Here is a 144,179-nt window from a genome sequence, read left to right on the forward strand (position 1 = left end):
ATGAAGCCTCACAGCATTCCGTAATTTATGTTACTGATTTTAGATTTCTGAATACGCCTTCAGCTTTAAACAGTACAAACTATTTTCTGTTACTCGAGTAAAATTTTATTAGGTCATAAACTGTACGTTTTATGCCAATGTTCCATAGGATATCTGTTAGTCACACAGTCAAAAGCGATCCCCAAGGTATAGCTACATACCTTCAACATGATCCTTGTTCTCAATGCCACTTATTTCCTCTTCAGTTATCTGAGCAACTGCTTTGATAGTTGAATTACATTTTAGGAATCCATTTTGAATTTCAAACTTTAGACTGTGTTTGTTGAGAAAATTTATTATTTCCTACTATATATGTTTTTTTACTTATTTTGGAAAACAAAGGAAGTGTTGAGATTGGCCTGTCATTTTCAATTTTGGTTTTGTCACTTTTTTAAAGATCATTGTTGGACTGTTTGTGGTTTGTCTAGAAAGATGCCAGAGTCTATTGTATTATTTAAAGCTACAGACAAAGATACAGAGACGTTTTGTTCTTCACACTTTTAATGGAAAAATATTAATACTGAGGCTATCATAGCCTGCAGAACTGGAGGATTCTCAAGAGCTAATTTCTTGGCATTTCTTTTGCATTTTTGCATAGGTGCACTGCTCACACTGTCTGCCTTTAAAATCATACTGTAGGTTTCTGTGTTTTTCATTGACAGCTCCAACTACCAAAGAAAAGTATTCATTTAACGTTTTTGCAATTTCATGTTGGTCTTTTATGAGTGTCTCATTGCAGTTAATAGTTAAGTACATTCAAGATTTGCCTCTGGATGTTCTAAATCGTTTATCACTGCCTAGACACCAACAGTAACATTGTGTGAAGCCAGAAGCTTGTTTGCACCATAGTTCCTTGTGGTTTGTATTAATAAAGCTTTACAGTGTTCTTGATACATTCTGAAAGCTTCTTTGAGCTTGAGAAACACTGCACTATGGAGTAATTTTTATTTTTCTCTTGCTTCAGTGACTTTGGGGTTTACGCAGATACTTTTCTTTATTTTTGCATGCTTAACTTTAGTAGCTACAACTAGGCATGTGGCATTAAAACAATAATATAAGTCAACAGCAAAACTAACAAACGAAAATCTATTATTTTCAAACTACGGTATGTGAGCTAACATCCGGTTCACTCTATTGAAGTTATCATTTTACATAATTGTTTTTCATGCATATTGTTTCATTTTAATGAAAAAGGGCTTCTCTTATGACTCCAATTGAAGCTGTACTCTATGGGGGTTGGAGATGGCTAGTTTTAGAACAGATGTACTGTGGGAAAGATGGGTCATGTTTGTTGTTATGTTATCTACACACGTTTTGCTGTTGCAAATTTCTCTACGTGTCTCATGAATGAGCTGGGTCAGATGGAATTGATCTAGTAGGTTTTTGGAGCTGGCATCATTTGTTAATAAATCTATATTTATATCATGTGTCATTATATAATTTACATTGCCATTTAACCCAGAAAACGTACTGTCTACGTATACAAAGGAGTCAGACAGACTCTTGACAAAACTATGTTTGCCACAGATAATCTTTAGACAATAATAATTACACTATTTTCTCCTCCCCATTTCAGATTTATTGTAGCGTAAGTACTTATATTAATAACACTGGAACTACTTTCATTTACAGTAAAAATTGCTGTGCCACCCCCAGTCTTCTCTTTTATACTAAAGGCCTAGAAAAATAACATGCAGAGTGGTTCATTAATGCTTATTTGGCTTTCACTGTATAAGTGTTCAATTTCTCCCACTAGACCATACAAGGGTTTAAGAGCTATGAGTGTGACCAGAATGCTTTACAAGTTTCTTCAGCATACCATAAGTGACTGTCTGTGGGCAGATCTTGTGCGACAAAGCACATACTACAAGGATGTGGACATGAATTCTCTTCAAAGAAAACATAATCGCATTTGTCTCAACAATTAAGGAAAACTATGGAAACGCCTAATCAGGATGACTGACAGGGACGAAAAGCCTACCAATAGAAATCATATTTCACTACTAGGCATGAAAACCTGCTGCTCAAACCAATGTATATGACATTTGATGCCATAACGTCACATTCAAACCACCTTTCTTCTTTGAGCATCAGGGGCAGGTACAGTAGCAGGTGCATCTGAAAAGAAAGGAAATGAAAAACAGCAGCAGCAAACACAAGTTTACAAACGAACCAGAGGCAGGTGCTACATAATTTTTGGAGGTGGATGACACTTTGATATTCTTTATGTGAATGGGAGCTTAATATAAACAGCAATGCTTGCACCTATTGGATCTCTGTCATATCACATCATAATACAGTTAACTGTTTATGTTGTATTCAAATTTCCTCGGAATTTATCGAAAATTAAAGACTCTGAACATACAACTTCTGTTCTTTCCCGCTCGAAATAGGCTGAACGTTTAGTTTGGCTCACCATACAAGTTTTCATATCATAAAACCACAAAAAAATCAGTTAACAAATTATACCTGGGCTAATTCCACATTACAAGTCTACAAAGCCAATTAAGTCACCTGCAGACGTCATGCTGTTCATCCATATGCCTCCCACAAACTCTGACACCATTGCTAGAATATATACATTTTACGTTCTATGTATCAGTTGCATCTTGTTGTTCAGCATGGAATAAATCTAATGTCGAATGTTCTGGACACTGCATTCTTCTGCACAGACTGTAGACTGTGGAACCAATTTATGGAGATATGAATTGTGCACTAAACAGGAAGTTGGAATTTGCTCAAGACTGAATGCACAGATGACTTTTGCACAGATCAGTTGGAGCATGTAGACAGAAAATCGGCACAAACTTGATGTGCAAAACGTGTTTGAGTCACTCGTTGTTCAGTCTAGTGTTTCCCATTTTTATGTGCACTTTGAATTCTAAAGTGGTTGATATGTTTCACTCCTGAAGAGAACTTGTTACTGTAACAGAAGAAATATTGAATTTAATTGATGAAAGGAGAAAACATAAAAATGCAGTAAATGAAGCAGGCAAAAATAAATACAAACATCTCAAAAATGAGATCGAGAGGAAGGGCACAATGGCTAAGCAGGGATGGCTAGAGGACAAATGTAAGGATGTAGAGGCGTATCTCACTGGGGGTAAGATAGATACTGCCTACAGGAAAATTAGAGAGACCTTTGGAGAAAAGAGAGCCACTTGTATGAATATCAATAGCTCAGATCGAAACCCAGTTCTAAGCAAAGAAGGGAAAGCAGAAAGGTGGAAGGAGTATATAGAAGGTCTATACAAGGGCGATGTACTTGAGGACAATATTATGGAAATGAAAGAGGATGTAGATGAAGATGAAATGGGAGATACAATAGTGCGTGAAGAGTTTTATAGAACACTGAAAGACCTTAGTTGAAACACGGCCCCCAAAGTAGACAACATTCCTTAGAACTATTGACAGCCTTGGGAGAGCTAGTCCTAAAAAAACTCTAACATCTGGTGAGAATGATGTATGAGACAGGCGAAATATCCTCAGACTTCAAGAAGAATATAATAATTCCAATACCAAAGAACGCAGGTGTTGACAGATGTGAAAATTACCGAACTATCAGTTTAATAAGTCATGGCTGGAAAATACTAACACGAATTCTTTACAGACTAATGGGAAAACTGGTAGATGCCGACTTTGGGGAAGATCAGTTTGGATTCCGTAGAAATATGGGAACACGTGATGCAATACTGACCTTATGACTTATCTTAGAAGAAAGACTAAGGAAAGGCAAACCTACGTTTCTAGCATTTGTAGACTTAGAGGAAGCGTTTGACAATGTTGACTGGAATACTCTCTTTCAAATTCTAAAGGTGGCAGGGGTAAAATACAGCGAGCAAAAGCCTATTTACAATTTGTACAGAAACCAGATGGCAGTTATATGAGTTGAGGGGCATGAAAGGGAAGCAGTGGTTGGGAAGGGAGTGAGACAGGGTTGTAGCCTCTCCCCCAATGTTATTCAATCTGTATATTGAGCAAGCAGTAAAGGAAACAAAAGAAGAATTCGGAGTAGGTGTTAAAGTCCATGGAGAATAAATAAAAAGTTTGAGGTTCGCTGATGACATTGTAATTCTGTCAGAGACAGCAAAGGACTTGGAAGAGCAGTTGAACGGAACAGACAGTGTCTTGAATGTAGGATATAAGATGAACATCAACAAATGCAAAATGAGGATAATGGAATGTAGCCGAATTAAGTCGGGTGATGCTGCGGGAATTAGATTAGGAAATGAGACGCTTAAAGTAGTAAATGAATTTTGATATTTGGGAAGCAAAATAACTGATGATGATCGAAGTAGAGACGATATAAAATGTAGACTGGCAACGGCAAGGAAAGCGTCTCTGAAGAAGAGAAATTTGTTAACATCGAGTATAGGTTTAAGTGTCTGGAAGCCGTTTCTGAAAGTATGGAAGTGAAACATGGACGATAAATAGTTTGGGCAAGAAGAGAATAGAAGCTTTCGAAATGTAGTGCTACAGAATAATGCTGGAGATTAGATGGGTAGATCACATAAATAATGAGGATGTATTGAATAGAATTGTGGAGAAGAGTTTGTGGCACAACTTGACAAGGAGAAGGGACCGGTTGGTAGAACATGTTTTGAGGCATCAAGGGATCACCAAATTTAGCATTGGAGGGCAGTGTGGAGGGTAAAAATCGTAGAGGGAGACCAAGAGATAAATACACTAAACAGATTCAGAAGGATTTAGGTTGCGGTACTGGGAGATGAAGAACCTTGCGCAGGATAGAGTAGCATGGAGAGCTGCATCAAACCAGTCTCAGGACTGAAGACCACAACAACAACAACATATTTAATTAGAATAGCTGGACTTTCAAACGCATCTAATAGCAAAAAACGTTATCTCTAACTTCTTAAAACTGACATACCATAACCTGGTGTGACATTGTGCCACCTTTGAAGGTTTCGCCAAAAAAACTTTTTTAAAGAAAAATTTTTAACCCATTCTGAAGGAATATCCATCATCCAATGCTCTCAGTACTTGTTTCCTGTAGTAAACCATGGGACTAAAAAAGGCATGAACTTGGCATAAAGTCACCCCATACGCTAAAGTGACTTTGTGAAAGTGCATTCACCTAGGTTTCTTCAAAGTTAGTGGTATATTTTAGTTTCTATCTGTTCGCTTATACTCGAAAAATCCAAGATTATGGCTCTGTATTGCACTCCTTTTCCACAACCGTTATGAAGTACAATAGCAGCTAAGTTATAATAATAACTGTTAAAAATTATTTTTAATTTTTACCCAGCCATCAATGATGGAATTGAGTAAGTTTTCACGGTAGACTATTATTTCCCAGGTTCTGGTAACGAATCTTTTATAAAAGGTTCTATTGAAATATGGATACACTATTTTAAATTTTGACTTCGTTTTAATGAATTCTTAGTCATTTTCCCAAACACAAGTACATAAATAAATTAACACAAAGTTAATCTGTAATGAACTAATTTTCAGGCTAAATTGCCTGATTGTTTATACAGTCTTGACGGTCAAATGTAATGCATTGTTTGTTGAAATTAAACTTTTAATCAATTTCCAATCATAAAAATTAATGTAAGCTCTAAGCTTAATTAGCTCACACTATGATGTACATGATGAAATGTAAATACAGATCAATAATTCAAAATAACAAAACATTTGACAGTTACATCGAAATTTTTTAAATAAATAGTTCTAACAAAATATAGACATGAAGTCTTAATTAAACAAGTAATGAATTGATATCCTGTTATACTGAAATTAAACTGTATTACAAAATATCATATTTGTGAGTGGTGTGTTTATTTTCATAAAAAATTACCTTTGAACAGTATGTAATAGCTGAAGCATTTGGGGTGCTGCGGGACACTGTGCAGTACCAATCAAACAATGTTAAATTGGGTTGCAGTAGTGCCTTCAGCTGCATACCTGTCAAATCGTTCACTTTCCATCACACTTGGAGCTAAGATGTTGTATGTACTTTGGCATAGGAGAAAGCCTTGTTTATTACATTTGAGAATTTTTGGCTGTTGTGGAATGATTCACATTACAAAACCCAGTCACAAGAAGTGGGATAAGAAGTCACAGAAGTTGACATTTGTATGCTACTTTTAGACAGGCAAAGGCTATCGATTCATCAATAAGGAAACTGTGCAAATAATTGTCAGCAGGGATGTAAAATTCCTAGAGAATGGGAATTTTTCAAGTTCAAAGAGAGAGGAACATATGACCCCAAATGCCTTTGGATTGGAACAAGAAGCAGTTCTTCAGGACATCAATACTTCACAAACTGAAGAAGAAGTTAAATCAGATGACAGTGATAATGAACCCTTTTATGGATTTGACAGTAATTCAATAGAAATTGAAGCTCAAGATGAGGGTCATGATAATCAAAACATAGTTCAACAAATTATACCTTGAAGGTCAAACAGAGAACCAAAACCCAAGACAAGGCCTGATCATGTACTTACGGTTTGAAAAAAGGACTTCCAACAGAAGACACTGATGTCAAAGAAAGGTTTGGAAGGGATGAATAATGAAGAATGGAAAAAAGAAATGAGGAAAGAATTTTCATCTCTAGTTCATAATAACATATTTGAAGAAGTAGAGCTCCTCCTCAAGGATTACCATCTTAATGTTGGTGGGGGTGTTTGTGTGCATCAGTGATCCACTGAACTATGCTGGTGGGAGCTATGCTCCCAGTAGGCCACCCATGCCAACTGGTCAGTTGGAGAGATTCCAGACAAAGAGTGGTTCTCCTAGGGGGCTCCTGTCTTAGGAGTATTTGAGTGCTCTGCCAATTGATTTTACTTCCACATCCTAGATGGCATGAGTCATGAGATCCCTAAACAATGTAAGACACACAGTGGATACAGAGTACAAAGCCAATGGGAGAGAACGAAAGGCGAACTTATTTCCGGCCTCTTTAAATAACTGGAACATATTGGCTAAGGGAGATAACCCTGAGAGAAAATTCTGGTCCTCCTAGAAGGGGGTTGAGCAGATGGCTGGTAATCAATTCTCAGAAAACACAGACTACTCCCAGTACACAAACGAGCCTCAGAAACACGACGGTCTCAAAGGTAAATGACAAGGCTATGAAAAAGGACAAACAGGAAGGGATACATGGACACATCAAAGTAGCAACCTGGAATGTGAGAGGAATTTCCCAAAAGCAGGTAGAACTAGTAGATATACTAAGCAACATGAATATCGATGCTGTAGCACTCGCAGAAACTAAAAAGACATTAAGAGGAAATAAATATGTAGGGTATTACATTATGTTCAATAGTGGCGCTGAACAACATAAAAGAGCAAGCAAAGGTGTAGCACTATTCCTGCATAAAATGGGGAATAATATTCAAGATTCTACATACATAAGTGAAAGAATACTTAGAGTCAGGCTGAAACTGATAAGGGGTAATGCTACCTTTATAACTGTATACGCACCTGAAGAATGGAAAAAAGATGAGTCTGAAAGCTTATATGAAGAATTACAGAAGACTCAGGGTAAATATGGTGCTACTGATCAGATTATTACGATGGGAGATTTCAATGCCAGAATAGGAAATATCCCAGTAACAAACGTTATAGGTCTGTTTGGAGAACCAATATATAACGAAAATGGAAAATTACTAAGAGATTTTGCTACTTAGAACAATTTGAAAATCACAATTTCACTTTTTAAGGAAAAGTATATATACAAGTATACTTGGGCCAGCAGCGGCCTTAGATCAATAACTGAGTAGTGAATGATTATCTAGTGTGCCAAGTAAGGGATACAAGAGTTTATAGAGGACAAGATAGAGGATCAGATCATTTCTTACCAATCTCCATAATAGATATTTTCACAAAATGGAAGAAAATAACCAAATAAGTAACAAACCAACAAGATCAAATCGTTTATAAGGTATACTTGCTTGAAGAGGACAGTATCAGACACCTGTACCAAAGGAGCAATATATAACGAAATGAAGAACTAGCAAACTTACAAACTAAAGACAATATAGAAGAAGAATGGCAAACTCTGAAGAATACTGTATGCAGAGTAGCAGGAGAACCTCTCAGTAAAATAAATAAATAAATAAAAATAAAAAAGAATACCGAAAAGAAAAGGCCTAAAAATTTGAAATGAGGATACAATGAAAGTTGTCGAAGAAAAAGAGAATGCATGTATAAAATACTTAAGCAACCCCACTAATGAGAGCCGGCTGCGGTGGCCGTGCGGTTCTGGCGCTGCAGTCCAGAACTGCAGGACTGCTACGGTCGCAGGTTCGAATCCTGCCTCGGGCATGGGTGTGTGTGATGTCCTTAGGTTAGTTAGGTTTAAGTAGTTCTAAGTTCTAGGGAACTTATGACCTAAGATGTTGAGTCCCATAGTGCTCAGAGCCATTTGAACCATTTGAACCCACTAATGAGAACAAACACTACTATAAGGAGAAAATGCATAGTAAGGAAAGCACACCAGGAACACTGGGATTGGTTTATTTCTGATATCGAACATGATATCCACTGAATACAACAAATGGCATTTAAGGTTTTAAAAGCTTTAAACACAACAGAAAGAGAGAAGGTACAAATAAATTGTATTGGAGAAGAACAGTGGATAAATCATTACAGCGAATTGTGGGATGATCATACAGCACAAGAAACTGAAATTGAACAACTAGACGAGAAGGGATTGGATGAAATACAGTCTGACGAATTAATATCTGCACTAACATGTGGTTCATGGTGTGGGTTCCTGTAGTCATGTCCTAGTACATGAACCACGGGCAACGTTGTTGTTGTTGTGGTCTTCAGTCCTGAGACTGGTTTGATGCAGCTCTCCATGCTACTCTATCCTGTGCAAGCTTCTTCATCTCCCAGTACCTACTGCAACCTACATCCTTCTGAATCTGCTTAGTGTACTGATCTCTTGGTCTCCCTCTACGATTTTGACCCTCCACACTGCCCTCCAGTGCTACGGGCAACGTATGAGTGGCCAAGTAAGTGGTCCCGACAGTCGGGATACAAGTTACTTTGGAATAAGGCTGGGCATCTCGGACATATTCTGAGTGGTGGTCACCTTTGTGCTCATACGGCAAAGACCACCAAATCCACCGGTTAGTCCCTCAGCCGTTAGGGGTAAAACCCAATGGGACTTGGGGCAAGTAAGGCTAGCAACCTGCTTCCCTGGTACTTTAAATATGATGCTGGCAACAATCAGAGCAAAATGCCTCGGACCTTTGGAGGTGATGGAGTCCCACCTCTAACTGACAAATCAGGGACTCCAAAGATACGACTTGGCAAACAAATGGTAATGAGATGGGGAGCTATTAATATCAATGGGGGCTACTCTGGGAAGAAGGTAGAGCTGGCAGAGGCTGCAAGTAAGATGGGGCTGGACGTTTTAGCTGTTAGTGACATTCGGGTAAGGGGTGAGAAAGAAGAGGAAGTGGGAGAATACAAGGTCTACCTGTCAGGAGTCAAAGCAGGAATAGCACAATGGGGTGTAGGCTTTAAATCAGGAAAGAAATGGAACCTAGCGTAGTTGCAACAAGGTATGTAAACGAACGACTGATGTGGATAGATTTGACAGTGTCTAGCAAGAAAATTAGGATTGTGTCAGTATATTCGCATTGTGAAGGGACAGATCAAGATAAGATGGATAGTTTTTATGAGGCACTCAGTGATGTAGTTCTTAGAGTAAAGGACAAGGACAGTGTTCTGCTCATGGGTGATTTTAACGCCAGGATTGGAAATCGAACAGAAGGGTATGAAAAGGTTATGGGTAAATTTGGAGAGGATATGGAGGCCAACAGGAACGGGAAACAACACTTGGATTTCTGTGCCAGTATGGGGTTAGCAATCACAAACTCCTTTTTTAAACATAAGAACATTCACCGGTATACTTGGGAAGGCAGGGGAACCAGATCTGTCATTGACTATATAATAACAGATCAGGAATTCAGGAAGGCTGTGAGAGACACACGTGTATTCAGAGGATTCTTTGATGACACTGATCATTATTTAATCTGCAGTGAAATTGGGATTGTGAGGCCGAAAGTGCAGGAGGTCAGGTCCATATGTAGGAGGATAAGAGTGGAGAAACTTCGGGATAAGGAAATCAGGCACAAGTACATAACAGCGATCTCAGAAAGGTACCAGTTAGTTGAATGTAGTCAATTACAGTCATTGGAAAAGGAATGGACAAGGTACAGGGACACAGTACTAGAAGTGGCTAAAGAATGTCTTGGAACAGTAGTGTGTAAAAATAGGATGAAGCAAACAGCTTGGTGGAATGATACAGTCAAGGCAGCCTGTAAAAGAAAAAAGAAGGCGTATCAAAAATGGCTACAAACCAGAACCCAGGTAGACAGAGAAAGTTATGTTGAAGAAAGAAAAAAAGCCAAACAGATAATTGCAGCATCCAAGAAGAAATCGTGGGAAGACTTTGGAAACAGGTTGGAGACTATGGGTCAAGCTGCTGGAAAACCATTCTGGAGTGTAATTAGCAGTCTTCGAAAGGGAGGTAAGAAGGAAATGACAAGTATTTTGGACAGGTCAGGAACACTGCTGGTGAATCCTGTGGATGCCTTGGGCAGATGGAGGGAATATTTTGAAGAGTTGCTCAATGTAGGTGAAAATGCGATCAGTAATGTTTCAGATTTCGAGGTCGAATGGGATAGGAATGATGATGGAAATAGGATCACATTTGAGGAAGTGGAAAAAATGGTCAATAGATTGCAGTGCAATAAAGCGGCTGTGGTGGATGAAATTAAGTCGGAACGCATCAAATACAGTGGAATGTCAGGTCTTAAATGGCTACACAGGATAATTGAAATGGCCTGGGAGTCGGGACAGGTTCCATCAGACTGGACAAAAGCAGTAATCACACCAATCTTTAAACATGGAAACAGAAAAGATTGTAACAACTATAGAGGTATCTCTTTAATCGGCGTTGTGGGTAAAATCTTCTCAGGTATTGTTGAAAGGAAAGTGCGAGTATTAGTTGAGGACCAATTAGATGAAAATCAGTGTGGGTTTAGGCCTCTTAGAGGTTGTCAGGACCAGATCTTTAGCTTATGGCAAATAATGGAAAAGTGTTATGAGTGGAACAGGGAATTGTATCTATGCTTTATAGATCTAGAAAAGGCATATGACTGGGTTCCTAGGAGGAAGTTATTGTCTGTTCTACAAGATTATGGAAGAGGAAGCAAACTTTTGCAAGCAATTAAAGGTCTTTACATGGATAGTCAGGCAGCAGTTAGAGTTGACGGTAAATTGAGTTCATGGTTCAGAGTAGTTTCAGGGGTAAGACAAGGCTGCAACCTGTCTCCACTGTTGTTCGTATTATTTATGGATCGTATGTTGAAAACAATAGACTGGGTGGGTGAGATTAAGATATGTGAACACAAAATAAGCAGTCTTGCGTATGCGGATGACTTAGTTGTGATGGCAGATTCAATTGAAAGTTTTCAAAGTAATATTTCAGAGCTAGATCAGATATGTAAGGACTATGGTATGAAGATTAGCATCTCCAAATCGAAAGTAATGTCAGTGGGAAAGAAATATAAACGGATTGAGTGCCAAATAGGAGGAACAAAGTTAGAACAGGTGGACGGTTTCAAGTACTTAGGATGCATATTCTCACAGGATGGCAACATAGTGAAAGAACTGGAAGCGAGGTGTAGCAAAGCTAATGCAATGAGCGCTCAGCTACGATCTACTCTCTTCTACGAGAAGGAAGTCAGTACCAAGACTAAGTTATCTGTGCACCGTTCAATCTTTCGGCCAACTTTGTTGTACGGGAACGAAAGCTGGGTGGATTCAGGTTACCTTATCAACAAGGTTGAGGTTACGGATATGAAAGTAGCTAGGATGATTGCAGGTACTAGTAGATGGGAACAATGGCAGGAGGGTGTCCACAATGAGGAAATCAAAGAAAAACTGGGAATGAACTCTATAGACGCAGCAGTCAGGGCGAACAGGCTTAGATGGTGGGGTCATGTTACACGCATGGGAGAAGCAAGGTTACCCAAGAGACTCATGGATGCAGCAGTAGAGGGTAGGAGGAGTCGGGACAGACCAAGGAGAAGGTACCTGGATTCGGTTAAGAATGATTTTGAAGTAATAGGTTTAACATCAGAAGAGGCACCAATGTTAGCACTTAATAGGGGATCATGGAGGAACTGTATAAGGGGGGCTATGCTCCAGACTGAACGCTGAAAGGCATAATCAGTCTTAAATGATGATGATGATGATGATGATGATGACTAACATCACTTGAGAACAGAAAATCAACAGGAAAAGACGGCATTAATGCTGAATTATTAAAATATAGAGGAATGATGGTACACCAACGACTGCTACACCTCTTCAACGAATGTTGGAAGAAGAATAGTATTCTCAAAGACTGGAAAACAGCTAGAGTGATATCAGTTTTTAAAAAAGGAGATAAAAGCCTATTCAGTAATTACAGAGGAATAAGTTTACTGGACTCGGCATAAAAGGTGTATGATAAGGTTATAAATACAAGACTTAAAACATAGCAGAAGCAGTACTGCGTAAGGAACAAATGGTTTTTAGGAAAGGGTGCACCACAATGGATGCAGTTTTTATTCTACAGCAAATAATAGAAAAACGAAAAGAGTATAATAAAGAAACATACATTGCTTTTTTTTACTTTAAAAAAGCTTTTGACAGTGTCAACAGACAGAAACGTTGGGAAGTAATGATGAATCGTGGATATCCAAAGCATTTATTAAACGTAATAAAAAGTTTATACCAAGACTCAAATATCACTCTAGATCTCAATGGTAAAACAACTAATGAGATACCAACTAACAAAGGCGTACGAGAAGGCTGCTGCATCTCTCCAACTTTGTTCAATACCCACATTAATGAAATAATACATACATGGAAATCTGAATTTTCGAAGTACATCTACCTAGACAGGACCATTCTTTTAAATAATTTACTATATGCTGATGATGCAGTGATCCTAGCAGACAAGGAAGATAACCTTCAGAAAGGAATCTACTAACTAAAACAAATAAGTGCAAAATTTAACATGGAAGTTTCAAAAGAAAAAACTAAGATAATGGTCTTCATGGCGAAAGAACCAATCAGAACCAAAATAGTGATAGATCAGAAGATTTTAGAGCAAGTAAACCGTTTCAGTTGCCTCAGATGTGAAATGACATATGGCTACAGCAGAGATATTGAAATTCAGCTTAGTAAATTCAGCCAGGTATGAGGAACAATTAACAGAAACCTAAAAAACAAAACCAGGAAAGGCACTCAAATCAAATTTTACAAAACTGTTGCAGTTCCCACACTGCTCTATGAAAGTGAGACCTGGGTGATTACCAAAAAGCAAGAAAGCCTAATTCAGGCACAAGAAATGAAATTCCTTAGAGGTGTTAAAGCTTGCACAAGAGAAGACAGACTAAGAAGTTAAGATATTAGAGAAGAACTGCAAATCTTTAGCCTCAATGATAAAATTCGGGATTACAGAAGAAAATGGAACGAACACCTACAAAGAATGGAGAGTGAAAGACTCCCCTTAAAGGCAAGATATTATAAGTCCCAGGGGAGAAGAGACAGAGGAAGACCACGACAGAGATGGGTACTGTAACAGGCAATTCCTGCCTAATACCTGAAGAGAAGTTGAAGATGAACATGATGAAGAAGTAGAGCTACCCAAGGAGACAATAACCACTCAAGACTAAGTGGGTATTAAAAGTACAGCCTGGGACTAGCAGTACACTGGAAACATTTAAGGCTCTCCTTGTGGTAAAAGGATGCATTAAAGTTCAAGGTGTTGATTATCAGGAAACCTTCACACCAGTGGTCAAGCATGCATCCATTAGATATCTCTTGTTTATGGCAGCTCCAGAGAACTTGAAGGTCGACCTTGTTGACATCACCACTGCTTGTCTCTATAGAGATAAGAAGAAATTTATGTCATTCCACCAGAAAATTTTGCAATTCCTGTAAAACTGTGGAGGCTGAAGAACGCTGTTTATGGATTCAAACAGGCTGGTAGTGTAACATCGCAGCTATTTACACGGCTGCAGAGTTTGTAGTAAGTTTTATTCCGTTAGGTCAATCTGTATTGGAGGCTGGCAATGAAGCCTCCAGACCTGGCCGTTGTGTGGTAGGCTGTTGGCGTCATAATGCCATTTGTCGCGTTGTGCAGACCGTGAGAAATGCTCTGTGTCGAGCGTACTAAGATCACTTATTCATCTCACCTAAGAAACTAAATAACTATGATAAATACGATCTGTTTGTTTTCAAATTTGTTACAGGAACTTTTGTGATTTAGAGGAACAGTGTGTAAAATTTTCAAGTGGATAACTTTAATAATTTTGGAAATATAAAAAAACCTATTAAAAAGTACTTAACTGACACTTAGTAAAGTAAATTCAGATAGGAATCATGACAATTTAAGTTACTGAGCGAGGTGGCGCAGTGGCTAGCACACTGGACTCGCATCGGGAGGACGACGGTTCAATCCCGCGTCCGGCCATCATGATTTAGGTTTTCCGTGATTTCCCTAAATCGCTCCAGGCAAATTCCGGGATGGTTCCTTTGTAAGGGCACAGCCAACTTCCTTCCTCTTCCTTCCCTAATCCGATGAGACCAATGACCTCGCTGTCTGGTCTCCTCCCCCAAAAACAACCCAACAATTTAAGTTTCTTTGTTATTTGAAAGCAATAGCAGCATGCTCAGTGCGCACAAGTTATTTTTAAGGAATTTTGTTTCTAAACTTGTAATAATTTTGCTTTCGTAATTGAAATAATAGTTTAAAAGTTGATATTTATATTTTGTGTTAGGGTGGGAGTAGATGAGAGTGAACGTGAGTGCGAATATGGGGACATAAGTCAAATTTCAATTTTATAATGTATTACACCATCTGTAACAGCAAGTGTTATGTAACCAGGATGTCCTGAAAATGGCGAATCCCCCTACCTGGTGGATGACGTATGTCTAGGAGAGCTTGCTTTTGTAATAAGTCAACTAGAAAGAAAGTAAGAGGATACTCAGTTCCAAAGTATATTTCAAGCATAGTTTTGTTTTAATTTTCGTTTCGTTTGATTTTGCGGAATATTTTGTGAATTCTTGCTATATGAAATGACGTAGATGCATCTGCGAATGCAGACTGGAGTAACGCGGTTTGCACTCGAAATTGATCATGAAAGGTTAATCTGATTGAATGATCATTTTGATCAATCAATGAGAGAGAAGTCTTTCCTGTGTAATTGAATGAGTTATATGCCCTGTGAGCTACAGCATTCAGTCAGTCGTGGACTCGCTGTCGGACGAGAAGGTCATGCTAAATGTGTCCGAAAAAATTATCTGTAAGATGAAGAAATAACGGTTAAATCGCGCTCGGTTTATATCGCAGTGCTAGAAGATGCAATTACAGACGTCACGGTGATGTTTTGAGAGGTTTTGGAATGTTGGTTGCAGAATAAACCGCGTGTGAAACTACTGGCCTTTGTCAATATTCTTTGTGGCGTGTTCCGTATGCATATACAGAACATTTTGGCGAGCATTTTTTTTCGAAGAATCCACTGAAAAGGACCGATTGTGAACTCGTTTTGTAACAGTGGGCTGGCTGTGTGAATCTCGTAATATTTTGGGTTGGACTTAGTACATTTCTGTCTGTCTTAGGTATTATATAAGCTGCACGAACAAGTAGTAGATGTACTACCAACGTAAATGTTGGTTTGGTGACACAATAAATGAAAAGAACCGCAATAAAACATTAGTATCTACAAATTAATATTTTCAATGAAGGGAGAAGCACCCACTTTGCCCATTATTAATAGAGATATACAGATTTATCTTGTTACTTGAGTTACGCGGACTTTGTAATCGTAAGTATGGACGGCGGTTTTCTTCAACGCTGCTTTTCTCGTCGTCTACAAAGTACCTACGAATGCAGAGCAACGGGTGGTGGATGGACGCTATGCTGAGGTAGGTGGACATCAATAATAAATCGCAACGAAGCGCAACAACTCTGTCCCACTGCAGTAGGAATTGAAATCAAAAAAATTGATGAGGGATAAAGAAAACTGAAATTTAACAGATCAAACACTGATCCATATATCTATTTTCACAGGAATGGCGCCAAACTAGTCATGATAGCTTTATATGTCGATGATACGCTATTATTCTAAAATGACAGAAGTGTTTTGGATAAGTTCAAAAGTTCTTTGAAGAGAATTTTTGAGATGTGTAGATACACCCTTTAGGAACAATATTTTCATTTCTCCACATAATTTCCATCCCTCTCAACTGCCTTACGCCGTCTTGGCACCAGCGCCTGTATACCCGCACGGTAAAATTCTGGACCAACCTGTTGGAGCCACTGTTTGGCAGTGTGCACAAGGGAGTCATCATCTTCAAACCTTGTTCCACGAAGAGAGCCTTTCAGTTTCCCAAAGAGATGATAGTCGCATGGAGCCAGGTCAGGACTGTAAGGCGGGTGTTTCGGTGTTGTCTATCCGAGTTTTGTGATCTCTTCCATGTTTTTTTGACTGACATGTGGCTGTGCATTGCAAAACATCCTGCTTTGAGAGAACCTTTCAGTTTCCCAAAGAGATGATAGTCACATGGAGTCAGGTCAGAACTGTAAGCGGAAGTTTCAGTGTTGTCCATCCGAGGTTTGCGATCGCTTCCATTGTTTTTTGACTGCCATGTGGCCGTACATTGTCGGGCAAGAAACCTTTTTTAACTCCAACACTTTCAGTATTCTGCAAACACTTTCTTCCTCTATCCCAACGTAGCGCGACAATTCGTTCACTGTGATGCGTCTGTCAGCAGTCACCAATTCGTTAACTCTCTGCACATTGTCTGGAGTGTGTGCAGCACGAGGCCTGCCGCTGCGAGGACAATCCTCAATATTGCCGTACCCGCTTTCATCATGTAACCTGCTTGTCCACCGACTAACTGCGATCGACTGTACTAACTGTACTGCGATCGACAGCAGCATCTCCATACACCTTTTTCAACCTCTTGTGGATGTTTCCCACTGACTCGTTTTCACAGCACAGGAATTCTATGACAGCACGTTGCTTCTGACGAACGTCAAGTTTAGCAACCATCTTGAAGACATGCTGTGACGGCGCCACTCAAGGGAACAGGTTGAACTAAGTTTGGAAACAAGCGGGAAGAATGTATCTACACACTGTAAACTTTTACACATGCTAGATGAAAACTGTATTTTTACAAAAATAGTGTGCATTTCTTTTGGAGTGACCCTTGTACATGGGATCATGATAAAGGAAAAATTTGGATCTCCCAGAAATTGTATGCAAAAAAGTTCTGGAGAAATTTGGAATGAGTGAAGCCAAGTCGGTGTCAACACCGCTTGAACTTGATTTGGACTTTGAAACACTTGAATCAGGTAATATCAAGGTACAATATCAAGAAAAAATAGGAAGTCTTACGTATCTAACCCAAGTCTCCAAGACATGATGCACGTTTTGCTACAAATATCCTTAGCAAATATAATCATTGTTTTAAAATTATTTATTGGTTGTCAGTAAAAAGATTGTTTAGATATTTAAGGGGAATCATGGACTACAAGCTAGAATTTTCTAGAGATGGTAACAGAGAAATAATGGCCTTCAGCGATGCAGATTGGGGAAATAAAATCAATGACTGGCAATTTGTCACTGGTTCATGCATAAAAATGCAAAACTCTTTAGCTTCGTGGTCTAGTAGAAAACAAAATACTCTTGCATGTGCTACTTTTGAAGCTGAATGCATGGCCTTGGCATCAACTGTTCAAGATTTACTGTGGTTAAGACGACTAATGTTTGAGGTAGATCCAAGCTGTGCCATAAAGTCATTTACAGTATACTCTGATAATGAAGGAGCCATTCAGTTAGCCAAGAATCTGATGACAAAATCGAGATCAAACCATATAGATATGAAGTATCATTTCATAAGAAGGCATGTTGAATTAGGAGATATTAATGTTGGTCATCTGCCTTCTGAAGAAATATTAGCAAATGCTTTCACAAATCCACTTAGCTATGCCAGACATGAAACATGTGTATGAAACTGTGCCCTGGGAAATAAGTGAAGGAGTAGCTGTACCTTTAGACTTTATACTGTGTGTCAATGTCAATTTAAGTGACATGTTCAGAAATGTAAACTGATATCAACATTTCTTCCTTCCTCCTTTCTTTTGTAATTACTCTGTAAGTATTATGTTCTCTGGTATGAAGTTGTTGTAATTCACGAACTGATCAATTAAAAAAGCTTACTCGTTTATATTAAAGTGCTCAAAAAACAAAAACAAACACTTGACATTTCATGTTAAATCTGAGGACCTTGCCTAGAACGGCGGTGCAGGATTTCTGTATATCCTCCCCTATGCTCATTCAATGAGTATGCAACTACTTTGACTTGATTTTGATCTGGTGCCTTTTACTTAAAGGCACAAAATAAAGATTTTTTGTGTGTATAAAAAATTTACTGGTCATGTGACACCGGCAGTTCGAAGTGTATCAATTTCATTCAGCTACACCATAGTATGAATGTAGAACATGAAACAAAAGGTATAGTGCTTTCATGTACTGTAAATTAAATCGCGTTTTGAACAAAACTTGTTAGTGGATTGCACAATGATTATAAATACTGTTCTGATACAAGCTTCTTATTTGATTGATTACAGACTATTGGACTCTCTACAAGCTTGGAAGCTGACAATGCTTGTGGTCACACTTTCTTACATCCATTATGTTTTTTGATAATGGTAAGCCATCGTCGACAAGATTAGAAAAATGTAGGAATTTAATACCTATATAAAACGTGTAATAATTTTCTGTACTGTCGGATATAAGTCGGAGAATACGTATTTTACGAAAACTGAACTCGAATTTTTCTCTGGAAAAGTGAGCCGAACGAAATCGATAGTTCTACATGCGGAATACAATAATCGCCAATCGATTGTTGAATATCTCTTGTTGGAATGGAAGTGTACGAAATATATTGAAGATAGTAGATACCTGTTTTTGGAGAATCAAGTGTAGGGTTCTTATTGGTAAGTTCTATTGGAAGTGTGATCATCATGTTTTTCTTTATTTTATCAATGTCATAATTATTAATCGGTTTTTGGTTGTAATTTGACGTCAAATAGAGTCTTGTTGACATCGGCGTTCCATACAAAGTTTCAGCAGGGATTAAGAAATTTTCTGGGTAAACTAGAGCGACGTGTAAGCATAAAGGCATTTCGCAGTTTTCAAAATTTGATGCTCGAGCCTGAGGTGCATATTAAAAGTGCAATTACCACATGGATGCTTTTGTTTATCAATTTGCGATTCCTTTGAAATCCCGTAAGAATTGTATTAAATATCGCCGCAAATGTATTAAATACTATACTTAAAGAATAGGTTTAACTGGGCGATGTTAATAGGCTGCAGTAACTTGTAACCTACTGATGAACGTAATGAAACGCTCAGTGTTTCTGATTAGAGCCGAAAACTAAAATTGAGGGGAATGAGCCTAATTACAACGTAATTTCGCGTTTAGTGCTATAAAATGTTGTCGTATTTAATCGTGAGTGGAAAGACGGGATGTGTATGGAGTGTTACTAAGTCTCTGACAACTTGCTCGGTCAGAACTAAGTAATAGCTACCAAATTAAGATACTGGTTTGATTGCGGTAGCTATTTGTTCAGACAGTTTTGTTGAAAATGTGGTATTGTGAGCGCATGTGTTTCAAACTGTTCGGTGTTCAGTCTAATGTGTGAAACATATTGTTATTACGCGGCGCACTATAAGTTTCTTGTTTGATTACATTCCAGTTTTGATCATTTTGGCATCCAAGATTGTGGTAGTTTAGAGCGAGTGGTTAATGTTGAAGTTTCCAGTTGGTGTTGTGATAGGAAAAAAAATGGGGTTGTTACTGGGAAGAACCAAAGAATGCGGTACAGCCCGTCATCTTTGATCGGGTACACTGTCAACCAGGCGACTACGGCGTAATAATGATACGTGTGAAAGTATTGTAAGCATCAAAATATTGGGACCCAAAGGGGAATAATGGGAGTTTGCATAGCATGTTCGTCTTTTGTTAACGTTTTCAAAAAATTTTAATATTTGAATATATTAGACCACATGTAGGAAATAGAGATTTCAAAAAGTAGTTTAGTGTTGGGTCTACCATAATTTTAAAAAAATGCATTGTTATACAGCCGATTTGGTCTATTTATAATGTGAAAGGTGGCACAGTGGTTGGCACACTTTCCGATGGTGATTTTACTGTCGAGGATATTGATATCTGCATGGAGGAGCTGGGAACTGTCTAACATCCCACGTGACCTCTCAAGTAAATCACCAGCACTGGGGGAGAACAACAACCATCACCAATTAGTGGCTCCCACAGGGACTTCCCTATGACAGTGTAACTGGAATTGGAAATATCAGTTGCATCTGGAAGAACTGCAGCTCCTGGCCCATGTCACAATGTGATTGAGGACTTTATCTTGAGCATCGTACTGCGTGAAAAATGTTAACGTGTCTCCTGACCTCTTCATTTTACAGACATCAGTCAGAAGCTTCGGTACCCATTGTGTTCAAAATTTAAAATAGCTAAGCTTTTCAGTCATAAGTTCTTCCAGCATTATGTGACAGGAGGGAAATCGACTGAGGATTATGTGCTTGTGGACTGATGATATTCTCTGATTCTATCATTATCCCTTGCATGTTTGTCACAACATAATCGTCCACTTCTACCTTAAACATGGATGTTTGTCTGACCTTCCTGAGACTAATGGCACCATTTTCTTACAACACTGTCACCCAAAATTTTATGTCCGTGTACTGTGCAAAGTTCACTGTGCATGTCAACAGCTTTCATATTTTTCACACAAGCGGAATGTATCACAACGCACAATTCTAAGGTGATGGCCTATCTGACAATAATGGCCATTTTAATTAAAATTATGTTGTAAGAAACTGTTCAGTAACCTTTCTGTAGCACGGTCAGACTTGGAGAGAGCGGGCACAGCTAAGCTGAGGTCACTATGCTACGTACCTTCACCAGATATCATCGGAACTAACTTCCTGAAAATAACTTGTACTTAGTTATGAGTACTGGCAGTTGAAATGGATCTGAAGAGTTTTAACTGATCAAAGAATCAAAACCTAAAGAAAGGAACAAGTACGTTGTATTGTTAAATTACATAAGTGTTTGGTAAGTTATCTCATTTGTTTCGTAACTTGAAAATGAGAGGTTGACATATAGGTTTACTAAATGTGACATACAGAATCTTTGTTCATTACAGTAGAGCTTTGTAAGAAAAGATATTTCTTTTGAGAAATTCATGTATGTTGATCCACACATAAAAAGGTGTACACCTTTTTTTTCTTGTATTCCTTTTTTGTGGATTGTAAGATACTTAGTTTATTACAGCAATGTACATTTGCTGATTTATTTATTTTGATTGACAGGTAAAAATGAGTGATGATGGCTGGGATTCTGGTGGTGAATCTCAAAATACGAATTACTTACCTGTGTACTCACAAACCTTCTCTCGAGGTCGAAACAATGGGGGCCGTGGGGGAGAGGACTTGAGAGAATTGGGACAGAGAGGAGGCAGAGGCTATGGTGATCGGCAAGGTGGAAGAGGTCGAGGCAACCAGTGGTCCGGGCCAAGGAGAGGAGGACCCAGCGGAAACTGGAGACAGAGGGAGTCTAATGCAGATACCTCTCCCACAAATGAGGAAGTGATCATGAGTGTAAACTGTAGTGATGTTGGGAAAGTCATTGGCAAAGGTGGCTCAAAAATACGAGAATTAGAACAAGAAAGTGGTGCCAGTATTCAGGCGAGTATGGTGTTACCAGTTTTCAGTATTCTTTCCTAGTCAGTAAAAGAAATTGTCAGGTGTTATTCATAAAAATTATTGCAAAAATTGGTATTGGGTGAGGAAGAAAGTTTGAAATTAATTAATGGAGCTTAACTTATTTCCACCTACATTAAGAGCCTTCAGTTGTTTTGTACAAGTAATCAATCAGTAGTGTCTAAATACTCTTGATAAAAATTTTAGTGGCAGTGTGAGACTTCTTATTGTGGATGTTGCTCAGCAGTATGCTAAGTTGTGTGAGCAGGGTGTATGTGCCCCGGGAAGAACCAGGGAATTTTTTCCATGTAAGAGAAAACTAGGAAAAACCCAGTGTTTTTTTTTGGAATTCCGGGTATTCATCATTGTTTTCAATTAATTTTTTGTAATTTTGACTGGTAAGAACTGATACTCTAACAAAGAATATTAATGTATCCCACTACAGCAGAATAACACGGCAGCAATAAAACATAAACGAGAGGAAATTTGTGCTACCAAAGTTGATTCTGATCTAAATACAAGAGGGGAAACTCGACAAAATGTAATATAGCAGCACATTATATCTACCACATAATACATTTATTGTATGTATAAAAAGAAACATGTATTACAGACCACTGGTGATGTTTCCCCAATAAAAGAAGCGAAATGCATGTGGCAAAAAACGAACTATCTTCAATTAGTTGCATAGACGGTACATAACTCCATGAATATATATAGGTGGGCCAACCCTGGATCGAATTCACCCGGCAGATTAACGATGAGGGCAGGTGTGCTGGCCAGCCTTCCATGGATTACACTAGTCACAGACAGTTGAGGTACACTAATTCCTTCCCGGGGGGGCTTACGGGGTGGTGGCAGGAAGGGCATCCAGCCACCCCTTAAACTAACATTGCCACGTCCGATTAACCATGCCGAACCTGCGTCCCCGCGGGACAACAGACACAAGCGAAAGAAAGTGTGTATCTTCCTCCAGATGGTGCAGTACCCCTGAATGTATTAGCTGCACTGATTGATCAACTCCCTAAACCTTTCCTACTTTTGGAAGATTTTAATGCCCGTAACCCTTTGTGGGGTGGCACCATGCTTACTGGCTGAGGCAGAGATGTCGAAACTTTACTGTCTCAGTTCAACCTCTGCCTCTTAAATACTGGGGCCGCCACACATTTCGGTGTGGCTCATGGTAGTTACTCGGGCATTGATTTATCAATTTGCAGCCCAGGACTTCTCCCATCTATCTATAGAAGAGCACATGACAACCTGTGTGGTAGTGACCATTTGCCCATCTTCCTGTCATTGCCCCGGCATCAGGGCCACAGACGCCTGCCCAGTTGGGCTTTAAACAAGGCGGACTGGGAAACTTTCACCGCTGCTGTCACCGTTGAATCTCCCCCACACAGTAACAACGGTGTCATGGTTGAGCAAGTGACTACAATAATTGTTTCTGCAGCAGAAAACGTGATCCCTCGCTCTTTAGGGTGCCTGAGGTATAAGGCATTCCCTTGGTCACCAGAAGTTGCTGAAGCAATTAAGGAGCGACTACGAAGTTTCCGGCGTAGTAATTGATAATATTCTTCTCGGGTATGCAGCTGGATCATAACGTCTTCATGACACAATATTTCCGCAGTCCAACTGGCCGCCATCTTCAGGTGAGAGTGCTGGTGCACAATCTCGCTGGAACGGACTTCCCAGCGCAAGCGGCAGCCCCTATATAGGCTGCAGAAGACCCACAACGCGTGCGCGAGAAGGTGCCGTAGCTGCCCTCTAGCGCAGTAAACATGCCGCGCCGCCAGTGGTGGAAAGAGGCGAAATCGAGATATCGCTGTCAAAAATAAAAGAAAAAAATTTTTTATTCCGACGATTGAAACACAGACCGTTGTTTTTTAATGTCAGATAACACCGGGTCCCAAGCCTTACTTAAAAGATAACCCTTGTCTCTATTAATAAGATTGTCAGATAAACGAATCTCTATGGATTCTTTTAAAACACAGTTCCAATAGCGAGATGCAGGGGCAACCATTTGTGTCGCATCATGTAGCATTCTGTGTCCCTCGGTGAGACAGTGCTCCACCACTGCAGATTTCTCAGGTTGAAGCAGCCGTGTGTGCCGCCGATGATCATTACATCGGTCCTGAATGGTCCGGATTGTCTGACCAATATAAGCCTTCCCACAGTGGCAAGGGATGTTGTACACACCAGGCTTCCTCAAACCCAAGTCATCCTTAACAGAGCCAAGAAGCACTCTAATCTTGGCTGGCGGACGAAAAATACTTTTGATGTGATATCTTTTTAGAATTCTTCCTATCTTCGAGGAAATGCTCCCAGCAAAAGGCAGAAAAGCCACCGATTTGCAGGTATCTTCTGGTGGTTCAGGCGATGGTCCAAACTGGAAAGCACGACGGATCTGTTTATCTGTATAGCCATTCTGCTTGAACACAACCTTAAGGTGGTCCAATTCTTGTGTCAAGCTTTCTCCATCTGAAATGGCATAAGCTCTTCTCGCCAATGTCCGCAGGACCCCCGTACGCTGGAACGATGAATGACAGCTAGAAGCATGCAGGTAACGGTCCGTGTGCGTAGGCTTTCGATAAACACTGTGTCCCAGTGTCCCATCATCCTTTCTGTACACCAGAACATCCAGAAACGGAAGCTTTCCATCACTTTCCACCTCCATGGTAAACTTGATGATGCTAGGATGCAGGGAATTGAAATGATCTAGGAGGCGGTCAAGAGCTTCCCTCCCATGAGGCCACACCATAAACATGTCGTCAGCGTACCTCCAGAAACAGGTTGGTTTTAAGGACGCCGTCTTTAGCGCCATGTCCTCCAAATCTTCCATAAAAAGATTGGCGACTATTGGGGACAATGGGGTCCCCATAGCCACTCCGTCAGTCTGTTCAATATATTTGTCATTGAATAAAAAGTACGTCGACGTCAGCACGTGGTGACAAAGCCTGGTTGTTTCCTCATCCAGTTTCTCACCAATTAAGTGCAAGGATTCTTCCAGAGGAACCCGGGTAAAAAGCGACACGACATCAAAGCCCAGTGTGTACAAGATCCCTTGCCACTGTGGGAAGGCTTATATTGGTCAGACAATCCGGACCATTCAGGACCGATGTGTTGATCATCAGCGGCACACACGGCTGCTTCAACCTGAGAAATCCGCAGTGGCGGAGCACTGTCTCACCGAGAGACACAGAATGCTATATGATGCGACACAAATGGTTGCCCCCTGCATCTCGCTCTTGGGACTGTGTTTTAAAAGAATCCATAGCATAGAGATTCGTTTATCTGACAATCTTATTAATAGAGACAAGGGTTATCTTTTAAGTAAGACTTGAGACCCGGTGTTATCTGACATTAAAAAACAACGGTCCGTGTTTCAATCGTTGGAATAAAAAAAATTTTTTTCTTTTATTTTTGACAGCGATACCTCGATTTCGCCTCTTTCCACCACTGGCGGCGCGGCCTGTTTACTGCGCTAGAGGGCAGCTACAGCACCTTCTCGCGCACGCGTTGTGGGTCTTCTGCGGCCTATATAGGGGCTGCCGCTTGCGCTGGGAAGTCCGTTCCAGCGAGATTGTGCACCAGCACTCTCACCTGAAGATGGCGGCCAGTTGGACCGCGGAAATAGGAAATATTGTGTCATGAAGACGTTATGATCCGGCTGCATACCCGAGAAGAATATTATCAATTAAGGAGCATCGGCGAGCTCTACACGGCATAAGCAGCACCCTTCCCTGGAGCACCTCTGTGTCGGAGATTTAGCCCCCCCCCCCCCCCAGCCTTTCACACTTTCAAACAGCGGCTGGAAGGGAAATCCATCGCATTCACTGCACACCACAGTGAATCCTATAACGCCCCATTTACAGAGTGGGAGCTCCTCAGTGCTCTCGCACATAGCCCCGACACAGCTCCTGGGCCTGATAGGATCCACATCCAGATGATTAAACATCTCTCATCTAACTGCAAGCAACATATCCCAGCCATCTTCAACTGGATCTGGTTTGATGGTGTCTTTCCATCGCAATGGCGGAAGAGCACCTTCATTCCGGTGCCCAAACCCGGTAAAAACCTGCTTGATGTGGATAGCTATCAGCCCACCGGCATCACCAACGTTCTTTGTGACCTGCTGGAATGTATGGTGTCGGCGGTTGGATTGGGTCCTTGAGTCACATGGCCTACTCGCTCCATGTCAGGGCAGCTTCCACCAGGGTCACTCTGCCACATGATCTCATGCTCCTCGAGTCCGCCATCCGAACAGGTTTTTCCCAATGCCAACTCCTGGTTACCATCTTTTTTGGCTTACGTAAAGCACACGACACAACCTGGCGACATCATATCCTTGCCACATTGTATGAGTGGGGTCTCCGGGGCCTGCTCCCGATTTTTATTCAAAACTTCCTGTCGCTCCGTACTTTCCGTGTCCAAGTTGGTGACTCCCATAGTTCCATCCATGTCCAGGCGAATGGAGTCCTGCAGGGCTCTGTATTGAGTGTATCTCTATTTTTAATGGACATTAACTGTCTAGCAGCTGCTGTCGGGCAATCTGTCTCACCTTCTCTGCATGTAGACGACTTCTGTATTTTGTACTGCTGTTCCAGTACTGTTGTTGCTGAGCAGCGCATCCAGGAAGCCATCCTCAAGGCGCAGTCATGGACTCTAGCCCACGGCTTTCAGTTTTCAGCCGCAGAGTTGTCTCGTGCACTTCTGTTGGCGTCGTACTGTTAATCCGGAACCCACACTTTACTGTATTGATGATCCATTCACTGGAGTGGAGACATATCAGTTCTTACGACTGGTTTTGATGCTCGATTGACTTGGCTCCCCATCTTAGTCAGCTTAAGCAGAAGTGCTGGCAGCACCTCAATGCCCTCCGTTGCCTGAGCAACACCAATTGGGGTGCAGTTCGCTGTGCGGTGCTGCAGCTCTACAGAGCCCTTGCCCAATCCTGAATTGTCTATGGGAGTGTGGTTTATTGTTTGGCAGCGCCTTCAACATTGCATTTACTCGCCCTTGTGCACCACTGTGGGATTAGATTTGCGACAGGAGCTTTTAGGAAGAGTCCGGTGACCAGTGTACTGGTGGAGGCTGGTGTCCCTCCACTGCAGATCAGACGTGCGCAACTTCTCAAGAGTTATGCAACACACATTCGTGGTTCCACTGAGCATCCGAATTACAGTCTCCTTTTCCCGCTCGCGGCATTCCAGCTCTTGTATCGGCGGCCCAGATTGGGACTAACGATGGTGGTTTGCATGCGGTCCCTTCTCTCTGAAATGGAGTCGTTCCCTTTACCTCCTCTACTTGCGGTCCGTTCATGTACGCCTCCATGGTGTAAGCCTCAGCTGCAGCTTTGTCTGGACCTTCTGCATGGCCCAAAGGACTCCTTTAACCCCGCTGCTCTCTGCTGTCACTTCCTCTCAATTCTTGACTTGTTCTGGGGCTCTGACGTGGTTTACACAGATGGCTCGATGGCCGATGGTCATGTAGGCTTTGTGTATGTTCATGGAGGACATACCGATCAGCACTCCTTGCCAGATGGCTGCAGTGCTTTCACTGCAGAGCTGTAGGCCATATCTCGTGTTCTTGAGCACATCCGCTTATGCCCTGGCACATTATTTCTCCTGTGTACTGACTCATTGAGCAGCCTACAAGCTATCCAGCAGTGCTACCCTCACTATCCTCTGGTAGCATCCATCCAGGAGTCCATCTATGCCCTGGAACGGTCGCATCGTTTAGTGGTGTTGGTGTGGATCCCAGGACACGTTGGAATCCCAGGCAACGAATTTGCCGACAGGCTGGCCAAACATGCAACGCGGAAACCACTTCTGGAGATGGGCATCTCCGAAGCTGTCCTGCGTTCTGTCTTATGCCCCAGGTTTTCTGGCTTTGGGAGATAGAATGGCATAACAGCACTCACAACAAACTGCATGTCATTAAGGAGACTGTGAATGTGTGGAAGTCTTCCATGCAGGCCTCTCGCAGGGAATCAGTTGTCCTCTGCCGGCTCCGCATTGGCCATACATGGCTAATGCATGGTTACCTACTCCATTGCGGGGACCCACTTCTTTGTTGCTGTGGCTCCTAAATGACAGTCGTTCACCTCTTGCTGGACTGCCCACTGCTCTTCAGCAGACTTCAGACTTTCCCAGCTCCCTACCTTCGGTGTTGGGCGATGATGCCTCAGCAGCAGCTTTAGTTTTACGCTTTATCCATGAGAGTGGGTTTTATACTTGTGTGTAGGTTTTAACACATGTCCTTTCTCCCTCTGTGTCCTCCATCCTAGTGCTTTTAGGGTGGGAGGTTTAATGTGTTCCAGAGGGGCTGGCTTTTCCTTTTTATTCTCATGGTCAGCCAGCCACTAGTCTGCTTTCTTGTTTTACTCTCTTCTGTTTCTAGTGTTTGTTGTTTTCTTGTTCTCTTTTGTTCCTTTTAGTGTTCGTTGCCTTTCCTTCGTTCTTGTGGTTTTTCTTTCTGTTTTGTGTTATGTCTCGTCCGTTTTATTCTCACACTTGTGGCATTGTTTTATTAGGAACAAGAGACCGATGACCTTGTAGTTTGGTCCCTTTCCCCCTCGTTTAAACCCACCAACCAACTGCATAAGACAGTTTCTGGTGAGCGTCATGTCACAACAGTTTACATTAGGTACATTTGAGCAGTTGCCAGTGGGCTCATGTGCATGCGCAGTTGAGTTGCTTATGAGCAGTACTTGCTCCTACTTCTGGCTACTTTTTTGAAGTGTGGCTGTTAATTGTTTCGGCAGAACCAACAAGCAGCCAGAAGCTAACTGGAAAAATCTTTCTAGCGCACCCAAGCTTCCAGATTCATGCATGTGTTGAGCAGTCTTGAGTTGTGGTGGGGAGAAGAATAGTCTCCATGTCATCTGTGTTTACAGTTAGTGATTTTCCTGTTTCCTCTTCGTTTACAGCTGCTATTTCAAATGAAATAAGAGCTATTAAATGAATTAACATACCTTCACAAAATTATGGAAGGCTAAAATATGTTATTAGTTTCAGTTTTCTGATTTTGTTTCCAAATTTTTAGCAGGCGAGCATTAATTGCCTTGCAGAACAAGGAAGTTACTTTTGTCGGATTGTTAAAGAAATTTGGCTTTTATTAATCTTTTCTGCTGAGGCAGTCAATTTATTTGAAACAGTGTTACACTTCACACTATTGGCTAGTTTCAACTGTACGCAGAATTTCAGGTGCATGTTTTCATCTGCTAGTACGTATTGCATTATTCCACAATAAAGAACCAAACATGAGATAATGTAGTACTGGTACTCCAAGAAAATTTACATTTTGAAAACCACAGGGGGAAGCTTAGTATCAACTTGGGGCTACTTCGTTGTGAATCTGGACATGCAAATGTGCACTTTAAGCCAAATTATGGATTTTAGTATGGTTTACGAAATTCCGATGCTCTTAGAGTATCCTCTTCCTGTTTATTTTATGATGTATATGAGATCACTTAATGCATTTAAAAACAAAGATGATGTGACTTACCATACGAAAGCGCTGGCAGGTCGATAGAAACACAAACAAACACATACATACACACAAAATTCAAGCTTTCGCAACAAACTGTTGCCTCATCAGGAAAGAGGGAAGGAGAGGGAAAGACGAAAGGAAGTGGGTTTTAAGGGAGAGGGGTCTTTAAATATGTCTGCTTGTGTCTGTATATGTATGGATGGATGTGTGTGTGTGTGTGTGTGTGTGTGTGTGTGTGTGTGTGTGTGTGTGTGTGTGTGTGTGTGTGCGCGCGCGCGAGTGTATACCCGTCCTTTTTTCCCCCTAAGGTAAGTCTTTCCGCTCCCGGGATTGGAATGACTCCTTACCCTCTCCCTTAAAACCCACTTCCTTTCGTCTTTCCCTCTCCTTCCCTCTTTCCTGATGAGGCAACAGTTCGTTGCGAAAGCTTGAATTTTGTGTGTGTGTATGTGTTTGTTTGTGTTTCTGTCGACCTGCCAGCGCTTTCGTATGGTAAGTCACATAATCTTTGTTTTTAAATATAATTTTCCCGCGTGGAATGTTTCCCTCTATTATATTGAGATCACTTAATGCTTTATATGTATGAATATACAGGCTTCATATGTCATTGCAGCTACACATGGGCAGTAATGCCTGTTGTCTGGCACTCTCTGGCAACTGCTGAAACGAACCTGTTTCTAAGAGGTCACATGAAAATATTGCGAATGGTGGTTTGAAAAGCATTCCTTTCGAAGTAAATTCCCTTTTGTGTAAGATGAATTAAGTTGTGTGTGAGAATGTGCCATGAATTTCTTAAATCACAGAGCATTTGACTCTTGTTTAAAACTTAATACTTTGAGGATGAGCCACTTACAAAAATTTCGAGCCCAGAAGACCACACATATGTCTGTATTTTAAATTTTGCTGGCAAATTTGTGTGATGTATCTTAATGTAACACACGCAAAAAAATACCAATATTATTTGTGAAAGCTTAGCTTCTCTTGTAACTTATTAATCTTGAGGGACCAATAGCGTATGTGAAAGCTTGGCTTGTTTTGTAGGTACACTGTGTATATTAATTTCAGCCATTAAGTTTTCCTATTTGTGTGTTCACAAAACTTAAGTGATGTTGCTATTGGCTGACTGCATCACGTGTCCTGAATATCTGCTGTCATTAGCTGGCGGGGTCATGTGACATGAGCTATGGTTGGCTTACAAAAAGACATCGCAATCTCAATTTCAGTGCTTCGGAAACAAATGTGCCGTGTTTGGTGGAATTCGAATTGATACCTTCGTAATACCAAAATATGCGGTGTATATGTTGTTGCATGTCAAAGCTCTTTCCAAAACGTGTTTTTCTGTTTACTTTTCTAAACTGCTGGCAAGTTCTATGCTGGTGTGTAAAACCTTAACCATTCAGAGGACTGATAAGTCTTACAGTTACGAGGTTAAGTATACTGTCACTTAACACAGAAAAAATGTATTTTTAACTGAGCAGTCTGGGAATTTTTTTCCTGGTCCGCGTATACAACCTGGTGAGGGTGCTCATCCTCATTGAATAAATTTAAATAAAGACAGCAGGATGATTCTAATGCCAGTTGTCCTGTGCATTGCTTGCTTTTACGGTTTATACCTTTGAGAATATCACCTCCACAAAGGAGGTAAGGGAGTATAATTAAAAATACCAACTCAGGAGATAACGACTCTTTCAGGTTTAATGAATGTGCTATGACCTCTAATCTGTGTTGTCTTACTTGTTATGAACTACAGCAAGCATAAACAATGTAATATTTTAAAGTACCACAAATATAGATAGTGGAAAGAATAGATTGCTACTACCACAAAGAGGAGCCAAAGTCTCCAACAGGTGCAATGAAAAAAAGATGCTCGAAATATTTAGCTTTCAGGCTAAGTCCTTCTTCAGACGTAGAAAACTCGAACACGTTTACCTGAGCAGAGTCCACACAGATGGCCACTGTTGTATGTGGGTGCTAAGGTCAGACTGCTGCTCTGTCTGATTGGTGAGTGGCAATCCTATCTGGGGCTGGTAGTGTGGGTGTAGAAGAGGTGTGGGGGCAGGGAGGGGGAGGTGTAGCAAGGTACAGGTGGGGAGCATGCAGGGACCTAGTGGGGACAGGATATAGAGCTGCTAAGTGCAGCATTGGGTCGGAGGAGAGAAGTAGAGAAGAGGAACGGACTGTGTTAGTGGAATAGAAGGCTGTGTTGTGTTGGAGTGGGAGCAGTGAAGGGGATAGGCAGGTGGAGGACAGGGAATACTGAAGGTTGCAGTCAGGTGGGCTATGAGAATGGAGGAAATGTCGCAAGGAGAGTTCCCCCTTGCACAGTTCGTAAAAGCTGATGTTTGCGAGAAGCAGCCTGGCACATGCTACGAGGTACATCATGTAGGGCAGTCGCTCTGGAACTGGTGATCCAGTTGACTCTTGGCCGCTGTTTGACAGTGGCCATTTATACGAACAGATAGCATATTAGTTTCACGTCCATGTAGAATGTGTAAAATTGTTGCAGCTGTTGGTAATCACATGGCTGCTTTCATAGGTTCCCCTGCCATACATGGGGTAGGAGAGGCTTGTAACAATTGGAGTAGCTGATTGTAGGAGGATGTGTATGGTACAGGTCTTGCATTAGGATGTGTTGGAGGGATATGAACCATAAGGCAAGGGATTGGGAGCAAGATGTCCCCCTTCCACCCTATCTGTTCAGATTCCCCCATTTAATAGTTCTCACCAACTTAGTCCAGCAAAACTATACACATTATGTCCAAACATCCTTGAACTATCTCCTCTCCAACTTTAAAATTGTGTGCTTTCCAATACTAAATTCATGCCTCCCATCTGCCATGTTGAAGCCTTTGCCCTTCAAGAGGCTGAGTGAGTGGGATGCACACCTGTTCACCTCATACTCCCATCTTGGTTCAACAATATCTTCCACTCTTACAAAAGTCTTTCAAAACGTCGGTCTCACTACTCTACAGAACCTGGAGCCTAAAGAGACCCACAACACAGTCGTGAACATACCTTCCAAAAGCCTGAGTCCCACAGAAGTATCAGTTCTTTCCAAGGGCCTTACCTTTCACTCCCCTCACAAATTCAGTTGTACTGGACGTTTTTAAAGACTTCTTCTCCATCCCTACAGTGGAAAAACTTGTTTGCCACTAACCGTACCAATTGTTCTATCTAAAACCCAATACTGAACCTTGCTCGACTCAATTTACTCCTCCCATCTGTGAACCACAAGCACTGTCCCCAAATCTTTCCCTGGTTATAGTGTATGGTGCACAAAAAACTCAGCTATATCGTTCCATGCAAGCTATGATTTTCCTTATTTTATTGAGATTATTCCCTCGCTATGTAGGTCAGTGTCAGCAAAATATTTTCACATTCAGAGGAGAAAGTTGGTGCTTGAAATTTCGTGAGAAAAATTGTGCTGCAATGAAAGATGTGTTTGCTGTAATGATGTCCTGTATCATGTCAGTGACTCTCTCCCCTGCTTCTCGATAACACAAAATGTGCTCCCCTTCTTCGCACTTTCCCGATGTACACCGTTAATCCTATCTGGTAAGGATCCCGCACAGTGCAGCAGTACTCCAAGAGAGGATGGACAATTGTAGTGTAGACAATATCTTTAGTAGATCTCTTACATTTTCTTAGTGTACTGCCAATAAAACATAATCCTTGGTTTGCCTTCCCTACAACATTTTCTGTGTGTTCTTTTCAGTTTAAGTTGTTCATAATTGTAATTCCTAGGTAGCAAGTTGAATTTACAGCCTTTAGATTTAACTGATTTGTCAGGTAACCAAAGCTTATTCCTTATAGCATTTATTTGGATGACCAAACACTTCTTTTGTGTGAGTTGCCAATGTTCACCCCATACAGGTAGCTTTGTCTAAATTGTTTTGCAATTTGTTTTGATCTTCTGATGACTTTACTAGATGATAAACAACAGCATCATCTGTAAACAACCTAAAATGGCTGCTCAGATTGTCCCCTAAATCATTTACATAGATAAGGAACAGGAGAGGACTGATAACACCACCTTCGGGAATGCTAGAAATCACTTCCATTTTACTTGATAACTTTCCGTCAGTTATTAAGAACTGTGACCTCTCTGGCAGGAAATAGTGAATCCAGTCACATAACTGAGACGATATTCCATAAGCATGCAATTTCACTACATACTGCTTGTTTGGTATCGTGTAAAGTCTTTTGGAAATCTAGAAATACGCAATCAGTTTGAAATGCCTTGTCAATAGCACTCAACACTTGATGTGAGAGTAAAGAGCTAGCTGTGTTTCATAAGAATGGTTTCTAAATCTGTGTTAACTGTATGTCAATAGACCATTCCATTCAAGGTAATTCATAATGTCTGAACATACTATATGTTCCAAAATCCTGCCACATATCAGTGGTAATGATATGGACCTTTAATTAAGTGGATTACTACTACTACCTTTCTTGAATATTGGTGTGACCTGTGCAACTTTCCAGTCTCATGGTACGGATGTTCCATCAAGCAAGCAGTTGTATATGTTTAAGTACAGAGCTGTTGCACCAGCATACTCTGAAAGGAATCTAATTGGTGTACAGTTTGGACCAGAAGACCTGTTCCTATTAAGTGATTTAAGTTGCCCCACTACTCAGAGGATATCTACTTCTGAGTTACTCATGTAGGCAGCTGTTCTTGAACCGAATTCTGGAATATTTACTTTGTCTTCTTTGGCGAAGGAATTGCGGAAGACTGTGTTCAGTAACTCTGCTTCGGCAGCACTGTCGTCAGTAGTATTTCCATTGCTATCGTGCAGAGAAGGCATTGTCTTGCCGCTAGCATACTTTACATATGACCAGAACCTCTTTGGATTTTCCACCAGGGTTAGAGACAGTTTCATTTTGGAAACTATTACAAGCATCTCACATTGAAGTCTGCTCTAAGTTTTGAGCGTCTGTAAAATCTTGGAGATTTTGCATTCATTTAAATTTGGCACACTTTTTTGTTATTTCTGCAACAGTGTTCTGACCCGTTTTGTGTACCAAGGGGGATCAGCTCTGTCATTTGTTAATTTATTTGGTATAAATCTTGCAATTGCAGTGGATACTGTTTCTTTGAATTCAAGCCACATCTGGTCTTTACTTATTTTGTTGATTTGGAAGGAGTGGAGATTGTCTTAGGAGGGTGTCAAGCAGAATTTTTATCTGCTTTGTTGGATAGGTATAGTTTTCATTTATTTTTGGAGGTTTGGGGATTACAATATTCAGTCTCATTATGACAACCGTGTGTTCACTAATCATCCTGAATCTGCTTAATATATACATTTCTTGGTCTCACTCTAAAATTCACCCGCCACCCCAACCCACCTTCCCTCCCTCAACCTGCCACCCCGCCCTTTCCTCCAATACTAAATGATGTCTCGGACTGTGTCCTATCAACTGATCCCTCCTATTCAGGTTGTGCCACAAATTTCTTTTCTCCCCAATTCTATTCAGTACCCCCTCATTAGTTAAGTTGATCAACCCATCTGATCTTCAATATGCTTCTGTAGCACCACATTTCGAAAGCTTCCGTTCTCTTTTCATCTAAAACTGTTTGTCAACCATATTTCACTTCCATACATGGCTACACTCCATGCAAATACTTTCTACATCTACATTTATACTCTGCAAGCCACCCAACGGTGTGTGGCGGAGGGCACTTACGTGCCACTGTCATTACCTCCCTTTTCTGTTCCAGTCGCGTATGGTTCGCAGGAAGGACGACTGTCTGAAAGCCTCCATGCGCGCTCGAATCTCTCTAATTTTACATTCGTGATCTCCTTGGGAGGTATTAGTAGGGGGAAGCAATATATTCGATACCTCATCCAGAAAAGCACCCTCTCGAAACCTGGCGAGCAATCTACACTGCGATGCAGAGCGCCTCTCTTGCAGAGTCTGCCACTTGCGTTTGCTAAACCTCTCCGTAATGCTATCACGGTTACCAAATAACCTTGTGACGAAACGCGCCGCTCTTCTTTGGATCTTCTCTATCTCCTCCGTCAACCCGATCTGGTACGGATCCCACGCTGATGAGCAATTCTCAAGTATAGGTCGAACGAGTGTTTTGTAAGCCACCTCCTTTGTTGATGGACTACATTTTCTAAGGACTCTCCCAATGAATCTCAACCTGGTACCCGCCTTACCAACAATTAATTTTATGTGATCATTCCACTTCAAATCGTTCCGCACGCATACTCCCAGATATTTTACAGAAGTAACTGCTACCAGTGTTTGTTCCGCTATCATATAATCATACAATAAAGGATCCTTCTTTCTATGTATTCGCAATACATTAAATTTATCTATGTTAAGGGTCAGTTGCCACTCCCTGCACCAAGTGCCTATCCGCTGCAGACCTTCCTGCATTTCGCTACAATTCTCTAATGCTGCAACTTCTCTGTATACTACGGAATCATCCGTGAAAAGCCGCATGGAACTTCCGACACTATCTACTAGGTCATTTATATATATTGTGAAAAGCACTGGTCCCATAACACTCCCCTGTGGCACGCCAGAGGTTACCTTAATTTCTGTAGACGTCTCTCAATTGATAACAACATGCTGTGTTCGGTTTGCTAAAAACTCTTCAATCCAGCCGCACAGCTGGTCTGATATTCTGTAGGCTCTTACTTTGTTTATCAGGCGACAGTGCGGAACTGTATCGAACGCCTTCCGGAAGTCAAGGAAAATAGCATCAACCTGGGAGCCTGTATCTAATATTTTCTGGGTCTCATGAACAAATAAAGCGAGTTGGGTCTCACACGATCGCTGTTTCCAGAATCCATGTTGATTCTGGGTTTCCAAAAACGACGTGATACGCGAGCAAAAAACATGTTCTAAAATTCTACAACAGATCGACGTCAGAGATATAGGTCTATAGTTTTGCGCATCTGCTCGACGACCCTTCTTGAAGACTGGGACTACCTGTGCTCTTTTCCAATCATTTGGAACCTTCCGTCCTCTAGAGACTTTCTGTACACGGCTGTTAGAAGGGGGGCAAGTTCTTTCTTTGAGAAAAGACTTCCTGATACTTATATCTATACTCAGTGTTAACACATTTCTCTTCAGAAACGCTTTACTTACTCTTGGCAGTCTACATTTTATATCCTCCCTACTTCAGACATCAGTTATTTTGCTCCCCAAATAGCAAAACTCATATACTACTTTGTGTATCATTTCCTAATCTAATTCCCTCAGCATCACTTGATTTAATTCAGCTACATTCCATTTTCCTCATTTTGCTTTTGTTGATATTCATATTATATCCTCCTTCCAAGACACCGTCCGTTCTGTTTAACTGCTCTTCCCATTCCTTGCTGTCTCTGACAAAATGACAGTGTCATTGGCAAACCTAAAAATTTTTATTTCTTCTCCCTGAACTTTAATTTCTACTCCAAACTTTTCTTTGGTTTTCTTTACTGCTTGCTCAGTATGCAGATTGAATAACATAGGGGATAGGCTACAACCCTGTTTCACTCCCTTTTCAATCACTGCTTCCCTTTCACGCCCCTCAACTCGTATAACTGTCGTCTGGTATTTGTAAAAGTCAAGTCAGCATTGTCAAAAGCTTTCTCTGAGTCTACAAACGCTATAAATATAGAGGGGGAGTCCCCCTGGACGGAGTGGGTGGCATCAGGGCAGATAACACGCGATGAAGCGTAGTCCATCAATTCGCTTGTGGTGAAACACCGTCAGTCTCTAAGCGGTCAAGATCTAACTTCAATGCTAAGAAATGCAACCCCAAATCACCCCCACCCAACAGGCCACACCATGGGAGGAACGCCAGGGTAAGGATGGCAGTGAAGCTTATTCACCCGGGTACCTCGTATGTACTAGAGTTGAAGGGGAATCTTTCTTGTAAATGAAACCTCAGTTTTTTGTGGAGCATTTAGAGGACAAGTTTGGAGAGGTGGAGGGCTTGGCCAAAATGAGATCTGGGTCAGTCTTGATCAAAACAGCATCCTCTGCCCAGTCACGGGAGTTACTTGCTTGTGACAAGCTGGGGGATGTTTCTGTAACCCTCACGCCCCATAAGAGCTTAAGTATGGCCCAGGGTTTCATATTTCAAAAAGACCTTCGTTTGCAGTCTGATGATGAGCTGCGTGCCAGTTCAGAGCAGCGAGGTGTACATTTTGTTCGGTGTGTCTACCGGGGTCCAAAGGATAATCAGGTTGCCACCGGTGCCTTCATCTTGGCCTTTGAGGGTGATACATTGCCTAAGATGATCAAGGTGATAGTCTACAGGTGTGATGTAAAGCACTATATCCCTCCCGATGCTGTGCTTTAAGTGCTGGAAGTTCGGCCATATGTCTTCCCACTCTACTTCCAGTATCACATGCTGAGACTGCGGACACCCATCACATCCCAATACTCCCTGTGCCCCACTTCCCATCTGTGTCAACTGCGGAGAGCACCATTTGCCTTGCTCACTTGACTGAAGGATTCTCCAGAAAGAAATGAAAATCGTGGAGTAAAAGACCCTGGACCGACTGACCTACACTGAGGCTAAGAGAAAATTTGAACGCCTGCATCCTGTGCATATGACATTGTCTTACGCTGCTGCTACAACAGTTCTGGCACCATCAGTTCCGCCAACCCAGGTCACCTCGCAGAGCCGGAAGACTACACCTACCCCCTTGATGGTGGGGGGGCATTTCCCTCCCTGTTGCTCCTGCACCACCTACTTTGTGAACAACCCCCCCCCCCCCCCCCCCTTCCCCCGACCATCGGGGTCGCCCATCCCCACTTCTAAGCCAGAGAAGTGTAAGTCTTCTTTGGCTTCTCTCGCCAGGAAGGGATCCCTTGGGTCACTCCCTTCCCAGGTTCCTACCAGTGGCAAAGCTGACACCCACCAGTGGCTGAAGCAACCACAGGTAGCAGGTTGTAGGGCTTCACGGTCCCTGAGGCTGAAACAGTGAAGCCCTCCCAGCCGGGCAAACATAAGGAGCAGTGAGAGAAACCTAAAAAGAAAAAGACCCCCAAGAACCAAGGCACTGCGGTAGCACCCAGCACCTACAAGCTCTGTGTCTGAGGATGAGGTGGAGATTTTGGTGTCCGCTGAGGACCTAGATCTTGCCAGACCCTCAGACACAATGGATATAGACTGCTCGGGCAATAAATCTGTGGCAGCAGATGACTCTGTGGCGTAAACTGCCTCATTGAATGTTCCTGCCTTCTCAATTTCACGATGTCATCCTCCAGTGGAATTGCGGCGTTTTTTCAACCTCCTGGCTGAGCTATGGCAACTGTTAAGCTTTACATCTGCTATCTGCATTGCCCTCCAGGAAACCTGGTTCCAAGCAATGCAGACCCCTGCCCTCTGCGGCTATAAGGGATATTACCGGAACCGTAGCAACTATAATAGTGTCAGGCGGAGTTTGTATTTATGTCCTAAACTCGGTCTGTTGTGAACATGTGCCCCTTCAAACCCCTCTTGAAGCTGTGGCTGTCAGAATAAGGACGATGCAGAAAATAACTGTCTGCAATGCATATCTTCATCCAGATGGTGCAGTACTCCTGAAGGTATTAGCTGCACAAGGGAAAGTCCTCACATTCACTGCACACCACAGTGAATCCTATAACGCCCCATTTACAGGGTGGGAGCTCCTCAGTGCCGTTGCACATTGCCCTGACACAACTCCTGGGCCTGATAGCATCCACAGCCAGATGATTAAACATCTCTCATCTGACTACAAGTAACATCTCGTCATCTTCAACCGGCTCTGGTGCGATGGTGTCTTTCCATTGCAATGGCAGGAGAGCTCCATCATTCTGGTAAAAACCCGCTTCATGTGGGTAGCTATCGGCCCATCAGCCTCACCAACATTCTTTGTAAGCTGCTGGAATGTATGGTATTTCTGTGCTTCGGTTGGGTCCTGGAGTCCCGTGGCTTGCTGGCTCCATGTCAGGGCAGCTTCCACCGGGGTCGCTCTACCACTGATAATCTTGTGTCCATCGAGTCTGCCATCCGAACAGCCGTTTCCAGACAGCAACACTTGATTGTCTTTTTTGACTTAGGTAAAGCATACGACACAACTTTGCGACATCATATCCTTGCCACATTGTATGAATGGGGTCTCCAGGGACCACTCCCAATTTTTATCCAAAACTTCCTGTCGCTCCGTACTTTCCGTGTCCAAGTTGGTGACTCCCATAGTTCCATCCATGTCCAGGAGAATGGAGTCCTGCAGCTCTCTGTATTGAGTGTCTCTCTATTTTTAATGGACATTAACTGTCTAGCAGCAGCTGTCGGGCCCTCTGTCTCACCTCTGTATGCAGACGACTTCTGCACTTTGTACTGCTGCTCCAGTACTGTTGTTGCTGAGCAGTGCATCCAGCGAGCCATCCACAAGGTGCAATCATGGGCTCTAGCCCACGGCTTTGTTTTCAGCCGCAGAGTTGTGTCTCGTGCACTTCTGTCAGCGTAGTACTGTTGATCCGGAACCCGCACTTTACCGTATTGATGATCCACTCACTGTAGTGGAGACATATCAGTTCTTATGACTGGTTTTCGATGCTCCCCCATCTTAGTCAGCTTAAGCAGAAGTGCTGGCAGCACCTCAATGCCCTCCTTTGCCTGAGCAACACCAATTGGGGTGCAGTTCGCTGTGCGGTGCTTCAGCTCTACAGAGCCCTTGCCCAATCCTGAATTGTCCATCGGAGTGTGGTTTATTGTTTGGCAGCGCCTTCAACATTGCATTTACTCGACCGTGTGCACCACTGTGGAGTCCAGTTAGTGACAGGAGCTTTTAGGAGTCCGGTGACCAGCATGCTGGTGGAGGCTGGTGTCCCTCCACTGCAGATCAGACATGCGCAACTGCTCACCAGTTACGCAGCACACATTCATAGTTCCACTGAGCATCCAAATTACTGTCTCATTTCCCGCCTGCAGCAGCACACCTCCCGCATCAGCGGCCCAGATTGGGGCAAACGATTGTGGTTCGCGTGCAGTCCCATCTCTCCGAACTAGAGTCCTTCCCTTTACCACCTCTACTTGCGGTCCGTTCACGTATGTCTGTGCCACAGCTTCGTTTTGACCTTTCGCATAGCCGTAAGGACTCCGTTAACCCCACCGCTCTCACTTCCTCTTGATTCTTGATAGGTTCTGGGGCTCTGAAGTGGTTTACACTAATGGCTCAATGGCTGATGGTCACGTAGGCTTCAAATATGTTCATGGAGGACATATTGAGCAGTGCTCCTTGCCAGCTGGCTGCAGTGCTTTCACTGCAGAACGGGTGGCCATATCTCGTACTCTTGAGTACATCCACTCATGCCCTGGCGAGTTATTTATCCTGTGTACTGACTCATTGAGCAGCCTACAAACTATTGACCAGTGCTATCCTCACCACCCTGTGGTAGCGTCCATTCAGGAGTCCATCTATGCCCTAGAACAGTCCCGCCGTCGGAATCCCCGGCAATGAACTTGCTGACAGGCTGGCCAAACAGGCGACGTAGAAGCCGCTTCTGGAGATGGGCATCTCCGAAGCTGACCTGCGTTCTGTCTTACACCCCAGGGTTTTCCAGCTTTGGGAGACGGTATGGCATAATAGCACACACAACAAACTGTGTGTCATGAAGGTGACTGTGAATGTGTGGAAGTCTTACATGCAGGCCTCTCGCAGGGAATCATTTGTCCTCTGGAGGCTCCGCATTGGCCATAGGTGGCTAATGCATGGTTACATACTCCGTTGCGAGGACGCACCTCAGTGTTGATGTGGTTCCCAAATTAGACATCCACCTCTTGCTGGACTGCCCACTTTTAGCCGCTCTGTGGCAGACTTTTAACTTTCCCAGCACCCTGCCTTCGGTGTTGGGCAACAGTGCCTCCAGAGCAGCTTTAGTTTTACGTTTTATCCCTGAGAGTGGGTTTTATACCTCTATGTATGTTTTAGCGCATGTCCTTTGTCCCTCCATGTCCTCCACCCTTGTGCTTTTAGGGTGGAGGTTTTAATGTGTTGCAGAGTGGCTGGCTTTCCCTTCTTATTCTCGTGGTTGGCCAGCCACAGTAATCTGCTTTCATGTTTCTCTCTTTTGTTTCTAGTGTCTCTGTTGTTTCCTTGTCCTCTTTTGTTCCTTTTAGTGTTCATTGCCTTCCCTTCGTTCTTGTGGCTTTTCCTCTCTTTCCGTTTTGTGTTATATGTTATATCCATTTTATTCTCACACTTGTGGCAGTGTTTTATTAGGAACAAGGGACCGATGACCTCGTAGCTTGGTCCCTTCTCCCACCTTTAAACCAACGAATCGATCATAAGAACGTATCTCCATATCATGCCCGTACTATGTTCATTACCCATCTTATTAATATTTTTCTCCCATTGATTTGTCAAATATCTATTCAATTCTAATGAAGTGTTGCAATGTGCCGACTGGCGACTCTTTGTCTGTCTATTGTATGCCCTTAGTCTCAGTTCATCCTTGCCCTCTTACAGCATTTCCTGTGACCAATATTTCACTACAAAAAGCCACCCGGAACCCTCGGTCAGGGAAGAGTTACCGGACGGAATGAGAAGGAAAGACTTTTCTTCTCATCCTGTCCAGTAAGTCTCCCCAGACCTGGGGTTCTGGGTGACTGTTCTGAACTGTACCCCTTTCCCTAAACCTCTCCAGTCCTTTTCCTTCACCCCTCTTCCTTCTTCTTCAACTCTTCTGACAGGAGGAGGAGCTGCTGGCTCAGAAAGCTTGTAAATGTTAAACCAGCGTGCGTGCGTGCATGTTCCCCTGCCGACACTTGGTGAGTAGATTTTTTTTTTTTTTTTATCTATCTATTTACATAATATTATGAAACAGATAGAGGAGCTGCTCAGTCACAGTCAAATATATAGCAGCCTCCATGACTTTTAGTAAATTAGCCTTGTTACATGGATTCTAGTATTCTGACGCAGCACATTAGTTTATTCTCAACACGTGTTCAAGATACCGTTCTCCTTCTATTGAACAATTCCCACTGCAGCAATGCCACATGTAACCCACTGTGCCTTTAAAGTATTTTGTGACATACATTTCCCTGCTTGACATAGCTCCCAGTACTGCCATTGTTGTTCTGTGATGCAATGTCTTGTACCACACTAAATTGTTTTGTTTTCTGCTTGATGATGACTTTACTGTTTCACACGTATGACGCTTCTCCTGCATGTGTCAGTAACCGGTGCTGTTGCTGCACCTGATACGCTCCCTGTTCTTGCCCCATATGTTGTAAATGACTTGGAATCGGCGCTTCAGTGTTAGAGCAGTATCAGGCCATGCCAAAGTTGGACGGGGCCAGTGAGCAGCACATTCAGCAGTTTCACAACACCCCTGTGATGATGAGATTACACCAGGCCAACCTACAGGAGATACTGCAGTGGGATCACAGACACTGATGTTCACATGCAGTTGGCATGGGAAATCAGAAATTAAGGATGCTTAAACCAGCTCTTTGTTCGGTCAGATGGGCAGTATGTGATGTCCAGTCCGTGTTAGAGCCATCACAGTGACTTTGCTATGACCATTTTGCAAACAACATACCACTGCCTGCCTTCCCAAGCCCAGGAAACACACTGTGCTGGTTGCCCACCCATGCTCTTTAGTGGTCATCCAGACTTCGACTCCTGCTAACATCATTGCCATGTAGCTACAACACCATGACCTTCAACAGTGGAGATCGTGTCGATGACCACTCCACACTGTGGCTGCGTCTCACCATCTTGGCTCCTGATTTGATGGCCGTAGTCCAAAAGTAGAATATTTCTCGCATTCTTTTCTATTTTGCTTATCTGCAAGCCTCTCTGTGATGAGCAGCAATCTATCCTTTCCATACTGCTATAATTCAGTCCTAGACTTCACATTTTTTTGACAAATGCAGAAAAGGAAGAACGTAAAACAAATTCCAAGTTGTGTGTGTGTGTGTGTGTGTGTGTGTGTGTGTGTGTGTGTGTGTGTGTGTGTGTGTGTGTTGGGGATTGTAGTTTAATGTATGATTTAATTTTTTAAAAGTAAGTGAAAATTTATTTAAATTTTATTGAACTGTTTACAGATTAAAAAACCTGATCAGAACTCATATAATGACAAGACAGATATTACGTTACGTGGCTCAGAAGAATCGCAGTCCAAGGCCAAACAACTAATTCAAGATCTTCTTGATGACACATCTTATAGAAGAGGAAAAAGTTATACCAATCAGACACCAACAAATGGAGGTTACAGTAAAGAGGAAAAACAGCATTCCTCAAACAATGAAAGTAGTTGCAATATTTTTGAGCTGTCGGAAGACGATGAGGTTTTTAAAAAGCTGAATAATATTAACTGGTCAGAGTTGAATAGAGTATATGTAAGTGTTAGGATTGTACTTCCTTTTTTAAAGTGTGGAAAGCATGAGGTGAGAGATTTTTAAGTCCAATTACTCCTAAACAGGAAGAAGCTCAGAAAGAAAAATGGTCCAAATTGCCACCTATGATAAAAAACTTTTATCACGAAGATCCAGAAGTAGCGAACATGCCACCAGAACTGGTTGCAAAATATAGGTAAGAATTGTAATTAACTGTTGCCTTATTGTATGAAAGTTGTGTGCCAAGTAGTAAAAAAAAGTTACATGCTTCTTCACATTATAATGAAAATGTGTAACTTTAAGAGTGGAGTTTCCAACTCTGCAAATAGTTGACACACTGAGTCCTTAGAGTATGTTGTGCTGGCACTATGGTTCAACTTGGTTGAATAGGTGAGGGGTGAAAGGAGGTGAAGGGTAGAAGGGAGAGTCGGGGAATGGTGGCAGACAGCTGAGAGGGAGAGGCAGCATGAGCACAGGGTAGGAATGCGACACGGAGGAGCTAATTCTTGCTGCTAGCAGGGCTGAACACAGTTGCCTGGAGGAGTAGGTGGGACAGGAAGATAGAACAAAGGAAGGGGGAGACTGCAAAGAGGGTGTGGGTGCAGGGCTAGTGGAGACTTGAGGCCAGGAGGTTTGTGGGATCAAAGGATGTATTGAAGGACCAGTCCCATCTGCGATTCATAGAAGCTGTAGTTTTGGTACATTTCAGTCCGGGTTTTGTATGCGTCGTAACAAAAAATTCCTTCAACTTTACAACCTACGTGGTCAATTTGTATTGCAAGATATCGGCAGTTATCACCTACCCGTGCATGGATGTAAGTTACTGAATCAATATAGACACAATTTGTTTCCCAGATACATCTGATGATGGAATGTGTGTTCCAAAATTGATCGTGTGTGTTGTATGAATAATAAACATCAAAAAAGTAAAGTTTGATGAAGTTTATAATCTTTCATGTAATACAAGGTGTCTGAAAAGTCTTTCTCTGATTACATAAATTGATAACTTGGCCTAGAAGTAATCTACAAATATGGAACTGGTGTCTAATTGTTTACAAACTATCAGTTTTTTTCACACATCAGTAAACTTCCACATGAGCACCCTTGGCAGCACGTAGCACATCTAAGCGATTTTCAATTTCCGTCCACACATTAGCCAACATCACTGGAGGGATCGATTCAACAATTGTGGTTATCCGTTGCCGCAGGGTTTCAAGATCTGGTACACATGTTCGGTAGACCTCGTCCTTGACATAACCCCATAAAAAGAAGTCTAATGGGGTTATGTCAGGAGAGCGTTGAGGCCAAACCGTTGGCCCATCATGACCAATCCATCACCCAGGAAAGGTCATATCTAGATAGGCACGGATATTCAAACCCCAATGAGGCGGTGCACCGTCTTGCTGAAACAAGACATCAAGGTGATACTGAAGCAGCTGAGGAACAGCATACAGTAGCAACATGTCCAGATACACTGCAGATGTGATGGTAGCCTCAGCGAAGAAGAATTCGATCTTGCAATAGCGCGCACCAAACATTCACCTTTGGACTGCCTCTGGTGCACTCCATGACCTCACCAGGGGGTTGTGAACCCCAAATGCGCACATTATGGCGTCTCACTACTCCACTGACAAAAAAGGTTGCTTCATCGAAAAGGCAATTCGTCTGAGATAACCATCATCGTCCTCAATACGTGATAGCATTTAGACCGCAAAGTCATATCAACATGTACTGTCATTGGGCAACAATGGAAGTGGAAGTTTACTGATGTGTGAAAAAAAACTTTGGTAGTTTCTAAACAATTGGACACCAGTTTCAGATTTGTATCTTACTTCTAGCCTGAGTTATGAATTTATTTAATCAGGGAAAGACTTTTCTGACACCCTGTAAAATACATTGTGGCTGTATAGCTCAGATGCTGTTATCGACGATGGTGCAGAGATTATATATATTTTTAGAATGAATTTCACAAGTATTCATCCATTCGCACATTGTCTTCCATAAATTTCATGGCGGAGTGCCATTAGGGATGTGAAACAAGTTAGTTTGTTTATTATGGAATAAGTTAACCCAGATTTTACATTGAACACTAAACAGTTTCAGCTCACTGTGTTAAGTTACATAAATCAACGTTCCTGTGCTGCATTAATGCGAGCATTTTCCTTCAAATTGAGTACATGCATCACAGCGCAGAGGATACATTGTCTCTTCATGAGTTTAGCTTCTGAAATGGACAAATAACAGATTTTTGTGACTCAGCTATGTGTAATATAAATTCTGTAGAACTTTGAGATAGTAAGTGCTTTGAAAGGAATGGTGGTTACATAGTTTATTTAAAAGTGTTGTGAAAGGCTTTCCTGTAGGAATACTTTTGGCAAAGTTTCTTGGTTGAAACATCAGCTGTCATGAAATACTGGCAACATTTCATTGACTCTCACACACTGCTGACCCATGACTGCAGCCTACTGTTTATACTGGTCTATAAGTTATAAATGTGCAGCCCTTGCCTAATAGCAAAGCATTCCTGATCAGTACAGGGGAGGATTGCCACGCCAACCGTCAGAAGTCGAAACATGAACTCCAGTGCACATACTGAGGCAGTCATACCTCCTGCACACTGCTGCTAGGCTACTACACTGGCCTCAGAAGTAGCATACCGTAATGTGCACATAATGTGGTATCTGTCCTTGCCACACTCTGCTGAATATTTAAATTTTCACTAACATTATCCTCCGGGTGACCAGTATTTCTATTCTGATGGGTGATGTGGTGTACCTTCCCTCTACTGCAAGGAATGCTGCCCTATTTGCCACCAAATTTGGCATCTTCACACTTGCATGTTTTGCACTTACACTGGTTTAAATAGGAGGCAGCACTGACAGCTCAGCAGCATGTTCAATCATTGAAAAGCCTAAACGTAATGACTGCTTGCTTAATAGTGTGTTTGACCACCTTTGGAATGCATTACAACAGTGATTGTGTGTACCAAAGATTAAAGTCCTTGGTAGGTATCCAGAGGTAAGCGACACTAGATACCTACACATAGTTCACGTAAACTGCAGGCTGCTGGTTTGTGAGTACAGTGTGTGCCCACCCAGAGGTGTTCTGTTGGGTCCAAATTGGACTAATTTGCTGAAAAAGACATAAACATGAATTTATTAGAGTGTTCCTCAGACTGCCTTGTGACATGGCTATTTATCCTGCTGGAAGATGCCATCACTGTCAAGGAAGCCATTGAGTGTGAAATGAAAAGAAGCTGGTAGTCAGCAATGTTACATATTCTACAGCTGTCACAACGCCTTCATTTACTACTATAGGTTCCTCAGATGCGCAGGTGAATGCCCCCTGTAGTGTACTACTACCCCTACTGCATTGTGTTCCTGGCACAGTGCATGTTTCGAGCAGCCATTCAGCTGGATGCCCATGTACCAAGACATGACCATTGAACTGATGTAACGAGAAACATAACTCATCCAAGTAGACAAAATGTTTCCATTGATCTACGGTCCAGTCTTGATGATCCCGTACCCATTTCAGTTAAGACTGCCAGTATTGTTGTGACAACAAGGGAACGTGTAGTGGTCAGTCTGCTGTAGAGCCCTATGTTAAACTAAACTATGTGCAGCGAACGGTGTTCTCTGAAAAACTTGTGCCTGCACTCTCATTGTACTAAGTCGTCAAATCTGCCACAGGTCACAGCAAGGGTTAGACTTAGTCATTCTGTGACGAGTGATAGGAATCAGACATGTTGCCACCCACCCATAGTTTCATCATCCTTCAACTACTTTCAGTAAAGACTTGTGGCAGTAGGATGTGAACAGCCTGGAAACTCAGCTGTTTCCTAAAGCTCATTCTCAGGTGCTGGGCCACAACAATATTTACCTCTGTCGAAGTCACTTACAAGCCATACTGTTGCTATAATGTTTCCCCATTTGTGTTTGCTTTGCTTGTATACTTTCCTCACCACATCACATACCCACATTGTCACCAGAGTTCAACCTCACAGTTGGGAAGATAATAATGTTATAACTAATGAGGGTATGTTGTTAGGTAACTGATGAAATAATGCAGGATTTCACAATACTTTAGGATGTTTCACCCAAGAACCATTTCTGCAGATTCTTTCAGTTTCTACCTCTGAAGTGTTCCATATTAAATAATTTCATCACATATAGCCATGTTCACAAAGATATTGTTATTAATATTTTAACCTGTACTTGCGATACACTTGTTGATATTGGTTTGTACTTGAGAAGGGATTTGTAAGCTGAAACTAGTGGTGTACACTACAAGACCTGGCTAGTAAAATTACATTCTCATTGGAACATTGTCTTTATTAAAATTTAAAAAAAAATGGGGATAATGTCTAGAGTAAAGAAGAACCTTGTAAGAGTCGTGATAACAAAGAACTTGGGTCACACTTTTGTTTAGTAGCAGTGACAAAACCACAAAACTGCTTTTTGTTTCTTACTATCAGTTTCGTAAACATGCACATCCTGCTTCCAAATTAGAGCCGCCTCAAATTTTTTGATAAGAGTATCAAAAAGGACAGTGGGAGTGGCAATAGCTATATTACGCAGGTCTATTTAACTTAATATCATAAATTGTTGCAAATAACTGGTGGTGAGAGTAACTGGCTGCACAATAACAACATTGCAATTTTGTATGTTAGCCTTGCAGCATACAACGTCCCCATTGTAATTGTTACAGATGAAGACAGTTTATAGCTCTGGAATTCAAAACAGTTCTGCAGTTGAGAGGAGCAAAGTTTCATGAATGCCCAGCTCCTTATTTTTTGACTAATGGGCTGGCCGGACTCCAAATACAAACTGTTAGTGTGTAGAAAACCAGTGTCATTAAAAGTAAATTTAAATAACTCTTAAACATCACAGGAAAGTTATACAGACTACAGTGGAAAAATCAGCTGCTAAATTGTTCTTTGCATGAAATATGCTCATCAGAGAATAGTAAACATACTGAAGTATATACGAATATGATGTGGGAGCAGCTAACACCAATCACTTCCCCCCACCATTGTTTACCAAATCAATAACTTTCAGTTCCTGAAATTTCTAAGTTATGTCGCTTTCATAAGAGTGGAAGAATGTTGTATATGGGATCGTAATTTAGATGAGTAAATACAGTTGTCTAGAAATCAACCTTTTTTCTGCATAATGTATGTTTCTAGCACAGTTGTATCTGTGACCGTTCTTGTAAACTACTTGAAACGAATGAGAATCAAAGAAATTTCTCTTAATTTTACAGTATTCATACATATAAGGTGTGTGAGGAAAGTAATAGGACTGGCAACACTTTGTTGTTCTGCTTGTGTAGATCTTTGTGTTCATCCCTTCCAGTTTTTCAGAGTTTGAGCCCTGTACACTCATCATGTGATTTTTGAGAACACTGTCAATGAAGTTGTGTTTTAGTTGTGTGTTAAAAAAATGGAACTGTGGAATTTAGAGCAATGCTATGCCACCATGTTCTGTGTTAGACTTGGGGAATCAGAGTGTGACGTGTGAAAAATTTAAACAGGCCAATGGAGAACATTCCTTATCAAGAGCACAAGTTTTTCAATTGGACAAATATTTTTGGAAGGCAAAGAACATGTTGAAGATCAGCTTTGCTCAGGGAAACCTTCAACTTCAAAAACTGATGAAAACATAGATCATGAGCATGCCCTTGTGAGATTACATTTAACAGTAAGGGTGGTGTGTGACCCGTTAAACACTAACTGAACATACACTTTTACCAAAATTTTGCACGTGTGAAAAGTTTGTGCCGAAATGGTACCAAAAAACCTCACAAATGAGCAGAAGGGTAATCGAAGAAACTTGGGTGTTGATCATCTTGAGAGGATTGCTAATGATCACGAATGGTTGTCATGTCCTCACAGGTGTTTTACAAAGATGACGTTGAAAAGCCGAGGAAAAGGGTGAATAGAGTGCGACCAAATATTGGGCAAGTAGATATCCCCCCCCCCCCCCCCCCCCCTCCCCTCCCAAGGGGCTCGCCACTCCTTGTTGGGTTTGTGCTTGGCTGCCATGGGTCCCCAGTCTTTGCGGCATTTTTTCTCTTTCGTGCTGCATGGCTATCCTCTTGCTATTTTTTATCCCCTCCCTTGGGGAACATGTCTGGGGTATTCTTGGGAATGTTCTGCATTCTGTTGGTGATGTGCGAACAGTCTCACCTTTGTTTTTCACTCCCTTTTCTTCATTTCTTTGCTTCCCTTCTCCACCCATTCCTCTGCTTACATGTTTGAGGATCTTCTTTTTTCTTCCTTCTCCCTGTGCACTCCTGAAGGCCGGCCTATACGTCTGACGCATAACAATTGACTGGGTAATGCATAATTTCCAGCCCTGGGTCAACAGCTACGGTTTGCAGATACCCCCTGGTACCGGCCAGGCCCAGGGTCGGGTGATTGCCTGAGCTGTAACCTTCCCAAATTGCTGATTGGTCCCTCCGTCAGGTGTTCGGGAGGTGTGACCTGATGTGTGAACAATCACCTAAGGCGGATGTGCCTCCTTGTGAAGGGGCCCCCAGTTGGAAGGAGTGCACCATCGGAGACGCTGGCAATCGTGGAGGATTTCCTTGCGATGAGTCAATCATCTTCCCACTCAACTTCTACAAAACATAAACACAATGAGGCTAATGATTCAAAAGACCCTTCCTGGTGCACCACTGTTCCTCATGGTGTCATGTACTGAAGGTCAGTCCTCCTCCGCAGTAAATCCGTATATTATTCAGACATGTGTAGATGAAATTGCTGGCCCTGTGAAATCCTGCTCTCGTTTATGGAATGGTACTTTGCTTTTGGAGACCAATTCTGATTCTCAAGCACAACTGCTTGCTGACCCGCTTCTCTACGGTTACCCTGCTCGTGTCGAGGACCACAGAACTCTGAACTCTTCCCGTGGTGTAATTTAACACCAGGTTTCTTGATGGTCTAACAGAGGCTGAAATACAATCTTACCTCTCTGATCAGGGTGTCATTGCCACTCATCGTGTAATGAAAAAGGTAGATTCCTCCTTAATGGCTACCCACACTCTGTTTCTAAATTTTGATAGTGGTGCTTCCATCCAAGCTGAAACCAGGCTATGAAATTATCACTGTCCAGCCATACATTCCAAACCCGATGCACTGTTTCCAGTGTCATCGTTTTACCACACTAGAACATCTTGTCGACACCCAGCCAAATGTGTCACCTGTGGTAGGGATGCGTACGAGGGCAATTGTCCACCTCCTTCTCCCCTCTGTGTCAACTGTAATGGCGGCCATGTCGCCTCCTCTAGGGAGTGTCTAGTGTATCTTGATGAGTGGGCTATTAAAGAGATCTGGGTAAGGGAAAAGGTGCCTTATCCAGTTGCTCACAAGTTACCGGCTAGTTGCAAACCCTGTGTTCTCCCGTCTGGTACCTGTAGTTCTGTTGTTACCCCTCACTCCATGAAGGACATGGCCATGCAGACATGTGACCTCAAACTCGGCTCTGACATCGTGAAATCGCCTAGTGTCAAGGTAGCATCGCCATCCCCCCTGTCCAGCTGTGCAACAAGCTGTCAAACTCTCGCCTCAAGAGGCGAAACCACCAGCTACACAACTGGTAGGCTGGAAAGGACAGGAGGAGTACGCCCGTGAAGACTTCCTCTGTCCCTCCACCCCAAACAACACCCGGTGGGCACATACAACCGTTTTTCAGCATTGGGCTCCACAGACCGACCGCACAAGCAAGCTGGTGTTTCTGTGGACCATATGGAGCAGGATCCTCTAGCTTCTGTGCCCTCTTCCCTTGCTGTCACTCGGCAGCTGCCGAGGTGACACGCCCACGTCTCTTCATCATGACGCACCTCCAACGGAACGTTCGCGGCCTTCGGTCCCACAAAGAGGATTTACAGCTGCTTCTAACATCCCTTGTACTCTGCCTTCAGGAAATGAAATTGCACCCTCATTACCGCTTTGAGGTTTCACATTACTTACTGATTCGTTTTGACATTCCCTTCAGTATGCTGCTCATACGGAACGCGTTCATAGTCAACCTCAACCCACCTCGCTGACTACCAATCTTCAAGCTGTGTCAGTTTGCCTTTTCCTTTCCCACCTGACTTTTTCCCTCTGTACTACATATGTCCCTTCATCATTCACTGTCACCAGGGCAGACTTCCTTCAACTTATTGGGTAGCTGCCTCCCCCATTTTTGCTACTTGGTGACTTTAATGCACATCATCCCATTTGGGCTTCTCCCAGGACCTGTCAGAGAGGTGTCCTCTTGGCTGATCTTCTTAACCAACTTAACCTCTTCTACCTTAACACTGGAGCACCCACTTTCCTTTCCGACTCGCACACATATTCCCATTTGGACTTATCCCTTTGCATTGCCCAGCTTGCCCATCATCTTGAGTGGTCCATTCTTTCTGACACCTACTTGAGCGACCATTTCCCATATGCTATCTGTTTGACCCCTACCCCATCTGCCTGCACACCTAAATGGCAGCTTCCTAGGGCTGACTGGCAGCTTTACTCCTCCCTGGCAACCTTCGAAGAATAAGATTTCCCCAGTTGTGATGCCCAGGTCGAATATCTCAAGCATTATCCTTACTGCTGCAGAACGTTCCATCCCCCGCACTTCCTCTCTACGTCGTGTCCCAGTCCTTGGGTGGACTGAGGCATGCCACGACACAATTTGTGCACGTAGACATGCTGCGTTTTTAACCACCACACTATGCTGGCAAACTGCATTCATTATAAACAGATGCATGCAAAATGTTGTCGCATTCTTTGGGATAGCAAAAGAGCTAGTTGGATTTCATCCATTAGTTCTTTTAACAGTTCCACACCTTCTTCTGATCTCTGGAACCAAGATCCATTCCCCAATTTACGACCAGACAGTCGCTGACGATGTCATTGTGGACACTATTGCTTTCTCCAACACCATGGGCCACCATTTTGCGGAAGTTTTGAGCTCTTCCCAATATCACTCTGCCTTGCTCAGTCGGAATCGAGCGGAGAAGGCTTGGGCGATGGCCTTCTCTTCACTGAATTGTGAGTGCTATAATGCTATCTTTACTATGAGAGAGCTAGATCATGCTCTCGGTTCATCCCGATCCACCGCCCCAGGGCCAGATGCCATTCACATTCAGATGTTGCATCACCTATCTCTTGCAGGCAACCACTTTCTGCTTAACATGTACAACCGCATCTAGGCAGAGGGCACATTTCCTGGACACTGGCGTGAAGCCACCGTCATACCCTTACCGAAGCCCAGTAAGGACAAAACCTTCCTTCTAGCTACCGCCCAATCTCTCTTACCAGCTCTGTTTGCAAGATAATGGAATGTATGATTCATGCCCGGCTGGTGTGGTGGCTAGAGTCTCGACATTTACTAATGAATGCACAGTGTGGATTTTGAGGGCGATGTTTTGCAGTTGACCATCTCATTACTTCGTCCACCCATGTCATGAATGGTTTTCTGTGGAAATCCCAGACTGTGGCAGTGTTTTACGATTTGGAGAAGGCCTACGACACCTGCTGGAGATAAACTGGTATCCAGCGTAGTCATTACATGTGTGGCTTCCATGTGTGCCTGCCCTGTTTTCTTCAGGCATTTTTGCCAGACCGAGTTTCCAAGGTGCATGTGGGTTCTGCCTTGTCAGACACCTTTATCCAGGAAAATGGTGTGCCTCAGGGTTTTGTCCTGAGCTTCGTCCTCTTTGCTATCACCATTAACCCTATAATGACCTGTCTCTCGCTGGTCATCTCCGGCTCTTGTTGTAAGCGATTTTGCCATCTGTTGCAGTTCTACACGGGCCTGTCTCACTCAGCAGCATCTTCAGTGCTGTCTTGATCGTCTTTATTCGTGGAGCATTGCCAGTGGCTTTCGCTTTTCCCCTGACAAAACAGTCTGTATGAATTTCTGGCGGCGCAAATACTTTCTCCCACCATCTCTACATCATGGGCCTGTTGCCCTTCGGGTTCATTGAAACTACGAGATACCTGTTATTCATACTCAATAGGAAACACTCTTGTTCCTACCCTGTGTCTTACCTGGCAGCCCACTGTACGCAGTCCCTCAAGCTCTTACGTGTCCTCAATGGTACTTCCTGGAGTGCCGATCGACCACTCTCCTTTGTTTGTACTGGTCCCTTGTCCGTTCTAAACTCAACTATGAGTGCTTTGTTTATGCGTTAGCACGCCCATCCCTCTTATGCTGTCTCAACACTAACCATCATTGTGGCATCCGTTTGGCAACAGGCGCCTTTTACACCAGCTCGGTTGAGTGTCTGTCTGCTGAAGCTGCTGAACTACCAGAGTCCCACTGCCGTGACTTTCTCCTCAGCGGGTATGCATGCCGTTTGTCTGCCATGGATTGCCTTCCCTCCTATGCCTCCTTCTTTGATTCCTTTGATCTTCAGTATGAAACTCGTCCTTCTTCTCTGTTACCTCCTGGAGACCGCTTTCACCTTTTGATACAGTGGCTTAACTTCATCATACCTGCAACTTTCCCAGTGGGTGTGAACCCTTTCACCACCTTGGCTTCATGAAGTGGCCCATGTTAACCTTGGCCTTCGTTCGCTTCCTAAGGACTCTACTTCAGCCTCGGTCTATCGCCTTCAGTTTCATGACCTTCACATGGTCTTACGGCTCTCGGACTGACCATGGGGTCAGGTGTGCCTTTGTCATTGGTACCCGTGTCTTTCAATATTGGCTTCCGGCACACTCCTCAGTATTTACAGCCGAGCTCTTTGCCTTGTATCAGTCCATGGAGTACGTCTGGCAACACAGCCTTTCCAATTGTGTCCTCTGCTCAGACTCAGTCAGTGCCCTCCAAAATCTATGTGCGCTGTACACTGCTCATCCCTTAGTCTAGCGGTTTCAGGAAAACTGTCACTCGCTCACTCTTGGTGGAGCCAGTGTGATGTTTCTGTGGGTCCCCGGTCATGTCGGTCTGCCAGGAAACGAGGCTGCTGATGCTGCTGCCAAGGCTGTAGTCCTCGTACCTCAGCCCACAAGTACCTATATTCCCTCTGATGATATGTGCGTTGCCATCTGTCAGGAGGTGGTGTCCCTCTGGCATCGCCACTGGTCCGCCCTTCACAGGATAAGCTTCGGCTCATTAAGCCTCTCTCAGCACCTTGGACGACCTCCTCTCAACACTCCCGCCGGGAGTAGATTCCTTTAAGTCGGCTGCATATTGGTCACTGCCTTTTTATCTTCATTTGCTAAGTGGCACTACTGCACCACTTTGTACACATTGCACTTAAATTTTAACTGTCCACCACTTCCTGCTGGAATGCCCTTTTTTAACAATTTATGTTCCAACTTGGGTTTGCCATCTGATTTATCAGCTGTCTTAGCGGATGACTCGCGGGCTGTTGACCGCATTTTCCTTTTTATCCGCCAAAGCAATATGGCGAAGGCCATTTAATTTTTAGTTTTGGACCTCCATTTCTGCATGGTGGTTTTTAGCCCTTTTTCCACATGCCTGTTTTAGCTGTCTCCTATTCTGTCCATAGTGACTGACGTATAGTTATTTAACTCCTCTCTGTGTTTGTGTTTTATAGTTTTGACTTGGGCGCATGTGATCCCAGTTGTTTTTTGTGCCCTAAATAAAAAAAAGTAGATGCTGCATCATGAAGACACCCCATGTCACACAGCCACTTCTGTCACGGATGTTTTAACTTCAAAAGGCATTCTTGTTGTTCCAGAGCCCCCTATATAAGTGACAAGTGTCCTTGTGACTTTTTTCTTTTCCTGGAATTGAAAAAGTTTTAAAAGCATGTCATTTTTGGGACACCAGAAAGGATTCAAAAGAATGTGACAGACATGTTAAAGGCCCTATCAGTTGAAGCCTTTCATCGCTGCTACCAAGACTGTGAACGACAACTCCACCGGTGCGTAGCTGCCAAAGAGAACTACTCTGAAGAGGACAATATTGTTGTTTGAATGAAAGAAATAAAGAGGAAAAAAATACTTTGGTAGATAAAAGATGAGTTCATTACTTTTCTCACACATCTCATAGAAACTCAAGTGTATAATTAATGATCACAATATCCAACCTTCAGCTATTAAATTAATGTTAATGTGTGTCTTTAATGTGTATGTAGACTTAAAAGATTGTAGTATCGAAAGTTCTGATTAAGTGTTAAAGATTTTGGAGTGAAGGTACAAAATCACCAGATAGCAGCACCTCTTATTCTTCCGGGCTCTACAGTCCTTGATGGGCTTTGGGCTGTTCTAAGACAACATTCCCTTTGTCCTTGTCCAGTATCTTGTTTGTCTGTCCTCTGACACCAGTAATTTGTAAATTCTTTTGTGTCATCCAGGTATTGAAGTCTTGATCTTGCCTTGCTTCTTCGTCTGACTGGGCTTTGTAGCAGTGGTAGTTTTGTTTGGTTCTCATGTTCCGTGCGAAAAACCTGGCCAATCCATTTCATGCAGTTTATTTTAATGATTCAGTATGTTTGTAAAGCTCAAAATTATATCATCTAAGCCATGCTTTATCTTTATTAGTCACCCTATAGATTTCGCATTACACCTTTTGTTCAAAACATTGTATCAGCTGTTTGCACTGTTGTCAGTGTCCAGGTTTCTCAGCCATGTGTTAATACTGGGTGTATTAAAGTTTTATAATGTTGGTGCTTTGTTCATATGGTCAAATTTCTGGACTTAAATCATGGGGGCTGCCCTTAACATCATTTATTAGCTAGGTGGATGTGCCACTTCATTTCCATACTAATATTTTGTCGTATTACCAGTGTGTCCTGACAAATTCTCTAGCAAATTTTATTTGCATGTAGGCAGTTCTAACATTGCGTTTAGTTCCAGTTGTAGTATTTGCATGTCTTTGGTTTCACTAACATTGCCTTCCAGTCCCATTTCTATTGCTGCTGCCACCAGTGCCCTGTGTTTCTTTAGCAGCTAGTTCTGTTCTTGCAGTAATATCCACATCATCTGCATTGGTCAGAACCTGCACCATTATATTGTATAATGTGCCTGTTGTGTTGATTTGTGCTGTCCTTATTACAAATGTACAAGCTATAGGAGAATTACATTATTGAACACCACTGAGAAAATATTCTCCACCCTGCTTCGTACCATGTAAAACTTTTTGCAGAAAAAGTGATTATGAGATATCAGGGAGGCTTTACATCTGGCAGATCAGCCTTTGACCAAATATCCACCATGGTGGGAGATATCAGGGAGGCTTTAGATCTGGCAGATCAACCTCTGACCAAATATCCACCGTGGTGCATATATTGGAAAAAACAATAAAGTATAGAAACTCATTATAACGACCCTGAAACTTTGTTGCAGATTAAAACTATGCTGGACAGAGACTCGAACTCTGGAACTTTGCCTTTTGTGAGCTCTCTCTCTACTACCTGAGCTACCCAAATACAACTCACGACCCATTCTCACAGCTTTACTTTGGCCTGTATGTCTCCTACCTTCCAAACTTCACCGAAGCTGTCCTGCGAACAATTCTGTTGGTATTCCTCCAGGCCCACTATATTAAGTTCCACTCTCTCCTTACTTTTCCAGCAAACTTTCTCTAAGCTAATCTCATTCAATAATTCCTCCAGAGATACTATGATGTTTCAAATGAGAATGTAGATTGTTAAGGGATCATGAATTATAATTTATCCAAACACTCGGTGAACATTAACACTTTGATAAAATTCAACATTTCTGTGTACATGCCACAATTTGCTACCAATCGCTTCCACCAATCAGTCGTGGCATGGACATGCTATAAGAGCATTAAGATAGCTACTGAGCAGTGCTAACGAATGCACTATCGAAGCTCGGCTCACTCCATCCTGGCCGAGAGCCCAACCACAACTAACTCACCCCGCAACTGTAACTGGTCTCCAGTGTATTGCCAACCAGCAAAGATTAACTTGTACCATATAGTTTTTGATTTTAAAGCAACATATGACACCGTAAAAATAATTAAGTTTGCGAAGCCACGAATGAACTGGGCACACCACAACAGTTAATAAACCTCAGAAGTTTGACTGAGGAAATAGTAGTATATAAAGTACAGATATAAGGAAAATTTTGAAGCTGTGGACTGAGGGTAGCACTAGAGGAGCCAATGAAGACAGGTCAGATCGACACAACAGGCACAGTATACAGTAGAAGCACCTCGACTGTGCAAGTTGGTACCTTTACTCCATAATTAGTTGAGTAAACAGAAACGTAGCTGTATGTAAGATATTCAGAACGGTTGTTATTGAAATACTATATGCATGAAGTTTGTTCCTGTGCTCCGTTTGTACTGTGAAGCTGAAACACTAAACATTTCTGTTTTACCAGACTTATCCAAAACAATATTGAAGTTTCATATGTCTTTGAAGAAGGAGAGGAGCCCATTCCAAACCCTGTCACGACTTTTGAGCAATGTTTTGCAAATTTCCCAGAAATTCTGGATGAAATTTACAAGCAGAATTTCAAATCTCCATCTCCAATACAGAGTCAGGCTTGGCCTGTTTTGCTTAAAGGGTACGACTTGATTGGTATTGCGCAAACTGGAACAGGTATGTATTTTGTATTTTTAATAGTAGTGACACACATTCCTAATGTAATAGAAAAGAAAAACATAGTGCTTTGTCAGTTTCACACAGAATGCTCTGAACGTTTATTTACTTATTATTCATAGAGGGAAGGTTAATTTGCCTTAAAACAAATAAAATTTTGGAGATAAAGGTTGTTAGTCATAATGAAAATACTGTGTTAGAGATGGAGTAGATGGTTTTCACCATCTGTATTCATCAATTGCAATTTTAACTTAAAACGTCCTTGTCGATGGGATTTGCTTTCCTTTGGTGAGCATGTTATTGGATAATGTGGAGCCTTGCGCCTTTGCTTTAATATTTCCCAATTCTTGCTTCAGACCTAACTACTGATGGTCCTGGGTGTACTGTAAACTTGGGACATGGGTAGCATCCAGTGGTGAAACATTATGTATTTCTGATAGGGGAGGATTGCCAGGATAGTATAGTTGCAAGGTGTGCTGCATGCAGATGTGTGAGATGGCTCTTCGGGTGACAGAATTTAGTGGGCAACTTCTAGGAACCTCTCCCTTAAAGTACATGAGTTCATTTGGATGTACCGTATAAATCCCTAGTGGTCACTAGGAACAAGTGTGGAACCCACAATTCTCTTAGTGGAGTATGTGCTCTAGCAAAGATCACCGATACTCACAGCTAAAAGGACTTGACAGAATTGTCCCTCACACACCGTACAGCGGTACAGTTCAGAAAAGTCGCCCAGAACCTTGAGTCAGTGGAGACATATCAAATGGGATGAGAAGGGAAGACTAATTGTTGGGGACTGCACTGGATGAGATTTGAAAATCTGAGAGCTTAACAGTGGAAGACAGGTAGTATGCAGGACAGAGGTTACTATTAAAACATCATGCATGAGTTAATAAGAGTGAAGAGCTAAGTACATTGTATGCAACAGAGGTGGGAGGACCATTCCTGCTGCAAGACTTGCCTTGTGCACCCTCCTACCAACCCCTATTCCAGCTCTGTAACTGGCAAAACGTATATTATCAAAGGGAGAGCCATGTGCAAAATGACACGTCATATACCAGCTGTTACGTAGACACTGTTCGGCCTTTTATATTGGCATGACTACCACCCAGTTACCAGACAGGATGAATAGTTGTAGAGAGAGGGTGTACGCCAGCCACACAAAGTATCCTGTTCCAGAGCATGCTCTAAAACATGACAGTCATGACCTCGGTGCCTGTTTCACCATACACGCCATCTGGATTCTTCCCCCCAGGCGCCAAATTCTCATAATTCTGCAGGTGGGAAATAGCACGTGTCCTTGGTTCTCGCCACCCATCTGGCCTTAATTTATGTTAATTCCTTCTTTCTTGGTATTCATTAACAGTAACTGCTCTTTTCTTCACTTCATTTTAGTTTTCTACATCTGTCATTTCCTGACCTGCATATTTTTTGCCACCCCCTCCCACCTCTTATACGTACAATGCACTTAGTTTTTCACTCTTATTAACTCGTGCATGATGTTTTAGTAGTAGTCACTGTGCCGCATACTACCCTGTCCTCCACTATCAAGCTCTCAGGTCTTCAAATCTCATCCGGTGCAGTCTCAAATAGTCAGTATTTTCTTCTCGTCCCATCTGGTAAGTCTCCCCTGATGTGGGGTTCTGGGTGACTTTTCTGAACTGTACTCCTTTAATTAAACCACTCCTGTCCTTTTCCTTCACCCCTCTTCTTTTCACTTCAACTCTTCTTCCAGGAGGAGCAGCCACTGTCTCCAAAAGTTTGTAAAAGTTAAACCATTTTGTGTGTGGGTTCTGCTGCCACCGCTAGGTGAGGTGATTTTTTTTTTTTTTTTTTTCTCTCTCTCCATTTACATTATATTGTCTAATATTCATTATCTTCATTGTTATAAACATTGATTATTGTAACTGGACACAGCAATTAAAAATATCCTCATTGCAAAATGAGTTTTTCCAGAAAGTATCACTCTTACTTTTGTAAACCCTCGTCGCCAGTTTTGAAGGCGTCGTTGCTACTGCTGTGGAGGCAGAGTTTGAGTGTTCGTGAAACGATTTCTGGTCCAGTACACCGCTAAGAAAGTTTCTCCCTTCTACTATTACGCCGCTATGCTCCAGGGTTCGGTAATAAAATAGGAGAGTAAAGGTTCTACAACCTTCCAACAAATTAGTAACAGTCACGTAAATGAGTTAAAAAAGGTTTATTAATCTTTAGGACTTGTTGATTGATTAAGTCTGCAACACTGCGTGTAATATAACACAAAAAAGGCCCTCAGTGACTAAGCGCAAATAATCATTGGTAAGCTTCACCGTACATAGCAAATGCAATTTTACCACAACTGTCTGTTCGCTTCTAAGAGTTCACTAAATGACATTCCCTGTCTAAATCAGCTCTGGACAATGATCTGTAACCAAGTGCTCTTCTATCTTCCGAATAAGCTTGTGTCTGTTGTCATCCAGTCATTGGTGGATTATACTCGGCCAGCAGTTGGCTGAGGCAAAGTCGATATCTTCGTCCTCAGTGCCATGGGTGGCACTGGTGGAACTCGCACAAGTAGTCTCTATGGCACTGGCACCAGCTCACATCTTTGTGCCTGCGGTGCTTTTGCTGTGGCCTTTGAAAGTACTGTTAGAACTGTAGAAATCTATCATATGACGTCACACTGGAGCGGTCTAAATTGAAACTGCTATGGCTTGCCAACAATACTTCTGCACACAAGGAATTTTGGTCAGTATGACATAGCAGTAGAAAAATGCAGTAACTTCAGCTTCCACAAGGAAATAAATTTTCGAAACGCCATGGACAACACCGCTCTCTTTCCATCGTGCAGCGGTGCATTCACTGCCGGATTAAAGTTTTTTTTAGTTGACGCCATTTAGATGAGTTGGGAACTTTTTCTGTGCACATGTTCTCTCTCTCTCTCTCTCTCTCTCTCTCTCTCTCTCTCTCTCTCTCTCTCTCTCTTTTTCCACTGGTAACTCATCAAGGGATACCAGAGATTGTCATTTAATGCAGTTAAATCAATACCTAGGAAACAGTTGCCCAGCTTGTCTGAGGATTATGCATTTGTGATTTCTGTCTGTTTCCATGTAGTTGCTTCTGCCACAGGTCCCTGTTTTTGTGTCAGTCTTTTCACACATCTATCACATATTTTGTGGTCTGTCATTATGCCACTCACCATACCAGTCAAAAACATTTGCACTTTGCATGCTTGGTATTGGTCTGTTCGTATTGCTACCTGACTGTGCATTGCTGTCGCACCATCTTTTAAAAGTAAACATGTTTTTCAATACTTAGTCATTTTGTTGCAGTTTGCATTCAGTTTATGTTGTTAGATAGTGTCGTATAGCTCTAGACATTAATTTGTATCTTGTAATCCAAATGTCATCCAAACTTGGTTTTTTACTATGTTGAGTCGTGTAACATAAAGAAACGAATATATTTTTCAGAAATGTTGTAGTTATTATGTTTTGTCTTATTCAAGGTCACTGATCTTAATTAAAGCTATTTGAATTTGAACCTGTCGGATATCCTTTGGAAGTTTGTTCTTAGCCTTGCCCAAAATTACCTGATTCATGCTTATACTCTGTTAGAACAGAAGTTACAGGAGTTTTTGTCAGTAATGATAGTTGAATTTTCTGCACTTTTTTAGAACTTAAGGGAGGCGTTACTTTTATTGTACTTGTGCTACAATTCTAAATTTGTAGTTTTTCATTTTGTGACATTTGCAATGAACACACCAATTTGATAAATCGGAGATTGTTGTTGCAAATGGTACTTCTCTATGATTATTTGACGTGGAATGACTCAGCTGGCTCTTTTGTTGTTTCAATTGTCACATGTACCTTGGGAAAAGCTTTAGCACTTTCATTCAGCTGATTCTAATTTTGATTGGTATGATTTAATCAGGGAGACAAAACAGTTTTCTTTGCCCCTGATTGTCCTTAGGAAAACTAAGTTTATTGTGCAGTTTCTCTCCTTGTCATTCTAGTAATGCCAACCAGAACCCTTGATGAATAGTAAGAGACCCTTCAGCAGGTATTTGTTAGACACAGTCACTTCAGGAGTTAGTGACCCACTCTCATGCTTTGCATTGGAAAGTTAAATGTGATCTGGTTTCTTGCGCCCCCCCCCCCCCCCTCCCCCGCACCACATAATCTACATTTCTTTCTCTATAGTTGTCATGTGCAGGTGTTTCCTGAAGTTACCATAGCTGATCACTAGACCTATGAGTGTACATTCTGTTCAATCCCAGGATTGCAGAGCTTCTCCTGAAACATTATATTGCCATCATGATCTTGGTATGCTTTTGTTTTTGAGTTTTACTCTAGTATTCTACGTGCTGCTTCCTGATTCAGCTATATAGTTTAGATTTTTACCGTTGCCTTAGTAGTGGTTAAGACAGGTTCTGGTTCAACAAATGGAGTCACCCTGTCCTATCCAATCACCTTGCTCATTACCGCTGATTCCTGAGTGACCAGGGACCCACAGCAGGTTTATCTGTTGCTTTCCCATAGTCTCCCTAGGATTTCATAGCATTTTCCAATCTGCTTTGGTCTCACTGCCAGATCGGATAGAGATTTCAGAGCTGCTTGACTGTCTGATAGATGTAGATGTTAAGATACATGTAGCATCTACACAGATTCTTTTCTGCACATACTCAGATAGTGGATATTTCCACCTGGAGAACTGTTGCTAGCTTCCTTAGAGAGACTGCTCTCTGTGATGTAGGCAGTGTGCTGCCACATACTTTGGCCCTAGTGCCTTCATCTGTTTGGGACAGGCAGTAAACTAGACAGTGTCTTGTAAACAATATTGTGATTCATTCCTCCACTGTTTCGTACTTCTAATTGTTGCATTAAAAGTTTTGTTGCAGCATCTGGAAGCATTTGTATTATCAACAACCATTTCTCTGACCATTCCTATGTTTACCACATTCATTATATTAGTGTGGGATTCTGGATATCCTAAAGGTTTCCAGTTTTTAACCAGTGTGACCCCACTGCTACCTCCCCCCCTGCGGGTTCGGGGGTAAGAATAGGCCCGCGGTATTCCTGCCTGTCGTAAGAGGCGACTAAAAGGAGTCTCAAATGTTTTGGCCTTAATGTGATGGTCCCCCTTGGGGTTTGACCTCCATTTTTCAAAATTCTACAGAAGTACGAGCCTTTTGGGGAAGGACACCTTACATGGTGTACCACTGGTCCTAAGTGCACTAAGACCTTGGCACTCAGCATTGCACCGGCGTTGTCACCACACCCATTATTCCTCAAATTGGGCCTAAACGCCTGATGGGTTGTCCAAGTTATGCCCATAGTGCATCTCCATCTGCACCAGCGATCATGATGGACTTTCCATGGCACCAGAAATCCAGCACGGTAGCCAGCCCGTTGTGGTGGGGTCGTCATGTACCCTCTAGGTTGTAGCCCCCTGACAACACAGGGATCGTACTGCCGATACCTGAGCTGCACCCTCCCCACGTTGGCCAAGGAGTAGATGCCCGTCTCCTTGGGGAATCAGGACTCCCGGCAATGGTCATCCTGCCAGGTGGCCCTTGCTGCGGCTGGGTGGCGCCCGTGGGGAGAGCCCCTGGTCGGAGTGGGTGGTATCGGGGCGGACGTTTCGCACATGAAACGTCAACACGTATCAGGTCGCTCTGCGGCCGAGTCTTCCAAAAGAAAAGGTACCGTTTCTAGTTCTGGTTCTCCTGCCCTTTCCCCCTTGGCCACTCCATGGGAGGAGGGACAGGCCCGCCGGCTTGGGGCGAAGTACTTCCCCCGCTATTTGGTCTGTTCTCGAACAGATGGGGGGACGTTCACCACCTCCAAGCCCATGTTCTTTGTTCAGCACATTGAGGACGTCTTCGGGGAAATCGAGGCTCTCAGCAAGATGCGATCAGGGTCCGTTCTTATCAAGACCACCTCTGCCACACAATCGGCGGCACTCCAGGCGTGCGACCGCCTAGGGGACATCCCAGTCTCCATTGTCCCACATCTGGCACTCAATAGGACGCAGGGGGTTATTTTTCATCGTGACCTCCTGCTACAATCTGATGAGGAGCTCAGGGCCAACCTCGAGCGCCGCGGCGTGCATTTCGTCCGGCGAGTCCAGCGCGGCCCCAAAGACCGTCGCATTGACACCGGGGCCTTTATCCTCGCCTTCGAGGGGGACGTTCTCCCGGAGAAGGTAAAGGTGATGTGCTACCGGTGCGACGTGCGACCTTATGTCCCGCCTCCTATGCGCTGTTTTCGGTGTTTGCGCTTTGGGCACATGTCGTCCCGGTGTGAGGCTGAGCCCCTTTGTGGCGACTGTGGGCGTCCTCTTCGTGAGGAACATACTTGCACCCCACCACCTCGGTGCCCTAATTGTCCTGGCGTCCACTCGCCTAGGTCCCCAGACTGCCCTGCCTATCAGAAGGAGAAAAAGATACAAGAGATCAAAACTTTGGATCGGCTCTCTTATTCTGAGGCCAGGAAGAAGTATGACCGCCTTCATCCCGTGTCACTAGCCACTTCGTTTGCCTCAGTTGTGTCCACTCCTTCCGCTGTATCCTCACCTCTATCCTGTCCCCCCTCCGCCTCCTCTGCCCATCAGGGGGCTCTGCCTCCGCCTCCCAAATCCCTCCCTTCCAACTCCTCCTCCCCCGCGGCCCCCACCCCCCCTGCCCCAGGGGCCACCCTTCCTCCTCCTCCTCCTCCCCCCACGCCACCTGAGAAGCGATCCTCTTCTCAGGCGTCCATCGGGGAAACGTTCCGGACCCCAGCTTCCGAGGTCCGGCGTTCCAAAACGGACCCCGCGCGTGAGGACCTTCTTCGGGTCCAGCCCACCATCCCTGTGCCTCCTCGGCCTTCCAAGAAGAAGTCTCTATCCCCCTCTCCACCCCGGCGCGTTTCATCTGACGCTTCATCCGTGAGTCGCTGCTCCCGGCCGTCCTCAGTTTCGCCGGGACGCTCTGCTGCCAGGTGTTCCGCCGGCCTTTTGTCGGCAAATGATGCGGCCCCTCCTACACCATCAGGGACAGCGGCCGCAGCTGGCGACGAGTCGATGGAACCGGATCCGCCTGCCGTCAGTTGTAGCGTTGTTGCCTCGCAACCTGGCCCTCCGCGGCCATCGAGGTGACCAGCTCTTCCCCGTCTCGTTCCCCCAACTTTTTGACTAGCAATGGCGTTGTTTCATTGGAACATAAGAGGTATTCGATCTAATCGGGAGGAATTACAACTGCTCCTCCGCCTGCACTGTCCGCTCGTCCTTGGTCTCCAGGAAACCAAGTTGCGCCCGACTGACCGTATTGCCTTTTCCCACTATACCTCGGAGCGGTATGACCTCGCCCCTGTGGACGGTATCCCAGCTCATGGTGGGGTCATGTTGCTCGTTCGGGACGATGTCTATTACCATCCCATCCCATTGACCACCCCACTCCAAGCAATAGCTATCCGCATTACTCTTTCTGCTTTTACTTTTTCAGTTTGTACCATCTACACTCCACCGTCATCTGCTGTTAGTTGGGCTGACATGATGCACCTGATCGATCAGCTTCCCCCGCCGTTCTTATTGTTTAGCGACTTCAATGCCCATCATCCCCTTTGGGGCTCTCCTGCATCCTGTCAAAGAGGCTCACTCTTGGCGGATGTCTTCAACCATCTCAATCTTGTCTGCCTCAATACCGGCGCCCCGACTTTCCTCTCGGACTCTACTCATACCTACTCCCACTTGGACCTCTCAATCTGTTCTACCACTCTTGCCCGTCGGTTCGAGAGGTATGTCCTTTCTGACACCTATTCGAGCGACCACTTCCCCTGTGTCGTTCGTCTCCTGCACCACACCCCATCCCCACGTCCTTCGCGCTGGAACATACTGAAAGCTGACTGGGGACTTTACTCCTCCCTGGCGACCTTTCCGGACCACGATTTTTCCAGCTGTGACAGTCAGGTCGAATACCTCACGGCTGTTATTATCCATGCTGCCGAACGTTCCATACCTCGTACTACTTCTTCTTCACGTCGCGTTTCCGTCCCCTGGTGGAACGAGGCTTGTAGGGACGCTATCCGTGCTCGACGACGTGCTTTACGCACCTTTCGCCGCCATCCTACGTTTGCGAATTGTATTGAATACAAACGACTCCGAGCGCAATGCCGTCGAGTCATCAAAGACAGCAAAAAAGCTTGCTGGGCCTCTTTCACGAGCTCCTTTACCAGTTTTACTCCCTCTTCCGTTGTTTGGGGTAGCCTGCGCCGGCTGTCGGGCATTAAGGCCCACTCCTCAGTACCTGGCCTGACCTCAGGTAATGAGGTCCTTGTTGATCCTGTGGCTGTCGCCAACGCCTTTGGCCGCTTTTTCGCGGAGGTTTCAAGCTCCGCCCATTACCATCCTGCCTTCCTTCCCAGGAAAGAGGCAGACGAGGCTCGGCGACCTTCCTTCCACTCGCTGAATCTGGAAACTTACAATGCCCCCTTTACTATGCGGGAACTCGAACGTGAGCTTGCACTGTCCCGGTCCTCTGCTCCGGGGCCAGATGCCATTCACGTTCAGATGCTGGCACACCTTTCTCCGGCGGGCAAAAGCTTCCTTCTTCGTACCTACAATCGCGTCTGGACCGAAGGTCAGGTCCCCATGCGTTGGCGTGACGCCGTTGTTGTTCCTATACCCAAACCCGGGAAGGATAGACACCTTCCTTCTAGTTACCGCCCCATTTCTCTTACAAGCTGTGTCTGTAAGGTGATGGAGCGCATGGTTAATGCTCGGTTAGTTTGGATTCTTGAATCTCGACGACTACTTACTAATGTCCAATGCGGCTTTCGTCGCCGCCACTCCGCTGTTGACCACCTTGTGACCTTGTCGACATTCATCATGAACAACTTTTTGCGAAGGCGCCAAACGGTAGCCGTGTTCTTCGACTTGGAGAAGGCTTATGATACCTGTTGGAGAGGAGGTATCCTCCGCACTATGCACAAGTGGGGCCTACGCGGTCGTCTGCCCCTTTTTATTGATTCCTTTTTAACGGATCGAAAGTTTAGGGTACGTGTGGGTTCCGTATTGTCCGACGTCTTCCTCCAGGAGAACGGAGTGCCTCAGGGCTCCGTCTTGAGCGTAGCCCTTTTTGCCATCGCGATCAATCCAATTATGGATTGCATTCCACCTAATGTCTCAGGCTCTCTCTTTGTCGATGACTTCGCGATCTACTGCAGTGCCCAGAGAACATGCCTCCTGGAGCGCTGCCTCCAGCGTTGTCTAGACAGCCTCTACTCATGGAGCGTGGCAAATGGCTTCCGGTTCTCTGAAGAGAAGACGGTTTGTATCAACTTTTGGCGATATAAAGCGTTCCTTCCGCCATCCTTACATCTCGGTCCCGTTGTTCTCCCATTCGTGGACACAACTAAGTTTCAAGGGCTCACGTTGGACCGGAAACTGTGTTGGTCTCCACATGTCTCTTATTTGGCGGCCCGTTGTACACGTTCCCTTAATGTCCTCAGAGTTCTTAGCGGTTCATCTTGGGGAGCGGATCGCACTGTCCTGCTTCGCTTGTATCGGTCCATAGTCCGATCGAAGCTGGATTATGGGAGCTTCGTCTACTCGTCCGCTCGGCCATCCCTCTTACGCCGGCTCAACTCCATCCACCATCGGGGGATACGTCTTGCGACCGGAGCCTTCTACACTAGTCCTGTCGAGAGTCTTTACGCTGAAGCTGCCGAGTTACCATTGACCTACCGGCGCGACATACTGCTGTGTCGGTATGCCTGCCGGCTGTTGTCTATGCCCGAACACCCCTCTTACCAGTCCTTCTTCGCCGATTCTCTCGACCGTCAGTACGGGTTGTATGTGTCTGCCCTGCTGCCCCCCCGGAGTCCGCTTCCGTCGCCTGCTTCGACAATTGGATTTTGCCCTCCCTACCACCTTCAGAGAGGGTGAGAGCCCGACACCACCTTGGCTCCAGGCTCCGGTCCCTATTTATCTCGACCTCAGCTCACTCCCGAAGGAGGGTACTCCAGCTGCAGTGTATTGCTCACGGTTTGTCGAACTTCGTGCTCGACTTGCTGGTCACACCTTTATTTACACCGATGGCTCCAAAACTGACGATGGTGTCGGCTGTGCCTTTGTCGTCGGGACCGCCACCTTTAAATACCGGCTCCTTGACCAATGTTCCAGCTTTACGGCCGAGCTTTTTGCTCTCCATCAGGCCATTCAGTATGCCCGCCGCCACCGCCATTCATCGTATGTACTTTGCACTGACTCCCTCAGTGCTCTTCAGAGCCTTGGGGCTCCCTATCCGGTCCATCCCTTGATTCAACGAATACAGCAGTCCCTCCATTCTTTCGCTGATAATGGCGGTTCTGTCAGCTTTCTATGGGTCCCCGGACATGTAGGAGTGCCTGGGAATGAGGCTGCGGGTGCTGCAGCCAAGGCTGCAGTCCTCCAGCCTCGGCCAGCCTCCCATTGTGTCCCGTCATCTGACGTTTGTGGGGATGTATGTAAGAGGCTTGTGTCCTTGTGGTGGGATGCTTGGTCATCCCTCCAAGGAAACAAGCTCCAGGCAGTAAAACCGCTCCCAACTGCTTGGACAACTTCCTCCCGACCATCTCGGCGCGAGGAGGTCCTTCTGACCAGGTTGCGGATTGGGCATTGCCGGTTTAGCCACCGCTACCTGCTCTCTGGTGACCCAGCCCCGCAGTGCCCTTGTGGTCAGGCATTAACGGTGCGCCATGTTTTATTGTCGTGTCCCCCGTTTTAGTCCATTTCGTGTTGTCCTGTCCCTACCATCTACCTTACCGGATGTTTTAGCTGATGACACTCGAGCAGCTGCTCGTCTTCTGCGTTTTATAACTTTAACTGGCTTGACCAAAGACATTTAACCTTTTTACTTATTTCATCTGCATCTTTGTCAGGTCCTTTTGATGTCCCCCCATCCCCTTGAGTTTTAGCAGGTTCCTTGTGCTCTAACACCAGTGACTGGGCGCTAATGACCTCAGCAGTTGAGCGCCCTTAAACCCTACCAAAAAAAAAAAAAAAAAAAAAAAAAAAACCACTGCTACCTCCATTTTAACCCAAAGATGTATTGGGGGGATGACCAGCATGGTCTCCATTCCAGCAGAGGGTGTGCTGCGAATTCTACATGTTAGGGCTAGACAGTCCAATCTCTACAGCTTCCCAAGCTCCTTAGCAGCCTCTTTCTGTTCTGTTCTATTGCACCATACTCAACACCCATAAATTATCATAGGTTTTATTACAGAGGTGTACATCTGATGCATGCCCGTGGGATGTAATCCCCAGTTTTTACCACAGGACCTTCCAATGCATGTGGGAGCTTCTTTTGCCTTGATACTTACGTTATTTATGTTAGAGATCCATGTTATTTTCGTATCCAAAGTTAACCCAAGATACTTTACTATCCCCTCTACTGGTAGAATTTGTTAAAAATCTTAAGATTCCATGTGTGTCTTGTATATGCTTCCTCGTGACTGGTACTAAAGTATATTTCCTGGGGCTAACCCTTAGATCCTGTTTGCTGCACCAAGTCTACACAATGTTCAGAATGCATTGTGTTATTGTTATAACGGTACTTTCACATTTGCAGAGTATTATTAATGACTATATCATCTGCATTTGTCATTAAAGGTAACCTTTAGCATTTAACTCTACAATGAGTCCCTCTATCACTATGTTCCACAGTAGTGGGGACAAGACCCTCATTGTGGACACACTCCGGTGGATTTTATTTTTCATCTACTCATCGTAGTCTTAACATATGCTCCTCCACAACTCTAACGATGGATTCAGAGGTCTCATTGCTAAAACCTCCCTCAGTATCTGGGAAGATGCAGAGAACAATTTCCTGAAAATATGAAGCTTTTCCTACATTCCCAACAAGCTTGTGAAGTGCTGTTTCACATTATTTGCCTGGTGGATATGCGTGTTGGTTTTAAGGTAAAGAAACTTCAGCGAAGTTTCTATCCCAACTTCCTAATTAACCAGTTTTTCAAATGTATTTTAAAAAAAAGGTGGTCAGACTGGTTGGACTCATGTCCTTAGCCGTGGTAGGGTCAATATTCCCTGGCTTGAGAATGAAAATAACCTTCACTGTCCTCCCACGAATTTGGAAGGACTCCTGCTGCAAGACTGACTCTTAAACAGTCTGCATAGGAGTCTGATTAATTCGTGTCCTGGTTATTGCTATAGAGCCAGAAAAATTCCATCTGAGCCTGCTGACTTGAATTGTTAAAAAGTTTCCACTATCCATTGGATTGTTCCCAGATTCTCAGTTCTCCTGTTGGTTACCACACAGGGACTAAATCTTGATCTTGATCTTTATCTGCCAGAGTCCATGCATTAAGGGAAGTGAGTTTTCAGCAGAACATCTAGCATCTTGTACACTGTACTTGTATACCAATACCATCTTTCCTTAGAGTGCCTCCTGGATTTGTTGGTATTCTTATGCGAATTTTGTGAAGTCTGGCCCTAGTAACTTTACTTTCCACCTCCTCACAAAATACCTTCCAGGATGATAGTTTCATGTGGTTAATCACAAGTTTATATTTAGTAAGGGCCTCCCAATATTTTGCTCATTGCCCATTCTTTCTTGCAAAGGCAAATAGTCTTCTTACCTGCTTCCCATGCAATTGCACATTATTGTTCAACCACCGTACATTCCTGTATGTGTGTTTCTTGGTGTTTGGAAAGTGTCCAAAGTACAAGGTTGTAATGGCAGACATCATTTCATCTGCCATTTCATCAATATCTACTTGATTTCTTATCGAAGTTTTACCTTCAGATGAGTGAGAGTTTAGGTCTTTCCCACATGAGTCCCAGTCTGTCGTCCTAAAATTCCTATGGTCAACAAATGTTCAACACCCAAGTAACCCCAAATTTAATATACATGTTGTCAGATCAGAAAGGCTGCATCACCACATGCCATTGTCTGACGTAATTACCCATTAAGGTTGACCCAGAAGTTATGTCGCTTGCTTCTTCCCTTCTCCTATTCCTGAAGACAGGTTCCTTACCCCTAGCCAAGATCTAGAGATTGCTCTCCAATAGGTATTCATATAGGCATTCACCTCCACCACTGGTGTCACTGCTTCCCAGCGCCAGATTGTGGATATCGGCAACTCAAGCGACCAGCAGTTGTTTATTCAGTTACGAGCAGTTGTCTACCAGTCTCATTACTTCCTGTGAAAGAGTAGTACTTTCCTCATAAGGAAGCTAAGCTGAGGCCAGTACAATATATCTTGTGCACCATTCCTCACTCCGTTTCATCTTTATAGTCACTAAATCCCTGTAACATAAGTTTGCCATGAGCAAGAACGAAATTCTATTCTTAACACAAATGCGTATTGTGGGTGTTCATGGATGTCTAGCATAGATCGGCTTACCTTCAGTTCTCGGAAGCCTGATGTGGCTCCCTTATATAAATGTTTCCTGGATCACGGCCACATCCACCTTCTATCTACCAGTAGGTGACACAAGGCAGCAGTTGCCCCTTACTGTGTTGCAGGTTGATCTGCAACACTTGTAGCCTCCAGCTTGCCACCATTGTCACTTCTGATATCATTAATCATCATGATAGTAACCTGCAAAAACCCTAAATATAGTTTTATCCTTCTCTCGCATTGCCTTCAGAGATTTCTCACAGACTTCAACCGCAAAGGCTTGTGTACCAGATGCAACCTTCTGTTTAATTATCCTCTGTTCATCTGTAGAGACTTGTTTCTATGCACATACTTTCTTGAACAGAGTCTTTGGAGGAACATCTGTAAGTAATTTAGGACCCAGATTGATATCTTCAGGGTCTTGAAAAGTTCCTCTGCAGCTCTAACAATGGATTCGAAGGTCATACTTCTAAAAGCCCTCTCAGTATCCAGGAAGATGCAGAGAACAATTTCCTGTAAGTGTAGCGCTCTTTAGATTTTCCCAAGTTGGTGAAGAGCTGTTTCACGTGATTTGCCTAGTTGATGTATGTGTTGGTTTTAAAGTAAAAGTCTTGTTCAGTAGCTCTATGTCCTCCCCAGAGAGATCTTGGACCCTGTCTCCTTCAGCATATCTACTCATCCTGTGCCCTCACAGACAAAGATTTGTGCACCAGTGTCCCGATAGGCCCTCATGAATTTGGGGTGTCTTTTCCAAGAGTAATCTAAACTAGGTGCTCATGTTAAGAGATAACAAGTGTATGTCTTTGATGGACTATCATCATCTTAAAAACTGAGACTGAACCCCTACAGGTCTGTTCAGTTTCTTGCCTTAGTTTTTACTGAATCTTGTTATTCCTGGAAGTGGGAGTATAGACTCCTCCCTCGGTCTCTGGAGGCCATAAGTCTCTTGCAAGTGGGAGGGGTCTGTTTACTGCTGTCACCATGAGACAGTACTTTCTTACAGCTATTTGGTTCATGCCCTTTTCATTCCCCTCCATTTGTTATTCAGAACTCATTCTTTTGCCTTCCTTTCTTTTCTGTTCTCTTAAGTTTCCTCCCCTGTGCGCCAGGCTTTTGTGTTGATCTGGTCCGACTTCTCAGGGACATACCCACTTATTGGACTGGTCTGTCATGTTATCCAGTTGCGGAGATAGCTTCTAATAATTCAACACCAAATGTTCAGATATTTGAAGTTTGTCAAATCCCTCAGTTTTTAAATTTGGTTCTGTGTTCTTCATTTTGCTTCCATGAAAATTGAAAATTGGGAATATACATAGTCAACACCAGTGAAGACCCATGCCAGTGTAAGAGTAATTACGTGGGGAGGTAGCCCAGTATCCAGGTTCTGTTCATGACAAATCTTCCCAAGTGCCGCACACACCTCAGCACAGATTGCTTTACAACTTAGGTTGGACACCTGGGGTATTCGGGAAAGGACTACGGAAAGGATGTGGGAAGAGGCGGTGTGTTGTGGGGACACGCCTAGGCAGCTTCATCACCTGAGACCTGTCGGGAGACACTGCGAGAAGCTATGGTACCAACATAGCCTTCAGCTCCACATCAACATGAGTAGCCAGTACTATAAGGTGGTGTCCCATGGAGAGGTGCTTTTGCTTAGTGTTTTACATCTTAACTGTATTATGGTTTCATTAAAGCATAGGGAAATGTGTGTGAATATACATATGGACATATACAGCTCCTCCTCCTCCTCCTCCTCCTCCCCCTCCCCCTCCCCCTCCTCCCCCCCCCCCCTGCCTCCCATATTCCTCACATGTGAGCAGTCGCCCCCCTCCCCCTCACCCCCCACACTCACTTTATTTTTTAAATATACTAATAAGCAATAGTTTAATAAAACAATGGGTACAAGTAACATAGTATTTAAGAGTGCCAAATAGAAAACAGTACAACTCATATATTTTAGTAAAGATGAGATTAATATTTTAAACTTAATCTGGGTCACCTTTTGCTCGCCCTAGAAGCCCATGTGATCTTGGTATCCTAAAAGGTGAAGCAGGCGAAATATTTATTTTGTCAGCAACCACCCATATACATCTTGACACCTCTCGATATTGTACTTCAAAATTAAATTTCATCGTTCATAATGTCATTCTTACTGATAAGTTAGCTTCATGGTGGGTTGGAGTGCTAGTCCTCCCAGCAGGTCTGTCCCAATGGATGACCACTTCTTGCTGTGTTCATTGGAGTGCGCGTTTGGGTGTCCTGTATTTTACATATTACTCCATCCAGGAATGTCCATTATGTTTATAATTGCATAATTCATATTCAGTAATGTTAACGATGAGATTTCTCCCATTGGTATAAAACAGCTATCATAGTCGTGCAACCTGGAACATTTGTGAACACTAGAGGTCTTAATGCTTTCTATGATGATTCTTTTTGACCACATTTATTCACAGTAGGTACATAACGTATTTGAGGCAAGAGATGCACTAGCTTTTGTTTGCTGCTGAAGTATTATAGCACAGACTTATATGCTATATTGAGTGAGCTTTTGCACTTCCTGATGTTGTCATATTAAGACTTTCTGATGAGATATTTCATAGAAAACACAAAGATTAACCTTTATATGAACACTGGGAACTTTACCTGTCCTTATTTTATTTTTGTGTTTAGGAAAGACCCTGGCATTTCTATTGCCAGCCTTAATACACATTGATGGACAGCCCATTCCGAGAGAAGAGCGTGGGGGTCCAAATGTACTGATTCTAGCACCCACAAGAGAGCTTGCAATCCAAATTGAAAAAGAAGTAAATAAGTACAGTTATAAAGGGATAAAAAGGTATGCTATTCCCATATCTTTATTTGCATGTATTAGGTTGGCACAAAAGTTTGTAGCATTTTTGTTTTGTGTATTGGTATACCAGTAGCTGTCAGTTTATTTATTGATTGTCATCTTTTATATGTAGTTCACTGTTGCTATTTGAGTTAACATATTGTCATTTGGAAATGGAAATACTGAGTGTAAAATGGAACTTCTGATAGTGAAGGTCTATGTGGTTTGGGATGTGTACAATATGGATTGCTGATAAGTAAAATATTTGCAGACTTAACAAAAGTTGAGTCTATGCCAAAACTTATACCAAGTTCCGTGGCCACAGTAACAATGTGAACTGCAAGAATTTTATAAATGAGCCCCCATCACCTGAAATGCAACTATGTCAACAAATTGATTGAACTGAAAAAAATGCAGAATTGTTCATTAATTTAGAGATGAATGATGTTACTAAAAGTGTTTATGAAATTTACTTAACTTGTAGGACTATAAAGGAGTTGGGTTGGGAAGCCATTTCACACCCACCTTATTCACCTGATCTTGCACCCTAAGATTCTCAACTTTTCTGCTCCGTACGGAACAACCTTCAAGGAACTTCCTTTCCAGATAAAAATGCACTTCAAGCATGGCACAATGAGTTGTTCGCCTCAAAACCATGTGATTTCTACAGGTGCAGAATCGAAAGTCTACCCCAGGGTTGGCGGACTGTTGTAAATAGCGAAGGAGACTGTATTATTGATGACTTAAGTTTGTGATGTATATCTGCTGTTTTTATTAAACTTTTGGAAATACGCTACAAACTTTTGCTCCAACTTAATATTTTTAATGTTTGACAAATACTAACAAAGAGATAGAGGGGCTGGCCAGTACTTACCTCAGCTCAGTACAGCCGATAGATACACATAAAACAGAACTGAAAATTTACATTCCTAGCTTTCGGAACTTTTTTCCTTCATCAGGGAGGAGAGAGGGGAAAAAAGGGAAGAAGGGAAAGTGGATTCAGTTACTCACAACCCAGGTTATGAAGCAACAGGGAAAGGTAAACAGGGAGGGTAGCAAGGATGGAGGCATGGTTGTCAGAGGGAAGCCAAAGATATTCTACTGTAAGTACTGTGCCAGCTTCAAACCAAAGAGGATGCATACAGAAGTAAAGAGGTATATAGTATAAAGATAAACGCAACTATGTAGGATGAAAAGATGCGTGAATGGCTAAAGAGGAAAGGGAAAGAGGAGAAGACTGAAGAGTGAATGGGAGTGAGGTGGTTTAACGTAGGTTCAGTCCAGGGGGATGGCGGGATGAAAGGATGTGTTGGAGTGCAAGTTCCCATCTCCGCAGTTCAGAGGGACTGGTGTTGGGTGGGAGAAGCCAAATGGCACATACGGTGTAGCAGGTTCCTAGGTCCCTAGAATTATGCTGGAGGGCATGCTCCGCTACTGGGTATTGGGCATCTCCTAGGCGGACAGTTCGTCTGTGTCCGTTCATGCGCTCAGCCAGTTTGGTTGTTGTCATGCCGATGTAAAAGGCTGTGCAGTGCAGGCATGTCAGTTGATAAATGACATGTGTGGTTTCACACGTAGCCCTGCCTTGAATTGTGTATGTTTTACCAGTAGCGGGGCTGGAGTAGGTGGTTGTGGGGGGATGCATGGGGCAGGTTTTGCAGCGGGGTCGGTTACAGGGGTAGGAACCGCTGGGTAGAGAAGGTAGTCTGGGAATATTGTAGGGTTTAACAAGGATGTTACGGAGGTTAGGGGGGCGACGAAAGGCAACTCTGGGTGGTGTGGGGAGAATTTTGTCAAGGGATGATCTCATTTCAGGGGTTGACTTGAGAAAGTCATATCCCTGGCGGAGTAATTTGTTGATGTTTTCGAGGCCAGGATAATATTGGGTGACAAGGGGGATGCTTCTGTGTGGTCTGGGGGTAGGAACATTGTTGTTGGACGGGGAGGAATGTATTGCTCGGGATATCTGTTTGTGGACAAGGTCTGCAGGATAGTTGCGGGAGAGGAAAGCACTGGTCAGGTTATTGGTGTAGTTGTTGAGGGATTCGTCACTGGAGCAGATACGTTTGCCACGAATACCTAGGCTGTAGGGAAGGGAGCGTTTGATGTGGAAAGGATGGCAGCTATCAAAGTGAAGGTACTGTTGTTTGTTTGTGGGTTTGATATGGACAGAGGTGTGGATGTGAGCTTCAACAAGATGAAGGTCAACATCCAGGAAGGTGGCTTGGGTTTTGGAGAAGGACCAGGTGAAATTCAGATTCGAAAAGGAGTTGAGGTTATTTACCCAAAATCCACAAAGAGAACCATCCTGGCCGTCCCATTGTAGCAGGCTTCAAATCCCCAACCGAACGTATCTCAGCTCTGGTAGATCAGCACCTACAACCTATCACCCGCAGACTCCCATCCTACATCAAAGACACAAACCACTTCCTAGAACGCCTCAAATCCATTCCCACTCCTCTCCCACCTGAAACCTTTCTTGTGACCATAGATGCTACATCCCTTTACACAAACATCCCACGTACCCATGGTCTCTCTGCCCTTGAGCACTACCTCTCCCAACGCCCACCCGAAGATCTTCCAAAAACCTCGTTCCTTATCACACTTACCAACTTCATCCTCACCCATAATTACTTCACTTTTGAAGGCCAGACCTACAAACAAATCAGGGGAACGGCCATGGGAACCAGGATGGCTCCCTCCTATGCCAACCTCTTCATGGGCCGCATGGAGGAGGCTTTCCTGAAGACCCAACAGCTGCTTCCCCTGGCCTGGTATAGGTTTATAGATGACATCTTTGTGGTCTGGACTCATGGTGAAGAAACACTCCTTAATTTCCTCCATAACCTCAACTCCTTTTCGAATCTGAATTTCACCTGGTCCTTCTCCAAAACCCAAGCCACCTTCCTGGATGTTGACCTTCATCTTGTTGAAGCTCACATCCACACCTCTGTCCATATCAAACCCACAAACAAACAACAGTACCTTCACTTTGATAGCTGCCATCCTTTCCACATCAAACGCTCCCTTCCCTACAGCCTAGGTATTCGTGGCAAACGTATCTGCTCCAGTGACGAATCCCTCAACAACTACACCAATAACCTGACCAGTGCTTTCCTCTCCCGCAACTATCCTGCAGACCTTGTCCACAAACAGATATCCCGAGCAATACATTCCTCCCCGTCCAACAACAATGTTCCTACCCCCAGACCACACAGAAGCATCCCCCTTGTCACCCAATATTATCCTGGCCTCGAAAACATCAACAAATTACTCCGCCAGGGATATGACTTTCTCAAGTCAACCCCTGAAATGAGATCATCCCTTGACAAAATTCTCCCCACACCACCCAGAGTTGCCTTTCGTCGCCCCCCTAACCTCCGTAACATCCTTGTTAAACCCTACAATATTCCCAGACTACCTTCTCTACCCAGCGGTTCCTACCCCTGTAACCGACCCCGCTGCAAAACCTGCCCCATGCATCCCCCCACAACCACCTACTCCAGCCCCGCTACTGGTAAAACATACACAATTCAAGGCAGGGCTACGTGTGAAACCACACATGTCATTTATCAACTGACATGCCTGCACTGCACAGCCTTTTACATCGGCATGACAACAACCAAACTGGCTGAGCGCATGAACGGACACAGACGAACTGTCCGCCTAGGAGATGCCCAATACCCAGTAGCGGAGCATGCCCTCCAGCATAATTCTAGGGACCTAGGAACCTGCTACACCGTATGTGCCATTTGGCTTCTCCCACCCAACACCAGTCCCTCTGAACTGCGGAGATGGGAACTTGCACTCCAACACATCCTTTCATCCCGCCATCCCCCTGGACTGAACCTACGTTAAACCACCTCACTCCCATTCACTCTTCAGTCTTCTCCTCTTTCCCTTTCCTCTTTAGCCATTCACGCATCTTTTCATCCTACATAGTTGCGTTTATCTTTATACTATATACCTCTTTACTTCTGTATGCATCCTCTTTGGTTTGAAGCTGGCACAGTACTTACAGTAGAATATCTTTGGCTTCCCTCTGACAACCATGCCTCCATCCTTGCTACCCTCCCTGTTTACCTTTCCCTGTTGCTTCATAACCTGGGTTGTGAGTAACTGAATCCACTTTCCCTTCTTCCCTTTTTTCCCCTCTCTCCTCCCTGATGAAGGAAAAAAGTTCCGAAAGCTAGGAATGTAAATTTTCAGTTCTGTTTTATGTGTATCTATCGGCTGTACTGAGCTGAGGTAAGTACTGGCCAGCCCCTCTATCTCTTTGTTAGTATTTGTTTCACATCTTATATGAGATTTTCCATTAATCATTTATTTTTAATGTTTCTAGTATAAGTAATTTTTTGTGCTAAGTAATACTTACAGCTGCACTCATAGTATCAGGCTGTTAATGAGCTGCATTCCTTTTTTAGTGTTTGTGTGTATGGTGGAGGCAGCAGGAGAGAGCAAGTGAACGTGATAACTAAAGGTGTGGAAATTATAATAGCAACACCAGGGAGACTGAATGACTTGATAATGAGCAGTGAGTATAACATTTGTAATATCTCTCTCTCTCTCTCTCTCTCTCTCTCTCTCTCTCTCTCTCTCTCTCCCCCCCCCCCCCCCTCCTTCTGTCTCCACCATCCCTCCCTCCCCCCTTCCCACAAATTTAATTCATTTCACCTTTATGGGCCCAGTTTAATTGTGGAAACAATAAACAGTGGATAATTCACTAATGATTTTATACCCTCTGTTGCCTTTTGGAGCATGCATCACTATTGCTACATGTGCCTTACTTCTGTTAACGTTGTACATCAGCTAAATGGAAACCACTCAGTAGCAGCAGCACAGTTGCACACATTAAATTCCATTGCTGCTGATTATCATAATTTTGTTGCTCTTCTTCTTCTTCTTCTTTTTTAAGGAGCATTTTCAGGCTGCTTTTCAAACCCCCATATTGCTCAGAATTTCTGTTCTAGTGAGTTGTATAGTATGAATTTATTTTTACATGCCATTATTGATGTAATGTGCTTTTAAGGGGGGTAGGACGTCAAAGGGGCAGACTTGGAGCAGTAGAGTCACCCACAGGACATTTTGACTTCTACTGTCTTTACATTTTACAAATAAATTCATGAAACTTTGTCACCATGACCGGGAAGGATTGAGGACTCACACTCATCGCAGTGGAAGTTCAAAAACGTAGCAAAATACCTTTTTTTATGATGTGAAATTTCATCATTTTTTTCACTTATTACTGGCTGCATTTGTTGCTATAGGTACACTTTTCTTCCTAAGTAAGAGAGATTCTTCGACGAATTTTTCATAGCATACAAACAGTAGTTACAGGTGTATGAAACTCTAGAATTTTCCAAATCTATTAAAAACTGTGGAAAAAATTGACATAATTAACTATAAAACTTGAATTTTTTTCTAAACATGAAGTTTAAAAAGTAACAGTTCATTCATTTTTTCATAAATTAAATAACTCCTAGAGTTTCATACACCTGTAACTGTGGTTTGTAAGCTGTGCAAAAGTCATCGAAGAATCTCTTATTTAGGAAGAAAAGTGTACCTATAGCAACAAATGCAGCCAGTAGTAAGTGAAAAAATGATGAAATTTCACATGTAAAAAAAGGTGTTTTGTTAAGTTTTTGAGCTTCCACTGCTATGAGTACGAGTCCTGAATCCTTCCTGGTCATGCTGTTAAAGTTTTCTGAATTTATTTTTAGAAATATAGACAGTGGAAATTAAAATGTCCTGTGGTGCCTCTCCTGCTCCAAGTCGGCCAGTTTGACGTCCTACCCCCCTTAAAGGCATGATTTTAAATGTGCTGCATTTGTTTATTGCATTCTGTCTCTTGAAATAATTCTGAGCTATCAGCAATTACTGTATCATTTTTATTTTTTCTCTCTCCTTGTTAACTTTTAAATGTTTTTGACAGTGACCTTTATGTGTGTTCAGTTCTCTCTAATCGATAATATATTGTTGTGGTTATATTCATGTGCAACGATTGTAAATTTAGATTAATTTTATAATCACAATGTACGTATAACTTCTACTACTGAAGAGGAATGTGGCTTGTTACCAGCACCTTTCATTTTAATGCTTCTTCTAAATCATATTTGTAATGATAGAAACTGTGTGTTATTAATTTATAGAAGGTCAAATTTTTATTTCTGAATAATTTGGTACAGGGCTACTATAAATGACCATGTGTTTTCAATGTTATTTGTTTCCCAGAGTTTATCTGTACACATGACTGATGTGTGAATGGAAATGTAAGCTCGCAGTGTTTGCATTGTGCCCACCTGTTGGTATTAAAGAGTGAAGTGCCTCGACAAAATGGCAACACAGTAGAAAAGAGTTTCTATATGTTCGAATGTGTGAGATGTTTGTGAAAACAGTGCTTTGTGCATTTAGAAGAATTGTGGAAAAGAACCGCCATGTAAACAGAGCATTGTGCATTAATATTGACAGTTTAGGGATACAGTTTCTCTCGAAACAGAAAACTACTGCTCGACCAAGTGTGCCAGATGCAACTGTGGAGAGAGCGAGGTAAAGTTTCGTGTCCACCTACTTCGCACACACTTGGTCCGGCACACATTTTAAACCTGTCAGGAAGTCACATTAAGGACAGTATTTATGTATTCTGATTCCTTTTGGGGATACACTAAGGTCCGTGTTTACTTATACCCACTGCAAGGAAAACTAATACTGCTCAGAGAATGCATCAGTGTTGCTGTGATGACCATTGACATATCTTGCTATGTAATGTATGGAACAAACTTTACTATCCTGTGGACATGTGTTGAGACCATAGAGGTGCTCAGGACAACTGTAGAGCGCAGAATGCAAACTTACGGTACTATTAATGCATCAGTCATATTTGTGAATGTAATACTTTGGAAAAATAGATATTTGCAATTGAATGACTCATTTATAGTAGCCCTGCTTTTTCATACGTGTTTACTTAAGTCTGTGATGGTACTATAATTCCTTTCATGGCTCCGATGTTTCTGTTCACAGATGTTATAGATGTTACATCAATAACTTACTTAGTGTTGGATGAAGCAGACAGAATGCTTGATATGGGCTTTGAACCTCAGATTCGAAAAACACTTTTAGATATTCGACCAGATAGACAAACTATTATGACAAGGTATGCTCAAAATTAATGCTACCAGTACCTTAAATGTATACTTCTACACGTTTTTTAATACTAATATAATTTAGAACCAATGCAAGAAGTTGATGTAAAGGACAAAAATATGTTTTCTTGGAATAATTATTTATTATTTTATGTAAGTGCGTAATGCACTGGGAAAGTTCTGTGATTATGGGCTTTCTTGTAAACCGTTCACAATCTTAAATCAGTTCTGCTGGAGCTGTTGATCATTTAGCACGAACTGACACAGAGATATAACCATGACAAGTAAGATTTTTGTGCTGTAATTCTTTCTTGCGGAGATTTTGGGTGACTTAAGTCTTTGGCACATTCCTTGTAAATCACAGCCTGTTTGAAGAATTGCTATTGAAAGTTAAGTAAATGATTCTTCCAACAGTTATGACTGAAACAAATCACAGTAATGCCTCATTATAAATAGACCATTGCTCTGTGAAACATTTTCACCATCTTTATTGAGGAACTCATTAGTTTGTGATGCTTGTGAGCTGAAAGTTCCACTGATTCAGTTTTCACAATGTCAGTTGATTGTTGTAAATTATTTCTTGCAAGAAATTCCATTGAGTATCAATAGTGGCAGAAACCAGTTGCTTGTCTCAGTAACTTGTAGGTCAAAGTGTAAATATGTTAAGATTAAAAACCAGAATGTTGGTCCTGAAACTGGAGTTTTAGCTATGTAGGGTGTTGTTGTTGTTGTTGTTGTTGTTGTTGTGGTCTTCAGTCCTGAGACTGGTTTGATGCAGCTCTCCATGCTACTCTATCCTGTGCAAGCTTCATCTCCCAGTACCTACTGCAACCTACATCCTTCTGAATCTGCTTAGTGTATTCATCTCTTGGTCTCCCCCTACGATTTTTACCCTCCACGCTGCCCTCCAATACTAAATTGGTGATCCCTTGATGCCTCAGAACATGTCCTACCAACCGATCCCTTCTACTGGTCAAGTTGTGCCACAAGCTTCTCTTCTCCCCAATCCTATTCAATACTTCCTCATTAATTATGTGATCTACCCATCTAATCTTCAGCATTCTTCTGTAGCACCACATTTCGAAAGCTTCTATTCTCTTCTTGTCCAAACTATTTACCGTCCATGTTTCACTTCCATACATGGCTACACTCCATACAAATACTTTCAGAAATGATTTCCTGACACTTAAATCTATACTTGAAGTTAACAAATTTCTCTTCTTCAGAAACGCTTTCCTTGCCATTGCCAGTCTACATTTTATATCCTCTCTACTTCGACCATCATCAGTTATTTTGCTCCCCAAATAGCAAAACTCCTTTACTACTTTAAGTGTCTCATTTCCTAATCTAATACCCTCAACATCACCCGACTTAATTCGACTACATTCCATTATCCTCGTTTTGCTTTTGTTGATGTTCATCTTATATCCTCCCTTCAAGACACTGTCCATTCTGTTCAACTGCTCTTCCAAGTCCTTTGCTGTCTCTGACAGAATTACAATGTCATCGGCGAACCTAAATGTTTTTATTTCTTCTCCATGGATTTTAATACCTACTCCGAGTTTTTCTTTTGTTTCCTTTACTGCTTGCTCAATATACAGATTGAATAACACCGGGGAGAGGCTACAACCCTGTCTCACTCCCTTCCCAGCCACTGTTTCCCTTTCATGTCCCTCGACTCTTATAACTGCCATCTGCTTTCTGTACAAATTGTAAATAGCCTTTCGCTCTCTGTATTTTACCCCTGCCACCTTCAGAATTTGAAAGACAGTTTTCCAATCAACATTGTCAAAAGCTTTCTCTAAGTCTACAAATGCTAGAAACGTAGGTTTGCCTTTCCTTAATCTTTCTTCTAAGATAAGTCGTAAGGTCAGTATTGCCTCACGTGTTCCAGTATTTCTACGGAATCCAAACTGATCTTCCCCGAGGTTGGCTTCTACTAGTTTTTCCATTCGTCTGTAAAGAATTCGTGTTAGTATTTTGCAGCTGTGGCTTGTTAAACTGATTGTTCGGTAATTTTCACATCTGTGAACACCTGCTTTCTTTGGGATTGGTATTATTATATTCTTCTTGAAGTCTGAGGGTGTTTCGCCTGTTTCATACATCTTGCTAACCAGATGGTAGAGTTTTGTCAGGACTGGCTCTCCCAAGACTGTCAGTAGTTCTAATGGAATGTTGTCTACTCCCGGGGCCTTGTTTCGACTCAGGTCTTTCAGTGCTCTGTCAAACTCTTCACACAGTATCGGATCTCCCATTTCATCTTCATCTACATCCTCGTTCATTTCCATAATATTGTCCTCAAGTTCATCGCCCTTGTATAGACGCTCTATATACTCCTTCCACCTTTCTGCTTTCCCTTCTTTGCTTAGAACTGGGTTTCCATCTGAACTCTTGATGTTCATACAAGTGGTTCTCTTATCTCCAAATGTCTCTTTAATTTTCCTATGTAGGGTGTCATAAAACAAATTAAGTTTTCGTGGTCGTGATACAGTGCCACACTAAGAATCCCAAGGCCTTTGGTTCAACCCTAGCCAGACCTAGGATTTGTGTCTGTTACTTATTACTGATTTCACCTTCTGTTGTTAAAGAGAAAAATGTGGAGTTGCACCATGGTTTGAAGTCCACATTAAACTACACTGATCAGCCAGAACGTTATGTCCACCTTTGGCACAATTATATGAAGTGCACTTACATGTTGTAGCACGGAAGCAATGAGGCCTTGGTAAATCATGGAGGGAGTTGCCACGACATGTGCGCACGTCACCTAATTCCCATAAATTTGGGGGGGTGGGGATGGGGGAGATGCTGAGCTCTGATGCCACGTTCAATCCCATCCTCTCAAAGCAATATGATACGCACACAAAGACCACAGTGTCCATTATAAAGTCATTATGTTCACAAAGATAGATTGTGTTGTAGAGACCCATCCTGTGTTGATGAGACAATGGCTCAGGCAAAGTTTTTTATGTTCTGTGATGGACTGGCATTGCTTGTGTGTATCAGAACTTTCTTTTTGTCATTGTCTGTCAATCCTTCAATAATTACTGCTTTTCTAACAATATTATGAAAAGCATACTTCCTACTCACCATATAGCGGAGAGGCTGAGTTGCAGATAGGCACAACAAAAAGGCTGCCAGAAAATGAGCGTTCGGCCAACAAGGCCTTCATTGGAGATAGCTAGCGATCTCGCAGTCCCCACCACGCACACACACGCACACACACACACACACACACACACACACACACACACACACACACACACACACACACAAGATCGCAGTCTGTGGCTGCTGAGGCCACTTTGTGAGCAGCAGTGCATGATGGGAGATGTAAGTGGGTTTTTTTAGTTGGTTTTCGCCTTTCACTATTGGCCTACTCCCTTAGATTTCATCTTGTTTCCCCCTGTTCCATCCATTTCATCCTTTTCGTGATCTCCCCCCCCCCCCCCTCCCCCTCCCTCTTATGTAAGTGTATTTCTGCAATTTTTTAATGTATTTCTAAGTTATTTACATATTTTTATGCATTTTTATCCTCAACCATGGATCCTTGTACCTTCTATCTGCGTCAGTACAGAAGTTTCCTTATCACTAGCCAGAACGCTGTTCCAAGTACTGTTCCTGTGTTGTTTCTTGGCTAAAGAAACCCGTCCAAGTGGCCTTACTATCAAATTACCCATCTCCAGCTGCCAACCTTCCTCTCACAATGACCCCCATGCTCTGTTTCCACCAGTCCTTAACCCTCACTAACATAGTCATGCAAAACCATGTCGATCAGGTCCAAATCTCCTCACAATACCTCCTCTCCATCCCTAAAATTCTCCGGCTATGAAATCCCAAATTCCTGGTTCCCATATCACACATTGAAGCCCTTGGCCTCCAGGGACTAGAGCAATACACACACCACCACCTCAAAACACTCTCCACCTTGTTCCTTTCCTGGTTCCACCTTGGACTACCACTATCAACAACCTCCAAACCTTCCCCACATCCCCTCATAGCTGACAAACCCTGTCTCACAGACCTATTACATTTACCTCCTCCTCAAAAACTCCCTCTCACCACCACACAGAATCAAGAACCTAAATAGACTCAAAACACAGTCTTGAACCTGTCCTTCAAAAGCCTTAGCCACGCAGTTGTATCAGTCCTTTCCAAAGGTCTCGCCTTTTGCTCCACTCCCAAATTCAATAATGGAGTTGTTAAAGACGGTCTCTCCTCCTCCCGGTCCCTACATTGGAAACACTTTTTCACCACCAACCCTACCAATCAGACTCGACAAAAGACTGATGTTGAACCCTGCTTGGCTCAGTTCATTCCTCCGTCCAAATGTGACCCACGACCACTATCCCCAAATCACCCCCTGCTAACTTCCCAGAATTTCTTAACCTCGACTTTGCCTCACCATCATTCCCCAAATCCTTCAACATACAAACTAACCTTACATCAATGGAAAGAACTGCAATCCACCACCTAAAAACTGATCCTGGCCTTATAATCCTACCTGCTGAAAGAGTCTCCACCACTGTCTTTAACTGCAAGGATTACCTGGTGGAAGGATTCCATCAGCTGTCAGATTCATCCACCTACAAACCCTGCCACAGTGACCGTATTCCGGAAATCCAGCAGGACATAAAGTCTCTCCACAAATCCTTAGGCCCAGCCCAAACTCTCTCCTCTGAGTCACTCTCTCCCCTCATCCCTACCACTCCCCACACTCCTGCCTTTTACATGCTGCGTAAAGTCCATAAACCCAACCACTCAAGACACCTCATTGTGGCTGGTTATGATGCCCTCACAGAGAGAATCTCTGCTCTCATAGACACTCACTTCCAGCCTGTTAGCTGCAACCTACCCTCCTATGTAAAAGATACCAACCATTTTCTCCACAAACACTCAACAGTTACTGTTCCATTACTACATGGTGTCCTGCTCATCACTATTTATAGCATCTCCCTTTACGCGAACATCCCTAATGCCCTTGATCTCAGCATTATTGGACACCACCTCTCCCAACACCTGACAGATTCCAAACCTACAATGTTCTTCTTGATCGCTATGACCAGCTATACCCTCATCCACAATCACTTCTCTGTTGAAGGCATTACTTAAAAACAGAGGGTACAGCTTGGGCACTCGCTTGGCATCATCCTGTGCCAACCTATTCATGGGCCATGTAGAGGAATGCTTCCTAAACACCCAGAATACCAAACCCCTCACCTGGTTTAGATTAAATGACATATTCATGGTCCAGATCGAGGGTGAGGGCACCGTATCCACATCATTCCATAATGTCAGCACCTTCTCCCCATTCGCTTCACTTGGTCCTACTCAACCCATGAGCCACCTTCCTTGATGTTGATCTCAGCCTCAAAGATTGCTACATCGGTATCTCCATCCATATCTAACTGACCTGCCACCAGCAGTACCTCCACTTCGACAGTTGCTACCCATTCAATACCAAGAAGTCGCTTGCACACAGTGGAGCCACCTGTCGCTGTCACGTCTGTAGTTGTGTGTGATCCCTCTCAAAATACACTGAGGGTCTCACTGTGGCCTTCACAGACCATAACAACCCTCCCAAGCTTGTACAAAAACAATCTCCCATGCCTTATCTCTCCAGTCACACACCACCTTCCAAAATCGCACAGCCCACAGAGCAGCATTCACCTCGTGACTTGGTACCACCCAGGAGCAACTTAATTACATTTTCCACCAGGATTTTGACTACGTCTCGTCATGTCCTACCCACAATCTTTCCCACCCCCACCCACAGTGGTAATCTGCTGCTCTCTAAACCTACACAATATCCTTGTCCATCCCTACACAACGCCTGCCCTCGTCCCCTTGCCTCATATCTCATACCCCTGTAATAGATCTAGATGTAAGACCTGTCCCATACACCTTCCCACCACTACCTGTTCCATTCCAGTCACAAGCATCACCTATCCCATCAGAGGCAGGGCTACCTGTGAAACCAGTCATGTGATCTACAAGCTAAGTTGCAACCAATGTGGTGCATTCTACTTGGGCATGACAACTGACAAGCTCTCTGTGTGCATTAATGGCCACCAAGAAACAGTTGGCCCACCCCATTGTTGAGCACACTGCCCAACACAATGTTATTCATTTCAATAACTGCCTCACTGCCTTTGCCATCTGGATCCTTCCCACCACCACCAGCTTTTCTGAATTGTTCAAGTGGGAAGTCTCCCTGGAATATAACGTACATCCCCCTAACCCTCCTGATTTCAGCCTTCATTAGTCGTTGTCCTTAACTTCTAGCTCCTTCCCTGTCCCCATTCCAGCACTACACAGTTCTCTATTCCACAAATGCATCCACAGGCTTTTTACCCCTCTCCTTTTCTGCTAACCCTCCCCCGCCCTTCATCTAACCTCCCAACTGCATGTAGCTGCCCTACCCTCTCTCCACCTCGCCCCTGTATGGTCCCATAAGCAGCACTTTACTGTCCCCAACCACTACCTTCCTATCCTTCTTCCCCACCCCAGCCTCCTTCCCACCTCCACAACTCTGTTGCGTCTCCCACCGTGTGCTGCTGCTCACAGTGTGGCCTCAGCAGGCAGACTATGATCATGTGTGTTCGACCTGTGTGCGTGTGTTGCTCTCTTGCAATCCAAGTAAAAGAAATTATTGAAGGACGGGCTCCACAACTTCCCTATTGTTACTATTTCCAACATTGGTCGTTAAAATTAGAACGACTGTGATCTTCCATTGCCCCTGTATATCTGAGGACAGCATACCAAACAATTGTTTGGTGTACCATTGAAAATTCTGTGAACCAGGCTGTCTTATAGTGTGTGATATGCTCTTTCCAATTTTCAGCGATTGCATAAACAATATAAGTAGGTTTTATAAATTGTAAATGATGAGGTAGATACTTCGTCATCATAGTAGAGGGAACTCAACATGTCATTCTGTGTCTATTTAACAAATTAAATAAATCATCAAAAACATTACAGAACTTCTTATATGTACACCACTTTTATGAAAACACTTGATAAATAAAGTGCCAAAGTAATATGCTGTAAATTTACTACAGTAACATAAATAATTAAAGATAGTTATGCAAGAGTGATAACTTTGAAAACCACCTGAAATGTCATTGTCTCTCCATTCTGTGCCACTAGAAGAGGTTTTTTGTGAAATCTGCAATAACCCTGTGGTATATCTTCAACCTGCTTTTCGCATTCTTCAACTTTATTAATTGGAACAGCCCCAGAAGAAAAATGTAGAGTGCTTCCTGCCAGATGTTTTGAGGATGCTATAGGTTTTTGAGCTTGAATGAGCATCAGTAAACGTTGTGACATTCACCTGCTTATTTATTCCTTGATAGTCCTCGGTGTCGATGTACTGCAGTGTTACACTGGCTGAAAAATGGGGGCTGGAAGTTGAACTCTGACTAGTGTAAATGATGTAGCCGACAGTTGCACAATTGTTTCACAGTTCTTTACTTTCACTGTTCACAACCCTCTAATATTACACAATTATATGGCCAGTTCACTATTGGTAAATGTTGATAAGCCTCATTAATAGGTTGCAGCAAACATCAGCATACTGCTACAATAGTTTGCTGTTGAACATCTATGAGCAGTAAAAACTTAACCACACTGTTCACAGGTCTTGCAGAATACTATGGTATGTGTGACACTATTTCTCAAATAAATTGAACAGACATCATTACTTGAACTAACACAAGGCCTATTTGTGTTTCACTTATTCCACTGTTGATGCATTGTTGTTAATTCAACCAATACATCATTCCCATTTGAAAATTGACTGTGGACTGACTTGTATTGGGACCAAAAATCTGTTCTTTCTATATCCTCACAATAATAGGCACAGAAACTATACATTGTGTTCAAGTTACAGAAATTACCATTAAAACATATAACTCATTCAGTTAGCTAAATACATTGAAAAATGTCTTCTTTTTAACAGTTCCTTCTACCATAAAGGTTAGGCCGAATTATTTGTTTAAATAATGAAATTAACAATATAATGGAAGGAAACACTCCACATGGGAAAAATTATATATAAAAACAAAGATAGGTGACTTGCCGAACAAAAGCGCTGGCAGGTCGATAGACACACAAACAAACACAAACATACACACAAAATTCAAGCTTTCGCAACAAACTGTTGCCTCATCAGGAAAGAGGGAAGGAGAGGGGAAGACGAAAGGAAGTGGGTTTTAAAGGAGAGGGTAAGGAGTCATTCCAATCCCGGGAGCGGAAAGACTTACCTTAGGGGGAAAGAAGGACAGGTATACACTCGCACACACACACATATCCATCCACACATACAGACACAAGCAGACATATTTAAAGACCAAATATGTCTGCTTGTGTCTGTATGTGTGGATGGATATGTGTGTGTGTGCGAGTGTATACCTGTCCTTCTTTCCCCCTAAGGTAAGTCTTTCCGCTCCCGGGATTGGAATGACTCCTTACCCTCTCCTTTAAAACCCACTTCCTTTCGTCTTCCCCTCTCCTTCCCTCTTTCCTGATGAGGCAACAGTTTGTTGCGAAAGCTTGAATTTTGTGTGTATGTTTGTGTTTGTTTGTGTGTCTATCGACCTGCCAGCGCTTTTGTTCGGCAAGTCACCTCATCTTTGTTTTTATATATAATGAAATTAACAGATATAGTTATGCAAAAACCAGGTAATTATTTTGGAATTAAGGGCTGGCTTCGCTAATATGTTTTCAAATAGAGCCAAATAAATACTTCTTAGTAGTTCTTCTTCCAAATGTTTATAATTAGTGCAGAATTTATATTTGTTTATAAGTCAACAGTAGAATCTGTCACAAAACAATTACTGATTTCACCCTATAATGCCACTTTGTCTTAATTCTGGGTTTTATTTGGAAAATTATTCTCTCTTTGTTGTTCATATCTAGTGGTGATCAATCAGTATTTTGTGATAGACTGGAAATACAGAAATTTCTAGACTAGATATCCTTTTCATTACATATAGCAGTAGCAAGGAGAGCCTCAAGAAGTTGAAAAAAATGTAATAAGAGTCAGCAGGTAATACCTATTTACAAAGAAAAGAGATGCTAATGCCATTTCTACAGATGCTAAGTGAAATCCTTACAGATATTGTGTGTGTGTGTGTGTGTGTGTGTGTGTGTGTGTGTGTGTGTGTGTTCGCCAAAAATAGCGTACACTTTTTTATTCAAAACATTCTGAAGACTGTCTAGACCACATGGGTTAGAGATGTTCAGTTTGTAGCCCCATTGCAATTTGTGACACAGTAACATTGACACTCATCCACAGCTTAACACAGCCTGCTTACAACTGACCGGCCAAATGCATATCTGTTGCTTACAGTTGTTAGTTAAAGTTGCTACTGTAGTTATTGTATTGACTTTGCTTATATGCTAGGAATAAAACCAGTCTCAGATCTTTTTGGAGAGACACTATACATCCTGAATCACATAAACAAGACCAAGTTGTGGCTCACACTTGAATCACATAAACAAGACCATGTTGTGGCTCACGTACACCAGGTTTATTAAAGTGTGTACAACAGAATTTTGTGTGACAATATCTTGCTTGCATAGAGGCTGGGGATGCCAATTTGACTTTTGTAAATGTAGCACCTTGTGAAAGTTGTGCAGATAAATAAAATCAATACAAAAATGTGTGTACTTGTATTTTTATCAGTAGACCGACAGTAAATTTGTAGTGCTCCATTTTTATGTATAGCTTTAGACTCTGGGAAACTCTGGCCGAGAAACAGTTACCTCAAAGTGATAAATTTGCCCTTCTCCACTAGCTCTGGTAATCAGTATCATGAAAATACTGTGTATAGTATGGATATAATCTTTTATGTACCACTCTGTAAATTGTTTTTTCGGTGCTACCTCTATATCATTGAAATTTTCATAAATAGTGTGTGCTCATTTACTTAGTGTGATTTAAATATTTGAGGAATGTCTTGAATTTATAAGTGTATTTTCTAATTCTGTATTTCCTGTATTCCCGTCATTTATCAAGGTATATGGATAGAGAGGAGAGTAGGGAGAGCAGCTTGGAGGATAAAAAGAAGTTGAAGAGAAGTTGGGAAAATGTTTTGTTTATTTTGGGAAAATTGACACACTAAATGATAAGTTTTAAAATATTTGGGTACTCATTTTTCAGGAGAAGTTTTTATTCTTCTCTGGCTCTTCGTCCTCCCCTATTTAAATGTAAATCACATTGACAGTTGTAGTGTTGACTTGGTTATATTCAAAATGTAATAGATTGGTGTTGCAGTGTGACACATGGTAGGTGATAAATTGTTTAATGAAGTATGTGTAATTGCCTGATTTGAGAAGGTAATATTGGCCCAGATTTGAGAAGGTGACATAGGCAGTGTGATAGATAGAATTGCAATTCTCAAATAGAGTTGAATTGGGGGATTAGAGATAATTTGAAGATTTGTGTATTGAATCATATTGACACTTTCTTGCAAGCTAATCAGGTAAAGTTTTAGAGGCTTAGGAAGTATGTTGTTCTGGTTTATGTAATTGTTTTTGCTGGTTAGCCTTCTGCTACATTTTGTGTAAGGAGAATGGTATTTTTCTGATTTATCTCAATACTTTCAAAAAAAATATTGAATAGGAAAGAGACATGTAGCACTTTGCTCTTTTACTTTGTGTAATGTGTAGAATGTAGTCAGTGACTTCATCAAAATAACAAATGAGATGACAATAAATTGATATGACCTTTTTTATTCACAGTGCAACATGGCCTGAGGGAGTCAGACGACTTGCACAGTCTTACATGAAAAATCCTATACAGGTGGTAATTGGAACACTGGATTTAGCTGCTGTTCATTCTGTAACACAGCATATAGAAATGATTGATGAAGAGGACAAAAAGGATAGAGTATGTGAAAGATGTTAGTACATTCATTACTGAATTGTGAATACCAAAATGGAGCAGTAACTTGAGTGTCAAAATTTTGGACAACAGTCTTTCCTCGATTTTTATTTCTTCTCTATTTCTGGGGGCAGATGCCAGTAAATTGTTAAAATTGTAGTTACTTAGCCTAAAAAGAAATAGTCATGCCACAATTCTAATCTGCAGATTGACTTGACATAACAAACTTAATGTAGCATTTGTTGCCTATACCAGAGCAGCAAAATTCACTGAAGAATCATATTAAAAGGAATCTGCTGCTGAAACAATATGAAATAACAAACTTAATGTAGCATTTGTTGCCTATACGTGAACAACAAAGTTCACAGAAGAATCAAATTAACAGGAATCTGCTGGCTGAAACAATATGAAATGTTAGTAAAACTGTAGAATCAGTTTTGTCACATCATTACATTTGTATCACGTTACAAGATATAAAAACCCTTGCAGAAGATTGTCTTTTTGCAGGTTGTTGTGGTGGATCTGGCATCCAATTATGTATCAGACGTGTTCCTTGTGTTTCAGCGCAGGTGAATGTGTAGCCAAGATATCAGTGTGAGTACACCATCTGGCATGATTCTAGACTTGATATGGATAATTCAACAAAGACCAGAAGTATGAAGGGATCTAGGTCCAAAATAATGATCATGTAGGGGACAACTGTAATAGTATCTTTACTATCAAAGGTCCAATGGAAGCTCAGGCGAATGTTCACCATAGGAGCTGATTCAACTCAGTTGATGGGATATCCAGACACAATCATCGACCTGGCATAACAACGAATGTGATTCATCTGATCAGATGGACATGTTGCCATTGATCCATGCTCAGATTTCAATGACCCTGTTCCCAATGCAATTGTAACTGACAGTGTCATGGGGGGGGAGGGGGGGGATCATTCGGAATGACGTCTGTAGTCAAAGCGTCTCCCTGATCGCCTGGCTGCAAGCTGTTGCAGTTTGCATTTTGCTTCCTCAATTTGTCTTTTCGCTTTGTGCTGTTTACATTCTTCCGTCATTAGGTGTCACCAGGGCAGACTTTCTCCACCTTATTGTGCAACTCCCTCACCCCTTTTTGCTGCTCAGTGACTTTAACATACACTGTCCCCTTTGGGGCTCTTCCAGAACCTGTCAGGGAGGTGCGCTCTTGGCTGACCTTCTCAAGCAACTCAACCTCAACTGCCTTAACATTGGAGCACCTACGTTCCTTTCAGACTCAGCGCACACCTATTCCCATTTGGACCTTTCCTTCCGCACTGCCCAGCTTGCCTGTCATCTCAAGTGGTCCATTATCTCCAACATGAACTTGAGTGAGCATTTTCCATGTGATTTCTGTTTCCTGACTCCTAACCAACCCATGTGCACACCCAAATGGCAGCTTTCTAAGGTTCACTGGAGTCTTTACTCCTCTCTGGCAACATTTGATGAACATAATCTCCCCAGGTGTGATGACCAGGTAGAGTACCTTAACAACGTTATCTTTACTGCCGCAGAATGTTCCCTTCCTTGCATTTCATCTTCACCATACCATGTTCCGGTCCCTTGGTGGACTGAGGCGTGTTGTGACACAATTTGCGTGAGGAGACGGGCTCTCCACTTTTGTAACCATCATGCTCCGATGACAAAGTGTATTCATTATAAACATTTGCCTGCACAGTGTTGTCATGTTCTTTGGTACAGCAAAAAAGCTAACTGGATTTCATTCACTAGTTCTTTTAACAGTTCCACTCCCTCTTCCGTTGTGTGGGCCAACCTCAGACTGCTCCCTGGGACCAAGGTCCATTCCCCAATTTCCGGCCTGACTGTAGCGGATGATGTCATAGTGGATCCTACTGATCTCCAACACTTAGGGCCACTATTTTGCGGAGATTTAAAGCTCCCCCCCCCCCCCCCACTATCATCCTGCCTTCCTCGATTGGAAACGAGTGGAGGCGTCTCGGGCAATATCCTTCAGAATCATGAGAGCTACAGTGCCACTTTTACTATTAGGGAGGTCCATCACGCTCTAACTTCGTCCTGATCCTCCGCTTCAGGGCCAGACAACGTTCACCTTCAGATGTTGCTGCACCTTTCTCTTGCAGGCAAGCATTTTCTACAAAAATCGTATCTGGGCAGAGGGCACATTTTCCAGACGCTGACATGAAGCCACTGTCATACCCATACCTAAGCCTGGTAAGGACAAACACCTTCCTTCCAGCTACCACCCCATTCATTTTTCTCGCCAGCTGTGTTTGCAGGGTGATGGAGCTTAAGATTCATGCTCAGCTGGTATAGTGGCTTAGTCTCACAATTTACTAACCACTGCACAACATGGATTTAGAGCGTGCAGTTCTGCAGTGGACCATCTTGTCACTTTGTCAACCCATGTCACGATTTTTTTCTGCAGAAATACCAAACTGTGGCCGTGTTTTATGATTTGGAGAAAGTCCACAACAGCTTCTGAAGGACTGGTATCCTCCGTACTCTCTACATGTGGGGCTTCCGAGGCCGCATGACCCATTTCCTTCAGGATTTTTTAAAAGACTGAGTTTTCAAGGCGTGTGTAGGTTTTGCCTTGTCACACCTTCATCCAGGCAAACAGTGTGCCTCAGGGTTCCGTCCTGGTCATCGTCCTCTTTGCTATCGCCATTAACCCTGTTGTGGCCTGTCTCTCGCCGGGCATCTCTGGCTTCCTTTTCATTGACGATTTTGCCGTCTGTAGCAACTCCTTGAGCAGCGTCTTCAGCATTGTCTCGATCCTCTTTGCTCGTGGGACATCGACAATAGCTTTCACTTTTCCACTGACAAAACCATTTGATTTTCTGGTGGCGTAAAGTGTTTCTTCCACTGTCTATACATCTTGGACCTGTTGCTCTTCTGTTCATTGAAACTACGAAATTCTTGGAGCTCGTGCTTGATAAGAAACTTTTGTGGTCCTCCCATGTCTTACATGGCCGCTTGCTGTGACTGGTTCCTCAGTGTCTTGAGAATTCTCAGCAGTACTTCCTGGGGAATGGATCGGATAACCCTCCTCAATTTCTATGGATCTCTTATCCATTCAAAACTAGACTGGGTGTTTCATTTATGCATCTGCATGTCTGTCCATCTTACATTGTCTCAATACAATCCACCATCGTGGCACCCGTTTGGCCTTTGGCACCTTTTACACTAGCCCGGTTGAGAGTTTGTATGCAGCAGCTGCCGAACTACCGCTGTCATGCCGACATAGTGTTCTCCTCAGAGGATACGCATGCCATTTGTCTGCCATGCCTGGCCACCCGTCGTTTGCCTCCTTCGATGACTTATTGCCAATATGGGATGCGTCACTCTTCTGTTACCTCCTGGAGTTTGTTTTCAGCTGTTGCTCTGGCAGCTTAACTTCATGCTACATGCCACTTTTCCGATGGTTGTGAACTTTTCACCACGTTAGCTTTGTGTGGTGGCCTGTGTTCACATTGGACTTCATTCACTTCCTAAGGATACTACTCCAGACTTGTTCTATCACTGTAAGTCTCTCAGCCATCACATGGATCTTCTCGGTAGTACCTTTGTGTACACTAATGGCTCTCTGACTCAACGAGGTGTTGGGTGTGCCTTCGTCAGTGGCACAGATAATTTTAGATATCGGCTTATGGAACACTGCTCAGTATTTACAGCAGAGCTCTTTGCCCTGCATCAGGGTATGCAGGACACCCGTCAACGCAAGGTTTTCAATTGTCATTTGCACCAACTCTCTGTACTCTTCAGAGGCTGTGTGTGCTGTACACTGGCCATCCATTAGTGCAATGGGTCCAGGAAAGCTTTCACTTGCTCACTCTTGCTGGAGTCTCTATGATGTTTATGTGGGTCCCTGATCACCTCAGTCTGACAGGAAACAAGGCTGATAACACTACTGCCAAGGCTGCAGTCCTCTTACGTCCACCCGCTAGTTCTTCCATTTCCTCCGTTGATCTCTGTGTTGCTGTCTGTCAGCAGGTTATCACTTTGGCATCACCACTGGTCCACCCTTCATGGGAACAAGCTCCGGGGATTTATACCTCTCCCAGTGGCTTGGCTGACCTCTTCTCGGCCCTCTCGCCACGAGATCGTTTTAGTTAGGTTTCGTATTGGGCACTGTCTTTTTACCTATTGCCATTTAAGTGGTGAGGCCCCACCTGATGGAGTGCCCTTTTTTAACCACTTAGGTTCTAATATGTTTGCCTTCTGAGTTATTGGCCATTTTAGTGAATGACATGCAGATTGTCGACCACGTTTTACTCTTCATTCGTTGTAGCAATGTGGCGAAGGACATTTAATCTTCCGTTCAGTACTCCCATTGCCTGTATGGCATATTTTATGGACCTTTCTCCAAGTTCCTGTTTTTAGCTCTTTCCTTCTGTTGATTGGGCTTAACGTGTAGTTGCATTTAACTCCCTTTGGTGTTCGTGTTATATGGTTCTGAAGTGGGTGCGTATGACCTTATTTGTTTTTGTGCCCCAAAACAAAACATTTTGATTGTTTTATTAGCATAATAAGGCAAATATTTTTAATCACAGGAGGAAAGTTGGTAGTACACGGAGGAAATTGAGATCAGGTAGCTCATTGAGAATGCATTTCAATTACTGACTTCTGATAATCAAATAAAGTAACAGGCAGTGGGAGTGATTCTACCCCAGTAATGGGGAGTCTTGTTTAGGATTTTATGTTATTACAAAGCTCAGAGTACTGAACATTTCCACTTAGAATAAAGGTGTTGCCAGTGCATGGTTTGCTGACATTGATTAGTTTGAAATATCAGTTAAGACTTGTGTATTTTCAAATTATCTTCTGGTGAGTTTCATAGATACTGCCATTTTCACTTCTGCTCTTCTGAAAAGGTGAGATGGGACAAAATCCATAATCTTAGGCCAGTGAATTCGTGTGTCGACATGCCCTAAGTTACAGTTAATAACTGAATAATTCTGAAGAAATTTCGAATATAATTTGTTAAAAGTACGTGCGTGCGCTTTGTATATCTCTGGCTCTAGTGCCCAGCCTTGGTATAGGATAGTAAAAGAGCGTACACTTTAGATTGTGTTACTCCTGAACAAAGTTTTTAATGCAAGAATCTCCACAATAATTACCATTTCAACAGAGAGGAGTGTCAGTGCTTACCAACAATTAAAAACAATAATATGACATGGTTCTGCATGCATAAATGAAAAATTGGGAGAACAAATTATCATATAACACCAAAAATGCTCTCATTTCTGCCAAAAGTTTGTTGAGTATGGGTAAGTTATCTCAGCTTTTGTGCCCTCACTAGTAATTATGGAAAAAAGTTACTGGAAGTTTATATACACACACCTAGCCCAGTGAAAAAAAAAAAACAGTTTTCTTTCAACTAATTTTGTGCAAATGCTGAACTTCTTCTAATGTAACTAAACAAAAATTATTGAGCATGCAGCACATTATCCTACGCAGCCATACAGCAGAAAGCCCAACGTTTTGCACTATGTTATTCACTAGGTCTTTTAGTTATTGTGTAGAGGTTTTTCTTTGTATTGTGAGATACTGTATGTAGTTATTTTGTTCTCGTTGCATATGATTTGATGCCATTATTTATCTCGGAGGAGCTATAGAGAAGGGAAAATTTCCCAGTGGCAATTGAAAGTTTTGTTTGTAGTAAACTAATCTGATACATGATGTTCTTTTAGGTACTGGAATTTCTTGAGAACATGGGTCCTGACGACAAGGTGATTGTCTTTGTTGGGAAGAAAATGAGAGCAGATGATTTAGCAAGTGATCTCTGCTTAAAAGGGATTGATTGCCAATGTATCCATGGAGATCGTGAACAGGCAGATCGAGAGCAAGCTTTGGATGATCTGAAGTCTGGTTGTGTTAGGATTTTAATTGCCACAGATGTTGCTTCAAGAGGAATTGATATTACTGATGTTACGTAAGTTGTGCATTCGTATCCCATCACATTTTTAGTAAGAATTACACTTTTCCAAAAAGTGTATAAATGTTAATGTAATAATGTTTGAAAGTAATATTTGAAAATTATTAATATTTATAATAATAAAATCAGTAACATTAACCTGCACAGGAAGAAATCTTTAACTGCAATTACTTGTGTGTACTCTCAGTATTTTCACATCATGTGTAAATCTGTTTTGGTGTCTGTATATTTAGACACCACAATCAAAGAGAAAACTGAAACATTACCTCTTAAGTGAAGGAACTGTTATGACCTATCCTTTCCATCATCACTGCCAACAACTAGATCTAAACCATTTCTGGTTTATTCTGCCCTAGAATATTTTGCTCCATCCATTTCTTAGGCCGAACGATCTTCGATCTTCATAGTTTTGGCTTACAGTTCAGTAGTGACTTGAGTATCCCTTCTTGGATTCTAGTTTCATGCTGTTTCCATGTGCTATTTTACTTTGTAGCTTCTTTATTCAGATTAAATGTTTCTTTCCTAATTTTTTTTCCTTCCTATCAAGTGTGAATAGCCAGCAAGTACTCTTAGAAAGTGCAGCTCTTCACTTGTATACTTTTGCTTTGTCATTTAATAAGTGCCCAGCATTAACGTCAGTACATTGATACCCCCTTATTATATTGTTCAGGAAGTATGTATCTTCTTGTACTTTAAAAAGGCTATTTGATTGTGCCACAAGGCTACTGAAATTTCTCTAGCTTTGTTCTCTCATCATTTTTTGATATCAACTTTCTCTATCCAAGGTAAAGGCATTTTTTGACTTGCACTCATATTGGCTGTAACTAGTTCTAAATGCCATCACTTTTGTTTTTGTTTTCTTCATTTATGTTAATGAATGTAGAAAAGTAGTCTGTTAAAGAGGACCGCTAAACCTTTCTTACTCGAAAGCCAAAACCATCAGTAAATTTGTTGATATAATTGTGAAATAGTTGTTAATCATTACATATTCTTACCTTCACATTGTATAATTCCCAGCTTTTAAATTCCTTTGGACTGGTAAATCTGTTAATGCAATGTCAGTATTATGAAAAGGGTAGGTTGCTTCTCGCCATATAAGAAGGTTGTTGAGTTGCAGACAGGCACAACAAAAAGAGTATTAAACAAGTAAGCTTTCTGCCAGAAGGCTTTCTACTGAAATAGACTACACACACACACACACACACACACACACACACACATTCATGCAAATGCAGCTCACACACACGAGAGCTGTTTCTGGCTACTGAGACCAGACATCAAGACAACAGCACATGATCGGAGAAGCAGTCTGGGTGGTGGGGGTAAGTAAGAGGCTGGGGTGGGGAGGGGGAGGGAGAGCAGGGTACAGGCGTGTGATGGTAAAGTGCTGTTTGTGGGAGAATCCAGAGACAAGGTGGAGAGAGGTTAGGGCTGGTTACACGGGGGAGGGAGGGGGTGTTGAAGAAGGAGAGAAGTAAAAAGGCTGTGGGTGTGCTTACAGGAGGTGGCTTTCGAGTGGGAACAGGGAATGGTTTACATGGGCAAAGGACAATGATTAACAAAGGTTGAGGCCAGGAGGGTTGCGGGAATGTAGGATATATTGCAGGAAGAGTTCCCATTATGTGCAATTCAGAAAAGTTGGTGTTAGGAAGGATCCAGGCACAGGCTGTGGAGCAGGCATTAAAATTGAGAATGATGTGATAGGCAGCATGCTCAGCAACTAGTTGGTCCAGGTGTTTCTTGGCCACAGTTTGTTGGTGGAAATTAATGCAGACAGACGGCTTGTTGGTTGTCATGCCCATGTAGAATGAAGCTCAGTGGTTATAGCCTAGCTTGTAGATCTCATGACTGGCTTCACAGGTAGCCATGCCTTTCATGGGATAGGTGATGCTTCTGACCAGGATATAAATGTCTTCTTTTCAATCTAACATGTATGCTAAGTCATAGTCAGTAATATCTTGTATGTATCTACATTTTTCTGAAACCCAAACTAATCTTCCCCATGGTCATCTTCTACCAGTCTTTATATTCTTCTCTAAGTAGTGCGTGTCAGTATTTTGCAATCTTGGCTTTTGAAACTGTTTGTTCAGTAGTATCCACACCTGTCAACTCCTTTGTGAGTACATTCTTGACACACATGGGGCCCGCCCTTGCAGTACTGCTTCCTTTTCTGTGCTGCATGTCTATCTTCCTACTATTCTTTCTCCCCTCCCTTGTGGACAAAGTCTTGTGTAAAACTGGGTAACCAAAACTTATGAAAGTGTTATTCTTGCCTTTGTCTCCTTTCTTGTTCTGACTTCTCCTTTCCTTTCTCCGCTTTGACTTTTGAGGTCTCCCTTTGTCGTTCTTCCTCCCTGTGTGTGCTTGAGGGCCGGTTCACACATTTGATGGTCAATGGGCAATGCGTAACTCAAAGAACCCAGGTCAGCAAGTAGGGCTCGTGTGTACCTCTGGTGAAGGCCAGGCCCAGGGAGGGGTGATTGCCAGAGCTGTTACCTTCCCAACTCCCAGTTGGTCCCTCTGTCTGCAGTTGGGGAGATGTGCCTGAGGTGTGAACAGTCACCTAAGGCGGGTGGTCTCGCCTCTTTGGGGGCCCAGATGGAAGGAGCACGCCATTGGCAACACTGGCAATCGTGGAGGACTCACCCATGATGAGTACATCAACTCCATCGATGCAGCCTCCATCTAATAAATGGAAATTCAAAGAGGCCAAGGACACAACAAATCTTCCAGTTGCACACACTACCTCAAGGTGCCGGGCACAAAAGGTGGTCAGAACTTTTCTACAGTGAACGTGCATGTCATTCAGAAATGTGTGGACATAATTGCAGGTCCACTAATGTCCTACACTTGCTTATGCAATGGTACTTTGCTTCTAGGCACATAGTGCCTTTCAAGCCCAAAAACTACTTAAAGCTACACCCTCAACAGATATCCTGTTCATGCGGAGGCTAATTGAATACTGAATTCTTCGTATGGTGTCATATACTCTCAGGTACATGATGGTATTACTGAGAGGGATGTTCAACATTATCTCTATGATCAGGTTGTAATTGCAGTCCATATTGTTATGAAGTGGGTTGATACGAATTTGTGCTTACTCGCAACCTTTTCTTAATGTTTGATCAAGTGGTGCTCTCACTGAAGATAGACAGGCGACGAAGTCAACATCATCAGACTCTACATACCGAACATAATTCGTGGCTCCTAATGTCAGCATTATAACCCTACTTGCTTATCCCATAAAAACACAGCCAAATGTGTAACTTGTGGTAGGGCTGTTCTGCAGTGGCAATTATGCCTCTTCATACCGCGAATGGCGTGTGTACCCCTATGAGTGAAGGAAAAGGTACCCTTCAGTGTAGCTTGTGAATGTTGATTAGCTGAAAGGCTTGCGTACCACTATCTGGCAGTTACAGTACCATTGTTCCTACGTCAAGGCCTATGAAAGATGTTGTTGTTGTGGTCTTCAGTCCTGAGACTGGTTTGATCTTCAGTTAAGTGCTATGGTTGTGAAGTTGTGCTAAGGTGATGTCCTCACCTCCTGCCACAACAGTTGCTCAACCCACAAGAAACCCTTTGCCCACACCGGTGAAGTCACTTGTGACGCAACCAGAACAACGTAAATTTAAAAAGGAATGCACACATGATGACTTTTTGCACCCCTCAAGTCACAAATGTATTTGTCCACTTCTGCCAAACACAAAGGTGCTGAGAAGTCGGACAAAAACAAATATTCTTCCCCTTCTCCAACCCAAAAATCCTCTAAAACAGTGACATCACGCGGCACCTCCATCCGTCGACCTCCATTTCATCGATGCAAATCACAAACTGATTTTCCATGCTGGAGTCAGCTGACTGACCCGGGGAGGTTATTGGTACCTGTGAAGAAATAATGGAACAGGATCCTCCAGCTTCAGAACCATGTAGTTATATGCAGCCGAAGTCTGGCACTCAGCAAGCACCAAAGTAATTGCCCCTTTTAAGAGAAATATCTTACGTCATCTAATATGGCTGTTCTCCAGTGCATCATTCGCGGCATCAGATCACGCAGGGCAGCGTTAAGCTGGTATTTTGATTGTAGTGCCCAGTTTTATGCCTCCAAGAAATGAAATTACACCCTCAAGATCACTTTGATGTCTTCATTGCAGTACATTTCGACCTTCCTTCCAAGAAACAAACTCCAGCTCTAGTGGAGTCATGATGCTCATTTGGGACATCCTGAGCCAAACCATTTCATTGAACACAAACTGTTGATGTCCATCTTTCTCTCCCCAGTTATATCTTTCCTCTTTGTAATATCTACATACTGCCATTCTCTGACCTCAATAGGGCAGAAATACTGTAGCTTACTGCCCAGCTCCCTCAACACTTTCTGCTACTTGGCAACTTCAACACCTACCATCCCATTTGGGGCTCTCTGAAAACCTGCCCAAGAGGCTCTCTACCGACAGGTATTCTCAACCAGTTTACTCTTTTCTCTTAACACTGGTGAACACACATTTCTTTCAGACTCCACACACACTTTCTCGCACCTGGATCTCTTGTTCTGTACTGCATAGCTTGTCCACCGTCTATAGTAGTCCATCCTCTGACACATACTCAACTGACCATTTTCCGTGCGTAATTTGTCTGCTGCCTTATGTCCTATCTTTGCGCAGTACCGACTGGTAGCTTTCTAAAGCTGAGTGGTGGCTCTACTCTTCACTCGCAACTTTAGACAAACAAAATTTCAATAGCAGTGATCGTTGGGTGGAGTATCTTACTAGTGTTATCCTTACCGCAGCAGAATGTTCCATCCCGTGAACCTCTTTCCTACTGCAACATGTTTGGACCTCTTGATGGACTGAGGAATGCGTGATGCTGTTCACCCATGGAGACATGCTGTCAGTGTCTTTGAATGCTATCTCACAAAAGAGAACTGTTTGTTATAAATAGTTGCACGTAAAGCATTGTCAGACAAGCTATATGGATCTCTTGTTCTAATTCTTTTAACCGTCTTACTTCCTCTTTTGTTTGCGGTAACCTAAGTCGGATATCTGAAGACACATACACCTCCCGATTCCTGGCCTTACTGTAGCGAACGATGCCATTGTGGACCCTATCGATATTTCCAACACCTTGTGTCAACAGTTCAAAGATATCTTGAACTCTGCCCATTACCTTCTCACCTTCCTACCTCAGAAACAAATGGTGGAGGCTTGAGAGATATCTTTTCCCTTTCAGAATCACAAATACTACAATAACACTTCTACTGTGAGGGAGCTCGAACATGCTCTCATCTCATCATAATTCTCCACTCCAGGACCATATGATATTAACATTCAGATGTTGCAGCACCCATCTCTTGATGGCAAGAACTTTCTCCTTCATACATATAATTGCATCTGGATAGACGGCACACATCCCAGTCGTTGGCATGAAGCCACGGTAATCTCCATACACAAGTCTGGTAAGGACAAACATGTTCCATCCAGTTACTGCCCAGTTGAAGACATGCATGGAAAAACAGGCTAACCCTCAAATGGAAAAGATTGGAGATAAGTGTTGCCATCTGTTGCTGGGTACGGGAACTGTGAGAATTGACTTAGGTCTCACCCCTAAATGTCATTTAGGGGTGAGGCCAATAATGTGAATTGCTCTCTGCTTTGGGTGAATAAGCTGATACAATGCTAAGTGGGGTGTACTGATAGTTGTGTATTGTCCTTAACATCACTTCAGTCATTCTTTTGGCAACAGTTGTAACATATCTGTTATATAAGACTCCCCATACTTGTTGCTTGCATTTGATGTCTCAACTTGTGTGGAGTCAGAGCTCTTTCCTGGTTATTTTTGTCCTTACCTGTTCACTCTTTTTCACCAAATGAAATTGTGTGCACTTGATTAAGACACTGGGCTCTTATTCACCAGGAGTGGCTTCTGATCTATGTATTTCAACCTGTTAGATTTCTGTTGTGTCCCTAAATCACAAGAGGCAAATACTGGTATTGGTTCTTAATCTTCCACTGACCTCATCCTTGTTGAATGAGGACATCTGCTTCACATGTCTAATGACCTCACTATTAGCAGATTTTTCACTAAAATCTGCCGTATGTGTTTCACAGTGAGAGTATGGTTGGTCATCATCAGAAAGAACTGTTAGTAAAATTGTTGAAAGGATGTGCACATAGAAAATGAATATATTCATTATATGTTTCCACATATCTGAATTTTGTTTTATGATTTCCAGGCACATTTTTAATTATGATTTTCCACGTAACATTGAAGAATATGTCCATAGAGTTGGTAGAACAGGCCGTGCTGGAAAAACTGGAGAGTCTATTACTTTGGTGACTCGTAGCGACTGGGCACAAGCAAAAGAACTTATTGCAATACTTGAAGAAGCAAATCAGGTATGTTTCTAACATGTCAAGACATTTTGCAGAGCTGTATAGATTTGTGTGATTACAATACATACATTTTTATTTCCCAGGAAGTACCAGAAGACCTTTATAAAATGGCAGAAAGATTTCAGGCTTGGAAGGAAAAGAGAAATGCAGAAAGGGAGCGTGTTCGCTATGATGGAGATAATACCCGTGGCAGCAGAGGTGGAGATTCCTTTGGTTTTGGAGGCAGAAGAGGACGTGGTGGCGGTGGTGGTCGTGGCCGTGGCAGGTGGTGAAAACTACTGATGTACATAATGTTGTAATGTTTATCTAAATGTTCTGTGATTGAAAATAAATTTTCTTTAATATAAATTGTTAAAATTTTCATTCTGCATTGATGAAAATCTGAACAACTTGTATGGAATTAGAAACCACACGTGTAGCTTAATTATAAGTTGGATTGCATTTGCTTGTTGAGTGTCAAAACTTCCTGCTGAATTAATGCACAAGAAGTGTCACCTTGCATTGTGTTGCAAACATAGGGTGTGTTCAGCTACCTTTGGTTGACACATTGCTGTAATCTGGGTACCCGTCGATTAAATGTGTGCTGAGGTCAAGAGGTAAAAATCTTGAAATCGGTCATGAAATGCAACTTATAAAACTATAGCTGCAGCCCAAGGCTATCTTATTATATCATAAGAAACATGTATTTGTACTTCACCTTCTGCTGCCTCCTACACTAAAGCAGTAATATGAGGTTGCAAAAATATATGTAAATTAATTGGTGTTAATGGTACATCTCATTGGCATGTAGTTATCAGAATCATGTTAGATTTCAGGATCATCAGGAAAAGCCAACACTAAATATGCATGGAACTAAACTTCCTCTTGTATGGAGAATGCTTCTATTTGTACATCCCATCATAATTTTTTGAATCATTTAAAGAGAAACAGTTTTCTGAACCAACTGAAACTTTCCAATTCTGAATCTTGGCAAAGGTCGTTGGTAGCCCAGCATATAATCATCATCCTAGTGCACTCGTTTTTTCACCTTCATTCTGCTTTTGTGATGTGGACAGGTAGAACCTACAATCGACACTTTATGATTGCTAAATTGGTCTTCAGGTACTTTACTCGGGAAGTTTTTATTGCCATTTTGATCACATCAGTTGAGCCTTTACTGCTTGGTAGAACAACTTCATATTTATAAATCAAACACGCAAAAGAGTGCATTCTACAGTAATGAATTTAGTTAACCAGATTTTGGCTTAAAAGGCCCTCAGTCACACTCATTGTGATAGAGATCACTTCATTAAAGTCCATTAAATTTCGGGCATGCAGCCATGCAAATAAAATTTCTTCCACTGATATTTGGCGACTTATCGTCCGGCCATCCTCAGAGTGGGTCGCAAGACTGACAAGGTGCCAAGTGAGGCCTTATATGCTCCACCGCGGCGGTACTGCGCCTGCGAGTCACAGATGCTAGTCGGCAGCAAAGAAATGCTTGTACTCTTTGTTGCCAACCAACATCTGTAACTCGCAGGTACAGTACCTGCGACTCACTCTGAGGATGGCCGGATGATAAGTGGCTTAAATATCAGTGGAAGAAATTTTATTTGCACAGCTGCTTGCCCTAAATGTAATGAACTGTTCATTAAGCTTCGAAAAGTTTAAAATGCACATGCTGATGAATGTTTACAGTTAAGAATAATGGTGATTTAACAACAAAAATAATAAATTTTTGACAATATAATCTAATTGAATAGATAAAAAGTCTACTCACCAAGTGGCAGCAAACACACGCATAAAAAAAGGTTTTACGTATGCAAGCTTTATGAGCCAATGGCTCCGTCTGGCAGGAGGGTTGAAGGGGACCATCGCACTCCATCAGGATCTGATGGACACTGCAGGTCTTAAAGACTGGTTCGACAAGGCCAGTACAGTTTTTTCTATGCTTTTTGGCAGTTCACTCTGTATAGGAGGTAATAGGTGTGATATGGAAGAGAATGATTTTTGACACCGCCAATTATGTCACGGAAAGGGAGACGAGAAGTTATTAGCTGTCATTACGATGGTCTTGAACTGCGAGCTATTCATCTCAAACAGTATGCCTGTAATGTCCTAGTTGATGTGTGTGTGAATTATTACCGTCCTGTGTGGGGAAGATCAATATAATCTGATCCGTGAAGATGTACTTTCTATTACTGGTGGGAAGATGGAGCTAGGTATAGGCTTTGTTTTCAGCAAGGGGGAAGTTGCAACGGAGAACAAGTCGACTGGTAAGAAGTAATACATGTTTATTCTGGACAAGGGATCAATAAGCAGCAGTTGCGAATTAAAAGTAACAGTGGTGGTCATAATCTAAACACAAGTATGTTTTATCGCTTCATGACAATGCCCCAACAGCTGATTGTAGTAACATCTGCCCACTTAAAGCAATGGCATGGTCAACTGCACTGCCAACTTCAACCACACAGTTCACCAAGCAGTGAAATCCAGCTTCCTGACCACAGAGTGACAGAGGGAACTGTTGTTGTTGTGGTCTTCAGTCCTGAGACTGGTTTGATGCAGCTCTCCATGCTACTCTATCCTGTGCAAGCTTCTTCGTCTCCCAGTACCTACTGCAACCTACATCCTTCTGAATCTGCTTAGTGTATTCATCTCTTGGTCTCCCCCTACGATTTTGGTGATCCCTTGATGCCTCAGAACATGTCCTACCAACCGATCCCTTCTTCTGGTCAAGTTGTGCCACAAACTCCTCACCTCCCCAATCCTATTCAGTACCTCCTCATTAGTTACGTGATCTACCCATCTAATCTTCAGCATTCTTCTGTAGCACCACATTTCGAAAGCTTCTATTCTCTTCTTGTCCAAACTATTTACCGTCCATGTTTCACTTCCATACATGGCTACACTCCATACAAATACTTTCAGAAATGACTTCCTGACACTTAAATCTATACTCGATGTTAACAAATTTCTCTTCTTCAGAAACACTTTCCTTGCCATTGCCAGTCTACATTTTATATCCTCTCTACTTCGACCATCATCAGTTATTTTGCTCCCCAAATAGCAAAACTCCTTTACTACTTTAAGTGTCTCATTTCCTAATCTAATACCCTCAACATCACCCGACTTAATTAGACTACATTCCATTATCCTCGTTTTGCTTTTGTTGATGTTCATCTTATATCCTCCCTTCAAGACACTGTCCATTCCGTTCAACTGCTCTTCCAAGTCCTTTGCTGTCTCTGACAGAATTACAATGTCATCGGCGAACCTAAATGTTTTTATTTCTTCTCCATGGATTTTAATACCTACTCCGAGTTTTTCTTTTGTTTCCTTTACTGCTTGCTCAATATACAGATTGAATAACATCGGGGAGAGGCTACAACCCTGTCTCACTCCCTTCCCAACCACTGCTTCCCTTTCATGTCCCTCGACTCTTATAACTGCAATCTGGTTTCTGTACAAATTGTAAATAGCCTTTCGCTCCCTGTATTTTACCCCTGCCACCTTTAGAACTATGCAAGAAAATTTGGTGAGCCAAATTAAATTAAAGCTGACCTGTTTTGATTTTGGTGGTGGTGCATCTACTTCATGGTAGTTAAAAAGGGACTTGACACTCAACATTGTTTATTTGTTCAACAGAGGTGGCAAAATACTGTGGTTGTTAGTTGTAGACTAAGATAAATTGCAGGCATACCACAGAAGGTTGTATACATGGAAGAATCCTGGAGATACTAGAAGGTATCAAATAGATTACATAATGGTAAGACAGAGATTTAGGAACCAAGTTTTAAATTGTAAGACATTTGCAGGAGCAGATGTGGACTCTGACCACAATCTATTGGTTATGACCTGTAGATTAAAACTGAAGAAACTGCAAAAAGGTGGGAATTTAAGGAGATGGGACCTGGATAAACTGAAAGAACCAGAGGTTGTACAGAGTTTCAGGGAGAGCATAAGGGAACAATTGACAGGAATGGGGGAAAGAAATACAGTAGAAGAAGAATGGGTAACTTTGAGGGATGAAGTAGCGAAGGCAGCAGAGGATCAAGTAGGTAAAAAGACGAGCGCTACTAGAAATCCTTGGGTAACAGAAAAAATATTGAATTTAATTGATGAAAGGAGAAAATACAAAAATGCAGTAAATGAAGCAAGCAAAAAGGAATACAAACGTCTCAACAATGAGATCGACAGGAAGTGCAAAATGGCTAAGCAGGGATGGCTAGAGGACAAATGTAAGGATGTAGAGGCTTATCTCACTAGGGGTAAGATAGATACTGCCTACAGGAAAATTAAAGAAACCTTTGGAGAAAAGAGAGCCACTTGTATGAATATCAAGAGCTCAGATGGAAACCCAGTTCTAAGCAAAGAAGGGAAGGCAGAAAGGTGGAAGGAGTATATAGAGGGTCTATACAGGGGCGATGTACTTATGGACAATATTATGGAAATGGAAGAGGATGTAGATGAAGATAAAATGGGAGATACGATACTGCGTGAAGAGTTTGACAGAGCACTGAAAGACCTGGGTCGAAACAAGGCCCCGGGAGTAGACAACATTCCAGTGGAACTACTGACAGCCTTGGGAGAGCCAATCCTGACAAAACTCTACCATCTGGTGAGCAAGATGTATGAGACAGGCGAAATACCCTCAGACTTCAAGAAGAATATAATAATTTCAATCCCAAAGAAAGCAGGTGTTAACAGATGTGAAAATCACCGAACTATCAGTTTAATAAGTCACAGCTGCAAAATACTAACGCGAATTCTTTACAGACGAATGGAAAAACTGGTAGAAGCCGACCTCGGCGAAGGTCAGTTTGGATTCTGCAGAAATGTTGGAACACGTGAGGCAATACTGACCCCAAGACTTATCTTAGAAAATAGATTGAGAGGCAAACCCACATTTCTAGCATTTGTAGACTTAGAGAAAGCTTTTGACAATGTTGACTGGAATACTCTCTTTCAAATTCTAAAGGTGGCAGGGGTAAAATACAGGGAGCGAAAGGCTATTTACAATTTGTACAGAAAGCAGATGGCAGTTATGAGAGTCGAGGGGTATGAAAGGGAAGCAGTGGTTGGGAAGGGAGTGAGACAGGATTGTAGCCTGTCCCCGTTGTTATTTAATCTGTATATTGAGCAAGCAGTAAAGGAAACAAAAGAAAAATTTAGAGTAGGTATTAAAATCCATGGAGAAGAAATAAAAACATTTAGGTTCGCCGATGACATTGTAACTCTGTCAGAGACAGCAAAGGACTTGGAAGAGCAGTTGAATGGAATGGACAGTGTCTTGACAGGAGGATATAAGATGAACATCAACAAAAGCAAAACGAGGATAATGGGGTGTAGTCGAATTAAGCCGGGTGACTCTGAGGGAATTAGATTAGGAAATGAGGCACTTAAAGTAGTAAAGGAGTTTTGCTATTTGGGGAGCAAAATAACTGATGATGGTCGAAGTAGAGAGGATATAAAATGTAGACTGGCAATGGCAAGGAAAGCGTTTCTGAAGAAGAGAAATTTGTTAACATCGAGTATAGATTTAAGTGTCAGGAAGTCATTTCTGAAAGTATTTGTATGGAGTGTAGCCATGTATGGAAGTGAAACATGGACGATAAATATTTTGGACAAGAAGACAATAGAAGCTTTCGAATTGTGGTGCTATAGAAGAATGCTGAAGATTAGATGGGTAGATAACGTAACTAATGAGGAGTTATTGAATAAAATTGGGGAGAAGAGTTTGTGGCACAACTTCGCAAGAAGGAGGGACCGGTTGGTAGGACATGTTCTGAGGCATCAAGGGATCACAAATTTAGCATTGGAGGGCAGTGTGGTGGGTAAAAATCGTAGAGGGAGACCAAGAGATGAATATACTAAGCAGATTCAGAAGGATGTAGGTTGCAGTAAGTACTGGGAGATGAAGAAGCTTGCACAGGATAGAGTAGCATGGAGAGCTGCATCAAACCAGTCTCAGGACTGAAGACGACGACGACAACAACAACAACAGTCATTTTCATCATATGCTGGTAGTGACGAGAGGCATCAAGATTCACTTATAAGATTTACTTAACAGTTTGAGTAAACTGAGTACTAAACTAGATTCTGCAGACCCAAATGTAGGAACTCAGGGTGATGAATTAAAAACTGAATTTAACAGTAAGTTAAGACATTAAGGAGGTTGAATTCCTAAAAGAATTAAAGGCTCAAAGGGATTATTTGAAAGTTGAAATGCAGGTAACTAATTGGAAACTCGATCAGCCTATCACAGTCAAAGAAAAACCAGATATTAAAAATAGGATCGAAAGATATGGAGTTAAATGCATTTTAGGAGCTTACATTCTTATGGATTTAATAGAAAAATATTTAATTCCCAGGCATAAAATTACGTCCATCAACACACCGTTTTGCTAATACCTGAATGTCGAATTTCGAAAATGGAAATCTACAATCTGAAACAGTAATCAGGGTTTCTGCAATGACTTTTTCTTCCTCTACATTAAACTGTTCCTTTTAATTTTTTTTCTACGTATGTCTTCACATTATGTAGTCTCGCAAGTTGGTTTGTCGAGTACCATACTTCTTCACAGCATTTCTAATTGATATTGCATTTGACTTTATATCTTAAATTACTTTAGTGAAAGCTGGATATTTAGAAGTGTTTTTCCTACTGCATTACAAACAAGACTGACAATGAAAGTATAGAAAGCACAAGGAGACAACAGTTGTTTTCATGGCAGAACAAAATTGCACTGTAAGTAGTGCAGCTGATCTGCCTTATCAGATGCCTGGTTGAGTGTGTACTGGCATACTATTTCAACTTGACAAGTTTCAGTAACATGGAAAAATATTTTTGTTCTGAAAATCATGATTATAGAAATAAGATTATTTTGTATTTCAGTACAGTTTAAAGGGACTAAATTGATAAAAGTTTGACACTTTACCATTTTTACTCTTTCTGCTGTTGGTGACAATGAGTTATAAATTGTCTAGGATGTTCCACACCACCTTGCAGGAGGTCTTATCAGTTGGCCAGATGCCAGCAGTGGGGGCTAATAGCTAATTGTGTTGGCATATACAAGTGAATTTAGAAGTTGTGTATAATGGTTGAATCTAGACCCCCAGCTCGATTCTAGATGGTTCTGCGGCACTCGAGAAAAGTTAACACTGGAGTTGCTCGACCTGAGATATTGTAATAATAGCTGGAGTAGTTATAAATAGTATAGTGAATGGTGGCTGACTTCGAGTCACTTGATAGGTGTTGGTTCATATATTTCTTTATCACTTCAGGAAGAAGATACACTATCATGGGTGGATAACAGTAAATGATCTATTAATGTTTTTCGAAGATCTTGACATGTTAAACATAGTGTGGAGACTACACCCAAGGGGAAAATTGTCAAGCAGGTAATAATGAAGAAACCTGTTATCTACCCCAATTTCAAAGAAAAAAAAATGGTTCAAATGGCTCTGAGCACTATGGGACTTAACTTCTGAGGTCATCAGTCCCCTAGAACTACTTAAACCTAACTAACCTAAGGACATCACACACACCCATGCCCGAGGCAGGATTCGTACCTGCGTCCATATCGGTCGCGCGGTTCCAGACTGTAGCGCTTAGAACTGCTCGGCCACCCTGGCCGGCTTCAAAGAAAAAATGAAAGTTAATATTGGAAAGTAAGGAAACAAAATAATAGAAGTAACGAAGACTAACCAAGCACGGATACTTACCTCTAATAATACAGTTGCTAATGCACGGACTAAGTTTTCATTTTCTCACCAGTAGTCTATAAACAGTGAACATTCTGGGGCTAGGACCCAGCTTGAAGACAGAACAGTCTTATGTGGAGAAGAGTACTCCTCACCCACAAAGTGATTATGGGTGAGTGGTTGCTCGAGGAAGAAAACAGTGATAAGGAAGAACAAATAAAACCAATAGTTTAGAGGAAAGTTTTCGAAATGGATGTGGATATTCAGGGAGCAAGATATCCGTAATATCACAAGAACTAATGCTAGCCATTCGAAATAAGTATGTTTGCCCGACACACTCTTGAGGGTTGAAGGCAATTTATGCTGAAGCATAACTGGCAGCAAAAGCAAGCCAAAGAATGAAATGAGACTACCCCTAGTAATTAATACCTTTACTTTCCATCACACTGTTAATTCTGCCAAATGTAAATTTATATGTGCTTCTAGGTTTAGACTGGCTGCTGGGCAATTAAAGTCCCTAGGCTTTAATACATACAGTATTGCAGAAAAACTATCTACAGAGCACTTTTTTAAAATCATTAAATTGCATTTAAACAGGAATTACAAACGATGAATATGTCCCTCTGGAGGCCACAACCAATACAGCAGCAGTGGTGGGTTACAGCACAGCAAAGGAAGAATTAATAGAAAGCATTAAATTAAAGCCACAGGAATAGACTATGACTGGAAAAGAAGATGAATTAAACATTTTACTTGCGTATAAAGTAGTCTCTTTCTGATAGTAGACAAAGGGCGGCTGGTAAGTATGTGTGTAGATTTAAGATAAGGGATGAGTCTTCTGGAAACCATATCCTCTGCCTATGAGTCATCGTGTGATGGTCTAAAAAGAAATACAAAAGGTGATTGACAAATGGTATTATTTAACACAGTTTAAGAGTATACGATAATCGGTAATCCTTCGTTAATGCTGGAAAAACTGGCCTGAGGCATTCGGTTGGTGTTAGACATGGGTTTCAAACAAGCGGATTGACACAGTGAGACATGCCTGTCAGTGTAAAAGAATTGGTGTTGAAGTTCGAGGAAACCACTTTTTTTTAGTAACATGGATTTGTCAGGGTGTGTATGCCGCGGGACAACTGGAGATCCGGGAAAACGCCAGGAATTTTTTCATTTGGAAGAAAACTAGGGAAAACCCGAGAATTTTTCATTGTTTTAGTTTTCAGTTAAATTTTTTAAATTTTGACTGGTAAGAACCAATACTCTTAACAAAGGATGTTACTGTATCTCGCTACTGCAGAATAATAGTGCAACAATAAAACATGAACGAGGAAAAAACCGAAAATAAAGCTTTTAAGTTGCAAAGGAAATGCGCCATATCCAACAACAAAACACAGTACTCATACAAGCGTCTGCTAACAGCAAAATGTGTCGAAGGATTTAGGAAGACTATGCACTGCTTCATAACAACGAATTGCCTCCGGTGAGCGTGACGTCACAACTGCTTACTTAGATTCGTTTGAGCAGTTGCGAGCATGTTCATGCGACTGCGCAATTCAGTCGCGCCTGAGCAGTACCTTCTTCCACTTCTGGGTACAGAAGTGTGGCATTTTACTACATAAGCAAGCAGCCAGATGCTACCTGGAAAAATTTTACTGGCGCAACTGAGCTGCCAGATTCACGCATGCGCAACAGGGCCTGGTCTAGCGGTCGGGGAGCAAACTGGGTTATCTGCCCTGGACAGGAATTTCAGGGAAAAAAGGTGAGGGTGACGGGCGCCAAATTCATATTCTTGAGGAAAAACCTTGTTTCACAAAGCACCTATCATCCAGAGCACGTTGGTCTATGGATTATTCATACGATTTTTTTAAACGCATCCGTGTTGGTTTTTGAACACATTCTAAGTTGATTTCTGAACGAATCGTAAGTTGATTTTTGAATGAGTTCATAATGTACGTGATGTCTGCCAGGGAAGCCCCGTCCTGCAGACAAAAGGGGACGGGGTTATACGAAATGAGCTGAATAAAGCCGAACGGGGAGAATGACAATCGCTGTTGCGTTTGCGAATGATCAGCGTTGTTATAATTATTAGTGAAATCCGTAGATTCAGACTACCAGAGCAGAAATAAACGACTAACAGGAATAACTGGTAAGAAAGATTACGTATTGTCTTCTCATCCAAGAAAATGAAATTTTAACATTTTTGGCCAGACCGCTACACTAGTATGGGCCAGTTGTACAGTTTCCGGCTAGCAGCCGCATAAGTTCAATTCTGGGAGTAGTGTGGAAAACACGTTGTACGAACATGTAATAACGCTTAACCGGAGAATAAACACGGGATAACCATACAGGTGTTTGTGACAAGGCTAGTGAAGTTAACCGGGAGAGTTAAGTTTTGACACTAGCGGGAATAGTTACAGACTACGTGATGCCAAGATTGTTTGTTAGAACGAGGAAGGAGAAGAAACAGGGACATAACACAAATTATGGAAGAATATGACGACTCTAAATTTATATAAATATTTCGTACTAAAACTTTCCTATCTCCTGCTTCAGGAGCTGGAGCGTATGAATGAAATGTGAAACTATTTCCTAACATAAAACTTTCTGCTTGTAGTAGGCCTAATGGGCGTTTGATATTGGTACTTCGTGAATTATATTCTGTCGTGTTATAAAAATGACCATTTGTGCCAAAAACAGTCTATTTGGTGTGTTACAATTGCTGCAACATTAGCTAGGCCTATTTCGTTTTATCTAGCAGACAGTGACAAAATACACGTAATCAGATTGAGAAACCACACTAGGCTTGAGTACTATTTGTATTAACAGCTTTGTTAGTATTAGACAACGACATTTCGTTTTTTCATGTAGCAAAACGTTTGATGAACTTAGAGATAATAGATTCTTTCCCAGAAAGGAAAGCACGCCATGTGAAGCTATAGCAAGATTAGAGAGAAAAAAATGGATTGATATGTGTACTGTCTAGCTTGTCTCTTGCCTTTAACGGTTTTATGTATCATATTTAATTTTATGTCGCACCCAACAGCAAGTTATTATCTAATAAAGAGCGCAAATTTTCTGAAGAGTTCTTGTTCTTACGGTTACAAATAAACACATCCAGTATCAATTGCGAGGTTTTATTATTATTATTATTTAATGAGCAGTATGTCAAACCGGCCGACTGGTAGCGGGAGAGGCACCACAGAACATTTTAATTTTCACTGTCCTGAATATAGTTTGTTGGCATCAATTACAAAATATTACACGTTTGAATTCTACAGAGGGAAATAGTGACGTGCGATAGAACAATGCTGTGTGAAGAGGCGTGGCATTCCACTTCGGCACACTTAAGACCAAATAACAGGTCTTACATTTGCTCGAACATACATGTTTTATGTATCAGACTCTTCAAAAAGATGTGCGCTACAAAATGAACACATTTTTGAGAAGTCGAATTTTTTTGTCCTACCTCAAATGCTCGGAAAAAAAGGGGGGGGATTGCCCAGGTTCGGAAATATCGTAGATCCGGGGGTGATGCACAGAGCAGTCTGAGTTGTATGAGGAGGTGGGTAGTTTCCACATGACCCGTGTTTACGTGTAGTGGTTTTGCTGTTTCCTCTTCGTTTATTGCTCTCACGTCAAATGAAAACAAAACGGATTTATGTGGCCGGGAGCTATCAAGTGATTTAAAATACATTCACATAGTTCAGGCAGGCTAAAATGTGTTATTAATTTTATTTCCACCATTCTGACAGTCAAACATTAATTGCCTTGCAGAACAATGGAGTTATTTTTGTCGGTTTGCTAAAGAAATTTTGCTTTTATTAATCGTTTCCGCTGAGGCAGTCAATTTATTTGAAACGAGGTGTTTAATTCCACACTATTGACTAGTTTCAACTGTTCGCTGCATTTCAAGCGCACGTCTTCCTCATATAGCACGTATGGCATTATGCCGTAATAAAGAACGAAACATGAGATTGTCGGGTTCAGCTAAACTGGTGGCTGTCCGACCTTTGCTTAACGTGATTCAGAAGAATGAAGACCTTCAGTTGAGCAACAATAACTTTATTGCGAGAGCGTATCTGACGACGCCCGGCATGCATGGACAGATCGGAGCTATAAAATTTGCTTCCGGCCTATACAGGGGATCCTTAATCCTCGGAAACTTACATAGTTAGGAGAGAAAACAGTACTCGTCCACACAAGTCAGGAGGCACGGAACTACTCACTAATTCTAACAACAAGGAATAATAACAATAAACAGAACGTATATAAAAGCTAGAAAACACAGCGCCTCCAGAGGCTGAGCGCGGAACTACACTGACGTCGTGTACAGTAATTACGACCGCACAGCGCACAAACACACACACACACACACACACACACACCGGCGAGCTTGAATTAGCGCGCGGGAGCGTCGCTACATCAGCCCCCCGGGCGGAAGCAGAGCGTCGGCGTCGAGATACCGCGCCGGAAAGTGCACCCGACGTCCAGAACGGGTCGTCGGAGGAGGAGGAACAACGTCAGGAGGCGGATGTTGTGCTGCGTTGGGCGGCGGATGTTGAAGAGCCGGCGCCGGAGATGTGGCGTCAGTGTCTGGAACAGCGGTAGACGGATGCCTACGACGAGGTGCCGCTAGTGGGGTGTCAGGAAAAACATACGCAGGTTTAACCCGATTCAACGCAACAGTCGTGGTTTTGCCGTTCACTAGGATATCCATGGTGTGGGCACTGCGCCGTAGCACTTCATATGGACCAGAATAAGGAGCTTGTAGAGGCGGTTTAACGCCCTCAGTGCGGAGCATGACGTGACGACATTGTTCCAGGTCCTGGTGCACGAAAGTGGGCGGCTTGCCATGACGTGTGGCTTTCGGAGGGCGAATCTTTGATACATGGTCCCTCAATCGTCGCAAGAAATCCGGCTGGCCAGTAGCAACTGTCTCTGTGGCATCAGCGTCTACAAAGTCACCAGGAAGGCGCAGTGTTTCTCCATAAACCAGTTCTGCCGCTGACGACCCCAGGTCTGGTTTGAAAGTCGTCCGTAAGCCTAACAAGACCACTGGTAGTGCGGTTGTCCAGGTTTCTTCGTGGCACATCAGCGCGGCCTTCAAACAACGGTGCCAGCGTTCGATCATTCCGTTGCTTGCTGGGTGATAACTTGTGGTCTTATGGTGGGTGTAACCACAAAACTTGGCCAGCTGTGAGAACAGGTCTGATTCAAATTGCCGTCCGCGGTCAGTGGTAATATGTACTGGGCATCCAAATCTTGCCAACCAAGTCATTGCAAAAGCGGAAGCTAATGTGTCTGCTGTGATATTATCCACCGGCACTGCCTCCGGCCAACGTGTAAAACGGTCGATCATTGTAAACAGATATCTTTGCCCGTTCGAAGGTGGAAGTGGTCCGACTACATCTAAATGAACGTGGGCAAAGCGGGCGGTGGTATCCGGAAAATCGCCGATCGGTGCGCGTACATGGCGGTTAATCTTGCAGCGTTGGCACTGAAGGCAAGATTGGACCCACTCGCGGCAGTCTTTTTGCATGCCTGGCCACACGAAACGTTGCGATACTAGGCGGAATGTCGGGCGTACCCCGGGATGGCACAATCCATGTACTATATCAAAGGCTTGTCTTCTAAAAGCCGGCGTCAGAAAGGGACGAGGTCGGCCGCGAGAAACGTCGCAGTATAGCTGTGTATCTTCCCCCGGAACATCAACGAGTTTCAGTTGCAATGCGGAAGCCGTGTCTTTAACGTAGGCAAGGAGTTCTTCGTCGTCTCTCTGTGCCTGTGCCAGTGCAGGAAAGTCTATGGTACTGGAAACACTGCTGATCCGTGAAAGGCAATCCGCAACAATGTTGTCGATCCCAGAAATATGTCTAATGTCGGTAGTAAACTGGGCCACGAACTCAAGGTGATGAAATTGACGGGGAGAGCAGTTGACACTATTCCGACGGAAGGCGAACGTGAGTGGCTTGTGGTCTGTATATATCGTGAAAGTTCGCGCTTCCACTTGGGGGCGAAAATATTTCACTGCCTGGTATACTGCCAGGAGCTCACGGTCATATGTGCTCCATTTTCTCTGTGCAGGCGAAAGCTTGTGGGAATAATACGCCAGTGGCTGCCATGCGTTGTCGGACCATTGATGTAACGCGGCACCGATCGCCGTCTGGCTCGCATCTACGACAATTGCTAATGGCGCGTCGAGCCGTGGGTGTGCGAGAAGCGCCGCGTCGGCCATGCTCCTCTTTGTTGCCTCGAACGCAGAACACATGTCCTCTGTCCGCTGTATCAGAGACTTGCTATTTACTTTAGGGCCTGGTAATTCCGCCGTCAAAGGTTCCTGCAGCTCCGCAGCGTGAGGAAGGTGTCGTCGATAAAAATTGAGCATCCGCAAAAAACGACGTAATTCTTTGATCGTAGTTGGTCGGGGTAGCTGCAAGATAGCGTCCACCTTCTCGGACAGAGGAAGAGAGCCTTCAGCAGAAATCTTATGGCCAAGAAATGTCACCTCTGACTGCCCAAAAACACACTTGTCCACGTTCAAGACGACACCGTAACGCTCCAATCGCTCGAAAATCTCTCGCAGATGTTGTCGGTGTTGATCGTGGTCAGCAGAGAACACTAACACATCGTCCAGGTAGGCGAAACAGAACGGCAGCCCCTGGAGAACCGAGTCTATAAACCTTTGCCAGGTCTGAGCGGCATTGCGTAAACCGAAAGTCATACATTTGCTTTCAAATAAACCGAAAGGCGTTATTATTGCAGTCTTTGGAATGTCGTCATTGGCCACCGGAATCTGTGTATACGCTTTAGCGCAGTCCAGAACTATGAACACCGTGGCACCATGTAAAGCGTGATTATACTCCCTCAGTAACGGAACGGGATATCTGTCCGGCACTGTTCGCGCGTTAAGCGCACGGTAGTCACCGCATGGGCGCCAAGCTCCACCCTTCTTCGGAACAAGATGTAATGCGGAGGACCACGGGCTCTTAGATGGCGAATTATGCCCTCGCGAATCATGGCGTCAAATTCTGCCTTCGCTATCTTCAATCGGTCCGGAGCGAGACGCCTAGGTCGGCATGCTACTGGGGGACCATCCGTCGTTTGAATGTGATGCACCGTGTCATGTGGTATGAACCTGGGAACGCCGAGTGGCCTGGTCAAGTTCGGATAGTTAAGCAGTAATTCAGTGTACTCACCCTCCGTAGCATGGACCAACTTGGCACTGTGCGTTGCGGTGTTGCGACGGAAACCCGTGACTGCTAAGCCAGTGACGCTGCCTACCAAGCGTGCGTTCGCGACGTCCGGCAGCAGGTGGTAGTGCGCCAGGAGATCAGCCCTGACGATCGCCTCCGTGACGTCAGCCACTGTAAAATTCCACTCGTACGCGCGACGTAGGCCGAGATTAAGCTCCATCCTCTGTGTGCCATATGTTGCGATGGAAGAATTGTTGGCAGCCGTCAGACGGAAGGCAGTTGGCGGCCGGCAACGGCGTATGGCTGTTCGTGGTATGATACTCAGGTCCGACCCAGTGTCTATTAAAAACTTAAGCCGGAACTCCTATCGGTAACGAACAGGCGCTTGGAGGATAACTGGCAGTCGGTTGCGCCTATTGTCGACCGCCGGTGGCGTTTGGGTGCGAGCATGGCGATGTGCACTTCCTTGCCTGATCGCCGAATCGTCGGTGGTACCAGCACAACGGTACCTCGCCTTGCGGAGTGGTAGTACCGCCGGGAGATCTGCTTCTCGAACGCTGCCGTCTGTATCGGCTTCTTCTATTATTGTCGTCGTCACGCGCCAGCAGCGCACTGACCTGGGCGCACAAAAGCTCAACCTTTGCAGCGAGAGAATCGTGGTCGGCTCGTGCTACAGACGCGGTACTGTTCGCACTGTTATCCAACGCCGCGACTGCGCTGACCGGAGCCGGTGTGATCGCGTCCTGAATCCGGTCTGCTAGCTGCGCCACGTCATCCAGCGGCATGTCCGTTTGTGAGGCGATTATGGCTTTTATTTGCGGCGGCAACCTACTGCTCCACAGCGTTCTGAGCAGACTGTCTGGCACAGTAACGGTGTCAACTTTGCTGCGTAGATGTCGCAGGTATTGAGAAGGCTTCCTGTCGCCAATTTCTTCCTGTGTCAGAACCTGACGTACCCGGTCCTCTTGTGATGCGGCCACCCGTCGAATCAACTCTGATTTTAGCCTGGCATAAGCTCCAGCCTCGGGCGGTGCTGTGATTATGTCCTGCACCTCGGCTGCATAACGTTGGTCGAGTTGGCTCACAATCAGCGCAAATTTAGTTGCTTCGACCGTTATTCCAGCGCAGCTAAAACTTGCCTCTGCCTGCGCGAACCAGAGTACCGGGTTGTCGGGCCAGAACGGCGGCAAACGGACTGCAATCCTGGAGACGGCCTGCTGTTCGGTCATTATGTGCTCGTTACTTACGTAGCTCACGGCTGCTTCTTCACCACTAGTCGGGTTCAGCTAAACTGGTGGCTGTCCGACCTTTGCTTAACGTGATTCAGAAGAATGAAGACCTTCAGTTGAGCAACAATAACTTTATTGCGAGCGCGTGTCTGACGACGCCCGGCATGCATGGACAGATCGGAGCTATAAAATATGCTTCCGGCCTATACAGGGGATCCTTAATCCTCGGAAACTTCCGTAGTTCGGAGAGAAAACAGTACTCGTCCACACAAGTCAGGAGGCACGGAACTACTCACTAATTCAAACAACAAGGAATAATAACAATAAACAGAACGTATATAAAAGCTAGAAAACATAGCGCCTCCAGAGGCTGAGCGCGGAACTACACTGACGTCGTGTACAGTAATTACGACCGCACAGCACTGCACTGACACACGCGCACAGCACACAAACACACACACACACACCGGCGAGCTTGAATTAGCGCGCGGGAGCGTCGCTACAAGATAATACAGTACTGGTACTGCACGTGTGACCCATTAAAAGGTCATAAAAGAAACAAAATATCAGAGGATACTCCGAGAGCATCGGAATTTCGTGAACCATACTATCTAGCGCTCTCTGGCAGCTGCTGAAACGAACCTGTTTTTAACAGGCCGCGAGAAAATATTGAGAATGGTTGTTTGAAAAGTGTTACTTTTGAAGTAAATTTCCTTTTACGCAAGATGTTTTATGTTCAAGAATGCACGATGAATTTATTAAATCACAGAACGTTTGACTCTCACTTAAAAATCAACTCTTTAGAAGAATTTCGAGTCCAGATCAGACATTTACGTCGTCGTTAAAAATTTGACTGGCACGTTTGTGTGATGTATCTTACAGTGTAACCCGCAAAACAGATCAGCATTGTATGTGAAAGGTTTTCTTGACTTGTGGCAACACTATGTATATTAATTTAAACAATTAACTTTTCCTATTTGTGTGTTCGCTCTACTTAACAGCGATGTTACTATTGGCTGACTTCCATCACGTGTCCTATGCTCTTATCCGCTTTCATCGGCTGGCGAGATCACGACGTGAGCTGAGACTGGCTCACTAAAGTGTATCGCAATCTCATTTTCATGTTTTGGAAAGTAGCATGCGGTGTTTTGGAATTCGAATTTATACTTTTGTAATTCGAAAATACGCAGAGTACGTGTTGCTGCACGTTAAACATCATTCCAAAACGAGTCCCCCCCCCTGAGTTTCGTTTTCTGAAGCGCCGGGAAATTATACGCCGGTGTATAAAGCCATAACCATTCAAATGATTGATAATTTTTACAGCTCCGAGGAAAAGTATCTTAAAACGAAAAAGTGTATTATCACTCGGGAGAAAGTGTATTTTTAGCCGGGAAATCCGGGAATTTTTTTTCCCGTGTCCGCGTATACACCCTGTTTAAGTGCAGGCTATTGGGGGTATCCTTACACAAAGAACCCATTATAGCCCGTACATAGCACTCTCGTTCGAAGGAACTTTTATTTATTCTGTGTACTACCTTTTGGCCTGAACATAGTAGCAATTTTTATCCCTACCCTGGGCAAATCATTGGATAATTGTCTATTACAGAAATTAATTACATATGTAGGTAATATGCTGCCCATTTGTAATAACTGAGCGAAGTATTGGGTGTTATTAATTAGAATTTTTAAAAGGTTGCAGGGAAAGGTAATAACAAAAAAACTAGTAAAATCCCATGGGCTTATAAAGGGGATACAAACTGGTCCACAAAGGATTCAAGCAGTTAGACTGGCCAGAAGCATGAAATGTAAAACAATTACGTTCATTTTTAGGGTTAGCTGGTCTCCATAGGCATTTCGTAACAGGACTAGCATTGAACGATCCGCAACTCCTATGCCTACTGAAACAATGATCGAAGTGGATTTGGGATGGTGGTGCTGCTGAGACATTTAATAATATCAAGCAAGCCCTAATACAGCCAAGATTTAAGCTATCCAAAAATGCATCAAGCATTTAAATTACCCACAGGTTGCACTCAAAGGGAATGGGACCCCAAAAAAGGGAAAGAGCATGACATCGTTTACCAGTAGAAGCGTTAATAAAGGTGAACTGAATTATGCGTTACAGAGAATTAATTATAGCCCATTATGTGGGGTTTACAGAAATTCCAAACTCTGGTATGGGGTTCACAAATTATTGTGTCTATATATAGACTACCAAGATGTATCTTTTTAGTGGAAAGTAGTCTGCTGCAAAATCAGTTAATGAGATCATTAGATTAGATTGACTTTCATTCCAATTGATCCATAGTGAGGAGGTCCTCCAGGATATAGAACATGCCAGAAAAACAATAATATATGACATATTTACAACTAAAACAAATAAGCTAATGTACCTTCCACAGGTCCCAAGTGGAATGTTAATCTTTTTTAAATGAACACTATATGAAAGTGTATCATTTTACAACACTCATTTACAAAGATCACATTAATGCACTGAATTTAAAATTAAAAATCTTTTTCATATTAACAGAATCTTCCGTCGGTTCTTGGTAGAACAACATTATAATAATAAATGAAAAGCACCAGTTTGCTTTTGTTCTACAATATTACTTTTATTGCTAACTGGTTTTCGGCTTACAAGGCCATCTTCAGACATTTACTGAGTATTATCACCAACGAAGTTAAGTGTTAGCAGACAACATTGGAAGAGAAGTAACACATCTAGAGTGAAGTAGAAACATACAGTAAGTAACATCTTTGCAATGAAATAGTAAAAACTGAACAGTACATAAATAACAATGGAGTTGTCAGGAAAACCTTTAGCACAAAATAGGGATAGCATGCCTACATAACAGTTTCTATTAATAAACAAAACTAATAAAATAAGATAAAATTAGTACTTGACAATGCTGCATCTAGAGGTATGAAACATGGAGAGTGATACACAACCAATTAAAAAAAAAAAAAAAAAAAAAAAAAAAAAAAAAGGATAAAAAAAGACAGTTGTCAATGTAAATACAGAATACATAAGTTGCTTAAGCAATATCAATAAGATAAACAGAAATTAATAAATGCAGGAAAATGGAGGTGTTTTAGAGAACCTACAGTTTGAGAGTGTGGTGGTACTGCATTTTAACATTAACATTATAATCAAAGCAGTGGCTGTGTACCAGTTTTCATTAAATAAATGAGCAAAGTAAAATATGAACAGCATTTGATGAGACAACTACAAGGGGAGTTAAACATGGACAGTAATACAAGTACAAGTTAAAAGGAAACCCTTAACTATTGAAACTACAGCCTATGTGGAATACAAAGACAACTGCAACAAATAAAACAACTCAATGACTACAGGAAAATGGGAATATGTAGGAAGAGAGAGTGTGGGAAGTAATGAACAACCAAGATGATTATATGAAGTTTAGGAGAGGGGAAGTGTTGAGTTGTGTCTGGTCATTTAGGATGAGATCTGGACTGTGAGCAAGATGTTTGTTAATTTCCAGGGCTTCCAGCAGGTTGAATTTATGGCCTTTGTTTGCTAAGTGAAGTACATGGAACACTGGCTGGTAGTTGTGATCCTCACTCAGTACATGCTTAGCAAATGCAGAGTCTGAATTCTCCAACCTCCAGCTGCGTTCATGTTCAGCCAGCCTAGTTGATATGTCTCTGCCTGACTGACCAATGTAAAATTTGTCACAATCAGAACAGGTGATTTTGTGTACCCCACTGTTGGCTAATAACTGGATCTTGTCTTTGCTATTAAAAACACACTGGGCTGTAGTGTTCCTGACATAGTAGGAAACCCTATACTCGGAGGATTTCAGCGCTTTTGCTACAGTCTGTGATACCTGACCTAGAAATGGTAGTGTGCACCATTTCTTGCAGACAGTGGATGGGGAAGCAGGTGGGGCATAGAGGAGGGGTATAATTTTCCGTTTTTGTTTCCTATGCAAGATGTGGTCAATAAGAACTGGATTGTAGCCATTGGCTGTGGCAATAAATTTTATTGTATCTAACTCATCTCTGGACATGGGGAAAGATATGAGACGGTGTACCATTGGGTGGAAGGCTGCATGTTTGTGAGCTATGGGGTGTTGTGAGCAAGAAGGTATTACTGTGTCTGTAGCTGTTGTTTTTCTGTATATTTTGAAACAATGCGTGTGTGTACTGATGTCAATGGTGAGATCTAAGAAGTTTATGGATTTATTGCCAATTTCCATAGTGAACTGGATATTTTTATGTTGACTGTTTAGGTTTTTCAAGAATGTGTTGAGTTGCCTTGTAGCACCAGTCCACATACACAGGACATCATCTACATATCTAAACCAGTATTTGATGTTTGCACTCAAAGGTTTTGTTTTTAGAAAATTTTGTTCAAAATGGTCCATAAATATTTCAGCCAACAGTGGACTAAGAGGGGAACCCATAGCTAAGCCATCTAATTGCTTATAAAGAGTGTCTTGGAACTGGAAATAGTTCTGTGCAAGGCATGTCTGTGTGGCCAGTCTCAAGTCACTCAATTCCACAGGATTGACATTAGACTTGTGCATCAGCTCTGTCAGAATATCAATGCATTCTACTACTGGTATGTCAGAAAACAAACTTCTGACATCAAAGGATACTAATTTATCACTGTGTGAGACAGATATACCTTTTAACTTATTTACTAGGTCCACAGAGTTTGAAATACCATGCTTTGGTTTGAATTTAGTCTTGCTCTTAGTTAGGACATCAAGTTTACTGGCTAGTTTGTAAGATGGAGCAGTGAATGATGATACAACTGGACGAATAGGAACAACTTGTTTATGCAGTTTAGGAAGTCCGTACATTCTAGGAGGCACTGGCTGGTAGTATATTAGTTAAGAGTTTTGCTTCAAATTCAGAGAATATGCTTTTGCATGAAATAATTGCATATTTAACATCCTCTTTGAACAATTTAGTAGGGTCTTTAGGAAGGACTTGGAAGCCTGTGGTATTCAGAAAATCATTAACTTTATCCACATAATCACATTTGTTCAAAAGCACAATACTGTTGCCTTTATCACACATAGGCTGTAGTTTCAATAGTTAAGGGGTTCCTTTTAACTTGTACTTGTATTACTGTCCATGTTTAACTTCCCTTGTAGTAGTCACATCAAATACTGTTCATGTTTTACTTTGCTCATTTATTTAATGAAAACTGGTACACAGCCACTGCTTTGATTATAATGTTATTGTTAAAATGCAGTACCACCACACTCTCAAACTGTAGGTTCCCCCAAACACCTCCATTTTCCTGCATTTATTAATTTCTGTTTATCTTATTGATATTGCTTAAGTTCCTTATGTATTCTGTATTTCCATTGACAACTGTCTTTTTTTTCTTTTTTTTTTAAATTGGTTGTGTATCACTCTCCATGTTTCATACCTCTAGATGCAGCATTGTCTAGTACTAATTTTATCTCATTTTATCAGTTTTGTTTATTAATAGAAACTGTTATGTAGGCATGCTATCCCTATTTTGTGCTAAAGGTTTTCCTGACTACTCCATTGTTATTTATGTACTGTTCAGTTTTTACTATTTCATTGCAAAGATGTTACTTACTGTATGTTTCTACTTCACTCTAGATGTGTTACTTCTCTTCCAATGTTGTCTGCTAACACTTAACTTCGTTGGTGATAATACTTAGTAAATGTCTGAAGATGGCCTTGTAAGCCGAAAACCGGTTAGCAGTAAAAGTAAAAATCTTTTTATTTATAAGGTAATAAACATGTAGTAGAACTACTACGATATTTATTTACAGTGAACGCATTACTGCACTGAAATGGTGCAGAAGTTAGATTGTACCACACCCACTCACACACAAAAATCAGTTGGTTCTACTGGAGAAATTCATCAACGGAGTTGAAGTAGTTGACCACCAATAAATCCTTTAGGCTTCTCTTAAACTGAATTTCATTGGTTGTTAAGTTTTTATGGCTGCTGGCAACTTATTGAAAATATGTGTTCCTGAATAACGGACACCTTTTTGTACAAGAGTAAGTGACTTTAAATCCTTGTGAAGATTATTCTTATTTCTAGTATTGATTCCATGAACTGAACTGTTGCTTTGAAAAAGTGATATATTTTTAATGACAAGTTTCATTAAGGAATAAATATATTGGGAAGCAGCAGTTAGTATCCCTAGTTCCCTAAACAGGCCTCTGCAGGATGTTCTTGAGTTCACACCACATATAACTCTTATTGCACGTTTTTGTGCCCAGAAAACTTTAGCTTGGCTTGATGAATTACCCCAAAAAATAATCCTGTATGACTATATGAAGTGAAAGTAAACATAATATGACAGCTTTTTCATTTTTATATCCCCTATGTCTGACAGAATTCCCATTGCAAATAGAGATTTGTTTAGACACTTCAGCAGTTCTGTGGTGTGCTCCTCCCAGTTGAATTTGTCGAGCTGTAATCCCAAGAATTTAACACTGTCCACTTCTTCTGTCTGCTTGTCACCATATGTTGGGCATGTACTCGTGGGACACCCCTTAAAAGTTCTGATCTGCATGTAGTGTTTTTTTTCAAAGTTTAGTGATAAAGAATTGGCTAGGAACCAGTGAGTAATGTACACAAATATTTTATTAGCTGATCTTCCTAAGACTACACTTGATTTGCTATTTATTGCAATATTTTGTATCATTGGCAAACAAAACAAACTTGGCCTCTGGTAATGTTACTGATGAAAGGTCATTGATGTACATAAGAACAGGTAAGGACCCTGAGATGGAACCGTGTGGGACCCCACATGTAATTAGTTCCCAGTTGCCTGATAGCTTAATACATGTCTCTTTCCTAATAACACTCTTTGTTTCCTGCCAGAGATATAAGATTTGAACCACTTTGCAGCATTTCCTGTTACACTATAATATTCTAATTTACTTAAAAGGATATTGTGATTTATACAGTCAAATGCCTTTGACAGATCATAAAATATAACAGTTGCCTGCAATTTTTTGTGTAATGAATTAAGTACATTTTCACTGTAATTCTAGGTAGCCTTCTCAATATCAGAATCCTTTAGAAATCTGAACTGTGACGTTGAAAGTATGTTATTTGTGATAAGATGCTTATAAAGCCAATTGTACATTACCTTTTCTAAAATTTTTGAGAATGCTGGCAAAAGTGAAATCTGACAAAAATTTGACACTACTTCTTTATCTCCCTTCTTAAACAGTGGCTTAACTTTAGAATGTTTCAACCATTCAGGAAATATTCCACTGATAAATAACTGATTACAAATAAAAGAAATATAAAGACTGGGTGTGGTGGTGAAATGACGGCTGTGTAGTGCTTGAATGGGAACAGGGAGGGGGGCTGGAAGGGCGAGGAAAGTGACTGACGAAGGTTGAGGCCAGGAGGGTTATGGGAACGTAGGATGTATTGCAGGGAAAGTTCCCACCTGCGCAATTCAGAAAAGTTTGTGTTGGTGGGAAGGATTCATATGGCACAGGCTGTGAAGCAGTCATTAAGATGAGGGATATCATGTTTGGCAGTGTGTTCAGCAACAGGGTGATCCACTTGTTTCTTGGCCACAGTTTGTCGGTGGCTGTTCATGCGGACAGACAGCTTGTTGGTTGTCATGCCTACATAGAATGCAGCACAGAGGTTGCAGCTTAGCTTGTAAATCATATGACTGGTTTCACAGGTAGCCCTGCCTTTGATGGGATAGGTGATGTTAGTGACCGGACTGGAGTAGGTGGTGGTAGGAGGATGTATGGGACGGGTCTTGCATCTAGGTCTATTACAGGGGTATGAACCATGAGGTAAGGGATTGGGAGCAGGGGTTGTGTAAGGATGGACAAGTATATTGTGTATGTTCGGTGGACGGTGGAATACCTCAGTAGGGGGGGTGGGAAGGATAGTGGGCAGGACATTTCTCATCTCAGGGCATGACGAGAGGTAATCAAAACCCTAGCGGAGAATGTAATTCTGTTGCTCTAGTCCCGGATGGTATTGAGTTACGAGGGGAATGCTCCTCTGTGACCGGACTGTGGGACCTTGGGAGGTGGTGGGAGACAGGAAAGATAAGGCACGGGAGATTTGTTTTTGTACAAGGATAGGAGGATAATTACAGTCAGTGAAGGCTTCAGTGAGACCCTTGGTATATTTTGAGAGGGCTGCTCATCACTGCAGATGCGATGACCACAGGTGGCCAAAGGCCTTAATGGCCAAAAGCTTTAATTGTGTGAATCTTTTTATTGTGCCTATTGCGACTCAGCATCTCCACTATATGGTGAGCAGCAACTTTCCATATTGTCTTTATTTTGTTATTTGGTATGACTATCTTTTCCTTTGATGCCTGCATTACAGTCATTAATATTTTGCAGTATTTCTTGTAATGTGCTATAACATCAACGCCAGAACTGTTTCGGATTGACAGATACAGTTTTCTTTTTGTTTTACAAGGTACCTCTATTCCTTGGGTAATCCATGGCTTCTTTGTAGACTTTGCTCTAACCTTGGTTAGTTTTGGGGGAAAACAGTGTTCAAATAAGGTAAGCACTTTATTAGAAAAAGTGTTATATTTTTCATTCATGCCATGAGCACTGTAAATATTCACTCCAGTGAATGTCTCTGAGGAGTGTCCTAAAATAACCAATTTTTGGCTTATTCATTACCCTCTTGAGTTCAGATTTAGCAGTTTTTATATCCTGCTCAGTATTAACATTTAACAGAAGGAACTGCCTGTCATGGTCTGAGAAACCATTGACTATTGATTTTGTAGTATAATTTTGTTCGTTGGACTTTTCTATAAAGATATTATCCATGGCTGTTGGCGAGCAATTGGCTACCCTAGTTGGGAACTTTACAGTGGGAATTAAGTTGAAATCTAGTGTTACTAACTCAAATAGGTTCTTATGGGGATAGTCTTTAAGGAAATCTACATTAAGGTGGTTAATGAACAGATTAAAGTTACCTGCAGGTGCTTGATATACACTTAATATTATGAAGGATTTATTATGAAATTCTACTTCTATTGAACATGCTTCCATATGCTGTTTTAGGCAAAATTTATGAATGTCTGTGTTCTTAAATTTATGACAGTTCCTGATGAATGTGGCAACTCCGCCTTTCTCCATTTCTGTTCTACAAAAGTGAGATGCTAACCTAAATCCTGTTCTGTACCAGTGGTCACATGTGATGTTCAGAGATGCAGATTATGTCAGCTGGTTTTGAGGGCTCTAATTCATTTATGCAGATAATCAATTCATTAATTTCATTTCTCAGTCCTCCAAAATTTTAATGCAATAACAATATTTTATGCAATAAAGATAGCTGACATTTCACATTGACTGAGATAAACTGGGTAGAGTTGAAATTCTTGCTGATTGTTGAAAATTCTTAACCAACAGCTGTTTATGCTGATGTAATAAGCTAGAATTAGGTTTTTTGGTTTCTTTCTCAAAGTGAAGGTTTGCCTCAATCCTAACCTCTCTTAAAACTTGGTTTCTTTCTGTCCTTCCTATCCTAAAAAAGGGTCTTTTCTGAACCATATAACAACTGGCATTTTATCACTCATGACAGTGCCTCCCCCCTTTAACTTTCCTGCTATTTTACCAGCTAGTTTACCTTTCCCTTTCCTGTTGAGGAGAAGACCATGCCTAGTATAATCGCACTTATTGAGAGAATCAACAGAAACCACACCAATGTGTGACCCTGCACTTGCCATAAGCAGCCGTTCCAACTCAAAATTAACTCTCCTGACAAAAGGGTTCAAATGAGGTCAGTCATGGCACCCAAGAACAGATACAAACTCAACAGTAGGATCCTTCGATGCTGATGCAATCTTTGCCAGGTCACACTCTATACTGTACCCAGGATCTCTGTCAATGCCATTATCTGGGTCTTATTCATAAAAGAGTTTAGATTATAAATTAATTATATCAAAGGTTCATGTAATACAGTACCTGACACACTGCCTTTTGACTGTCTCTAGAAATGAACACACTGAGCAAGTTGAAAGGTCCTGGAGCTATTTTTAGAGTTAACATACCAATAATGAGGTACTCTAGCAAAAACAATATAATGGCTGACGTCTGATGAATATTTTGGTAATATAGTCGTATCATGGGAACCAGGAGAGATATCAGAGAAGATAAGAGTATGTAGTTATTACTTGAAGAGACCTTGTTTTGGAGAATAAACATGAATTCTAAATGTTGGAAGCTGTGTATTCCTCAAATAGCAGGGCAAGATCTGATTTGGCTTTTGGATGAAGGCTATGGACACTTTGTAATAAAGAAGTGTATTAATTGTGCGATGAAATTTTACTACTTTAAGAAATTAAGTAGGAAGGGGGTAAGATTTATGGAATATTCTGTTGTTTCTCGGAGGAACATATCGGTAGACGTACTGATGACTTGAATACACACTATTAACATTCTACAATAGTGTTAATACTGTGTATTCAAGTTATTACAACTGTAATAACTTTGGAGCTGTGTCAAAAAGTTAAAGAAGACATTAGTTACGTAACTTATAAAATGTATCCAGTAATACCAAAAGCTCTACATGATTTAACAGCAGGTGATTTATTTGGACCATTGCCGAAAGACAGAGGAAGAGCTGTGTATGTATTTGTGGCAGTAGAATATAGGTTGAAGTATGTGAAGCTTTATCCTTTAAAATTGGCAATTATATAATAAATTGTTTGAGATAGTGCTTTACGGATGTGGGGAAAGTCCAATCATTTACTCACGGATACTGGAACACAATTTGTAAGATAGAGCTTTAAAGAGTTCCTGAAAAGGGAAGGTGTCAGACATGTCACTGTTTTTCTGAGTATCATCCCTCATCCAACCAATCTGCATACACAATGACAGAACTGGAAGATTGTGTTGTACATATTGTTCTTCTACATACACGTACTGGACTCATATGATCCCAGAATTTCAGGTTATTCTTAATGAATTTCCCCACTTATATATGGGACTTTCTCCAACTGATTTAATGAACAGGAGGTGCATTGAGGAACCATTATTAAACTTTACTTGGCTGAATGAGAAAGACATGAGTGCTAACAATATACAGGATGATGTGGAAAGGCAATTAAAAATAGCAAGCCAGATGCCGGGTACATAATCACAATGTGGTTACACATAATTTTCATGTACATGAAATTATGCTAGTAAAAGCCTACCACCTGAGTTCACACCCAAAGAAAGAAACAAGTTTTTTCAGTGTTGTGGAGATGCATGTAAAATAAGTGGTCAGCACCAAAAGACAGTGTTTCTGATTGATCCAGCAAAGAAAAAGGATTTTATAATGGACATGATAAAAAGATGCCTGTTTGGGACCAAAAATCATGGCTTCAGGAGTTCATGTCCTATGTGAACCATGCATATTGATCACCCCAAGACATCCAATTGCTTGTTATATTTTTTGGTCTTTAGACCGCCATATAACTGTCTCTTATACTATAATATCATCTTTAATGTTTATTTCTCTTTGAATATTCTATTGGAACCCATCACTTAAAAGAAAAATGTTAATTAGCAACTATTTACTGTTGTTTTTTGATATAAAAACCATGTTCATAATTATGGCAAGTGCATTTCTTTCTTATTGATTTTAAAACGCGTTAAAGAAATTACCCAAATGTTGAATGATTTAACCTATTAGTATATTTATATTATGTTATCTCAGCATGTGTGTGATTTCACTATCACATTGTCAATGCTTATATAATAAGACACTAATGATGTTATGGTAACAATGAAGTTGTAATCGGTGTTTTCTCTCATTAGTAAGATTATCCTAATACTTGTATAAAAGATAAGGAGTAACCCACGAGGATTTCATATATTCTTACAGTAAGATATTGATTAAAGTGTGTTTAACACTAAACATTAAGGTGTTATCTGACCATAATGCTTCAGTAATATTGTCACATAGAAGAGGTGTAATTAGATGAATGACGAGCACTAACTTCACTTAACGAAGGTTTATTCAGCACTTGCACATACAAGAGCGCAGGTCAGAACACATACAGTATACATACAGCTACAGAACATTCCAGCACTATGATTCTTGACATTTGTGGATACTTCTAGAATGTATTCAAACCAAATATGTTGTTGTTGTTGTGGTCTTCAGTCCTGAGACTGGTTTGATGCAGCCCTCCATGCTACTCTATCCTGTGCAAGCTTCTTCATCTCCCAGTACCTACTGCAACCTACATCCTTCTGAATCTGCTTAGTGTATTCATCTCTTGGTCTCCCCCTACGATTTTTACCCTCCACGCTGCCCTCCAATACTAAATTGGTGATCCCTTGATGCCTCAGAACATGTCCTACCAACCGATCCCTTCTTCTGGTCAAGTTGTGCCACAAACTCCTCATCTCCCCAATCCTATTCAGTACCTCCTCATTAGTTATGTGATCTACCCATCTAATCTTCAGCATTCTTCTGTAGCACCACATTTCGAAAGCTTCTATTCTCTTCTTGTCCAAACTATTTACCGTCCATGTTTCACTTCCATACGTGGCTACACTCCATACAAATACTTTCAGAAATGACTTCCTGACACTTAAATCTATACTCGATGTTAACAAATTTCTCTTCTTCAGAAACGCTTTCCTTGCCATTGCCAGTCTACATTTTATATCCTCTCTACTTCGACCATCATCAGTTATTTTGCTCCCCAAATAGCAAAACTCCTTTACTACTTTAAGTGTCTCATTTCCTAATCTAATACCCTCAACATCACCCGATTTAATTCGACTACATTCCATTATCCTCGTTTTGCTTTTGTTGATGTTCATCTTATATCCTCCCTTCAAGACACCATCCATTCCGTTCAACTGCTCTTCCAAGTCCTTTGCTGTCTCTGACAAAATTACAATGTCATCGGCGAACCTCAAAGTTTTTACTTCTTCTCCATGAATTTTAATACCTACTCCGAATTTTTCTTTTGTTTCCTTTACTGCTTGCTCAATATACAGATTGAATAACACCGGGGAGAGGCTACAACCCTGTCTTACTCCCTTCCCAACCACTGCTTCCCTTTCATGTCCCTCGACTCTTATAACTGCCATCTGGTTTCTGTACAAATTGTAAATAGACTTTCGCTCCCTGTATTTTACCCCTGCCACCTTTAGAATTTGAAAGAGAGTATTCCAGTCAACATTGTCAAAAGCTTTCTCTAAGTCTACAAATGCTAGAAACGTAGGTTTGCCTTTCCTTAATCTTTCTTCTAAGATAAGTTGTAGTGTCAGTATTGCCTCACGTGTTTCAGTATTTCTACGGAATCCAAACTGATCTTCCCCGAGGTTGGCTTCTACTAGTTTTTCCATTCGTCTGTAAAGAATTTGTGTTAGTATTTTGCAGCTGTGGCTTATTAAACTGATTGTTCGGTAATTCTCACATCTGTCAACACCTGCTTTCTTTGGGATTGGAATTATTATATTCTTCTTGAAGTCTGAGGGTATTTCGCCTGTTTCATACATCTTGCTCACCAGATGGTAGAGTTTTGTCAGGACTGGCTCTCTCAAGGCCGTCATTAGTTCCAATGGAATGTTGTCTACTCCGGGGGCCTTGTTTCGACTCAGGTCTTTCAGTGCTCTGTCAAACTCTTCACGCAGTATCGTATCTCCCATTTCATCTTCATCTATATCCTCTTCCATTTCCATAATATTGTCCTCAAGTACATCTCCCTTGTATAGACCCTCTATATACTCCTTCCACCTTTCTGCTTTCCCTTCTTTGCTTAGAACTGGGTTTCCATCTGAGCTCTTGATGTTCATACAAGTGGTTCTCTTATCTCCAAAGGTCTCTTTAATTTTCCTGTAGGCAGTATCTATCTTACCCCTAGTGAGATAAGCCTCTACATCCTTACATTTGTCCTCTAGCCATCCCTGCTTAGCCATTTAGCACTTCCTGTCGATCTCATTTTTGAGACGTTTGTATTCCTTTTTGCCTGCTTCATTTACTGCATTTTTATATTTTCTCCTTTCATCAATTAAATTCAATATTTCTTCTGTTACCCAAGGATTTCTATTAGCCCTCGTCTTTTTACCTACTTGATCCTCTGCTGCCTTCACTACTTCATCCCTCAGAGCTACCCATTCTTCTTCTACTGTATTTCTTTCCCCCATTCCTGTCAATTGTTCCCTTATGCTCTCCCTGAATCTCTGTACAACCTCTGGTTCTTTCAGTTTATCCAGGTCCCATCTCCTTAAATTCCCACCTTTTTGCAGTTTCTTCAGTTTTAATCTACAGGTCATAACCAATAGATTGTGGTCAGAGTCCACATCTGCTCCTGCAAATGTCTTACAATTTAAAACTTGGTTCCTAAATCTCTGTCTTACCCTTATACAATCTATCTGATACCTTTTAGTATCTCCAGGATTCTTCCATGTATACAACCTTCTATCATGATTCTTAAATCAAGTGTTAGCTATGATTAAGTTGTGCTCTGTGCAAAATTCTACCAGGTGGCTTCCTCCTTCATTTCTTAGCCCCAATCCATATTCACCTACTACGTTTCCTTCTCTCCCTTTTCCTACACTCGAATTCCAGTCACCCATGACTATTAAATTTTCGTCTCCCTTCACTATCTGAATAATTTCTTTTATTTCATCATACATTTCTTCAATTTCTTCGTTATTTGCAGAGCTAGTTGGCATATAAACTTGTACTACTGTAGTAGGTGTGGGCTTCGTATCTATCTTGGCCACAATAATGCGTTCACTAAGCTGTTTGTAGTAGCTTACCCGCATTCCTATTTTCCTATTCATTATTAAACCTACTCCTGCATTACCCCTATTTGACTTTGTGTTTATAAACCTGTAGTCACCTGACCAGAAGTCTTGTTCCTCCTGCCACCGAACTTCACTAATTCCCACTATATCTAACTTTAACCTATTCATTTCCCTTTTCAAATTTTCTAACCTACCTGCCCAATTAAGGGACCTGACATTCCACGCTCCGATCCGTAGAACGCCAGTTTTCTTTCTCCTGATAACGACATCCTCTTGAGTAGTCCCCGCCCGGAGATCCGAATGGGGGACTATTTTACCTCCGGAATATTTTACCCAAGAGGACGCCATCATCATTTAATCATACAGTAAAGCTGCATGACCTCGGGAAAAATTACGGCCGTAGTTTCCCCTTGCTTTCAGCCGTTCGCAGTACCAGCACAGCAAGGCCGTTTTGGTTATTGTTACAAGGCCAGATCAGTCAATCATCCAGACTGTAGCCCTTGCAACTACTGAAAAGGCTGCTGCCCCTCTTCAGGAACCACACGTTTGTCTGGCCTCTCAACAGATACCCCTCCGTTGTGGTTGTACCTACGGTACGGCTATCTGTATCGCTGAGGCACGCAAGCCTCCCCACCAACGTCAAGGTCCATGGTTCATGGGGGGGAGAACCAAATATAGAAATTGAAATTGTACAGTGCAGGTGAGTTTTGAACGCACGACCCTCCATTTATTATCATATCCACTACACCACGGTACTATTCAGATTCTTCTCCGACAATATTACTTGACGATAATATTATTGCACCTGGTAGTGAGGGCGCTTTGGTCAGCTTATCATGAGTTTTTATCGTGATGTTTCAAGAGAACACACTGAATCATTCAGTAGCATATGCACAACTGTCTTGAAATCATTCACAATGTGATTGCATTTTCCTTAGTCAACACTGTACTTGTGTGCTGTAACATCACAGTTTGTTTCCGATAATGGACTCTGGAGGCAAAGAGCAGTAATATTGTCGTCAGGTAATAAACATACATATTTGGTATTATTGAGAAATCACGAAAGAGAGATGTTGCCTAAGTAAACAATCTCATTTAAGATCATGTTGGTTCTCAGCAACGTCATGTCGAACAGGAGAAGAAAGGGCAAAGTACCCTTATATTGCTATTAACTGACAAGCTGACTTCCAGATTAAATACAGCTGGGATACTGATGAAAGCTGTGTAAGACATGCAACGCCACAGCAGTAAAATGTGTTTCAATAAAGGAAAATTATGATTTTTGGTTATGTTGTATTGACTGCAGAGAAGTACATTTTAAGAGACAGCAGGTGAGGAATCTGTGATCAGGGACAGGTTATAAATACAGTAGGAGTAACTTACCTTAAATATATGAAGGAAGAGGAGAGTACAGATGTATGTAATGATTAAGCAGGATACTGTACCCTTGTATATATATTGTGTAATGGATAGCGTATGTAGACCAAAGGAAATAGGGATGACATACACCTAAATGTAGGAGAAGAGCGATATATAAAGGGTGCAGCAGCGTTCATAGCATAATTTGACTTGCGTAGTACAATGACGTACTGCAGGAAAGCGCGCCAGCTCGTGCCGCATTTGTGTACTAATGAGCCGCCATTTCGAGCGTGACAGTGATGTGGAGCAGTGGAGTGCACAGCATTGTGCTTTGCTGTTGAAATTTATTTCAAGAATAACGACCCTGTTATTGTTACCCAGCATCTAATTTGGCAACATTTCAACTTGGGCCGTCATGAGAAAGTTCCAGATGGACGGACCATTGTGAGGTGGGTACATGCAATTCAAACAACAGGTTCTGTTTGCAATGGCAAACGGGAGTGAAGTGAAAGAACTGTGCAGTCACCAGAAGCCGTGGAAAATGTAATGTTCATTATGCACTATTGCGTAGCCTAAAAAGATCTGCTCATCGTCATGCGCAAACTGTGCGTATTTCTGATTGCTCATTCAGGAGAATATTGCACGAAGATCTCCATTTTCACCCATATAAGCTTCAGATTATTCAGGAAATTAAGCCTCATGATTGGGTTTCATGCGAAACATTCTGCTTAACCACACATGATCTCTCTCGTCAAAATCCACAAATGTTGCACACCATCCTGATGTCAGATGAAGCTCGTTTCAAGTTATGTGGTTCAGCGGATAAACAGAATATGCGTTATTGGAGTGATGTAAAACCGCATGAACTGCACATCAAACCATTGCACAGTTCTCATGTCACAGTGCGGTGTGGAGTTGCTTCCTTTGGGATTATTGGCCCTTACTTCTTTGAGGATGAGAACGGTGCGGCTGTAACTGTCACCAGTGAATGCTACCTAAAGGTGCTCCAAGACTTTGTTCTTCCCCATTTAGGTATGGTCGATGTGGATGTGGAACAATTATGGTTTCAACAAGATGGAGTGACCTTGCATAGAGCTGAATTTGCTTGGATTTCTTGTGACAGACATTTCCCGGTAGCGTAATTTCCTGTTTTAGTGACATTTCCTGGCCACCTCACTCACCTGACATTTCATGTGCAGACTTTTTCCTTTGGGGCTATCTGAAGCAAGAAATGTTCCGAACATGCTGTGCCACCATTCCTGAGTTGGAGGATCCCATCAGAACTACTGTCGGCAATGTCCCAGGGAATAGGTTACGCCGAGTTATGGAAAGCTTCCAATGCCGCCTAGACGAATGTGTTATGCAGAGGGGCCATCATTTCACAGGAGTCATATTCAAAAAGTATCCACACAATGGACAATGACTTACACATTGGTAAATGACAGACCTTTAACTATTAATTGACATATGAGGTAATAAATTACAGTTACTGCCTGATGGTGTGTTTTTAATATTCTACTATCAACACTGCCGCACCCTGTATATATATTTTTGCTGTGAGAATTTAAGTCGTTGTTCAAGAAATTATTTCTGTGGAAGGAGGTGTATATGATGATTTCTACAGAAGTATAATATTGTTTAAGGCTTACTCCAAAGCTGCAAAGTACGAGGTCTGTCTAAAAAGTATCTGACCTTTAATTTTCCCAGATGGACAGAGAAGGGAGGGAAGGAGGACATAAGGATGAACATCCAACTCTCATACACTGTGAGATTCACTAGTATGTTCTAAGGACTGGCTGTAGATAATTTTTAAATGGTGTGAATTACCTAGTGTGTCTAGCTCTACCAGTATTTGACATTCAATAGTTTTGATGACGCCATTTGTCTAAGGAGGAGGATATATGGTGTAACATATTGCTGTGGTAAAGTGATGTCTTGCAGAACTTTTAAAGTACCAACAAATATTGGTTACCGGTGGAGGTATTATTCTTAGTTAAGTGATTTAAGAGGGCATACTGCTCAGAAGTTCTTTTTTTCTATTTGTCTGTGTAACCAGGAGTGGATGGACACTGCATCTTCAAGATGGGCCAACGAGGACAGTTCTTTGTTTTTGCTATGTCTTTCAGGACATGCTGGTTGGCAGTTCACTCCAGCTTGAAGATACTTGGCACGCTATGGAAGACAACAGTTAGTGAAAATGCTTGTGATGTCATCGAAAGGGAGATGAGATGTTATTAGCTGTCATTAGGGGTGTATCAAACTGAGTGTCATGTCGAACAGAATACATGTAATGTCAGTTCAAGTATTTGTGAAGTCCTACCATCTTGTAAAGGGGAGATCAATATAACATGATTTCTTAAGATGTACTGTCTACTACTGGCAGAAGGTTACAGCTAGATAAGAGCTTTGTTCTTAGCACAGTAGAAGTTGCAACAGAGGAGGAAACGGACAGCTACAAAGTAGTATACGGTTCTTGTGGACAATGAATCAATAAGGAACTATTCAAGATTAACAAGGAACTATTATCTAAATGCAAGTATTCTCAAACACAGAACTCTTCAACCTTTTGCCTTACTTAAGTTTTGTAGGTGTGTCTTTAACCAAAGCATATTATAATGTACCTTCATTGAGTCTAGCTGTTTTTTGGATGGAAGGTGGGCAGGAGCATATTTAAAACCTTTCTGAAGTACATTTAGGTTATTCGTTGAAAGGACTAAGTGTGAAATGTGAAAACTTTTGCTTGCAATTTAGGATTAGGCATTTATTCACATTAGTTACCTTTCCTGATTTTCTGTCCTGTCAGAGTTTATAATTTCTTGATCTGTTGGCTGGCATTTGCTGATTATATGGGGAAGAAACAAAGAAAGTTCAATGTTTGGCAGCAAAATGTCTATTGGGTGGGTAACACAATTGTCTACAAAAAGGACAGTCTTGATTTTCTGTGGCTGAACACTTTTAGCCATATTTCAAATTGTACTCCTGTCATTGATTTATTTACTTCTGTGATGACGAGCAACTTCAGTTTCTCCAATCTGTCACCATTGGTGCAAGCCAGCTGTCATTCCATCTTTGCAGAGCTTCCTACTGCAGTAGTTTCATTTTGTATGTTTGTATGGAGTAAGATTTGTCATGTGTAAGTTTGAAAACCAGTCAAATTTTATCTACATCGAATGTGACTCTCCTCTCATACTGTGTCTGCTCAGACATCATTTTTCGTGGCAGTATCATCATCATCATCATTATCATCATCAACAACAACATCATCATCATTGTTCATGGATTCAATCTTGCCAATGATTTTTCAGTAAGTAATTGCAGCAAGTCCTTAAACTTATTGAGTCAACTCACAGAGATAGTAAAATTTCTTTTTTCATCTTCCACATAATTTCTAAAACATTGCTGCAATTACTGCTCCCCTCTGCACAAGCAGTTTGTCCAAGGTTATAGCAACACTGAAGATGAAATCCTAACAGACTGCAAAAATTCTTTTTGTAACAGCCTCTTGTTCTCTTTACATTTCTGTAGAATTTGATAATTTTCAGCCACTGAAGATACTTTCTTCTTATTTTGCACCATCATTGCATGTAACTAAGCAAACAATTCACTGTGCAGAAATGAAAATGATGTTCCTTGACCACACACTTTGTTCCTGCTGGATGTGTGGTAGGAAACCTCAAGTGATTTTACACTTGTAAGGAATGCAGTTGGCAGCCGTCTTGTGTGGGAGAGGAGCACTTTAAACAGAGGGTACTTCATATAGCACTCTGTCTTCAGGCCACGAGTGGCCTACTGGGACCATCAGACCACCACGTCATCCTCAGAGGAGGATGCGGATAGGAGGGGCGTGGGGTCAGCACACCGCTCTCCCGGTCATTATGATGGTATTCTTGACCGAAGCTGCTACTTTTCAGTTGAGTAGAGCCTCAATTGACATCACAAGGCTGAGTGCACCCCGAAAAATGGCAACAGCGCATGGCGGCCTGGATGGTCACCCATCCAAGTGCTGACCACACCCGACAGCGCTTAACTTCTGTGATCTCACGGGAACCGGTGTATCCACTGCGGCAAGGCCGTTGCCTACTTTATATAGGGTCTTACAGAAAGCTTTGCGGGCTTTGAGTTTAGGAGCATTTTACACGGGTAAACATTTTAGATGGAAATGTGTTAAAGAGGTTGAACTGTATAACACATGTGCACATTAACAAGTTACAGCTGCAATTGCCAGTTATTTCCCAAGCTTACTTCTCTGTGGCAGCTGTTATGATGCCTTCTTCAACAATTTCATGGTAGGCATTTGCTGCAGTCTCCACCAGTGCTGTAATGTGAATCTGTACTACTCACCACTGCACATGCTCCTGGGAGTACACCAAACATAAAAACCAATCACCTGTGAACAATAAGAATTCATGAAATCCACGTGAAGAATACTCTGAAGGCAACAACTTCAGTTGGAAAGACCACATAGATAATATTGTGGGGAAGGCGAGCCAAAGGTTGCGTTTCATTGGCAGGACACTTAGAAGATGCAACAAGTCCACTAAAGAGACAGCTTACACTACACTCGTTCATCCTCTGTTGGAATATTGCTGCACGGTGTGGGATCTTTACCAGGTGGGATTAACGGAGGACGTCGAAAGGGTGCAAAAAAGGGCAGCTCGTTTTTTATCATCACGTAGTAGGGGAGAGAGTGTGGCAGACATGATACGCGAATTGGGATGGAAGTCATTACAGCAAAGACGTTTTTCGTCGCGGCGAGATCTATTTATGAAATTTCAGTCACCAACTTTCTCTTCCGAATGCGAAAATATTTTGTTGAGTCCAGCCTACATAGGTAGGAATGATCATCAAAATAAAATAAGAGAAATCAGAGCTCGAACAGAACGGTTTAGGTGTTCGTTTTTCCCGCGCGCTGTTCGGGAGTGGAATGGTAGAGAGATAGTATGATTGTGGTTCGACAAACCCTCTGCCAAGCACTTAAATGTAAATTGCAGAGTAGTCATGTAGATCTAGATGTAGATGCATAAGCATTCATCTTTTACCTATATGAATTTGCTCTAGAGCCACACCTTCCTTTTAATTGTGACTGCCAGTGTTTCATCATTTTTGCTATGGACATTCTGGACTGAGTTGGAGGTCAGTACCTCCAAAAATGGCAGGAAGAGCAATCCTCTGCGGACCAAGAAAACTGGGAGTCTCCTTGCAATAATTGTGCCATGGTACGGAAATCATTTATGAAGCAGTAGCAGTAGGAGCACAATTTGAGCAAATTTTTCCAATTTTTAACAGCATCAGTCTGAGGAGTCAGACAATCAGCTATGGTTCTCAAGTTTTCTGGTTTAGGTTAATCTCTATTTCTATTAATTAAACTAGCAATCATGAATGTTGTCACACCCAGAAAGAATGGCCTTAACAAGTCCAAATGCGCATAATGTATAGAATAGTATAACAACAACAAACGGAGATCAGGAAGTACAGACAATGAATGGCCTTGAAAAGGGAGTTGTGAAACAGTTTCTTGTATGCCTTGTCAATGTTAAACTTGTGAGCAAGTTCGGATGGTATTGAATAATCAGTGTCTGGGAAATGGGTTTGGGGGTAAGGCTCTCTGCATCCATGGCATTCGATAAGCTATTCGTTTCTGCTGGATCATGCTAAATGGTGAGCATTGCAGGGACATAGGCTGGTTGTGGTTGGGTACAGTTTAGGCAAATATGGGGTTCCTTGAATTGAGTCTGGTAAGCACTGCAGTGACCGTGTTGTGGTGCAGCAGAGTGATATTGTATGTTACAAAGAAGGAAGATCTCAGCTTCCCCTCTGAGACCCAAATTTTTCTCAGAAGTAAAAAGAGAATGTTCAGTGTAATTAGTCAAAATGGCTATTAGAAACTGTTAACTTTTTACAGAATGTTTGTTGTCATGGACAAATGATATCAACGTTTTTCACTTCACACCCTATGGCAAAATGTAGATACACTTTATATTTTTCACAAAATACGTGAACTTCATTCTTACACTCATGCATTTTGTATCTTGAAGCTTCCTTGTGTACAAGGAATTCAGGGAAATAGCAAGAAAGATCGTGGTGAATTCAGGTGCTGGACAAGTTTTTGTTCTTGAACTTCTTGTCTCTGGCTTTTGTGAGTCTTTACTAGGGCTAGTACATATCATTCTGGTCTGATTGCCCATTTTTTCAAGAGTGTCACTTATTCTATGCTTAAAATGAAAGTCTTTTTCTCCAAGAGATTCAGTGTGTTCCTTGTATTCCAACCAGCTGCCAACACAGGCTAAAACTGTTGTATAGAACACATTGTCTGTTTTGTAGACTTAATGAAAATTCAGTACAGGCTAATTAATATATCTACATCTATAAATTGCAAACCATGGTGAGGCACATGGCAGAGGGTACATCCCATTCTACAGTTATTAGGGTTTCTTCCTGTTCCATTCACGTATGGAGTATGGGAAGAATGACTGTTTGAATATCTCTGTGCTTGCAGTAATTATTCTAATCTTATCATCACAATCCCTGTGTGAGTGAAATATTCCTGGAGTAATTATTTAAAGCTGGTTCTTGAAACTTTAATAGACTTACTTGATACAATTTACATCAATTTCAAGAGTCTCTAGTTCAGTTCCTTCAGTATCTCTGTGACACTCTCCCACAGATTAAGCAACCCTGTGATCATTCGTGCTGCCCTTCTCTGTATAAGTTCAATATCCCCTGTTAGTCCTATCTGGTATGGGTCCCACACACTTAAGCAATATTCCAGATCTGGTTGCACAAGTGATTTGTAAGCAATCTACTTTGTAGACTGATTGCATTTCCCCCAGTATTCTACCAATAGATCGAAGTCTACCACCTGCTTTACCCATGACTGAACTTATGTGATCATTCCATTTCATATCTCTACCAAGCGCTACACCCAGGTATTTGTATAAACTCGCTGATTCCAACAGTGACTCATTGATATTATTGGATACCTTCTTTTTTTATTTTGTGAAGTGCACAATTTTACATTTCTGAACATTTAGAGGAAGTTGCCAGTCCCTGCACTGCTTTGAAAACTTATCAATATCTGACTGAATATTTATGCAGCTTCTTTCAGGTAGTACTTCATTATAGATAATTGCATCATCTGTCAAAAGCCTGATGCTTGTGTTAATATTGTCTGCAAGGTCATTAATATAAAACAGGAACAACAAGGGTCC

At 42.2% G+C, this 144,179-nt stretch overlaps 1 protein-coding gene and 1 pseudogene across 1 annotated transcript; one reads left to right on the top strand and one right to left on the bottom strand.

Moving 5' to 3' along the window:
• The first annotated feature begins 18,992 nt into the window (after positions 1 to 18,992).
• LOC124619403 (probable ATP-dependent RNA helicase DDX43) lies at positions 18,993 to 105,119 on the top strand. Its single transcript, XM_047145759.1, has 12 exons — positions 18,993 to 19,084; positions 21,492 to 21,866; positions 43,408 to 43,701; positions 43,785 to 43,894; positions 58,013 to 58,233; positions 74,262 to 74,427; positions 78,846 to 78,955; positions 81,439 to 81,571; positions 92,304 to 92,451; positions 98,138 to 98,379; positions 104,612 to 104,774; positions 104,855 to 105,119. Exons 2-12 carry the CDS (start codon positions 21,498 to 21,500, stop codon positions 105,041 to 105,043), a joined length of 2,145 nt encoding a protein of 714 aa, XP_047001715.1. The 5' UTR covers positions 18,993 to 19,084; positions 21,492 to 21,497; the 3' UTR covers positions 105,044 to 105,119.
• Positions 105,120 to 140,931: 35,812 nt separating this feature from the next.
• On the bottom strand, positions 140,932 to 141,049 carry LOC124620638 (annotated as a pseudogene).
• Positions 141,050 to 144,179: the final 3,130 nt, after the last annotated feature.

The sequence above is a fragment of the Schistocerca americana genome, chromosome 6 (assembly GCF_021461395.2).
Source record: "Schistocerca americana isolate TAMUIC-IGC-003095 chromosome 6, iqSchAmer2.1, whole genome shotgun sequence".
In the NCBI taxonomy this organism is placed as follows: domain Eukaryota; kingdom Metazoa; phylum Arthropoda; class Insecta; order Orthoptera; family Acrididae; genus Schistocerca; species Schistocerca americana.

Excerpts from the sequence above, each read along its gene's own strand:
- LOC124619403 (XM_047145759.1), top strand. The coding sequence starts at position 21,498 with ATGAGTGATGATGGCTGGGATTCTGGTGGTGAATCTCAAAATACGAAT. Across the intron at positions 81,572-92,303 it reads AGACAAACTATTATGACAAG|TGCAACATGGCCTGAGGGAG; the intron begins GTATGCTCAAAA and ends TTTTATTCACAG. Across the intron at positions 98,380-104,611 it reads ATTGATATTACTGATGTTAC|GCACATTTTTAATTATGATT; the intron begins GTAAGTTGTGCA and ends TATGATTTCCAG.